This window comes from Larus michahellis, chromosome 8 (assembly GCF_964199755.1).
Source record: "Larus michahellis chromosome 8, bLarMic1.1, whole genome shotgun sequence".
NCBI lineage: Eukaryota > Metazoa > Chordata > Aves > Charadriiformes > Laridae > Larus > Larus michahellis.
In genome coordinates, this window is record NC_133903.1 from 44324197 (window position 1) to 44448001 (window position 123805).

At 39.5% G+C, this 123805-nt stretch overlaps 1 protein-coding gene across 2 annotated transcripts; it reads right to left on the minus strand.

Annotated features, from left to right (window-relative positions):
* Nucleotides 1–341: 341 nt before the first annotated feature.
* On the minus strand, nt 342–74145 carry ST6GALNAC5 (ST6 N-acetylgalactosaminide alpha-2,6-sialyltransferase 5). Of its 2 annotated transcripts, XM_074597215.1 has the most exons (5): nt 73664–74145; nt 72808–73035; nt 15359–15768; nt 9880–9987; nt 342–2559 (listed from the first exon to the last, which is right to left on the minus strand). In XM_074597215.1, exons 1-5 carry the CDS (start codon nt 73727–73729, stop codon nt 2328–2330), a joined length of 1044 nt encoding a protein of 347 aa, XP_074453316.1. In that variant the 5' UTR covers nt 73730–74145; the 3' UTR covers nt 342–2327. The 2 variants fall into 2 exon arrangements, with proteins under 2 accessions (XP_074453316.1, XP_074453317.1); XM_074597216.1 differs by lacking the exon at nt 9880–9987.
* Between the last annotated feature and the right edge of the window lie 49660 nt (nt 74146–123805).

Sequence of the window (123805 nt, forward strand, 5' to 3'; positions counted from 1 at the left end):
GACCAGCCTTGCAGACAGGAAACAAGCGTGTGGAGCACAACGCAGTCTGGCCAAGCCCCCGTGCTTCTGCTGAATATTAAAAGTAGATCAGTGTAATCTATTTTAAAGTTATCTGTTTTTAACAATAACATAACTAAACATTTAGCATACACAACCCGCAGGCCTTGATTAGTGGAAAAACTAGGAGCTCTATTGTAGAATTACAAGATCTTTTTATTATTATATTACTAATAAAATAACAAAAGGATGGTGGCATCAGAGGACCTACTGTCATCTGTACCGTCTCCTGCAGTCACATTAGAAGTGATCTCTAAATCAATTTGACAGAGTTCATCAATTTGAGCAGTATATGCTGGATACGTGCCCCAGTACACGTGCTGAAAGGGATGTTCAAATTGCCATTAGTTCAAAATCCATTCTGGTTTTTTGTAGAATTTTGTGAAATCAAGTGGAAGGAATAAAGCAGAGTCAGTGAAAGGGGGGGAGTTAAACACCAGCTGACAAGAGACAGGTCACAAGCACTTGGCAATAGCAGAGCTCTGCCTTCCGTTTGTAGGCCGAGTGGAGCGTACCAGGAGGAACACCAAGAGAAAACCTTTAAGGCAAAATAGGTTATAGTTTCTTCTCTTGGATAGCGGGGAGGGCTGCACCAAGGAGCGTGGCCCTTGGAGGCCTGCTCTTCGGGTCCAGGCGGTGTCACAGGGGTAACGCTGTTTTGCCCCTGACAGGGCAATTCACTTTGCCCCCAGAGGATCGGGGACACGGGGCAGCTGCAGCTCTTGCTATCCAGTTTTGGAAAGAGGAAGACCGCGGGTCATAAGTGGGTTTAAATGATGGTGAGTTTGGTCCTAGTTCTGCATATCACCTCTGAGGTTCAGCTTCTTGGACTTGGGTGTTTTAAGGTACTGCCTTTGTTCTAGCTTTAGTATTTGTCTAATGAGAGACACCTTTCGTCACCTGAGCTGTAATGTTTCATGCAGTAATTATTGCTACTGATTACTTTGAAGAAATTAGAGATTTAGTATTTGTCAGGCAAAAGGAAAAATAATACTGTAACTGAAATCTTCTTTATTCACAAGCCAAATGTAACCCAGTAATTCACACTGTGAGGTTCCACATACAGCACTAACATTGTCCATCCCCCTGCTTTGCAGGGCCTGGCCACGCACGTGTACTTCACCAAAAAACTGCCAAGTGTAACTTTGCTCTTTTCAGGGGGATAATTTTATATACGTCCAACTCTTTTCACATCCCAACTTCAGTGTGATCCAGGATCTCCGAGATCAGCAATGACCTTGGAACAGTGGGAGGCAGAGAATTTTGCAGGTACAGCGTTGTAATCTTTTTGGCTAGCGTGGCTGGTGTTGCAGTACCTGGTAGCATAACTTCTTGATTTCAGAGACTTGGCCATGTTCTTTCACGCTGTTGTTGCCGGGTTTGCAGCCCGGTGCCTCAGGAGGGCGGCTCCCCCAGCCTCTTGCAGGAGGCAAAACAGAACACAAGCCCTCCAGCCTTAGCCTGGTCTGGTCACCAAAAAGCATGCTGCTACAGAAAGGGATTTTTTTGGATAAACTTTGCCCTCCTTCCTCCCACCCCTAATTAAAAAACAGCAGCCCAATAGCACAGCAGCAAATGCACATTAATATCAAACAGAATTTTCACTACTGTTTTCATATTAACATGAGATGTCAGAATGTAAAGTTAGCTAGATCTGCACATGGGACCGTTCTTGCTGTTAAAGGCTTCAGGCTGGAACGAAGCCCAGGATTTTTAAAAGAAATGCAACATTTCCAGATCAAATATTAATTACATGCTATATAGAATCATATTTTTCAAACAAATTTTATAAATAAAAAGCTAGGCCTTTCAAACCATCAGCAATATTAATTTTGGATTTGAAAGATTATGAAAGATAGACAACCACATAACTGTGAATTAGAAAAATACTGGCCTAGGTTGCATAAAAAACCTCCATTAAATAAATAGCGTAAGTTTTCACTATGAAAATTCAGTGGCATTGTACTTTAAAAAACCATAATGAATTAACCATCCGTTAATGATACTCAAGTTGTTTTTCACAAATCACATACACATACAGGAAGTCAGATGGCCAGAAAAGGCTATATACTGGATTAATACACAGTTTGACAGAAAGTACTCTCGCTCCGCTCCGCTCCTTCATCGCAACTTCCTGACTCTTGTTGCAGTTCATCAGCTGCAAATCCTGTTGCCCTTCTCCTCTCGGCTGCCTTGCTGTCCCAGAAGGTCCGACACCCCGGAGGCTGACGCAGTGGGTGACTGTGACTGCGGTCTTGTGCATTCCTCCCTCAGACCACCGGTTTAATCTCGGGGTGATTTACAGTGAGTGGTTCCGGTTTCCAGTCTGGTTGGAAAAAGTGAATGTTGAATGTCCGTGCCCAGTTCTCAAACACTCGTTTCTCTGTGATGAAGCGGTGATGGCTGCCCTTTCGTCCCCGCTCGTGTGAAATGTACATTGTGCATTCATCAGGTCCCAAAGGTTCGTAATAATGATAAGGGACTGAAAGATGATTAGGATCCCTGTGGAAGAAAGAGAATAGATGGAAGCCTGAGATGTTCTTTTTTACTGATTGAAAAGATGCTATCTTTAATAAGCTGATGTGCTTAAATCCACTTTTTCTCCCAGTTAAATCAAATTTCTAGGTAGCTGTATTTTTCTTGCATATTTAATACATCAGAATGGGGCAAAGGTGTTTTCTTTGCTCTTTCTGTTGCTCTCCTTTAATCCCCTCCTCTCAGTTAAATAAAGGACAGCAGGAGCTCAAAAACAAGGGAGTGTGCTGCAGGGCTGTGTTACTACTGAAATTTGAAGCCAACTGCTTAAGAGATTTATATCTAGATTGTGATTTGTAAAAAGCCTTGCAGAGGTATTTGCTGAACTGGGGGAAGAAAGGGAAGGGGAAGATGGCGGGGAGGTGGTTATCGGTGTCACATCGGCTCAGTTGAACATTCCCGGCACGGCGCTCGAGTTGTGAGTGCACAACTTCAATGAGCCTATCTGTGTGCCAGGTCAGCGATACAGTGCTGTGGCTGGGTTTATAATCAAACATCTGATGCACAAATGAGTTCTTTTTGATTTTACGGTGGCAACTTTCATGTATCTAAGCTAAAAATTAAAACCGTTCACCCACAGTATCCTTCTGACCTTGTGAGCCCATCGGCATTAGCCAGCAGAAGATGCAGTACTCATGTGGTGACACATAGGATATGCCAAAGACCAATTAGATATTTAGGGATAAAGTCCGTTTTAGCAGTTCTAACCTCAATGTTTTGATGTTACATTCTGTAAAAGACCCTTTGTATTATAATAAGCCAGAGTGATTAATTCTCCTTTTGTTTTATTCTCTGCATTAAACCGTACCCACTCTGTTTTGACTTCGGGCACAGGCGTTTGGGGCTGACGAGGGCTCATACAGCCGTCTGTCATAAATGCAGAGAGAGATGCTGTCCCAGACAGAATAACCCATTGTACCGATCTCCACAGTTGGCTACCAACAAACTATTTTGTAGTGTCAGAAAAGTTAATCCAAATATTACCATTTAGTGGAGCCTTGGAACTGCTCTACGTTAAAGCCTGAGCTGAACAGGACCCTAGTACAGAGCAAGAAATCTCATGCAGATTCAGGGCTGTCAGCTCTAATATAAAGTTGATTATTTTCATTTTGAAGAGCTAATATTTAAGCTCACTTTCAATTGAATGCATCCACAATCTGTCAGTATTCTGTCCTGGTCATTATTTTTACTATGTAATTCTGTCACCTACGCAATTCTCTAATTTTTCTTATTTAACCATTATCCATATTGTATATGCAGTGGTAATGTATGATATTGCTGCTGCTTTCCATTTGTACCTTAGATTAACGTTTTAATTCAATCAATCTAGCTTCCTGGTAACACAACACGGCGATCAATCTTACAAGACCAGAATAACAATAAAATTACATTTCTACAATAAGATGGATTCTAAATTTACTTGTATATATTCTCACCGGAATACATAAGTGAGTGAAAAGAAATCCTTCAATACCTCACCTACAGAAAACATATTTGTAATGTGAAAAATACCCTTCATATAGAAATTGAATGCGTTTTTTTTAGCTACAGCTATTAGATCTCAATCTTCACTTAATTTTTCACATACTTTTTTGATACATTGGACCTCTTATTATAATCTCTTAAATGAATCATTTGTATGGTAAATCTAACAGGATACATCTTAATGTGATTTATTTTTTCGTAAGAACTACTAAACAAATAGGCCTCTGCCCTTCATTTAGGCTGCTCTTCCTTTCCGCACTGACCCTGGATTTTACTCTTGTGTTCTCGAGGGTAAACCTGTATTGCTTGGGGGGTATTTAGTGCTTTGGAGTTAGGATTAGTAAAGTTGAAATCGTATCTCCAACAGGCTTAGAACAATTGCAGACACAGTGGAAAGAAGGTAACTGCTCAGTATTGCATATTGCAAAGTGAGCCCCGACGCCTCCAGGGAGGTTTGGCTGGGATCCTCCTCTGCTGCCCCACGCCACCTGTTTTTGTTTTTTTTTTTTTTTTTTTTAAAAATGAAGGCCTGAGTTGGGTTTGCAGAATGTGAACTGGAAGAGCAAAAAGCAGGAAGTCAATCACTGTCTGTCTCTTCCCTATTCCCTTGCTGTACGCTGGAACTAGCAATGGATGATAGTGATAACTGGAATCAGGGGGCAGGTGGATCAGATGCAGAGAGGAAGGAGAGAAGTCTTAACAGTGGTCCTCTTTCTTCTCCCTCACTCTGCTTAGTATTTACCTAGGGTTACACTCTTCTGTTACCTCTTTGGAGCCACATTTTGAAGCCTGTACCTCCCAGTAAGCACTTTATCTCTTTTGTTATCAGTATTCTACCGGTGGATATTTTAGCAATGGGTTTCCCTTTTGAAGACAGGGGTTCCACATTACATCAAAGGCTCTGAAGCTGACACCTGAGTATCCTAAGTGGATGCCCTTAGCTCCAGAGGCTGTAACAGGTCACTCCATTTTGTGCGATGTCCCATCAGAAACAGCCCAGAAACACCTGCTGCACAGGGCCCGGCAGGCGAGAGAGGCAGAGGAACCCTGTTGGGTCCAGGCATCCCCTGGTGGGTGCTGTGAAGGCTCGCGTGCGCATCTATTGGCTGAACTGGAGGTGAATTCAATGCAACAATGAAAATGCTGGTGGTTTTAGACCTCTCCAAAACTACTCTGCAGCTAACTGAGGTTTTGAGGCTAAATTCCAAATGTTCTATTTTGGATTTAGGAACTCTGAAAGGCAGTTAGGTATCTAGCATGTTTTGTCTGAAGTCTTTCTCCTTCTGTGGGAGTTCTGGATTCCCCTAGATTGCATGCTAGTAAGGTTGGGATTTGAACTTGCCTTGAGTAACTACACCATAACCCAAATTAACTGTACTGTGTTATCTTCTAACTCTGCAATTAGCTTGTGTCACCAGCAAATGAAATGCATGAGTAATTTCTATACGGAAATTGCTTGCCACCTCATTTATTAACATTAAAACAGATGCTGTTTTATCACTGCCTGATACTGGACATTAATCAGTATTTTGTCAGACTTTGCATGCATATTAATATCACAGCTGGGAGGAATCTAGGAAAGTTCCTCTGTAAAATATACTGTACTTCCTGCCTAACAGCCTGCCAGCACAGCAGCCGTGTAAGTGCTTGTACCCAGTGTCACTCATCTACTCTTTGCCACTTCAGTGCACATTTTCCCACAGATGGTTTCCACCCACAGCGAAAGCTGAAAATACAGCAAACAGCGATTGCCTCAAAAGAAACAAGGCAGAAAAACAAGGCCATCCCATATCACATTCTGGCCAACCTCTTCCTTTACGAATGAAGAGCCATTATAAATCAACCCACTAAAACTATCCATACTCACACGCTTTGTAAAATAATTCATATTTTGAAGGGTGAGTAAAGTTTCGTTAATATGTTGAGTGATGGGCAAGGTGCTGTGCCAGGACTATTAAGATTTCTGGATAATTTCTTGCCTTCTATTCCCAGGATCCCATTTCCTTGACCTCCATACCAGCCGTTTTCCAAACCATTTATGCATTTTGTTGTTAAGGTAATGAGGTGAGATCCGGGCATATGGACCAAAGGGCATGACTATCTCCCATAAAGATCACAATTCTGTGGGCACCCCTTCTTCCATCAAGCACCTGGTAAGTCTCAGGAAATGCAACTAGCAACAACTGCTTCTTTGCACTTGACTTACAGAGAGAGGGAGGTAAGAAAACACTACATTTAAAAGCTGTACCCAAAGGAATAGATTAAAGGATTTCAAATGCCAATTTTCAGGCAAATTATCACAGACAGGAAATGGCCTGGCAGTCAAATGAGGATTCTTAGAGGAAAATGATCTGGGTCCATAATCGGAGCAAAAATTATTCATATTAGTAAAATAAGGCTCAGAATTAAGCTTTACTTTTTTTTTGTGAGTTCCGGAAGGCCCATGAAGAGGAGGGAGGGTTAAAGAGGGCTCTTCTCACCAACACCCTGAGTTTTCCTTGTGTGCGTGAGTACCCAGAGACATCTGCAAGGAACCAACCTCTCTCTGCTCTCCCTGCGACAGGGATTGGAGTCGCTACAAACTGCATTAAGGCTTGTCTGTGTCCTTCCCAGGGATGGTGCTGAGCAGCCACAAAGAAAATCAGCAGCATTGCAGCGCCTTCGGGAACGGGGGTGATGTCTGTGCGCCGCAATCTGGCTGCTGATGCAGGGAGGCGAGAGGAGAATCCTCCACGTCCCAGTTGAGGAGTGAGCCCTGTGCATGAGGCAGGCTGCCAAAGGGAGCTCGGAGAGGGAAATGCTTCCCATCTGGGGTGCTGGTTTGCTCCAGCACAGGCTAGGATTGGATCCCTGGGCACTGGGAAAAATACAGCAAGATGGCTTGTCTTCCTGGCGACAAAAGAGCGAGAGAAGCACACGCTCTCCAGAATCTTTGCAATGTGCACGGAAGCACACGCTTTCATCTTCTTCTCGAATGTGCAAGTCAGATGTATTTAACAGCACGAGAATGGTATCAAAGCCATTAACCCTTACTACAGCATCAATCTGTAGCCAAGGGATTCGATATTACATATAGCTTTCCTGTAAACTCCTAGAAATTTATAATAATCAGGTCACCAATTCCAGTTCAGCTATAAAAATCAATGTCCAGGGAAAGTAAATAGAAAAGAATCCAAAACACGTTGTTGCAATTAATAGTGACAAATCTTTTAGTCTGTACTCCAGACTCCTTCACTAGACTATTTTTCCTGCACGGGTGGGAAGCAATTTGGTTAATGAGCTTAAGCTAATAATTTGTAGCAGAATCAACAGTATGATATTCACGATACCTTTGAGATGTCCTTCACGTTACGGATGTGATACTAATTTAGTTCCACGACACTGATCACCCACGCTCATTACCTACTCCACAAATTAATACTTAAAAAATAATGGGTATCTGCTGAAGTTGTAAATTTGGTGATATTAACTCTGAATAGAATTAAACATTGTGGTGGGTTTTTTTTTTAAATCTTAATGATTCCTTAGATGCACAGCAACTAAGTACTTCTACCATCTCTAACACACGAGAGAGGTAGGGTGGGGATTTTTGTTGTGGGTTTTTTTTTTTCTTTTTTAAATGGTGGTTTTCTATTTTGTCTGACTGAAAACCAGGAAACATGGCATAAAAATACAGAATATTTCTGTATTTCTGCTATTCTATTTTGTTGTCTTATTTCTTTGAACGGAAGCACTGTTTAACTTCTTAATGAGTAGCTGAAGAGCAAACCAAGACGGTTAACACTATTTACGGCAAGAGGTTCCTTTCGTAGCTTTTCACGGACAGCTTCTTCCAGGCACAACGATGACAGTTTTCCCCTTCATCATCTGGAGAATACGTCTGAAGTAAAGACACTTTATATTCCTTTGATCAAGAAATGACCTTTTCCCTTTTTATGACCTGGTAAGTGTACCTTTGTGTTAAGATTTTTTTATGCAGGCTGTGAGCATTACTATAGCTATCAATGGTAGGGCAGATTACAGTCTTTTTGTGTTATCATTTAATAGTATATCCATTTGATTTCAGTGTACCGATTCTATAAAAGCCTTTCATATGGTATCAATGACAATTTTAGCCTCTCTTGAAAACGGTTGTTTATTTTAAATTAAGTATATGTATCTAAACTAATCCAGCTTTGCCTGCATAGTTAGGATTAAGCATTGCTTTACAGTGAATTGCTGTCTTTTGCATTTTTAGATCATTAGTTTAAGAATTACTTCCATGTGCCAAAAGAATACAGCCACTTCTGGGTAAGCCAGACCAGCCGCTTACAGAAACGGAAGAAGTGTGTCTTGGCCAGCTGCAGTGAGGGGAACTGAAGTGCTGTGCTGTGGAAGGCATTTATGTTGTCTGGAATATCTGATCTAGTTTGTTATTTCCCTTGAGAATTCATGATGAAATCTGGCAGTACATCACAGCATTTATCATCAGTGTTTTGTTATAATTTGTAGAAATTCTTACAAAGTGGAATTTAGTCTTGACATTTTATATTGTAATTTCTTCAGGGATTTCTACTATGTGCCCGGGACAAATGCAGACTCCCGAATGATCTTTTTCAGTGCTCAGAAGAAAGTCAAAGCAGTCCTGTTCTTTGATAGATGAGCTAACCTGTCACCGCAGCCTTGCTCCCCTGCCCCTGAAAGGCAACTTGAATTAGTCAATGAACCAGACTTCAGTGAGATCACTGAAGTTTGTGTCAGAAAATTCAAGCAAGTACTTCTTAGTGAAAGGGATTCATGAGCAGCCAATGAATCGTTACACTGATGCCATCGTTCCTCACTGCCGGTACCAGCTCTGGGCGTTGCTGGGTCACCCAGCGGTGCATGTGGGATCAGGACTAGGTGTGGGCACAAAACCTCGTTTCTGAAAGGCCAGAGTGCTAGGCTAGTAATGGATGGACAGCTGATACTTAAGTCAGCATAAGGATTGCTGATGTAAAACAAATTTGTGTGAATTTGTACTGGATCAGTGCTTTGTATCACGTGGCTAATGTCATTTTGGCCCAGTACCAGAAGTCCTGAAGACTGTTTCCCTCTATCACTGATCCATAGTAGGAAACCTTAACCAGCACCTTGGCCTGAACCTTGAATACAGCTGGAGGCACCACGTAGCCGTAAAACGTACACATGCTGTTACTTCATAAAACACATAGCTTGTACCAACAGAATTCGTGTGCTGCTTCTTCTGCTTGTGGCCCACACCCTGCGTGACCAAAATGCGTGATTACAGGACTGATCCTCTGTTCTGCAGGTCCAAATTCTGGTTGGGTTTTTTTTGATGGGGATTATTTAGGAAGCTAGTTTACTGGAAGATTGGGATTCATGTGGCAGACATAAAACCTTAATTTGAGTTGTGCAGCAAGTTCAATTTAGAAACTAGTCACTGTGAGAACTCTGTTCCTCTATTAACTGGAGGGAACTTTAAAAACAAATTAAAAGTAATGTTTTCCAGTACTACTTTTTTTTTTTTTCAGATTAATTTCATGCCAATTATTGCATTACTTTTAGCTGATAAATATTCAGAGACTAAAAGAAACCAACAAGATGGATTAATTCTCCCACACTACAAACAAAATTTTTAAATATTTTATATAACATAATTAAATGCTGTTTGTTGTTTTCAGAATCAGATCTTGGGACATGTTAATTAATTGCTTTAAGAGGACTGACGACATGTTACAGAGAAAAAAAATTAAAAGATTCAGATATTTATCTGTAACATTCAACCTTGTTGGCTAATAATGGTTCCAAAATAAATCCTACCTGCAGAAATCCGGTGGCACCATGCCATAAACATTTATCCTGTCACAGAGCTCTAATGCGATAGTCATTGTGAACCAGCCCGTGCTAAGCCAAGTGTTGGATATCTTCCTGAAAGCAAAAACATAATTAAGTTTCTAGGCTGACAAATAATTCTTGAGATATCTGAAGCAAGTGCTGGGCATATTTTTTTTTTATTCTTGTGAAAGGTTATGAAAATTGGGCAACCAAGACTACTTTGCTCATTCATCTTTTAATGATTTTGCTAGTGTCTTCTGTCAGTGGACTAATCTATGCAGAAACTGCTCTTGCTGTAATTAATTTTGGGCACAGCAATGTTAATATTTAGCTGACCTTTTGGCAAGTTTACCTTAAGTGACTGAAACTTCATGTCCTATATTTATATTCTTCTGCTAGTATTCTATACACATCTATAATCACCTAATGGAGCTTACACACTTAGTGCTGAGGAAAACGCGTCGCAGGGGATGAAGAGGACTGCTTAAAATGCTGCCTCCCACAGCATACAGAGGAGCCTGTCTGCTGGAGCCAGGTCTGGCCTCAAGTGCTTGCTCTAACCAGTTTCCTCCCACCCCGTCCATGATTTGGTTTCTAGAAGCTCCCAGCCACTTGCTGTGACTGCTGGCAGCTCTGCCTGTCCCTCTGCCAGCCTGGGAAACCTTCATCCTAGGTGCTACCCCTCTGCCTGCCCTAAGTCCCCTCCCCACCTGGTGGGACCTCTGAATACGAGTGACAGTGCTGCAAGGGAGCCCTCTAAGGCAGCTCCTGGCCTAGTCTTCTCTGCATCTTTAAAAGAAGCACAACTGACCCCAGCATTATTTACGCAAAATAGGAGATATCTCCACATAAGTGCTCACAGATGTAAAAGATTTACAAGTTGTGCTTAAACTTTGCTGTATCACAGGTTCTTATCTGCAAAATGGCAACACTAATGTCTCCTCTTTCTAGCATTTGCTTGTCATTGCTGTTTAGTGTGTAAGACCTGGCCACTATAATGGTTACTGGTTGCCTGGCACATGCACCGAAAGTCCCAGTCCTGTGTTAAGTTCCTGCACTGTCCCTATGCCGGGGGGGAGCTGGCAGTCTTGGAACGGGAGGGTCAAGGCAATGCCAGTGAGGAGCACGTCTTAAAGGTGTCATAAAGGCGTATGTAGGGGAGCCGCGCAGGACCAAGTCAGGCATCTCTCAGAAATGGAGGCACACAGTCAGGTATCTGCTCCAGAGAAAACAAGTTCACTCCAAGTTCTCCTTTCAAATACTGTTAAAGAAGGAGAGAGCAGGTCTCCCTAATGGCTCCTCACTCAGCTAGAAAAGTCCCACAGGAAGAACTTCAAGCCTGTGTCATCTGTGTCCCAAAAAGGCTTCAGATTCCTGATGAGAGCCTGTCACAGTGACTGCCTCTCCTTTACCTCTTACTAAAGCTGAGGCACTGGAGAGCAAGTGCAGGCTCTTGGCTGGCTTGTGTGCTGTGTCAGATTGTACCAATATGGAACCTACATTAACTTCATTCCACCATGTCTGGCTGACATATGCAAAATTTTGTGACACCCCCCCCAAAAAAAAGCAGCGCAGAGAACATGAGGGTCTCATCAGAGCAGTCACCTGGGAATCCCAGGTCCTGAGCCCAGTTCCAAGGACGTCTTTTGCACTTTACCCAGTGACAATGGAACACACAACAGCCCTGGAAACGGGGACCTGAAGCCACAACAGCCACTGCGAGCGAGTGCCAGCAGTCACTACTACGGAATTCAGCAGGCAAGAGCCCACCCTGCAGCTTCCCAAGCTAATGCTGAGCAAGTTGGTTCCACGTAGGTCACCTACAGGGCAGTAGGAGGGAGATGTTTTGAGCACTGTCAGATTGAGGAATGCCTCGTGCATTGTTTCCTCAGTGAATTAGACTATTGCAAAGAAAAAAAAAAAAAAAAGTGGTGGTATCAATGCTGGCTGCCTAAAAGGCACTTCTAAACATTCTTTAACCAAAAATGCCTGAAGGATGCTGGGGAGCCTAGGTGATTTGTCCTGTCCTTGTGGGTCATCTGGTAAGGTATGAACTCCTGAAACGTACGTTTTTACTGCTCCTGACATACAGACTTTCAGGCTAAGTTAGCATTTGGAGAGTAACATGATTTAAGCATCTCATTAGTTCCAATTATGGGGCCTTATTTATTTTCTGAATTTGCACTTAAGCTTGGGGGGGGGTGGTGGTGCAATTTGTCACAATGTCATAGCTGGGTCACAAGCTCAGTGGGGGCCTTCAGGCAATGCAACAATACAAAACAGTAAATAATAATTTTTGTCTCAAAATTATTAGGAAAGGGAAAGCTAGGGAAAAGCCTAAAAAATTTGCTTTCCTGCCACTTGAGAGTTTCTGAGCCTATGAATTGCTAGATAACGCAGGAACGTATTCAGGCTAAGACGACGTTGGAGCTTGCACGAGGCCTGGTTTAGGTGCCTAAGACCTCACATTCCAAAGCGGAGGGAGCAGTTCTATCTAGACCATGACTGAAGTGGCTGGGCTTTGCACTGCCCCGGTGAGGCAGCCTAGCTCCGCTGTCTGCCGGGTCAGTTTGCTTTTTGCTTACACGCACTTATGCTGTAATTCAGTGTTTGCAATAAATAGGAGAATAATTGAATTTAAATAAAGCAGCTTAAAAGCTAAACAACAAAATAAAAATTATAAAAACTTAACTCAAGTACCGCTTTGTCCTCTTTAAATTCCAGGTCTGTAGGACAGCAATATAGAAACAGGGTTACAGTGTTTTGCCTTTTCATAAAAGATCCGAACAAGAGTCCAACAAAAGAATACTGTTTTTATACCTAATCAGCTGTAATGAAAGAATATGAAGAACTGTCATGTGCTTATTAGGGGAAATTATCAGATATTCTTTTATACGATGAACTAACACACGGTGCTGATAATTCTGTAGTGCACACTAAATTACAATTAAAGGCCTTTCTGCTCCACCAAAATCTCATTTATAATCTCTATGGAAATACTCTTCCTGCAGTTATTTCATTTATGCTTCCTTTATCTAATTACTATAATATTGGTTCTGAATCATATTTTCTTAATGTACCCTTATTCAATTATAAAGTTATTTTCAAGTACAGTTACTTTATAATACCAAGTATATCGCTCTGCAGCCTTTGTCATTCACCATACTATTTAACTGGCAATGTTTTCTGAAGGTTTCCCTTCATTTCAAAATCAGCTTTTTTTCAAACAGCACAATACATCAAATTACCTTTTTTTCCTCATCATTTTCAAGACAGAAATGAATAGTTTGATTATTGCAACCTTGCAATCAGGCCTCTCTCTCCCTCCTTTGTTTTTTGCAGGCACTAATGTCAAGAGCTCAGCAGAAACCTCCCAGGGAACAGCAACATTCTGGGCTGTACAATGTTCTGCTCTTGCCCCTACAGCTACATAAATTTTCTTCCCTTACAAATTCCTTCCTACCTGTGTTTCTTTTCATCTTCCCTCTCTTTTTTTGTGCTGCCTATTCATTTATTTTCATCTCCCGTTTTAATCTTCTTAGTCCTTCAAATATGCTGTACATGCCCTCTAAAGGAGCGGTTCATACACAGCAGAGCCTGCAATTTCTTAAAAGCAACAGGACCTGTTCAGGAGGCTGAATTTTGCTAGCGTCCAACTGCCCTTGATTCACACTGGGAGTGCAGGGTGCCCATGACGGAGTCTGCTATAAACTTGTTATAATGTCATTAATGTCTCAAATGCCTTGAGAATATTTCAGGAGCCAAGGCTGAGCGCAGTGCCTGTGCAGAAAAAGAAATGGTTTAATCACATGCGCAGCTATAGGCCTCCTGCTCCGGATGGGTGATGCAGAACCGGGAAGAGCAGCTTGCCGGAGATTGCACAGCTGGTGTCAGGAAAGGAACGGGACCCTGGCTCCCCGTGGCAGAACTGGCCAGAATGAAGCAGAGGAGGTAAGCTGTTCCTTAGAACAGGGGACTGTGTGTGGTATTACACTGAAAGAGTAGCCCAGGAAAGGAGGTGGCAGCGTTCCTTCCTTGTGTACAGGGTTTGCCCCTTAGGGCTGATGATGGCCCATGTTACAGTGCAACTACAGCTTTGTTAACTTTCATGCCTTTGTAAACACTGGGCATACAGTATTTACTTTGCAATTTTATTGAAGGGTTCAAATGCTTAATTCACCTTCTCACTTTGCTCTGCTCAGGGTGAACAAACCTGGAAAAGACAGTAATGCATCAGAACTGGCAGGGTTTTTCCCCTTGTTGTCCTTCCTTGTCGTTCTGGCAGAGGCAGAGTCTCTGGCAGAGACTCACAAGCACCGATTGGAGGATGAAGAGAAAAGGACCTTCAATGGTAAGAAACTGACTGAGTTACTGTGTGCTCTAGTGTTACTGTGAGTCAATCAAGAACTTAAATACGTGGTCTGATCCACTATGACTGAACGGAGCTCTGCAAACAAACCATGCAGGGTATGACAAAGGCAGCAAATGCGAAGCAAAGATACAGTTGCCATCAGCTCAGAGGCTACAACAGTTTCCTCCAACACTGGTTCTGCCTTTTTTGTGCAGCCCAGAAAACAAAGTTGTGCTCTTGAGTCCTCCCCGTCCCCAAGAGGATCGAGCCCAGCTCCAAGCTTTGGTGTTTGTGGATAGTGTTTGTGAAGCTAGAAAATCTCACCATGAGTTACTCCACAATAAACCTACCTCTTCATTTGTACGTAAGTGGGGACCCTGCTCCATTTTTACAGCAGCATATCTAATAAGTAAAAAATAGTTCATTAAAAAGAAATGTATTTCTTGCTAGGAAGTCGTTGGTTTAAATGCCCATTTTCAAACGTTATATGTGAAAGTGCTCAGGTCCTGCAGTGGCTCACTTATTAAAAATTCGATTTGAAGATCAGCCTACAAGTCATAAACAGTCTCATGAAGATGTAACTATCATAATAACTTTCGTTTTCCCAGTTGGAAATACAAGATGAACTGTTCTGAAGCACCTAATGTATGACTAATGTTTATTTGTTTTACACGAAGCTTTACAGCTGCAATGTTCCAAGAATGCTTAAATTCAATAAACAGCTATTATAATTCACTGAATGGTGGCATCTCCTCTATAAGAAAACATAACCTATCCATTCTGATTTTTCAGAATCAGTAAAAAAACTTTCACATATATTACCCCAAAGTGAGATTTAAACAGCTCCTGCCTCCTTGGCTGTATAAACAGTACATCCAGATTCTGGTAGTCTTAATTTGATGAGGCAATGCTCCATACAAATTATTTTGATGCATATTTTTTACTTATGTTACAAGTGATGTTGTTTGGCATGTCATACAGTATTACAACTCATGAGGCAGAGGATTTAATGGGTGTGATGGTCCCTCTGAGCAGATCTGAAATTGGTATATATAAACTACGTTATTTTACTACTGTATGACATCCCCCAAATGCATCCACATAAGTTCTCACCTGTCTTTCCCAGTTTCCCGTTTAAAAAGGTCGTCAAATTGAAGCATCTTGTGGCGAGAAATCATATATGCTTTTAATTGAGGCAGTATCTGATTCATCAGCTGCAGGTTATTATACACCAAGCCTTTACCATCTCTCCTCATGTAGCTGCTAGGACCCCAGAAGATAAACACAGCACCATGGCTCATATTTAAGAGTTCATTGCGATTTCGCAAAATCCTCTGAATACTGGAGTGTGCAATGACTCGAAGGCTCGTTTTGTTTCCAACATCTTTTCCATAACCTCGAGTGGGTGCATCATTCATTCGTATTACGCACTCTGTCTCGTCGATTCTGTCACCTTGTTTACTTCCCAGAAGGTGTCCAGAGCTGGTTACCAACGCACAACTGTTGCAGTGCATTTTTAAAGGCTGCAAAGACACACATACTTCAAAATTAGCTGTAAACATCTTCCCATTCACTACATGATAACTATATTTTACATGTACATGGCATATTTTACAGCAAAACTCTCAAGAGGACTTTACGTAAATCTCTCTCAGCAGTCTTCCCAAATAACTGGGGACACATTACCTGTACGTTTTGTAGACGGGGAAAATGAGGTATAGCTCTATAGCCCTTAAGGTTCCTCTGTGGCCTCAAGTCCACTGTTTAAATCCTCCTTTCCACTGCTGCATCATATACGGTAATCACAACAGCTTCTATACTGTTCCCAGCTGCAGAGGACTGTACTTCTTTCACTTGCCATAAATGAGCTATAATTGGAGTATTTTTTATGCTTCCTCTTCCTTTTTTTTTTTTTTTCCAGGAAGTAATCAATTGTAAGTCCTTGTAAGCACAGGTGTGAATATCTTTTCAACCTTGGGGTCAGGACATTTTGGTAAGGGAAGAGATTTACACCTTGGACCAATCCTTCCACGCCATGTCCAAGTTGGTGCCATAACCACTGCAATGCTCTTGTACCTCCTTTGTGGTTCAGCAGTCAGAGCTGCTCATTAATGTCTGCGTGTATTTTACATGACAGTGAGTTAGTGCACTGAGCTTTTTCTAGCTTGCCAGGTCATGTTTAAAAGTTACCCAGTAAAATGGGACAGCAGGGGCCTGTTCAGTGAGTGTCTGACGTAATGGAATCAGGAGAGTAAAACAAGCTTTCATGAAAATGAAAATGCATTATAAATCATATTACTGAAGTAAGCCACCAATACAAGTATCAGTAAACGCAGTATGTATCTGTTGCTCTGCACGAGAACTAAAAAGGGGCAAAAGGCTAACGGTATCCCCAAAGTGCTAATTTCTAACCAGAATACCATAAACTTTGCAGTAAAGACTGTTTGAAGGTGTGCCTTGGTGGCCCTCCATGAACCAATATCTTGCAAAATACTTAAGACCAGTAACATCAGATTACAGAACATACAGAGTGTGTATCTTAGCATTTCTTTGCAAAAAAAGACAAACAAACTGAACTGGTTACTCACTGGTCTGAAGCTCCGTGGAAGGCCCTTTTGGTTCATGATTATTTTGATCTACTGATCCCTAAGGTTGTCTATCAGAATTTTATTTTCATCATTAGCCATAAAGAATGGCATTCCTGTACCTTCCTGGTGAGTAACAGGCTTGTTTAATTCCAGAGGCTCCAAATCAGACACACCGCATGCTGAGGGCAGTCATCTCCTGCGCTGTGGCACTGGCCTGATCCTGTAGTACACTGATGGTATTCATTGGCTCTGAACCCATCTTTGACAACAAGGGCCTTGGCACCTCGAGATCAAACCCTGTGTCTCTCCACGGCAGCTTGCTGTTCGTGCCACGACAAACATAGCTAGCGTGTCTCCAGGTGTAAATTTGGTGGGTTTACTAGCAATGAGGAGAAGTTATGATGACGTATAATTACACTTAGTATCAACCACATGTGTATAGGAATCAAATGACTAAATCAGCGTACTGTGAGGCCCAGCTTAAAACTCTAAAGCTGAAAGGAAGACATTACCTATGTTTGAGATAGCATAACCTTGCTATCTCAGGCCCCTGTTTGGAAATCTTTTGGCCTCTACCACTTGAAGGAGGGGTAATTGACTTAAGTAACTTGCTTTTAATTTTGAAGGTAGTGAGTGAGTCTTTTTTTCTATGTCCTTTTTTTTTCAGTCTGAGCTTTTTTTTCTGTGGGAATAGCTAATGAATTATGACGTGCTTTTTAATTAAAGAAAAAATAACTAAACTATAAAATTTGTGTAATGATACAACCAGTAAGCTTTGTATCTCCATCTTCCCCAAACAACAAAGTCCCTTTTCTTTCACCTATATGGATTTTAACCCAGAGCTAATGATATGGGTAGAATTGTTCATGCCTTTGTGAGCCAAGGTTCCTAATGCAGTATTTACATGCATTTTCCTTTAAGCTTTCATCTGCCACTTTGATGAATTACCTAGCAAAAGGCTCTAAGGTGAACTAGCTGCTCCACCATCATGCTTGGGAAAGCAAGATGAAGTGCTAATGAGGTTAAAGGAAATGTAGTCAGCACCAATGTTAACTCACATGGGTTTGAATATCCACATAGCAAGACATTTTCACCTAAATAATCTCTGCTGGTTTCTGGCCTATTGAGCTACAACTTCCTTGTTTCTTTTCAAAGTCTGCCAGAGAATCCATCAATTGTTAGGAAACAAGGGTGACCGTCAGTGGAGCTGTGGAAACTTGGCGGGGGCGGGGGCGGGGGGGGGGGGCGGTGAGGGAGAGGATGTCAGCATTTGCTAGATGATAAACATTAACATCCCCCCAAAACATCTGTCCCACATCTTGTTTGAAAACTGTTCCTTCTGGGAAAAAGTCTTCAGACTGAAACATTTGGGTATTGCCCAGCTACTTCTTGAATGATGCATGGGGGCTGAGCCCGTGTAGCTGCTCCAGGCAAGTCATTTTCACTCACCTCACTCAGATCCTTTCAGTCGAAATCTACAAAACTTGCACCTGAAAATTGTCAGAGGAATTCACAGCCAACAGCCACAACATTCTCGTACCAGCTGTTTATAATACTTTGACAGTATTGAAAGCAAGGGGGGAAAAAAAGCTATCGGCTGTAATATCATCTCATTGGGAGGCAGTGGTTGCACCAGAAATGTCATCTACTTAAGCAATAATAATGGAGGCACAAGGCAGTTCTTTGGGATTGATGACCAGCTGGGAAAAGTTGATGGCCTGAGAATAACCAGGGGCCATTAAGCCAGAAGAACATTAACTCCGCAGAAAGCTCTCTGTTACGGTAATTATTACAGTGATATTTGTTAAAAAAAAAGAAAAGGCAAACCAAGAAAAAGCAAACCCGTGACATATGAGTTATATTTTAGGTAGGTGATGCAACCTTTACTTCATGAACCTTGCTTCAAAATGCCCAGAAAAGGGACAGGGTCAGAGGTGGGTGAGTTTTATGGCACCTGTATTTTTATTACCTGGAAATGTAACATATCATGCATGTAAAAGACACCGACATTTAGTGGTACCCACTGTCAATAAGCAGCCACAATTTCATGTGTGCCTGAACTACATGTACAGCACCTTGGCACAACACGGCAGGGCACGTGGCTACTTCCACAACCCAAGTCGGTCATACCAATACTCAGGGCACTTACAGACAGCGAACGAGCCAAGTATCAGCCAAACAAATGGCCCAAACCACCTCTCAGTTCCAGTCATTTAAAAATACATACGGGGAGAGAGAGAAAAGAGGTTACAAACAAAAGAGGTTATAACAAACGAGCGCAACCTTGCACTGCTGCAAGTATCATAGGCCAGACTGGCTCCTGGCAGTGTTCACTTATGTAGGTCCTAGCCCAGTAAGTACTGGTGCTATATCGTATACTTCTGATTTGTTTAATAGCAACCAACAAACAGAAACAAAAAACAATGCCGCAGTTGTTTCTGCGTTTTCCAATTTGAAGCAATCTGCTCTATTATTGACTTTAAAATCTATGTTGTCCAATGATAGAAAGATGTTATTTTCAGACACTTTATTGCTCAAAAAAAAAAAAAAATCAATGGAAAAATGTTATTCCTCATTCAAAATATGTTACTCTTAGATACAATTATTTTCTTTGTGATGAAATCAAATGATCCATTTTTTTGGCTTATAAAAGTCCTTTTATTTTAAAGCCAAGATTAGAAAACAACATAATTCCCTCCAGTAAAATCAGGAATGCTGGAAAACACGTTTTTTCCTATACTGAGTACTTAATGACCTACTTTCAAGACCCCTGGGTTCAGATCACTCCATTATCAGTAGTATAAAGGTTTTCCTTCTATAAATAAAAAATAAAAGTATTTTATCTTGGCAATAATGACTTGGCCAACCAAAAAAAAAAAGATCTTTTGGGGCGAAGAACAGCCCATTGCTGTGTTCATCAGAAAAAGACCACCTGTCAGTTCATCAACACCAGCATTCCTCGTAGATACATCTGGAAATATTACAGATTCCTTCGAAGTGTATTGGGAGAGAGCAAGAGAGACCGAGAAAGGTTACAGAATATCCAAATTCCTTTTGGATGAATGACCTTTAACTAAGCATTTGAGACTGAAAGTGCAAAATATCAATAAGGTACTTGACAGCTATGTTTTTCTCTTCCACTGCAACACCTCTAGAGCATTTTGTTAGCCAGCGCCAGCGTGCTTGTCTTCTGTCTCATCTGGAATGAAAAGCTATAGGGCTTCTTCACTCTATATTAACTACCTGAACTGTATCACTGAACTAACAACCTCCTCTGCAAGAGCTCCCAAACTGACCACTAAAGTAAAAGCAGTGGCAGAAATAAGAAGACTGATGTACAGGAAAGCAAAACTGTTTCCATTGTCAGCTGAATTAATGCCGTATAGGGCTATATTAATGGTTAAAAAAGCACACATAAAAACTACAAGAGACAGTCTTACTGGTTCAGGAGAAAGTGAGCTTATTCCAGACAAGTCTAGCTTTCTCTTTTTGTCATAAAGCAGATAATGTCATTGGTAGGAGTTTCATGTCTCCCCTACCTAGTGCCCATTGTGCCTGGCAGAAGCACAACAGCTAGCTCGTGACACTCACTGTGTGTTACCTCAGTGTTCGCTTTTTATGTTCCTTGCCTTGTGCACAGAACTTAATCAGCATCTCATGCGTCATATTAATGAACCCTGCGTTCACCCCGTGTTCAATGTGATTTATTACTTATGGCTTGTTCTTGATTGCTGGGTCATCAGCCACCAGCAACAACACTGAGTAATTAATGCATTGCCAGTAATAGCATATTTTGTCCTGGCAGCTTTAGTTCTAACTTTTTACTTTTTTGTAGCCTCGAGCAGCTTTGGGGTTTCTCACAAGCTGGTGGCTTGGGACCAGCTCCATTAGGCTGGCTGCTCCTTCCCAGTTCTCCTCTCCCAGAGGCCTCGAGGACAATTCCCCTGTCACAGCGGGCACCCCAGCATCTCCAGGAGCTCCGAAGGGCATCCCTAGCCCATTGCTGGCATCACACACGGCTGCCCCTACTTTTGTGGGGCCCTGTCACTCAGCACGGCTCCAGGTATAAAGCTTCTCTTGCCATTACATCTGTCCCTCATGAGCAAGCTATATATACTGTTTCTATCAGTATGCCTCCTTCCTTAATACTTTTGCTGGAGGACTGACGATTTTAAGGCCAAATCTGCTTTTCTTTGAGAAATTCCCAACAATCACCTTAAAGTAAAATAGAAACCCTAAAGCTTCACATTTGCGTTGCAACTTCTGTTCTTTAAGTCAACGCAGCAAGCTGTGGGGCTCAAACTGTCTCATTAGTGAAGTACACTTCTGTGCGCTTCAGGAGTGACTTCCACAATGCAAGTACTCTGGGAGACATGATCCTGTGAAAATAATGCAAGCTCCCTGATAATATTTGCTTTGTAATACATTGATGTTGGAACAGTGCTTTCATAATAATAATATGAAAAGAACTAAAAATGAAAAAACATACAAGCACAAAGAATTTGCGTTAGTATATTTCAAGTCCCATCTACCTAACACACTATACAATGATGCTCTCAAATTAGTTTTCTCTGAACAGTAAAAATTATTCCTATGTATATTGGGATATTTTAGGTAACATGCCTGTGTATAAAAAGCTGGACCAAAAAACCAGACTGAAACACCTAAAGCGTGAAGAGAGTTTTGGATTTCAACCAACTTCAACTTGCTGTGGTACACACCCTTCTCAAGTCTCTGGGAGTTTTGATTTTGTGGTGCCAAGTTCTGATCCAAGAGATGCTTTTGCTTTGACCGCAACATTTTCACATGTATGTTCAGGTAGAGAGTGGAGCTTACTTTCTACACTATGCATGCCAGCTCAGATTTTTCCCTCAAGTTTCATAAATTTTCATTCTGTAACCCTTATGCTAGCAGGTACAGAGAGCTCTTAAAGAAAGGGGGAAAAAAAAAAAAATCTCTTGAGCAAATATATTTATAATTTTTGTTGAACTAGACTTTTGGAACATTAGAGAATCTGCCATGAAAACAAACTGCATTATCCACTGAACTAGAAGCACTGATTGCCTTGAAAACTGTATCCCAGTGACTGATACCATACAAGTAAACAGAAAGGGTTAGGAGATACCACTTGGACAACATTGTTAATCCTTATGCAAATCCAAATAACAAGCATTTGCAGCAAAACTTTGCAATTCAAAAAAGGCCTGGCAAGTCTGCTCATAAAGATAAATGCATGTCTGTTTAAAAAGATAAAAGATAAAGCAAATGAATTTCTTATTACTTCTCTTTGTTTCTTGGGCTGTGGAGCTTGAATATGCAAATGTTGTGGAAACATTAGCGTCTTCATTTCCCATTGATTCTTCGAAGTTAATTATATAACTGGGCTCTGCCTTCAGATATTTGATAAGTAGAAACAGTGAAACAGCCAAACTTCAGCAAATGCATTCATCACACTAGTGATCACAGCGCCCTAGGTTTTATTCCTCCAAGGAATGGAATATTTTTGTTTTCCACGGTACTATACTGATGAGCATCTGCAAAATCTGTAGTAAAAATATAACAATTCTATTTTTAAAAGGTCCTTAGACATACCTACTTCAATTTCAAAATTATGAAAAGAGAAATAGAAAAACAAATGCACTCCATAAAGCTTTCACTGGAATAATTTTCTTAGAAAAAGTACTGTTAAGCACATTAGTCAATGAAGAGTCTTCTGCTTGTGTGAAGTGTTTTCCGGCACATTAACTCCTTTTCAGGGGACTGCCTGCTAGTCAAAGCTTCCATTAGATTAATTAAAATATGGCTCCTCTCACTGGAAAGAAAAGGCATGAGTTTGGTTACAGGACATTGACCGCCTATAGAAACCGAGCCCTTTCTAGTTACATAAAATACAAGCAGAAGCAGCACAGGAGACTGAACAACAGGATAACTTTTAGTATATGGAGTGCCTTTCTCTTCTTATTTGGAAGCATGATTACCAGGTGCTGATGTTTTCCCCTAAGCCACCTGAAGTGAATATAAGGTGCAACCTTGCAAATTGTCAGCACATATAAAGCTAAGATTTAGAGAGTAGTTTCCATCCTGCATCCTATAAATGTGTCCCATGAGGAAGATTAGTATCAATCATAGGCTTATTGGAGAGGGAGATAGGATACAATGATAACCTGAAGCTATCAACTAGAGTAATGGTCTAAGAAGAAAAAGCAATCAGAGAAAGAAAAGAATATCCTCGATGAAAGACAGAACTGGAAAATCAGGCAGGAATGTATCACGTTGATGAACATGAGCTGCTATACAAGAGAGAGAATCATATGAACAATATACAGGCTCTAAAGAAATGGTTATTGCCTAATGTTTATCTTAAAAGGAGTGCAAATAGACATCCATATTACATCAAACTGCTTTACTTTTGTTCTGCAGCTAAAGTACTTGCACTAAAATGCAACAAAGCCACAAGTCTTAACCTGTGTCTTAACAATGCAAATTGTTACCACTGAAGTGTCAGAAAAGCCGGAATTATGTCAACAGTCTATAGAAAAGGTATTGGACAGTCCGGATTTTTGCTTCAGAAAGTTTTCACATCGACTTCTCTCGTCTGCTTTGGTATGTTTTGGCAATTCTTTCCAGTTTAAATGCTTCATGGGAATACGTTGCTCTCTCTGCACCTGTCATGGCTGTGCAAGATTTTTTTTTTTTGAGCTTAAAGTTTTACAGGGTCACTTTTTAAATCTGACCCAGCTTCACAGGTAAGCATCACTAATCCTTAAAAGTCTGTGCCTAAGTTTTCAAATTCAAGCACTTGTTGCTTTCTGTGGCACTATTTGGCTCATCCAAATGCATTTAAACTCTTCCTACGAGCATTATCGCTACAAGGCATTGAGGTGATAGCAACTGCAAGGACACAGGAAGCCTTCTCAATGGCACTCAGTTTTAACATGTCAACTTCATCACAGCACACAGAATCCTTAGAACAGGCCAGATGAAATTTAAGATCAAATGTATGATTAGAAAGACTTAAGGGCCCCATAGAGAATTTTCCCTAAAATATATTTTGTCTTGTATTTCCTTAGCTTGCTAAAGTAGACTGAAATAAAAAATACAGCTCCTCATTCCTTTGAAAGGTCTTTGTTCAAAAATTTGGTTCAAAGGTCTCTGTTTCAAAAACTGTCAAAAATGTTCAGCCTCATGGTGTTCTCTAAGGCCTTTTGATTTTCATGTGGCTAGCTCCATGTAATCTTCATCAGCTTATTTTATATTAACCCAGACTGCTCTATACGCTCTTACTTCTGTCCCTCTGAGTTAACAGCACATCAGAAATTAGGGAATGAAAGCAGATTAAAAATAATTCCTTTTGCCAGGAGATACTGCATCTGAATTTAAAATCTTTTTCTGAAGATATACTAGGCGCAAAAATACACAAAGTTGTAGCACCTCTGCAGCAGGATCCCAAGGTAGCTTCCATAATCACTGGCATATTGACACTACAGACAGATGCTGGAAACCAGTACTGTCAGCAAAACTGGTCAAAACATCCATTTCATTCAATAGCTACAAGATGCAGAAAGCCACTGGGAATTTCTCCCATGCACATATGTAGAGAAGAAAAAGAGAGTGTGTTTTGGGCTACAATATTTGTACATTCAATTTTGGACTAAAACCAGATAAAAAGAAAACATCTTGAAGACAGATGTTTAAAAATATGTATCTGCAATTATGTATCCATATAATTTTATCTGGTTTTGGACTACAACTAAATTTGAAAAATAATCCTTTGAATTCAGGGGTCAGCTCTTTGGGTCTTTTTTTTTAAAGGGTCTCAAGCATTCCAAACACATCTCTCCAATTGTTTACTATTATCACAGTCCTGATCAGGACAAAAAAATGTATTTATCCAATCAGGATGTTTGTATCGAGTCTATTTGTCCATGTGCAGGTTAATATGAAATTAAATACTTGGTGGATGGAAACATTTAGCACTGAAATGCAGTTACCACCAAGAGTTAATGAGACAATCAAGCACAAGAGATGGCACTCTGTCTGCTGAGGTGGCACTGCTTCTCCGAAGAGACGCTCTTCAATTTATATCAGAACATCGAAACTATATCCTGAATAAGTAAGGGGTAAATAAGTTCAGGTGAAAAGGATAAGGCTAACTGGAATCTCTGGAGGAATTAGAGAAAAAGGCTGTCTCTCAGAGGAAGGTACCCTGAGCTGCAAGGCAAATGAGAAGAAGGAGCCCTTGAGAAACTGAGCCAGGAAAGAGCTGATAGCAAGTCAGCTAATTACAGGGAGAGAGCGGGGTTGACCTTGCTAGAAGTAGAGTTAAGTCTATTTCCATATCTATGTATTTCACAGACACGTATAACTGTGCCATCTCTTGTGGCTGTGGCACACAAATGCTTTTATTTGTGTTTTACTGTCAACTGATTTGAGTGAAGTATGATTCCCAGGCACTTGGCTAACGCTCTTCAGTAATATTCCTTGCTTAAGGATGTAGCTTATCTGTAACTGAGGAAATGATATAACTTAAATCCACAGTTACCCAATGCATTTGGGCAAGGAATTTAAAGTGTAGAAGGGTGTGCCACAGAGAGGATGCAAGAGGTAGGTTTAAGAACAGATAACACAGAAATCAGGAAAAAAGGAATCATCTTTTAGTGAGCAGCAGCAGAGATGAAGCCTTCCTGCAAAGAGGTGAAATGCAGAGTACCAGAGTCCCAGGGGATTTGTGGGTGCTTTATACACTTTATCTGCTTTTTATTTTACATTACTAGTCTTAAATTGTACTCCTTGGATGTGATGTGTGTGTCATTTGAAGTGCATTTTACCTGGTAGTGACATTAAACAATTCATACTCATTTCTTCCTGCTGTGGGGAGGGAGTATATTTCACTGGATCACTCCTTAGATCCATTTCACAATGGGAACAGGAGGCAAAGAGAAGTAAAACAAAGGGGGAGCAGGGGGGAGATAGGTAGGTGGATGGCACTGCTTTCTTTAGTGACACTGAGTATATATATAATTCACCCCAAAATGCTATGATAAGATGGGTGATGGTGGTGGTGGTCATGGAAGAATGAAAAGGAGAAAAGGGCAGCATGATCAAGAAGTGCTAAGCTGCAGAGGTCTTTCAAAGTATCTCTTAATCTTTCATTGTTTCAAATCACTGTTACTGAATGCCTTGACATCGAACTGATACCTGTCAGCAGGAAATTTTAAATTCTGTAACCAGCACTTGCTTTCCAGGTCTCTGTACCACGCCTGGCTGCAGCCCAGGATTCTTGTTTCATGTGAATGAACTTCTGTCAAACAGTTTCTTCAGAGCAATAGGCATATTCTAAAGTAGTTTTTCTGCGCTGGGCATGTAGGTCATCTTTCCAGCTTTACCGTCTCAAATAATGCCTACCCAACTAAACAGCATTTCTAACAAACCTAGGCCTCTCTAGAGCCACAATTTCAACTCTCAGGAGAGATGGCAGGGTATTTTCTTCTTGTAGGGGAGAAACAGTGAAGTGTTGACAGTTTTTTGTGTTGGAATCTTTCAGCAAAGAATTAAAAAGAGGAAGACCAGCTACTCATCAGGTGTAACTGCTTCACTCCACTGAACAAAAACGTGACCGGGTGGTTTATCCTATCTTTACTGCACGGCCCTTGGGTTGCCCTCAGGGGCGGCTCCACCCTGCAGCAGAATGGGCCAGGAGACTCTGTGTCCAGCTGCCCAAACCCCATGGCCTCGCTGGCAGGGCGAGGTGGCACCAGCCTTTCTGCTGCCCTCATGCCCACATGTATTAGGCGGTTCTCGGGAGCTGCCTGACGTTTCACACGCTTGGCACATCCTCAGGGCCCAGCAGTCGTGTCCACCTTACTGCTGCAGGGGGGACATCTGACCCCCGCAGCATCCCCAGCAGGGCTCTGCGCAGCGTCCCTGTACCTGCGCCCTCCTCTCCGATCCCCCCCTGCCCACACAAGGCCACCCGCAGCCCCGCTGGCTTTCGCGCTGGTCTCACAGGGCTGGCACGCTGTGACAAATACATCTGCAGAGGACGGGGCAGGGCAGAAGGGACAGAGAGAGCGCGGAGAGGCAAACACGGTGACAATCTGCCAGGAGGTGGCACGAGAGCATAATCCTGACTCAGCCTGCCCGGTCGCAGGCACAGTGAGGCCACGAGTGTCCATGCCGCTCTCAAGGGAGAGCCCTTGAGGACAGCTGGACAGCTGGCACCCTGCCACCCTAAAAACCAGCATGAACGAAGTGGGAATTTCACCTTGAGCGTGGCAGGGCCTGCACTGTGTCAGGCCCGCCTCCTTCCCAGATTTGCGCATCCGAGGAGAAGGCATCACATCCTCCCAGCAGGAACTGCTGCTCCTGGGAGCGCAGCACGGCCGGGAGGAGCCCCCGACCTGGAAATCCACAGTTGAAGAAGCGAGCAGCCAAACTCCACTGACGTGTCAGCGTTTAATTAGAGCTGGAGTGTTGTTCAAATCTTTCCCTTCATGTGTTCTCCTTCCCAAAACACAAAAAACAGCAACGGTGCAGGATTTCTACCCCTCAAAAATAATAATCACACTACAGCCCTACTATTATAATTAAACAGAAATTAATTACATTCTATAGAAGGGGACAGGTTCTGAAGGCTTAGCTGGTTTCCTTTTTAATTATTGTATAACACTGTGAACACAGCAAAAAAAAAAATCTTCTTCTTAACATGCTAAATGCGCTAGGGGTTTTGTTTGCTTTTACAGACTGCAATGGATGCTACATTTGCATTTAATTAAAAAAATAAGTTATTAAAATAGTTTATTTTGGTTCAATGTGTATTTGTTTAGCATGTGGATGGTTTCACATCAGAAATTAGATATTTTTTCAATCGCTATTGAGCAATAGACATCTGGGAAAGCAAATAAAAAGAACAAATCAATAAATTTTCATAAGAAAGCTTGTTAATGCAAAAACATTTGGTCCTGTCACATCTAGATTACTTTTGAATATTCACCATTTCCAAAGGAATCAATCCCAATTCCAACGGATAAACAGTAAGTTACCTTTTTGACAGGAACAAAATAGCACAACAGCAGAAACTGGGATGCATGCAAAAACCTCACACCGAGTATGAACCAGCTTCTAGCCAACGGTGATGTGATGAAACAACTCCTGTGGGTAGATGGCACCATCCCTTCCTGCTACGTTTCTCAGGACATGGCTGGGTGTATGAACGTAGGCTGACTCTGCTGAACCAGGCAGGGCATTTGGGAGAAAGAAATTCTGATTTCTAGCTCCTGAGCAGCCTTATACAGGAATCGGGCAAGGATACTGGCAGATGCAGAAAAAAGAAGTGTAGGCATTCAGTTCACTTGAAATTCAAATGAGGAAACAGCGAGTTGGTTTATGTGCTTTCAGGGTTAGGCAACAGCTAAGCAAAGATTTTTTTAAACTGCAATTTTACATTTAGGTTTAGGAGTGGAGCTTTAATTGGGTTAAGCCCTGCTTTGGATACCAAAGCTCTTCACAGGATCAAACTCTGTGTTCCTGTATTAAATAAGAAGTCCTAGGAAAACACTTCTTCATAGCCATATACCTGATTCATCATTCTTTGGAAGGCTACAATAAATCTGTCATGGAAGCCTACTAATTGCTAGTAAATCTCCGAAGTTGGAAGTGTCAAAAGCATATCCAAAAAGAGTAAAAGTGAAGCGCCGAACATCTAAAGAGCTCTGGGGTGAAATTCTGTCACTTTACAGATGAACCTGTAATCTATGTGAAAATAAATGATGTATAATGATTACTAAATTTGAAATCAAATCTTCACATGGGGACAATTCAATAAGGTTAGGTGATTATAGGACTATGCAGCAGCATCAATTATGGAGCCAGAAATAGCCTCATATCCCTCAGAGGCCACAAAAACTCTGCACTGCTTTATTCACCAACATCAGAGGACATTCACTTTTATCAAATAGTCTGGGGGTTCTTGTTTGGAAGAAAAAAAAAAGGAACGAAAAAACAGAAGGCATGAGCCCAAAAATGACTGGCAATGATCCTAACTTATCATCTGAGCTACCATTTGCTCTGCCAATTGATGGGAAATGAAGTGTGATCAATTCTAGTCCATTGTACATCATTCCCATTGACTGACCTGCCAAATCCTTGATTGAATAATTAGTTAAAATATCAATATCTGCCATTTCGCACAATGCTCAAAAGACAAAGCCCTGAAGTTTTCAAAAAATGGACAATTACAACATTATCTGTAAGTTTACATTTTCTTTCACATATATGACTAAGCCTTGATATTGCCAAAATATGGAATAAAAACATAATGGTACATAAGAAGTAGTAAAATCCAGAAGCATGAAATCTAGAGGTTAGTGCAACCCCTAAAGTAATACAACCTACATTTTAAATCTTACAAATGGATAATAAGCCATATCAGAAAGGATTAAATCTGTGCTCCTCATTTACAATAGCTCGCTTTAAGTAGAAACCTATTTTCCATTCTCAATATCAAGGGAAACAGCGCTAACTCAGGTACTTGGTGGTGACTGACAGCAATGCTGACATTTTAACAGCAGCTACTGTTTAAGAGCACTATCACCATCCTGTGATTCTTAAATAAAGATTTAATCTGCTTTTGATGCATCAGAGCTCTGCAGACCAGGCAATCTGCTGTTAGGACACATGAAAAGATGAAGATTTCTATACTCCCATCACTGAGTCCCACACCGGGTGTGTAACAAGCTGTTCCAAAGCCATAAATTAGACCACGTGAGGCACTGCCCGGCATTATGCTTTACATTACATTCCCAAGTCTGAACTGCTATCAAACAGGGACGCTACATTTACTTTTCTGTCATCTCAGACACAAATGGTGTTAACTGCAAATACAAATCAGTTATTCAGTGCAAAAATGACACATGACTTGTAAATTGGGCCTTTCATAAGTACCTTGGCATTTCTATGTTTAGTTCAGATGCATGGACGTAGTTCCCAAGTAACCAGATGCCATAGCAATATCTAAAGACACCACTTGTCCCCAATCCATTCTGCTGCGGCTTTGGGTGTGCTCACCACCTTTCCCCTTAATTCTAGTATCTATTCCCATCTTATATGCCAATGAAGAGCAAAACCAGAAAGGGAAATGTGCAAACTGAAAATGCAACATCTAAAATGCAGGAAAGTGCTAGTGACTTACAAGGCAAAAATGGAGAAACCACATGAAAGAGAAAATATCCTACTCTACATCATGAATGACTAATTTCTTCCCACAGTACGCCGTAATAAATCCTAACCTTTGCTAACACAAGAATAGGAAAGCTCTTTCCCAGAGCAAATAAAGACATGCCCTGCTTAGCGCTCACTTCAGTGTGCATAAATGGAAGACATTTCTCGTTTGCCAGGTAGTGGTACCTCAAATAATCCAAAGAAAACAGATTCATCTTTCCTTCCTGGCTGACAGCAGGTTAAAAGCATAATGCCCTAGCTTTGTATCCACACAAGGCTTCCTTTGGACGTTACACCAACCCTATCCTAGGTCTTTATTTTTAAATTGGCAGAAAATACCCTACCAGTGTGATCCTAGCAGTTGCTGGCTGATTGTTTTTTCGATCCCTGCGCTCGACAGGTGTGCGTAATAGCTGGGACATGCTGCAGTAGATTTCTATGGCTGCTGCTGTAGTGCAGCAGTTTGCATAACACTTTGAAGTGAACGTTTCTTAAGAGAAGAAATCTGCATTACAGAGGCAGCACTTGTATCACAGACAAACTATATATTCACGTTCAATGCATATTTTTTTTATGTCAAACCAGCCTTCTTGTGCATCTCTCTATGAACGGGATTTTCAAATTAGGGAAATGACACAAGTTGGACTGATCGCCACCCTGAGTTGCTTCAGCCGTATTTGCCTAGGAAGTATAGGCTATGCAAGCTCTGTGCAGTCTGCAAACTCTTACTATGGAAATGTGAATTACATATACATTTACTATTTGCAGATAAATGTAGTCTGAAGCAATCTGGTTCTGTGCATTTTGCATGTTGAAACACCTTTCTCTTGTATGTTCTGAATGATGCCTTTTAATCCTCTGTGAAGATCGGTTATCCAACATTATCTCACAATATTTTACAAAGTGCTTGTCCCTCCCAGTAAAAGACTGGAATGACCAACTTAAGCACACAGAAAGACAAAACGTTAACACACCATCTTCATCAGAAATAACTGCATCCTTCCTGTGTTACCCATGGCAATTTGGGTCTTAGTAGTTGGTCAGCCTCTCTCTTCTTTACAAGAACAAAAAAACTTATCTGTGGTTTTCTACAGGGCTTAGCTCTGGCAAGTATTAATTAAGCACTGTGAGTATTACAGTAGAAAAATGCCTCCTTTCTCCCTGCTAGCAAAACTAGTAGCAGGGGGCATATAAAATGTATAATAAAATATTCTACCCTTTCCAGATTAGCCCAAAGCGCAAACAAGTACTAGCATTCTCTTTGTTCTTCTTACCCAGAGCAAATGCTACATCAAGTTCAAGAAAGACAGTTGCATCTTGAGCAAACTGGCTCCAGGAATCAATCAACTTATCTCATCCAAGAAGAAGGAGGATGTCTAGACTTTTACATTTGTGGAAATGGTTACTAGGCATTGAGTAATAATGACAACATGATGGGCCGACAAGACTTTATTTTTCTCTGAGATTGGAAAATTCTGATTCTGCTTGGCAATAAATGTAAATTATTTGCAGCGTAAAGATTTGGTAGATATCCTGCAGTCTACTGCACATGGGTGTACTGAATTCTTATATACCATAATTGTGCACTATATATGCATTGATAAAATTAATAGAACTGCAGGCAGAATATTTCTATCTTGAATAATTTTCCACATATTAACCATTCATCTCAATACCATGCCTTTTCTTATCTGATAATTTTATTAAGAATTGGTAGGGGTTTTTATTCAGCTAAAGCTTACTGAATGAAGGAAAAGTTGCAGTTGTTTAACAGGTCAGGTAAAAAGTGGATAAAGAAGCCTCAGTACTGCATAAGATGCCAAGACCCTCCAAAATAACATTTACTAAATGGATTTTCACAAGCAGCAATTTCTATTTATTAAACCAATAAATGCAGTCTTGCAATATCTGAAAGAATTAAACATTCTCTGTGAAAATTAGCCATACAGCATCACAGGAGGTTCCCCTTTATCCAGCATCAGTTAAATTTCGCTGTCTTCTAAGAAGGAGATTAAATTTCCCTTTTACAACTCTGTTTCCAACTATCATCTAACACACTTCAACAAGCTTTCAAAAGCAGGCTGGCATCGCTGAATTCTCTCTCAAATCCAGGCTGCTTCCTTCGCTCCAAGCTTCTCCACTCACTATTTTTTCGGTGTTTTTCCATTCTTTCATGGTTGCTTACTCACCATATATCTTTATTTTCTAGGCTAAAGTTTCTATGCCACATATATTCCACTGCAGTGATACAACATAAATGAAGCACATATGGTAAATTAAGAACACATTTTAAACATCCCTGAAATTCATTTTGAAGGATGAAGGGAGCACATCAAAAATTGAGGGTGTGAACGTGAATTTTAGGATGTTACAGAAATCAGATGAGCATGCTATAGATTTCGATCTTTTTTCTATTTCTTTTTTATTTGCTATCAGCATAGGGTTACCAAAGACTTCGAATGGACAAACTGCAGCCTATGGGCAGTTTATAAAATGTGGTTTCTTTATGTATTCATCACTTGTTAAAAACATGTAGCTGTTACTTTAAGAAAGCGTATTTTGGTAACTTCAACATATTTACGAGTTCAGGGTCTACATTCTGGTGTTTTAGGGTTTTTTGTGTCTTGGGAATATAGTGACGGTTGCTTACGACTTGAACCTGCAAACTGACAGCATTTCTGGCCTTTAGTAGACAACCTTCCTTCTAGCGACCACAGAAGGCTTTTCTTGACTCAGGCATCACGAACAGAGAGGGATGAATTACTGCACGTAGTGGTCTTAGATTGATGATCTGTTTACTCTTCTTACTATATTGCCAATTGTTACAATTTTATTATGTATTTCATAAATATTGCATGTTTTTCTTAAATCTCAAGAGTGATGGGATTTATAAGAGAAGAAAATAAGTTTCTCAGAGTGGCTGAGAAACCGGAAAGTGTAATGTTAATGAAACTTCAAAGGCAAAGGAAAAAATAAACTGAGTATAATATTAGTATTTATAGCTTACCAATATTTTTAAACCAATATATTAGTTGGATACAATTTCTGATTGATTGACTCGGATTGTCCAGAGCAATGATATATAGGGAATGTGTGAAGAATAGTCATATAGGCTCACTTCAGACTTCTGCTGTTATCACAAGTGAGATACTGATGCTTAACCTGCGTGTATTCTCTACCTATAAGTTTTCAGTAGTCCTAACTGGGAAGAGGTGCATCATATTCTCCTCTTTAACCCTGTGTCAGGATTCCCACCAGGGGTCTGGTGAATAGTGCTTCAGGTGCTCTGTCTCCAACTAAGCCTAGCATTTCCTCTGCCTTGGTTTAATACATCCTCCTCCCCAAAAATCAGTTCTGCAGCAAAATTTCATGTATACACAAAGCTTCTGGAGGGCAACATGCCTTCAGCATCACACACAGCAACTCCTCTCTGCTTGGCCACTCTACTGCTGACGCCATCCGTGTTCTCTAGGACATGCCACACATGCTTCAGTGAGTCTTTTCCTACTCCCTCCCTCTCAAACAGATGCACTGGAGCTTCTATTTGCTTTACTTTTCACACTTTAGCAAAAGACTCTGTTGTGCTGCTTCGCCTCAACTTCTCTTTCTGAAGAACAAGCCACTAAGGAGTCACCTGCCATATATCCTGGTAAAACCAGTTAGTTCATTTGGACCATGCTTGTCCTCTCTGCTCTTGCCTTCCTCCGGAGAAAAACCCAGCAACTCTTCAACTCATTCTTGCAGGCAAGATTTCTGCTCAACCTGGGAGAGGTTTTTAGTCTCTCCGTCCAGTTCTTGGCGCTCACATAAAACTCTCAGAGTGACAATGTGAACGAAAGGAAATTTTTTTACAAAAATTCTGACTGAGATTGTAACTGTCTCATTGAAACACTCGGCAAAATCCTTCACACCAAATGAGAGAGATGTTACAAGCTGCCTTAAAAATTGATCACGAATGAATGAGTCACTTTCTTAGCAAGTAAGACTTGGCAGGACTGATTTGCATCACAAAGCCACCACTGTCTTCTGGCATCCTGAAGGCATTGTCAGTGAAAAAGCCAAGGACTGAATGGATATAGATGCAGATGAGAATCACTTACTCCTAGGGCAGGCTTTAGCTGCAGAGCTAGCCTGAACTTTAACTACTGCTCTCTACCACTTTCCTACCCGCACCGGAAAGCTTATAGCTGTCTCAGAGGATGGTTTCGGCTTGTATTAACACAATGAGGAAAGTACAGGCTTGAGCCCTGACACTGGCTCCCTCCAAGCTGGCAAGCTAGCTGCTGACATGCAGCACAGGGGCACATCGATCACACATGCTGTTCTTTCCAGCATTACTGGACAGTTCAACTAGGATGAGATGCTGTTGTTCCCCAGCACAAATCCTCAATTTTCTACAGTGAACTATGATCATCAAGAATTGCTGGAGCAAAGATACGCCATGAGAGGACACCATGGATATCACCCACGTAACTTCATTTTGGCATAAAAGAGCGAGCATCTTCTAAAAAGCTCTTCCTTGGTTACCAGTAAATACGCAATATTGTAATTTATCACCAATAATTCCATTATTACACTGAAACTAACTCCATTTAAAGAACTTTCAACACCTAAAGGGTTTCAAGCAGTTCCCAGTAAATTTCCATGTCTAGATATGTCAATAAATTCAGTCTCTTAAGCAGCACGAATAATCCACTATGGGAATAATACTGCATTTACCAAATGTATGCAAATAAATTTGACTAACAAAAAATATCAGTTTTAAACAAAAAGACAAATACTATTTGTATTTATCAGTATTAAGCACAATTTTGCCCCATTTCCTTTGTTTTGTACTGGACAAACTGCAAAAGTGTGATTGCTTCACAGCCAATAATCCTGCTGAGCTTCACCTTTTACCCCAGTCTTTTCATGAAATTCATTCCAGCTGCCGAGTGTGACAGGTATGCAGCAATATACGCTTGGTGATGAGCATTTGTGACAGCATTTAAGATGACCCAGTTTTCAAGGTGGTTCATATATCTTAGTGGGAAAAAAACCATATCAATGAATAGGATAGGAATGCTGTTATTACATTATTGTTTTTACTGACCCCTCCCAAAGAGAGAGACACTCATCCTCTGTATACAGCCCTTCTCATTCTTAGGTAATTTTTATTCTAGAGGCACATTATTGTTATAGCAAAACAAGTATATTATGCCAAAAAACCAGTCCTATCAGGGATACAGCTACATGGTAAAGAAGTGGTTTGTACTGGGCAAGCTTCATCACCACCTCACAATCAAGCCCAATTCTACCAGACTTACAGGTACAAATGCTTCTACTTTAGTCTCTTCCAAAACAACTGTGCCAGTCTGTGATCACACTTTTTCTCCTCTCCCAACACTTACAGGGCTCCTTAGCGTAGGTGTGGTTTCCTCCCTTGACCATCATCAGTAGCACAGACAAAGTTATGCCTGTTATCCACATCCTGAAGAAGCCAACGCCCACTGCCATTTCTTCTATAAGGCATTCCCCAAAAATGCTCAAGAAATTCCAATTTCTTTAGCCTTTCTTTTTGGCAAACAAACTACACCTGGTCTTCCCACTGACCAAGTACAAAATCAGACTGACCAGTAAAGCTTTGAAAGCTTCCTTTGTTCATTTCTCTGCTTAGTTGTCGCATAGGCACAGCCATGCTTGCTTACTACTAAATACAAATTTCATCTATTTGCAGTCCTGATTCTTAAGTGCTTTTTACAGGCAAGAATAATGGTAGTTCATTGCTCTTGAGCCAGGTGTTCTCTGGTCAAAACCATAAAAGCAAATATGAAATCCCTCCTCCCTCTCTTCCACATCAGATTTGTTTAATAAAAAGGCCATTTAGTTTTCTCCCATGTATCTCAGCACCTGGGATCCAAATGTCGAGCTACGTTCTTTCTCTTTTTCTATCATAGAGAGTAATCAGGATTCTGCACTCTCTACCAGTTGGCAACTTGGTTGACAAGGAGTAAGGCAGAAAAAGAATTCGAAGTTCAATACTCCTTTCCATCGCTTAATGCAGAAATCAGACACAGAAAAAGAAAATCTAATGTGAATAACAAGAAGAAATGGTGAACAGAAACTGTACAACATGCTTGCCTGAAGGCTAAAGAAGCTAGTTGATGCTCCAAGGACTTTCATGAGTTCTACATAAAATGGTCATTGGATAACATGCAGAAAGAGGAGCAGGGGTTGAACCAAGCTCTTCCCAGCCTTCGGCTCACAGTCCCGCTTGCTCTGTTCTTTGTGCCTAGAGGCACAGCTCCAACAAGAAGTACAACGTACTCTGACCCACACATTAGTTTGTAGTTTAGAGATTAGGGTTGTATCCTTAGAGAAAAAATTGCAAATCACCTCTGACCAAGGAAGGCATGAAGGTTTTGCCCTCTGCATTCTCGATAAGCGGTCTAAACACTAGGCTACTCTTCAGGGCAAAGCAGAGGACCTTCTTGTTTAATTGAGGCTTAGATGTTTTTTGGCAAAGGTGCCCTTAATCTTTGATTTTTGAGAAAAGGGCAGAGGAACTTATTTCAGGATCAGCATTTAGGACAGCATGAAGGAAGGTGTTTCTTCAGAGCCATGAATAAGCATGAAGATAGGATATTGTTTTCTATTATCTCTTGGTTCGTACTTTTGGTGTTTTTTTCCAGATAATTGTATACGGTCTTAAACATATGTTAATGGATTTTTATTAAATACTGCATAAACCAAGGAAATGTGGCATTTTATGTGCCTACACAGTTACACCCTAAACGGCATCTATTGAAATACTTAGAATCTTCAAATATATTATTGTGGTTTACACATTTGATTCACAGACCTTTCTGAATGTAATACAAACTCTACTTTTCAATAAAGAGGGGATGTTACTTCTTGAAATGCAAGTCCAGTGAAAAGCATGGCCGTGGTTATGTAACGTGTTTTTGTGTTTCTTCCATGCATCTTTATCTCCATCACTAATTTTGTAATTTCAAGTAAATCCCAATGTGTATCTCCCATGAGAATATGAAACACTATTCTTGTCACATTTACAGGGAAGCAGAGATACTGCACTGTTTTTCTTGAACATAGATCTGAATGTGTTCTTGAGAGAAGTGCCCATCTTATTGATTCAAACAATATCTGAGAGGCATCAAAACTGCAGCAATGGTTTAGCTGCTAACATGAATCACAAACTCTTTTTCAGCACATTCGAACTGGGATCTTACTGCCCTGAACATTGATACATAAATACAGTTATCTGACATAATGTAATTTCAGAGCAAAATCACATCAGTACATTGACTTAATACCAGGTTCTATATGAAAGTCTCATATTCTCAGCTGATTATTTAGAAAGTGGAGCCTAAACAGCCCTGCATAAGGAAAAAAAATCTAACCTATAGAATATAAGATGAATAACCTTATTGGACAGATGCACTCCAAGATTTTAATTCTGCTTCAATTCCTGTTTAGCAGAAGTCCATTAAACTCCTACATCATGAGTCTGACCTAGAAAAGTAAATAAGTACTCTGTTATTCCCTTTAGAGCCCCGAGTTACTAATAAGGAATTATAAATCTCCAGTTGCTTTGTCAAGCAGCCAAATACATCCCAAGTGAAACACAACTGCAAAGTTCATAAAAATGAGACCGATTGAAATGCAAGACTAAAAATGTGATTTTGTTTTATAGACCATGAATTAATACCACATTGTTTCCGCTTTTGTGAACTACAAATATGGACAAGCAAGAATGAACAGAATACAGCTACATTCACCCACCTAGTCGACTCTTTCACTGGCCCTTGTTTGTCTCCTCCTTGAAAACATCAAGTTACTGCACTTATATAGCACTATTCATCATAGATGTTTAAGCTTTTTATGAAGACAGATAGGTAGTTCAGATGGGGAGAGACTCGGGAGCAAACAATCATAAACATTCACACGTGCCTCAGCCAAAGTCACCATGCAAGGCAGTGATGGATTTGGTAATAGGATCATAGTACGTACCCTGGCTCAACTTCCAGCTCTAAAACGCACAGCGTATCATGGGCACTGCTCCAGCAAAATGCTAAGCATATACATGACTAGAAATTTATGAATAATCACATTGAAGATGTTTTCTGAAACAAAGCCACAGCCCTATGCTTAGGATGAAATCTGGGCTCTGCTGGAAACCTTGCCTCACTGATAAAAGCCCTCTTGGCTTCAGCAGGTCTAAGACTTCCCGTTCCTTTCTAAACGTTTCTTGAAAATCTGCTTTGGATTTGTTGATTTGTTTGTTGGATGACCTCAGTTATACTACCCGGGCTATGTTAAATATAGTAGCTTGAATTGTCATTACCTACAGCGATTAAGCCTATAATTAGATCCCCTTCAATGTCTTCTTGACTTGCAAATGCATCCCTCTAACCTTCCCTTATGCTGTTTTACCATTTGACCCTGGAATGTCTCTGGTTGCTTTCCTGGTGCAATAGCTCTAAAGTCCTCTTTGAAGTAATCTGGCCAAAAAGCTGAATGCTAGTTGTAACACTATAGTGAGAATTACTTATAATCAAGTTTCCTAAGGCTCATTTACAAATCATCCTACTACAGTTTATTCCACTGCTTTTGCAGCTGTCTGTCAGAGCACAGCTTTGCCTTTAGAGGCTTCTGAATGCTGCTGAAACTTCAAAATACATAATTCTACACATAAACACTGGTTTTGGTAGGAATTTGGCTATATTAATAAGACTGGTGAGCTCAACCCTTCACCTCGCTCAGTTTGCCATGAGGAAACTCTCCTAATGAGGCCATAAAAGCCCTAAAGTCCTGCCTGCTCCCAGTGATGAAGACAGCGTGTCTTATTCACAAGAGTCATGTTCGGGTCATGACTAAACCTCCCCAAGTCAGGTACTGTCCACTTGGCTGCTGCCTTCTGAGGACAGAATGGTCTGTACTATGTACATGCCGCATATACTCTCTACAGCAGTTTGGGACTCTGCGGTATGAAAATAATTTAAGATAAGTTATAACATGGCTTCACAATTTGAATTATACTTGATGTATCTGTCATGCTGATTTTTAATTCTCTATCCACCTCTAAAGCTGAGATGGCACCATTAATTACATAGCTGGAACGCTGTACTTGTATAAAAATGTGAATGAAATCGCTAAATTAAGATTGCTTCCAAGAAACTGTTGCTCAGTCTCATTAGCAATACAAAAGTGCAGTAATTGAAATGCATGCAAGAAGCTGTTTATTCAACTGGCCAAGAAACCTGACAGTTACTAAAGGCAATCTTAATCTACACAAAGAGAGGGTTAATTAAAGATATGCAAATAATTTGTTTTCTTGTGTTTCAAGCTAGGAAGCACCTAGTGTCCCATCTAAATAGGTGATGAGAAGATAACGGATCCTCTGGAAGATCACAATGAGATGTGAAATACATTATATGAAAGGTGCTAAAAAATCATGTGCTAAAATACAACGTACTACGAAAACGGAAATTAAAACCTTGTATACTTGGCCCAATTTGCATGTATTTTAGCATCCCACTGGGAAAATAAACATGTTTTGTAACTACTGACACCTTCACATCAAATGCAGAGACCAAGTCACTGAAGGGGTTTTCCAGCCACACACAGTGTTTCAAAGACAGCATGTCACAGTCTTTCCAGCGGTGACAGAAAAAGACAGATGTGGCTTTGGGCTGTGGGAGAGCCAGTATTCTACTGTTATATGGTTAAGACCAGCTAAAAATCCAACAGTTATTCTGTAAACTGAAGAGTAATGCTAGCAACTGGACAGTCTGTCGTCTCCACTTCAGGCAATTTAATATCTCCTATCTTTTATTTTCCTTTTCTCTCTATTCCATAAAACACCAATAAATCCTCCTTTTCTTTAATCTAAGCTTAATTGAGTTTTTGGCTGTTATCTGGGGAAATTACTTTTTCGTATTCCTGAGGGAAACAGAACAGTGTCCTCAGGAGAGCTGAACACAACAGTCAGCCTACTGGTCAAGGGCAGGGGAAAAACTGTTATCTCCTTTCAAGGCATTGCCTCAGAGGGGTCAGTAGTATCATTATGAACAGAGACAGGGCTAAATGACTTGAGGATACAATGCACCATCAGGGACTCAGATACACGTAATAGACTACTGGTAGCGAGAGCTAGGATTACACACAAACATGCTAGGAATAAGACGGATATCTTCAAAAATATTTCAAAAGCACTGTGTTCACTGAAATACAGCGCACGTGCAGAAGTCGTATCATTTTAATTATAGCAGTAGAAATAAAGTGGTACAATTGTCTTAATGTGGATGCAGACTTAGAGGTATAAAGGTGTTTGTTGCATGATAAGCTAGTCTTGGAAAACAAGAATAAAAGGCATTTCTGGGATAAGGCATCTTGATGCTACACATCTATGCCCACGGCAGAAGACAACTATTTCCATAAGGCATGTGAACATAATAGAATAAAAACTGCATGTAGACCAGTCCCAACAAAAGAGGGCACATTTTAACAGAAATGGGGAAAACAGGGTTCTTGATTAAAAAAAGCATAAAAAAGCAGTTCTTTTTTGTTTGTACATCAAAGGCACACCATCATCAACACAAAGGAAACTTTGCTTCTCATTGATGCCCTCCTCAGGGTTTGCACATAGACTTTCCACTAATAGTTCTCTGCTTTGTGTAATTATATAAGATGGAAATAGACCCACAGTTGTAAGGTGCTTTCAATGGAGTTATCACTTTGCAAGTCTGAGCCTAGCATTTTTATTATTTTTGCTCCTTTGTATCACCATGCTGCTTGGAATATTTATTCCATTTGTGTTCCAAATATTTCCATTTTCAGAATACAATTTAATATATAGACAGAGCAGCAGACTGCCTGCTTCCTGACAGGGCTGATAAGAACCAAAATGTTTACAATGTAAAGCTGTCTGAGAAGCAAAGCAACAGACCTCTGCAGGACAGGTGCTCAGACAGGAGTATCTGCTAGTAAATCTGAAATGTCTCACGCTGACAGAACCATCCTACCTGCTATCCAGAAATGCTCCTCTGAAATACCAAAGTAACTCATGAGTGCAGCCAAAACTATTTTTAGTGTAAAAATACTACACCTTCCCCTGCTGTGGACAGATATATTCCGGACACCAACATATTCGAAACATTTTGCTGTGACACCAACGTACATGTAGTTTTTTTCCTCCTCACTGAAACAGTCTGTGATGTGCCAGGACAGACATACATACTGTCTTACTCTGCTTGGATTTCTTCAACAACTCTACAGAGCATGGAAACTTATGTTAACCTCTGTGTTGTCCCCAGCACTGAGCACTGTCATCTCCAGCTGCGTTCTCAGGTGACGCCTCCTGCAATCCTAACTTGCACCCACAATCTACTAAACCACCGTCCACTATCAAATTGCCCTCCTGGGACAATTGTACAAGTAATTTGCAAAAAGATCACAATATCCCTAAATCTACTATGGCTACTTTGTGAGAGGGCTTGGGAGGAAATAAATAGCCCTGAAACAAACTCTGCTTTATGAATTATTCTGATGCAAATTCATACTCTAAAGTATTGCTCTTGTGCTAGAAGGAATATAAACAACTGAGAATATATTTTTATACTTGGATTTACAGGGGCCATTATGAAAAATTGATTAACTGTAACAAACCTCCAAACAAATACTAATTTAAAGAGTTAGGTGAGAACCACAGTAGTGATGAACAGCTAACCAATACATTCACCTAAGATTGAGTCACACTCAAAAGATGTTAATTTCCATTATTCCTATTTAATGTTGTGGATTTTAAAATATTTTGGCCTCGATCTTTAAAACATATAGACACTTAAATCTGTTTGAAATTAATGCGAATTTCCATCAAACCACTTTTGAAGAACTAGCCCTCTGGATTTCTCAGGGTATTATCATCACAGCTAATGTATTCACAGAGGAAAGAAATTGGCTTAGTCACACAATCCATGAGCTGAGGGTTGCAGCACCCTCCTCACTGAAGAAAATAATCTCATATGGAAATTTTGAATGTTTTCAAACTGTTTAAAACACTAATATTGTTCTGTGCAGCCTCATCCCTTCCTACTGCGATGCCTAATATGCTGGTATCACTGTAACATCAGGGTTCTAAATCCACAAATTACTGAATCATACTAAAACTACCAGGTGCTGATCCTACCACGCTATCATGGCATCTGTGTGCCAGTGAGGTCCAGCAGCTCCCTGGGGTGCCAAAGCGGTGTTGGGTTCCCAGGGAGCCAGCAGGGCAGCGACTCATCATCCCAGCCAGGGAACAGGACACAAGCCCTGGGCATCGGGCACCTCCGTGGGGACAGGGATGTGCTGAGGCCAGGCCAGGATTTCAGCTCGAGGGTTGGGCCCGGCTCGGCAGGACTGGGCTGGGGCAGAGCTGTAGGCTGGTTAGAGGCACCAACATGGTGTTGGTGTCAGTGTCACTGGGGCAGGGACTGATGGCCTCAGGCTGGGCTGAAGCGGCGCTCCTGGGCCCACAGGAGTGGTGGGCAGACCTGCTCACATCCTTCTCCAAAGCAAAAGCAGAGCTGCTATGCAACTCATGCAAAAAGTAGGTTTTGCCTGTAGCGTTTTGAGGATAATATGGATGAAGACAATAGCTGTGCAGGGAAAGGGTCTTGTCATAAAGGAAAGCTTGGGAAGAAGGTCCCAGCATCCATTTGTGCTGCAGTATCCAGTCCACAGCAACGTCAGTTTCAGATCTAATTATCTGAAATTAGGCATCAGAGAAAGGATAGACAGGTCAAACAGTACTTATAATATTTGTAATATTTATGGATACCAGGCAAAACATTTAGATGGCACTGCCCATCACTCCTAGGTACAATGATTCCATGACAGCATGGCTAGACCAAGCCACACTAACCAAGTGACATCATTTACAATTTTGCCAGTCTAAGGCATGTCAGGATAAGACACCAGGCTATGATCTTTCTCCCATATGTATCATTCTGATGAGTTTTACAAAATGCCAAATTATAAACCTCCTGTCATTATTTTATAATAAGAGATGAGATTTTCCCATTTAAGAGCTCTAAATGTGAGATACCAAGTTCAACACCAGAAGTAGTCAACTAGTGTCAATTTAGGGTAGCTTGTGTCCATCCAACCAACACAGAGCTAATTGCAAACAGCCCTCCTTTAACTTCTAAAACCAACTTGTGACCAGTCTTTCAAAAAAGTCACTATAAAATTCACTTTGGGGAATCTTTTCTTTTTTTTCCATCTCTTCCTAATGCAGCTTTAAATTAACCTGTTCAATAAAGCAAGCAACACTCCAGCTCTAATAGCCAGAATCAGTCTTGACCCTCATTTTATCTTAGCTGGAGATAATTACTTGATACTAATGTAGAGTGCCAAAGATGTTCCTGAATTTCACTGAATTATTACTAGACAGATTTTCGTTCAAATCACTCAGTATAACACTACATAGCTCTGTATATCAGTTTATTTTGTAGTATTCTTGCTTGCTTGCAGAAGGTCACAAACCTTGACCGTACTTTCAAATAAATCCACAGACTTCAGGACCAATCCCATAATCTGATACATGCGAGCAATCACATCAATTGGTTTCTACAAATCCTTCTCAAATAGAAAAGTGCATACTTGTTTCCCTGAACCATGTCAAGTGCATTTATTACAGGCATAATGCATGGAATATAATATTCCAAATAGGGTATTGTACATGTTATACATCAGCTATGTAGCAAATAGTCGCTGCTTTTTGTGGAGGTGTGTCACATGAGCCGTCAATAGAGTTTGTCAAGCAGTACCTTGAAATTCAGTTATATCTCAGTGGATGACCGGTTAATTTTACGGAGTCTAGACAGAAAGTCTGAAAATTAACATGCATAAATTTGAATCATTCCTGTGCGTTTAGCAGTCACTGCACTACTGATATCTATGGAAAAATGACCAGAGCTGTCTGGAATATCAATAAGAAACCCCACAATAGGTGGTTACCTGTCAACAAATACTGAAGTATCTACATAATCACAATTCTACCGTGTTTGAAAGGATATACAATCTCTCTAAATGAGGTGATCATGCCCTTACCAGCTATTAGCATTAAGTAATGGTCAGTCATGGTGGAAAATCTTGATGATTCAGCCTTAGTATACACAGCGCAGGGTTATGTGTCACATGAGCAAAGACTGGCTAGATTTTCACTAATCAGTTCTGAGAGTGCCAAAGGCTCACTGATTGTTCCATCATCTCAGGTTTATTCCAAGTATAGCTCATCAGATTACAAGTGTGACAGACGCTGAAGTACCTTACAGTGTTACACAGCTGATGAGCACAGTGTCACAACAGCAAACTGAAACGAGGCAGAATCTTTCTTTTAAGATATATTCTGCTAAATATTAAGCTTTCTCCTCCAGAATATACTTCAAAATTAACTGTATCGTGCCAAAATTCTTTAATATTCAGATGCCACTACTTAACTGCATACTCCAGAATATCCTGCCTTCACTGTGTGTCTGCAGTGATGCTTCTACACGTGTTGGAGTAATATGAAAAATGTGGCCTTTTGTATTCTTAATGGATCAGAACCAATACAAGGACACAAGATGGTTGATCCGAGAAAGCAACAGGCATACAGACATTAATTGAACAATGTACCTGATATATGAGGTAATCCCCACACTGGACGTTTCACATGCATCAGTATGTTGCTTTGGTATCAGTGCTCTAAAGAAATATTTCAACCTTCCTCTGCAGCCTAGTAAGTAGTTAATATTCTTAATCTCATGTACTATATTTTTAAACACTGTAAAACATTTTGTTCTGTTTTATCTACCATACACATTCAGCCTAACCAGGAGGGACACACAGAGGCATATATTGTATTGAGAACCTCATTTCTACTAACAGACAGATCCACTTTGGATCACAGGAGTTCAGAGCCTTCAAAACGTTCTGCAGTACTGTCAGAACCTTCCACTGCAGCAGCACTTATAAGAAGCACAGAAATTTGTACCTAATGCATTTATTTACTTTTTTCTGTGATGCTTCAACTTTCTTCTTAATTTTTTTTTTCTGGTGTTCAATGCAGTTACATTATTTATTTAAATTACTGTATTAACTGTACCGATATGAGATAAACAGTATCTATAACACTTTTAGCACTTACAGAAACTTCTCACAGTTGAGATGCAATAGTACTGTAACAGTCACCTCACTGTTACTTTGTGCTTTACCTTGCAACTTCTTGCCTTACCTACTGTCTTTCATCTTACTTAGTCCTCAAATCCTTTAGGTCTGGGAATTGATCTATTTATTACATGTTTGCGGAGTTCTGGCACATTTAGGCTTGGTTCCCTACCTGTGCCTTAAAATAAATGCGCAGTAACAGAAAAGGTTCTCTCCTGCAATTCCCCAGGGACACCACCACCACCGACTCGACGCTCATTTCTTTCTCGTGCTCTGGCTAAAGCAATGCAAATTCACACGCTCTGCATCTAAGAAAGGGCAGTTCAGCACAGCTTGACCCATATACAGCCAAATGTAATAAGTAGAATTTAACCATCCTTAAAAACCCCCACAATATAATCTATACTTTGTAGGATTCATGGAGTGTATGCTGATTTACACAGAGTAGAAATTTATATCTCTGGTAGAATCAACAGATATTGTCCTTTATTGTCATCTTTTTCAAACAGACTCTAACATAAACGCACAAAAATCCACACATTTTCATATTGTTAAGGTATAGCATTAAACTGAAAATTGGGGAGAAGGTGCCCTTTTTATGCCAAGGGCTTCAGTTCTGGTTAAAAAAGCACTAATGCCACTTTTATGGATTACATCACGTCGATAGTAACTAATCAAACGCTACTCATGAGCAGATTTAAGTAGCCACAAATTCCTAAAGATACCAGATCACTTATTGAGAGGCTGTCACTTCCTGAACCCTCTGTCAACATTTACATGCACCGGGGGAAGCTGATGCCATTTTGGAATCAGAGTAGGATAAGCACAAGTCCAGCACTGATTACTGGAGCCTTTACTAGCGCGATAGTTAAGCATGTGCTTAAATGTTTGTTTATTCTCACTGAAGTAACAGACAAACTCACATGCTTAAGTACCTCACTGAAATAGAGCTGTAATTACGGTCTATTCTTCCTGCCAGTATCTTTCAATATCACTAGATAAAGATTCTCCAAAGCAGGAGGACATTTCCAGAGTAAGACTTAAAACAGTGGCTGAGAGGAGGGGCATCAATAGCAAAGTTATTGAATAGTTTCTCAGCACCATCTCAGTTAGTACTCGCGTGCTGCTCTATCCCATACGCGAGATATCCCTAAGTATCCAGAAAGCCAATGCAGTGATGCTTCTAAAATACAGTAGCATGCATTATTTGACTAAACATTATGCCTCCCCAAGGGCCTGTGAAGCAATAGAACGCCAAAGTGAGTTAGGCATTGAATAGGCATTAAAACTGATTCTGAAGTCCCCTTTCCTAAAATCTTCTATACTGAACAAAAAAATTGAATAAAGTCTTCAGCCTAGTAAATAATTCATGATAAACACAATCTTTGGAATTTTAACACATAATTAAATGCTGCCATCATTAAACATTTATAAAGTTTGAAAAGTATGGTACAATGGAAAAGACCAAATTTGTTAGTTACAGAGAAATGCAACTTGCCCTGATTATTCACTGAAGCCCTGACATGCTATAACACACAGCACTGATGTTGGAACTTGGAACTTGAATTACTGCATTCAATGTCTGTTCATAACAGAACATTACAGACTATAAAGGGAGGTTTTGGGGGTTGTTTCTTTAAGAATCTGAAGCTGTACAGTGAAGGCACTAAGTGAAGGGGAAGGAGAACTGCTTGGAGGGAGCTAGATGAGTCCTGGCATGAAAAATTTACAGACGTAGGCAAGTATTTCAGTTATACATTTGTTGATAAAACTTAGAATCTTATAACAGCACTGTGAAAGGCAACGTAGGATTCGTCAGGACAAATACAAGTTTTTAATGGCACATCTTTATCTCTCAAACTAATATCCCATCATATTCAGAAGAAATAGTGATGATGGTCACAATTGGAACACAGATTCCCGTCACAGAAAAACTTTCAAAAAACTTCTGTTCTGAAAATTGTTTGTTTGTTTGTTTTTTAAAAAAAACAACCCCTAAGCTTCCTGAAAAGCATTTTTCCCTCAGTATTAAGTTTACTGGGTTTTACTAAAATGCAATTTTTCATTTTTACATGCAACAATTTTTTAAAAATAGACAGTTTTCCGGCTATCAAAGCATTTCAATATTAAATATGAATATGTTTTCAAAATATCTAAAACAAAAAAAAACCTTAATATATTTTTTACAAATGCTGTCATTTTCTGGTACGTTCTTGCTAAGAAATAAGACACATATACTGATATCAAAGTATGTTTTCTTTATGGCTGGTCCTTTTACATATGCCATAGTATAGGAAAGTGGCAAAAGAAAATCACCCTCTCATTACTATTATAATACGACTCACTGGTAAACACATAAAGTATATGAACTATATGCAACACTTCCAGATCCATTCCATTAACTTAAAAACAACTGCAGAAACACTCTTACCATGCAAATTATTTGATATTAAATCAATACTTAAAATAAATTTAATTTCATTTGGGATTCCTTTTTATCTTAGAGCGAAATAAGTAAATAGATCCTATTTGTTTGCATGTTTATGCTTTCTTTGATCTTCATAACACAGGGAAATATACTGCATATTAAAGTAATTTTGTATACTCAATATCATTAATTCCTCCACAAACCACAGCCACCAAACCACAGCCTCACTGTAGGACAGCATATAGCAATGCTCAGAAGGATCACCTCTCGCCCATAGGTTATTTATGAATGTCCCTTAAAAAATGCAAAGGAGCAGGCTATTAATTTATCAAATAAATAGCTAAAATAACATTTGTTATATCCTGCAATATTCCTGGCACTCAATATCATTAGGTTTTTAGACCGCAATTTTTGTTCTCCACGCTATCACCTACATAGGAAAAATGAATGTTCACAGCTGTCAGAACATATCCACAACTGTATTCAAACTAACAAGCTATCAATAAAAACACCTGATACATAATAACAAAGAATATTTACAGCTGCAAATAACTGATCATGTAGGATAGCTTTTATTTAGTAACTAATATAAAGATCTGGGTGCCTAGCATCAAATTTAACTTCGCTTTTATTAAACAGTGTAGTTTGGGGGGATAATTAACCATAAATTTGTTCAATGCTTAAATTCGAACCACCTTTTTTTAGGATTAAGGCTTCCTATGACAAAAGAAATGCACCTGCAGAAACACAATTTAAAGACAGATCTGTGTAATTAAATATGACTGAGAAATTCTGCACAGCTCCAGGATGGATGCCTGACTGGATTTACTCCAAAGAAGCACGACTTTTTTGAGCTCTGAGTATCAGGAAATTTGACAGTGGTCTCAGGGGAGCTAGGGTCCTCCAAATCCCCACGTTTCTGAACAGGTAAGCTGTCTGCAGTAGTTTAACTATGGACATGATGTCTGGCATTAGCCAGTTATGGGGCTCAAACCCCATAAGGACATGGAAGTCTGAGGTGGAATCAAGCTGAGATATTGATCCTCATTATATGTAATTGGCAAAACAAGCATCGTAAGCCCTGATTAGCACCATAAGCCTCCAAGATGTACTCAGTGCAAAGATGCAACTGAAGTCTGGGAAAATTGAAAGGCAGAAGTAAAACAAAACATGAAACGAGATTAACTAAGCAAGCAGGAAGTAGAAAGTAGAAAGTAAAGAAGAAGAAAGGGCTAAAGGCAAGAAAATGTGAAATTTCATAAAGAGCATTACACTGTAATATGAAAGAAGAAAGCCACACTTACGGAGTTAGGCAAAATTTAAAAGTCTCAAAAAGACTACTAGAAAATATAATGGATAATAACATGGGACAATTTTTAAAGAAAATTTCTTCACTAAGTGGGAATGCAACTCATGGTCCTTCAAACACATCTCGCAATTGTAATTGGTATTCAGAGAGGATCAATAAAAAATAACACTCATCAACTTACTTCCCGACATCAAAACCTGGTAAAGAAAGGAAGGTGATCAAAAGCACACTCCACCTACCAGCCAGCCACATAATACACCGCGAGGTGCTCAAGGGAGAGCAGGCGCCTGAGGGAGGGGGACCGGGTCACACTAACCCCACAGAGGATGACTCCACGGAGAACTGGAAGCACAACAGTCCCTGGCATGACGATAAGCACAGAGGTGTTAAGGGGCTGACCTGCTGCACTGACTTTCAACCTACAGCTATAAGGAGGAAAATTTCAGTCCCGATCTTCTACAATACAAAAACATTAGTGGGTAAATAAGCTATCAGAGGCAATGAAACTACACTTGTTGATTAAAAAGTGCTTGGATTGTATTCTATTCCTCAAATTTGTGTATAAAAACAGACCCTGTATCACACTTCCGTATGGAGAGTTAAAATATCAAGAACTAAGTTAGTACAAGGGGACCCTACCCCTTCAGAAACACACTTGCATAGCAAAAATGAAATCTTGCAGAGAATACTTAAGAATACTGAAAAGGACTTTTCTTACACCCAAAGTGAAAGATCTAACTTACGGAGGAAAGAATGGGAACGGTGTTAGTTCCAGCCATGTGCAGACAGTAGGAATCATTTGACAAATATTATAGAAATGTTCAAAAGACTGAATGATCCTAGACTGTGTTCAGACCAGCTGAGAACTAAAACTGAAATCTTGAAAGAAAAAAAAAAAAATCATCAAGTTTTATTCCAAAAGGAAGGAAAACTACAAAACCTCAAACATATTCTGGTTTCAAAAAGCCAGAGGTTATGCTAATGAATGTATAGGATGACAGACAGGCAATGCACTTTGCGTTTAATCAATTCACTTAAAAGCTGTGAGTAGATGGTACATGAACAATTCCAGTTTCTAATTCAAGAACCCCTACGCTGGAGTGTTAAGATTCATGACATAAGTTCCTTCATATTTCAGGTTTTCTCATATTCCAGGAACCAAAATAGTTTTCAGTGTGCAAATTACAATAATGTAGTACATGATCACATATAATATATATATCCCCATATAGCTCTCCAGTGAAAATACATTCTACCATAGATATCAGTCTGTTACAGCTCAAGCTAGAGCAACTAAGTCCTTTAGCTCCTACTGAGCATCCTTTGGTTTTAAATCTGCAGGTCTGCAGTACAAGCTCTGACGCCTGTCACACACATTACTAAATAAAATACTGATAAAACTATCATAATGCTTAACATCTGAATGTAGGCATATATGCTGGCAGGACTGTGGCTTTCAATTCTACATAATTGGAAGTTCTTGGGAAACAAAGCAAAAGAAAATGTATCTCCTAGATTCCCTGAAACAAGAGATTGCCTGTCCCAAAGTCAACAATGAACTTGGTTATTTTGTCAATAACAAAAAGACTAGAAAACTAGCAGAGAATATATTTCAGTATTTATTGCTATCCCTTAAGATGCCCCATAGAAGTCACTGATGAATTTGGTATTGGCTCCAGGACATGAGACTCCATTGTGCGACATTTTCATTTAATAAATTCTAACCAAGTACAAGATGAAAGTGTTGTCTACATTCCTGGAATGCCTAATGTTCCGTTCACCACTGTCGGGCTACCTGACATTCAGGATGAAAACCAAGATAACCCTAAGGAAGAACTAGTCATTAACATTCCAGAAGACACAATCAGTACTGAAGGATGTGCTATTGAAGGTTGCCTTGAGTAGATTGTTTGGAAAAAGAACTGAATTTTAGAGAACCATCTAACAGGAGGTGGAGCAAGGGGCCAGAATACGGTGCCATATGCTTTCCTATCAAAAGAGGTGAATAACTATGGTACCTACAAGCCAACAGTTTTTCAGAGAGCGACAAGATAAAGCTTTGCAAAAGGCAAGGAGAAAGAGCAGGTTTAAGACTGTAACTCTCCAAGTAATGATATATTTCTTTATAACCCAATAGACATGTTAAATAAGCATCTGTCCTTCTGGAGCGGACTGTACAGTCAATAACTGTTTAAATTCAAGGTGATGGTACTATAACCCTAGGATTACTGATTGTCCTTCCTCTTGTTTCTTAATATGGCTCATCTTCTACCATAAATCTCTTAGATGGCATATATATAGTAAGCCTTCACACTGGCTGCCACGGACCTCTAAAGATTGCTGCTTCACTACCTACAGAACAACTGAGTTCTTCTCCACAGCAAGACTCAAAGTGAGTAGATCAAACTTACGTTAATACACATGTGCAACTCCCTCACCATCACCACCACTCTCCAAATGCATCCGTATGATATATCTATATATGTGACAGGACAAAACAAGGGACAGGAAGGGGAGGAAAGGCAAGACATGACATGACACGATATACCTATCAGAAATGCCACTACAGAAAATTATTCCATTCTGAGTGCTAATTTACCTGGTAAGTTTTAAGGGTAACTGCAGTCCACACAAAAATACACTTTTGGTAATAAACCCTTAGCAGCTCTAAATAACCAAAACATTACATTAAATGAGCATGGTGAATAGTCATATATCCATTTCTCATTGATTTCAATGGGATTCAATGTACCATATCTGATAAATTATACTGCGCAGCTGATAAAACACATACAGCATTACACAAATAATAATGGGTATTTCTTTTTTTAACTCATAATTCTATAAATAGTACTTTGTATTTTATATTGATTTTAGGGCACATATAGTACATTACGTCCCATTAGAATCAACGAGGAGTGAAAATACAATTACTGAAAATAATTTGGATTAAGATAAATATGATTGACCTTTTAGTCTTTTTCCCATGTTTTCAACAAAACGGGCTGAGAAACAAATTTAAGATGACATTTACATTTAAGAAATAAGGACACAAAGGAATAAGAGACTTCTGACATCCAGAAGCAAGGGATGATTCTACAAACCAGACAGTAAAATTGCTCAAGTGAATAACAAATACATGAAGAGTTGATCTGACATTTATTTTCTTACCATTTGCTTCTTGTCTGTCCCCTATCAAGCTTAATTTTCTATCATCTAAATCAAACACTGAAATCATCAGCACTTTTCTTTCAAAAACTGGAATTTAGATTCCATAGATGCCTAATACTCTGGAAAACAGCATTAACACAAGCACAGGCAATTATATCAGAATACCAGATAAATGGATTTAACAGACTTTTGCAAAAAACATATAGATGAACTCATCAGTCAAATTTAAATGCTTGAATAAAACACTAATGCTACTTACTAAACATGTCAATGAAGAGCTGATAGATTCAGTAGGTGCCAAGAGTGGCAATACACACACCTGAGAATAATCATAAACACCGCAGCTAAAAACAAAAATGGAGTTGCCAACTCCTCTCACCGAAAGTGGGAAGATAAACAGCATAAAGAATATTGACAGAATGGCAAATTAAAACTAGTTAAAAATAGCAACATGACATTTTGTAGTTGTATCACAAACATACTCATGCAAAATACTAAGTTTTCTCATGCAGGACACAGGTGAATTCACTTCAGAATCAAAGAATTTTCCATTGTCTTCCAGAACATTAATACTGAACTAGCGTAAGTATATTGTTACCTCAAAAGAAACATTTTCCTTCCAATTTCTACAAACTTAATCATGTCTCTTCTAATTTTTGCTTTTTTAAAGCACCCAAGTGCTATGAGGTGGTTCTTTTGAACTAATGAGATTAGAGACTTACATTATCACTATCTACCAGTAAAAGGGAAAATGTGTCTCACTGAACTTTAGAGCAGAGGCTTTCAGTATTATGTATATTAATGGTATATTTCGTTTGAATGCACAGCAACAGACTGCACTGAAATGCAATGAGATGAGAAAATAATACACAGGAAAAATTTTTTTTTAAAAGAAGTCACACTGAGATGATACATGAAGTACAATTGGCATTTTTGAGACCACTCTTCTTCCAATACAGGATTTAACCTTCACTGAAAGAAGACCAAGGAGCTAGTTTCTCTGACTTGAGAAAAAATGTTTCACTATGTTCCACTTTAGCACTGGCATCTCAAAATAATTTGAGGTAAATGCAGCTACGATATAACCAAAAGACGATTTATATTGGCATCATTTGCCTTCAAAGCACAAACCTTTTCCTTTTTTAAACCAAATCCACGATGTATCACAAATTCACTACAGGTGAATTACACACACCATCTGTATCCCATCCCATATCCCAACACTACATATCCCATCCATATCCTCACTTTTACTGCAAATAAGAAGATGAACCATTCTGAAACACGTATCTGAACTGGCACAACTGAGCCATTTCAAAAGCCGGAAGAATCTTTCCAAAAGCTTTATCAGTGAGAAAATACTGAATCTGGTGTCCCCTCCCCCCATGTCTTCAAAACTGGTGATTTCACATACATCACTGGATAAAATGTCAAAGGCAGCAAAGAATGCTTGCTGCTTTTCCAATTAGCTATGCTACACAGGGTAAAATAAAAATTAACACCAAAAAAAAAAAAGAACATGACAATTGCATGCAAAAATACCGAAACCCAGTTGTGATGCTCTCTGTATAGTTTTCCAAGGATGAGGCTGTTTCACCTGGATTCAGCACCTAACGCTTGAGTTATGTACCTCTGTAGGACAAATGCTTAACACAAAAGTGAAAATGTCTAATTTCATTGTCTACCCCATTTCACGGTTGCAAGTCAGACCCCTTAAACAAATAAGAATTTGCTGCCTTTCATCATGCAACCACACCCGACGTGCAGCAGGTCCCGCAAGTGTGGGTACAGGTGAGAACTGAGTAGACATGATTGTAGCTGGCCAGGCTCTACCTCTGGACCAGCTGTCAGGATCCTCCTGGTCAGCCACTGGCCAGGAAGTAGAGAAACCCCAAGCAACCTATGCAGACTGCCTCAGTCTAAGAAGCAGCCCTGTGGATCACTTCGAAGCCATAGGCTGCCTAGTTTATACTGAAATTATCACTTCGAATTTCATCTTTCATCTTGAAAATGAGAGTCATAACACTGATCCATTCTTTACCCTGAGGACTCGAAGCACTTTAGGAAGAGCTGTGCAAGTGCTGGGTATATCACGTTAAAAGAACAATCAGTAGAATGGGACTGTCTCCTTGCACAGTGTTTGAAAGCACCTGGCACCTCAGAGCCTGCTTTGCAAGAAGGCTTAAAGGAATAATGTTAACATAAATAAACACCTTATTCTGTAACTGCGTCCTGTTTGCATTGCCCTCGGAGACAATTAGTCCATTACCAGGAACAACAGCAAGGTCTGTTTCTTGTATGGCCTCGAATAAACAATTTATCACATTCTGTCATACTATTTTCATTTCTGTATTAAGAAAGCAAATGAACTGCCAAACATCACTCGCTAAAGCCAAATTATAATTTGCCTTCTTTAAATGATGCTTTCAATACAAAGCACTCGGTAAGCACCATTTCATGGGAGATGCGTACTGTAGAAAACATCACTCCTAGAATACATCCGCAGTGAGCGTTTAGCGAAATGTTTGAACAATTTGCTTAGCAAAGAAAAACGCGCTCCTTGGGGTTCTTGAATTTGTGGTCAGATGAGGGTGCTGATAGTATTTGTTCTATATCTTCACTGTTTCTCAACAGCCTCTGTATAAGTGAGAGTTGAGTGTTTGAAAGTGGGAGCTAGAGCAAAGGTCAGGAGACATGGAGCTTTCAGCACCGTTTCAGCCCTCACCTAAAAAATACTGCTAATGCCTTCTATGACGTTATCAACTATATGCCTTACTGATGGAAAGACTGTAACATCTCAGGATGTGGAACCTTAATTTTCTTGGGAGGGGGCACCCTCTCTGAAACTTGGGGCACATCCAGACACAGACAGATTCATGTTGAAACGCTGGGGTTTTAATTTCAAACTAAGACTAGTTAGCCTGGTTTTATTTTACACTATTTTTTTTCATATTTTAAAAATAATATATGTTCAAGTGGCAGACATTGTGAGGTGTCCAAGAAAGGCTTCACACCAACCTTTCCCTTAGCCATTAGTACACACCGCAGCAAATGGTAGAGAATTGAACTATTCTGTTACCATATCAAGGGATAATACCAAAAGGAGAGAATAAATTTAGAGATACCATGAAGCTGCTCTAACTCTCACCAGGGGCCAAGAGTGACACAGTTCAGTTCCTGAAATATTTTGCTGTTTGAATTTCTCTTTCAGTTTCAACAACAGGACTAAACCAGAAATCAGTTGCAGTGTAGCAATATTTACAAACAGGATTTGTATTTAAAGTAGTAAATATCTCAAAAAAGCATACAAAAGTATAATAAGGCTTCATATTTTTGCATTCATAAAGGGCTTCTGTACCTGTATCTCCAGTTTCAAGTTGCATGAGACATCCTTCTGTCTCATCAGACAAATGAGGTTTTTGTTTGTTTTCCTAGCCTTTTTAATACATGCAAGTGCTCTTCTCCATTTCCTCAGATTTAAAATAACATATTTAAAAAGCATTCAGGACCCACATTAACATCTAACAAGCAGTAAAAACTGTCACTTCTATTTTATCCCTCTTAGCTCCCTGATTACGAAGTTCTATTAACTGAAAGACAGCACCAGTTCACAAAGATAATCAAGAAGAAAGGTCAGTGGTTTATGAAAGGATGTTCTGGCCTTTCAGGGCACCACTGGGACTTGAGCTCAGTGCTAGTTTCAAGAATGAAAAGACAGAGACTCAGTGTCCCTCAATAGTATAATCCTGGCACTGCTCATAAAACCATACAGATTTCCTCAGATCTGAGGATGACCACTGAAACATCAATCCTCAAATGGGAATTCCTTAAAAATGGTCACTGCAGAGACACTATCAGGATAACATGTGACAATAAGCATTGCCAAAGACTGTAGTTTATTAAAATCTAGACCTGTGGATAGAAAAGCAAGCGTCACTTTTTATCGCTGTCACCCTTTAACGCAGAGAATCCTAAAAAATGTTTTAAAATAATACAATTATTTCCCCAATGCCATTTCTCTATTAACACTATGGCTCCATGTTGTTCTGTGGTATTCTAAATTCTCGTGCGCCTTTAACAATGAGACCCATATAAAAAGATTTTTAGAAACATTCAGTGTAGGAAGTATTTGGGACCTAACAATTATTAGCCCTAGACTGTAGCCTCCCAGTCTTTTCCCTAATCTGTATGAATCTGCCAGGGAGGGCATGACCCCGCATGCTACTTGCCCTTTCCGTCTTCAAATGTTATTGATCTATAGATTCCAACACTTCAAAGCAGAACCAGGAAATAGTCTATGTGCCAACGGAAGAGCGGTGCTCAATTAGGTGATCAGCTGCTGAACGTCTCGCAGGCTGCACCCGCGGCACTGGCAGCCTCTGCTAATAACAATTGATTGGGCTGCAGACCTGGGTACTAATCCTGCTTCTGCCAATTTCCTGGGGAAATTTCCAGGGGAGAATTCTACACAGTTTTAGCAGAAGCAAGATTGGGCTCTTTGAATAACGATGTTTCATTCATAGCATTTCCTGACCTTGTGTGCCGCTTCCTAGCTCTGCAAAGCAGCGTGTGGGAATGGCCTCACTCATCCAATGCTATGCTTTTGTTCTCCCAAGAAATACAAAGGGAGATGAAGTTCAAAAAATTTCTGCCCATATAAGACTGTTAGGAGACACACAACAAGAAGTGATGGATTATAATAAAGAAAAGAAAAGAAAAAAAGAGTTGTTTGAGGCTGCCTTCCCTGACAGAGTCTCAACACCACTTGATGGATTATTTGTCGGGATTCACCATTTGTGAGACATGTATCTAGCTTAAGCTACAACGTTGTGGCAGGAATCTATGTATTTCAGTGCCTAATCAGAACAGTCTGGTTTGTACACCTTCACTCTGAAAGCTGTGCAGTGCAGCTTTTATTGCAGTTTTATTATCCATGATAACAGGATTCACTACTTGCAGTTCTCTTCTCCAACTTTCCTAATTTAAGTGAGAACAGAATTGTGTTATCTTTATTTTTACCCTTTGAAAGGGAAGAGAAAAATATTTACTCCTAATCCATAGAAAGCAAAGAAAACTGAGGTCATTTAGCCTTCAGCTGCATGATGTTACACCTGAAAGATGACCTTCGTTTTTTTCAAAGATGATACTCCATGAATGCTATATTTCTGTACCCGTATCTCACTACTACTATACAGAAAAGTACTGAAACTTTTTGTATCTGTATTCTTGTATTTATAATTTTTGTACTTGCTCTTTAGACTTTGCAAATTTTAGGCAAAAACCCACAAAGGCTATCTAAACACTAAGCATACAGTGGATGCCCTTACAGCCTACAGAATTTCAGGAGACCTACTGTTTTAATCTACTAGATCAAATACAGCCACACCACCAAGTGATTTCGCCACAACTCAATATCCAAGGAAACTCTGGATCAGCATTCGTAGAGGTTAAGGACTGAGCTGGCAGTCTGAAGAAAACTTCTACCTTTGCTCTTAAAGATAACCTTTCCAGGTACATGGCAAGATTTTTCCTGCTCTTCCCAAACTGTTCTTGTTTCACAGGACTGTCATAGATTTCATACTCCGAAACTATCAGTAAGGTACTTTATACAATCACAACATTTATATTCAAATATGTTTTAAGTCATCCTATTTGTTGGTCGTCTTCTGCAGTCAGGCAAGGATTTTATTTTTCTTTACACTAAAATATGCCAGGATTACTTGAGCATGCAAAGAGAAATCTGAGTATCATGATTCTTCTCCCCATGAATGAAATTCACTTATTTGATTTTTAAACAGAATGTATTTTTAATATGTAATATAATAGATACCAAATGCACAATATAAAACAATATAATATAAAATATATACCAAATATTTTTAAGGCATAATAAATTAATGAACTTTGTGTAAGCACTTGGTGCCAGTATGATGAATACAGTTTCCCTAAGGAGCCGAGGGTGCCTATTTAACGTTGTTCGGTGCCTGTATTTGCATGCCCCGTTAAAGTTTATTAGAGCCCAAAATCCTGTGCAGCCCTGCTGCACACATCAAAGGCCACGTTAACCTGCCCCAAGTCACCAGAGTTGGTGCAAAATGCATGTGGTTCAACGTGCTCTGAAAAGCAGGTCATTTATTTAAGTGCCTGTGTACTAATTTAGAGTGAGATCTCAGTGTCTCAGACATAGTCAGTGACACTTTGACAGAACTGACTGAAAGCCAAAACCAGAAGTATGGTCTTCAAAAGCCTTGTTCAGCCACCATCCGAATCTGGGCTTAAGGACTGCTCTTTCAGTGTGTCTGACTGTGATCTGACAGGGGCTAAATCTGGCAGCCTGGCAGGACATCTAACATTGCCACGTATGATGAAGTTGGGGGAGTTACACAGTTCAATAAAACAGACTAGAAATCTCTTTGGAAAGTTACAAGGTAACGCTGTAATCTCCAATTTACATGCTTCTCAAATATGTGCTTTATCAGCTTCTGGAGCAGGAACTCAAATGCTTTACACACCATTTCCATATGAGATCCCCAACTCAAGACCACAAATTGTGTTCTCTTTTGTTAACGTTTATCTGGGCTAAACCATCCTCCACCACGATCCTGTCCAAGCAGGAGGGCTGGTCTGAAAGTGCATTTAAGTATTTTTCTGTTGGGCAGCTCTACACAGAATAGGTATCTCGAGTCCAGAATCCATTTCAGGGGCATAACTTTCCTAATCCACTGTATATAACTTCAGCATTATATAGAACAAGGTCTGAAATTTCGCTTCCAAGCCATGTATGAAGGTCAGGTGTCTCAAGTGATTGCTCGTGCACCTATCCCGAGGCTGAGTCCCCTCAGTTTTTAACGCTCAGCACTTTTCAAACTCCTACATGAAACTCCTTGCTGGACACTCAAGGTCAAAACTATGGTTTGAACTTTTTTGTTTCACTATTCCCCTATGTCATAAGGAATTAATACTCCTGTACTTTAAGGCAGGAGTCTCCATTTAATGCTTCTATGGCATTTGGAGATCCTCAGAAGCAAGGTGATATGTAAGTACAAAGTATTATTATTTAATGAGTTGAGGGAAAGAACCTCTTGTTTCAGAAAATGGGAAGGTTATATGTGTGTAAAATATAAAAACAGCCAGTTGAAACTGTATTTGAAGGAGAATGCGAAAGAAAATTGTTATTTGTTGAGGGTTTTTTCCTATTATTTAAAAAAATATAGCCTGATTAGAAAAGTACAATTTAGGCATCTACCACACTCAAAAGCTTCTCTGTAGTATATTTTAACTGCTGCTTCAACTTACAACCTGTATCACTTCACTGGATTATTACGTTACCACTTTGAATGAATATTTGCACAAATTGCACTAGTTGGCTATTATCAGATAATTATTAAAAAATTCCTCTTCACAAGTTTTAGCCAAGACAACATTAATTAAATGGTACAGACATCCACAATAAAATGTAAGCCTTTGCTAATTATAGCACAATACTGTGGCTTCTTACTACCCGTTTTATACCCTGTTGGGGCTAAAATATTAGCTTTAATCTTTCACAAAATGAATTTAACTTTGCCTCCCAGCTTCACCATTCTTTTCATACAGTTTTGTTTCAAGACTTGCCTTGTCTAAATATGCTGCAACTATAGCCCATTTCTTTTTTTGTGCCTTAATGTTATAATTTGAAAGGAAAATGTAAGAGTAATTACTGATGTAATAAAACATGAACATACTGTGGACAACTCTATGGAATTTTAATTACGAAATGTAGGTTCACAAAATTTCCCCTGTCCTCCTTTCAATGAGCTGTCACCCACTGCACGTCTTATTTTCATATTTTGAACACCTTCTGTCAACTTTGTCTTCGTATTTCACAAGCATAAACATAAAGCAAATTATGATGCTGCTAAATAAGAGCCTGAAATGCAATCTTCTTATAGAAATATGTATGTCTAACACAGCTTCTATTTTTATTGATTGCTCTGTGCAAAAATATGAAGGCATAAATAATAGGACAGTTGATTAGTTTTAATTTCTTTGCACTTAGGCACGGCCTCAGTCTAAAGAAGGATCTAACCAGACTCTGACAGTTAAAGATTAACAGTCCTGCCATACCAACAGGCTTGACAAAGGAGCTTAACTTAATCCTTAAGGCAGCATAAGATGTCTTATGTGTATTACTGCATAGGAGCACAACTTTAATAAACACAGTGTAATGTAATTTTCAGTAGTTTTACTGATGTAAAGTATGGGATATGAAACAAAAAAAAATAAAATTGACAGATCTATTTGTTTTCCAAGGGAAACAAAAAGGAATCAGAAAACTTACTATTTTTTTAAAAATTACTTCTATTTTGAATTTCAAAGCCTCGGTGCTTTGCACAGACTGGCACAAAAAACAGCAATTCCAATAAAAACAAAACAAAACAAAAAAAAACCAAACAAACGAAAACGGAGCAGGTGCAACCTCCTCATCATCCACAAGCAAGAGGTGACGGGACTACCATTTCAGCTAAACTGGCTTATGCGCTGCTCTGTTACAGCTGGGTTTACCTCTGAACTCAGTCACAAGGTTCTCATTGCTCCCTGTGAGCAATGCACTCCATTTTAAAAAGTCTTGAGAACTTAAATAACTGTTGGTCCTTGAACTTAGTGTGACATCGCTGAGATCACCTCTTGCACCTTCAAGTAGAATTAATCTTTTTTTATTTGTGATAGACTGTGAAAATTAACCATCATACATGAAAGTTCAAATGTTAGGACACTAATTGTCATGTTAAAACGATTTTTTTCACATTATGCACTACGAATAGGATGTCATATTCATAACACACTGAAAAATATCCCTGGGAAGTGGCATAATTATAAAAAATCATTTCTGAGAAACTTTAATAAAGCTGATGCATCTTATCATCAATCACTTTATACTATATGTGTCTGAGAGCACTGATATAAGCATAATGGCTCTGTCTGTTTCTAAGGTGCTCCTAATGCAGCCGTTCCACTGTATTCCATATCAACATGAAATCTCAAAGGCAGGATTTTCAGGTCCTGTGAATTGTCTCCAATCTATATTTGATCTGAAGATATGTGCTTTTGCAGGTTATATGTGTGTGTATGTATAGGATATGTTGCTATTCTATCTTGACAGCAGTGAGAGCTCTGACGGGAAGGCTGAGATGCAGATGCACCTTCTGCTGAAGCCCAGGGTGCTGCACATTCCGTGTCTTTCATGAGAGCAGAAATGTGATCCCTGCACTTACAGGTAGGTAACAAGCTGTGCGAAGTTTCAGATCAACACAGCTGGGAGCGAAAGGTGATTCTAAAGCCTCATTTCACTTTCCAGGCCAAAATGTCCACAGGCATAATTAAAGATACCCTGAAAGCTGTTCTGTATTGCACAAATTGCTGCAGATCAAAAGGGATCACTATGCTGGAAGAAATCAGACACATTAATACCAGAGATACCCTCCTGGCCCTGATATCCCTCCTCCACATCTACCAGCTGCACAAAGTACCTCATTTATGCCCTTAAACCATCAGGGATACACCAACACTACTCCTGAGAAAGAATATTCAGCATATCTATAACTAGGTTCACCACTTCTTTGCACCGCTACCAAGACATAAAGCAGATACAGCGGAAGTAAGGAATTTAGCTCTAGTTTAGATTCTACTTGTAAAAAAACCAGAGCTTTTGGCTATTCATAAAAATTAAAAGATAAATCAAAATTAAATCTATTACTATGATAATTACATACAGAAAGAGTAACATCAAGGCTCAGCAGTCGTACATTAGCGAATAGTTAGTTAGTACGTTAGTAAATATCCTGTCAGCACAAATTCTTCATTGAAAAAATTAAGATACAGTCGTCAACATTTCCAAAGAAATATACATGGTAAGAATACCAGAAAACACAAATGAAAACACAAACACTACAAATTAAATAACCTATTTATATAGAAATAGCCTATATATATAGAAATATAGAAACCTATGTGTATAGAAATAGCCACGTTACAAGCAAAACGCCTCTTAGCCTCATTCTCAAACAAGATTTTCTAAAGCAAAGCAATTAAAATCTTTTCTTTGATAAGTATGTGGCCAGTGAAAACAGATTTTGTCATAAATGGTGCCTACAGAGGACTAAAGCATGCTCCGAGAACTTAATTTAGGGTCTCATTTCAAACTTTGAGAACCTGATCCACAACATCATCTGTCATATTAGGCTGCTGTACAAAAGAGAAATGCTGAAAAATAGCCTTTTTTGTTAAGTGTACTAAACATGTGGCAATCTAATGACCAAAATTTAATTAACAAGAGTACTGTGAGGTATGTAAGACTTCTGATTGAATGCTGAGAAGTGTGCAACGGTACAATAAATCTGTAGGTTGTACTTATATTCTCCAACTGTATTAGGTAGAAAATTCTTGGTGGTGTGGCAGGGGACTGAAAATGCCCCTCCAGAGCAGGGTTAGGAAACCATTAGGATATGGACTAGCAGATTTTTGCAGGGAAATGCAAGCCTATATCAGACCATGCTCCGTACAACCAGCCATCGCCCGTGTGTCAAGACTGTAGGACGCAGAGAAGCTCTATGGTGTAAGCTACATAACCACACTAAATATGCTGCTGAGCCCAAGATAATAAACCCTGCCTCTCAGTCAAGCTTATTAGTTCTGGCTTAGCAACATCCTAACTGCAGCTCCTCAGCTGCCAGAGCAGAGACGCCGTGTCTCCAACCAGCTCAAAGGGAGGGCAGAGCATGCTCTCGTCTGCTGGCAACATCCCATATAGACATATGCTTAGACATCATGTCAGCTGGCACTTGGCAAGAGGGGGAAACCCTTACTGAAGTGCCGGTTATTGTGTATAGTCCCATTCATGTCCGAGGTAGTTCTCATGGATAATGTGAGCAATATTATAACAAACCGTCTCAGTCTTCATAAGGCTCATGAATCACTATTAAAAACAGAAAGAAAACCAGAGCAGTGTTACAAAGAGAATACATAAGTAGATGAACAAATGGCAGTGGCGGTGACTTTCCCATAGGTTTTTAATTTGTAAAATGTATTTTGGAGAGTCATCAAAAACCTAAGTGTTAAAAAAGAAATTATCTAAATAAAACACAAAGTGTTTTGTTATGTTTTGTTTTTAAAAAAAGAGGAGTTCACCTCAAATTGTGCAGGCACAGGCAGAAGAGCTGAGGAAGGACAGGTAGTATTAACTCTGCATCACTCTTGCAGCTGCAGTCAGACCACTGGCTGTATTTTGAGGTTTTAGGTTCCTATTTTAGAGTCAACCAATATGCTGACGTGTAAAACTAACCCTTTTACAGTAGCATTAGGAATAAAATGGACAGCAATAAAATTTAGGAGCGCATTTGTCGTTGTTCTAATCTCCAAGGATGAACTTTAGCCAAGTGTCTGAAGGACTGACCAAAAATGCCATACTCAAAGCTGGAGCAGAGACGGGAAAGGACAGCACAGGTTGTACAACAGCACATACTCCCTGTGAGCTTCTGAGCTCTGCGTAAAGCCTGAGGATAAGGTTGGGAGAGTACTGCTTCCATGCGTTTGGCCAAAAGCTTTCTCACAAGGACTATGGACAAGTCTTGGAAATCCTAATGTTTTCTAAACATACCATTGCTGTGGCCAGGTGTACAAGGTGTACATAGTCTGGACTATATACACCAAATACAAGGTGTATATAGTTTGGATGGCTAAAAAACAGCTAGTATTTCAAATGCAGTTTCAGTCCCTGGGACTGCACTTGAGAATTGTCCAGAAATGTCTGGGGCACATCTCTACTATCATTCCCCAGGCACCATGTGTAGCCTGTCCTGACCCTGAATGCCACAGAAAGCACACGCAGAGCCAGCCCAGCTCCACAAGAAATGTACCTGCCAAAGGTCAGGTTTTATTTGTTCAGATACAGTGTGACTATTCTGCTTTCAAATTCAAGCTAACAAGCCTGTCTCAGACTACGCTATGTAGACTTACTGACCCAGCCTCCACCAGCTTTGGGATCTCTGCATCACACTTTATTAGCCTGTAGCCACGCGCTACCTTCCTCTCAGTTGCCTCTATTAGGTGCTTCCTCAGATGCTTACGTTTTGTACAAGTCACAAGGATGAATTCCATTGAAACAGAATAAAAATCTCTATGCCCAGAGAACGCAATGCAGGGAAGAAAGTTTAGAAGATAATGAGCCTGAATGTAACTCATATCACTATCTACAAAACACGGCCTGGTGTCTCAAACTGGGAGAGAAGGTTTTAACCTCATGCAGGTACGCTAAGTAGCAAGCACTTGATGATGAACGCAGTCTCTAGAAGTCTATTTCTCAGTGAGCCATTTCTTAAGCATAACATTATTCCTTTAACTTTCCTGTGCACAAAGCTTGATACAGATGTACATTTGCACAAACTTGCACTGTTGAATTTTTCTTTTCCTTAGAGATAACTCTAGACTGATGCTCTGCTGAGTGTTATTACATCTACTTTTATGACCTGCTATGGCTGAGGGCAAGATACATTCTAATTTAATACTGTCCAACAGTACAAAATTTACAGAATATTTTGTTTCTGCAATATTAACATCATGCCAATACCTGAGGATGCTAATAACATACTAAAATCAAAATATAATATTTGCTAAAGAAAAATACATATTCCAAATGCATTGACTGTTTACTGAGAAACACATTCTCCTCCTTTTTTTCCAGGTTATTTCTTCCTGAGCTATCCATTCTGTAATGGAAATTTTTCTACAGCTGCAATGAATTCTTAATGTGTTGTATTTGATGACTAAGTACACATTTATATATTCTTGTTCTATGTTACTTACAACAGTCCAGATTATTAAATCTGAATTAAAAAAAAATGATCTATGCTGCCTGTACACCATATAAACCCATTACTGTTCCCTTTTCTTGGGGACATTTGAAAATTTTGCACTAGTTCACTGTCACTGTGAAAAAATACTCTAGTAATCTATTAAATATATTCGTTTGCCCCCTCTGTATTTTAAAATAACCCAATCTTATTCTGAAGTTTTCTTACAAGGTTCCAGTTAAGAATCTAGTATTTATTATTGCAGTTAATATACACATCATGCTTCTCTTAAATTGTATGTGTCTCCGAATACATCCCAGGCACTAACAGTATTACGGGATTTGCTTAACCTCAGTTCAAATGTGGTATATTCTCCATAGGAATGTGTACGTGCTTCTCAGCGCCCAACTCTGTCTTTCATGTAACACCACCAAGGGGCACCTCAGAGCTCCACTTCTCCATTTGTATTTTGCACTTCTGTTGCAAACAGACTCTCTGAAGGCAGAAGGCTTCAGCTTTGACTTGTGCGCTTGCTTCCTATGTGACTCTTAGTCTTAACTGTATTTGGGTATTTTCAGAATTACAATGGAGAACAATTAATAGCAGTTTCTGAACTGAAAATATTTGCTTTTCCAGCTGATAGCAAACTTCAGTAATTAACCTGGTCTTAACACTTGAAGCTTTAACTGTTAGAGCAAGAGAGTGATGGCTAATGGAGATTGCTTAGAAACGAGGTGAAACAGTGAGGTGAAACACCACAATGCTTCATCTCACCTTCAAAGCAGCTTTTGTGCTGTCACATCTGCTTATATCAGCATCAAACGACTGCTGATTTGATCATAATTGCCCTAATTAGAAGTTCAATTAATACACTGAGTTCTTCGTATCAATGCCACCTCAGCATCAAGGATGTGCATACGGAGCATTACTGAGCAATACAGGTTAAACTAATAAGGAAGGTCACCGGGAAAAGGAAACTACCTGCAGCCTACTGTTCTGAGGATATCACATAGTTAGGATGACACTCAATATCCACTTATGCCCCAGGACAAGCAGAAAGGGAGAACTTAAGGAACTCTATTGAGAGATATCCATCAACTGTGAAAAAAAAAAAAAATCACATTTCCTGTCATTGAAAATCTCATTTAGTTCAGACTTGCTTCCACTAAGGATTAAAACCCTTCAAAAGAACACTTTGTCTTCACAGGAAGATGAAAACAGCCTAAAATGCTCACAGTGAAAGACTGTGTGCAAAAAGTGCACAATATGATAAGTTCAAATGGTTATCAAATATAATATACTTCAGCACATACTAGAAATAGAAATGTGGTCATTGAAACTAATGATGAAAATGAAAAGAAAAAAATTAAGTGTTTTTGCATGAGAGACAGGCAAATCTCACTAGCAGACAAAGTGTCACCAATTCCCTGCCTGGAATTATTTTGCATATCCATCGAATGAAGAATTTTGCATGTTCTCAAAAGAAGATAGGGAAGCAGACAAGGGAAACAGACAGCACCCACTTATTAAAATATGATGCATAGGATATTCATAAAACAGGAAAGAGGATAGATATATAGTCATTCTTCACTTTTCACGGTTCAGCATAAAGGCTATAATTCAGAATCAATCAAAAAACAGAAGTGCAAAATAAATAAAAACATCTTCATGCTTCTGCAATTTTTCTTCTGTGAAGAAAAAAACAGAAAAAAAGAACTTTGTCTTAGTCAGCTGTAAAAACAAGATAATGTATTATGACCAATTTAATGGTACCATATACTGCTGCGAGATGTGACTTTTTAAAAATGTGAGAAAATTAAAACACAATTCTGCGTTAATGGTCTTGGCCTGACCATCTACCTACTATTTATATTTGTACTGAAATCAATCAAAATTTTGTGATACAGTCTCTGCAATAATCTTTTTGCTTCAGTTTCTGTGAAAGAACAAAGCTACATCATAAAATGTCACAAATTACACGGGGCAAGATCTTCACCTGTTATAAATCCCAATACTTCCTCTGTTTTCAGTATAACAGCAATGATTTACGCTCCTTTATCTTCTCAATAACCAGGAAATGGTCAGAACACAACTAATTCGTGGTTGGGTAGATTTTTATGCATCATGTTACATGAATGAATGTAACATCACCACGTATTAGATGCATACCAAACATCTTCCAATTTTCAGGGACATTTGGATATTTATTAGTACCTGTACTCTTTTTAGACAATTCTTTTAAGCAACAGGTCAAGACCTCAGCCTGGAGTCACCATCTCTACTGGTTAGACTTCATCTTTAACAGCACTTATTTTAGAAAGAATTAGTGATAACTGTAAAATATTACTTGCTTTTATTATCCTGATACCTAACATTTGTGTTCTCTCTCAAGCACACTGGAGTCAGAATTCTATAAAAGAATTGTCCAACTACGGAATATGGCCTTTTTCATAAAATAAATGCAGAAACTGCACAGCTGACACCTATATGTAAAGATTTGAAAATATTTCACGATATTCTAAGTAGGAACAGTGCCAGGCTAGGACTACTGGTTCTTTGCAGAGGTGCCAAGCAACCTGGAAAACAGGAAAAAGTACCATCATTTCCTATCATTGTTGCGTGCTACGTATTGCACACTAGCTATTATCATCGAGCTCACACAGAAGCTGCTAAAAATTTTAGACAAGGCTCATCAAACTGAAACCACTATTATGATTTGTTAGGCTGAAAAAGCCCACTACCGCAGTAGGTCAAAACTAAGAAAATATAAGGCACAAGATAGTCATAATTCACATGTCGGGTAAATGCGATAAAACAATTGTCTCTGCTCTGTGTGTGTGGAAATTCAGTTACATTCTCCAACTGTCATGCTCCCAATTTATTTTTTTTTTTACCCTGCCCACTGTATGAAGGTTTTAATGAACCTACCACTTATCAGAGTAAAAGGTAACTACAGTACCTCAAAATACAAAAAAAGCTAAGAAACCAACAAAAGACTGAACGAGGGGCTTTTTGGACTCACAGCTTGCCTAGGTCTGTGACAGACGGAAGTGTCCCCCAACAAGGTTATTCTAGAATAAAGTCTCCCCCTTGTGGATCTCTCACATAATAAAAGCTCCATCAAATACTTAATTGCATAATAAAGTCTGTGCTCCTTCCTTTGCAGGTAAGAATTTCAGCAGAAAATAGGAACTTGTACTGAAATCATGGTATATGGTTTACTTCAACTCAGTGGACTCTATCCCACCTCAGGCAAGGCAAGCTGGTTTGTTGTAAGATACCTTATGACTCTGTGATAAATTCATTTGAAAGACACTAAAACTCTCAAAATAATTTAATTCCTTCCCATCTTCACACAAGTGGACGTTATGAAGGCCGGTTTAGAGACCTCCCACAAACTTTTCAGCCCCAAACCATCAATGGTTTAACTATTTAGGTAAAAATTCAAATTCTTTCTAATAATTAAAAAGAATATAACACATGGTGAGATTCCCTCCTATTCTAAGTGCACGAAGTTTACTATCCTAGAAAAAATAGTTTCATCCCAGAAGAACCCATTGTATCTCAGAGATTAAGGAGCTATAGCACTATTTGCAGAATGACTCTTCCTCAAACACTTCATTAACTACACTATTCTCTCATCTGCATTAATTTAAAGGGATCACAAAGATTCCTTTGCATATGATAACTTACATTATCATAAATTAAGAAATCGTTGTGATCACTTAAATTATCATGTTGATCTCAATGCCCTCTTAAGGTATTTAAACATGGTTCCAATAAATCATACGGTTTGTCTGCAAGATTGATTTTGATACGTTTTGGTTTTTTATTTTCTGAGAAACAGAATCCGTGATGGCTTGAAATATTATTCAATTACATACGTGACAAATTCATACTTTATTCGCAGTGCCAACTGTTGAGTCAATACTGGGTAAAAAGCTTTTTAACTATCCAGAGACATGTTCTCACATTAATTTCAGAATAGTAATATAATGGTTAAATATTTATTTCTTGCAAGTTCTGGAATAGTGCTAGGTTTCCTACTTTCATTAACAGTCTCTTATTTGTATGCAGTAATTGCTTTAAAAATATTAGCATTGTAATTTCTTGCTAGCACTATGATAAATCAACAGAAATTCTTATCCCCATGCCTCCCCATGGAAAAGCATAATTCTGCTTCCCTCGACAGCAGTGACAAAGCCTCTTTAATTTCAGGATTACACTCAAAGAATTAATGAAAGATGTTAGTTTGACAGTCCGGGACTCTTGTCCTTCCTAATTGCAGAACAGATGCAATAGCTAAGCAGTGCCAGACTCTGCCAATGTGCCTCTGCAGGAAGCAACAGCTCCTCAAAGGAGAAGGGTAGCTGCTACTTCTCCACTTCGTTTCACTCCTTGCCCTCTCAATAGCAACTGCCAGCAAACCATGTTTTCCGTTCCAAATGTGAGAGGTTTTAGGATATAAATACCTGGCTATTAAGAACAAAAAAGATATCATTCGTTCATTTCAAACATCCATCAATAATGACTGTCAACTGTTGGTCTGGGACGTGCAGAGGTGAAATGCCAAGAACCAAACTCTGAATCCACTGCATTTCTGAATTTTCTTGTTTTAAGAGTTCAACGCAACAAAAACAAAGTTTGCATTGCTAAACCATGAAAGGCTGCTAAAGCTAAGAAGGTGGGTTCTGATCTGGGCTGCTTGATTCAGGGGAAAAAAGCACTGGGAAACAAAATGTCACAGATCTGACCAAGTGCCAAGAGACTCCTGCAAAAAGGCTCTTCAAACCAGTAAAAAGAATATCACATATTTTAGCTATATTCTCAGAGAATGCCTGCTTATCTTGACAGGGTGGATGAGGAACTACAATTCTTAGTGAATATAAAATAAAAGGAGGGAAATAATTGGTAATTATAATATTGCAAGCTATGTTTTAAAATCACTGGTACTTTACTAAGTACCTTCATTTTCTGGCATAGTCTCCATACATGACCACCCAGCACTACTAAATGAACTGTACTGCTAGTAGTGATAGACTTTTATAACACATGATATTTCACAATGCGGACAACTGTTAAATTTCATCCCCAAAGAGAAATGTCTATACTACCATATAACGCAGCTTCTGTATGTGTCAATACTCATATTGTAATTATGGATTAATAATAACTTTAGTACTTATCACATAGCTTTTACATGTATGTGCATACTTACTCTCATTAAATGCATCAAAATGGGTACACCACCACAAACATGAAACTTGGTTTTCCTATTAAAGCAAACTATGGGATCCAGAAACAAAGTATTTTTAAAGTTAAGAACATCGTTCAGCTCCTAGATCTGAATGATCTAGACATTTTGTCTACTGCTAACTGTCATTCATGCACAAACACATACCAGGGATGAATTCTGTTTAACAGTCATTCAGTTTCAGGTCATTCAACCTGACAGACAATCCCAAGATTCTACATGGGAAATTAAGGAACCTATATTGTGAAAAATCTACCACCCATTGTCATTTCACAGTCACCCCTGTGCCATCAAAATAACATGTACCATTGCTGAAGCAATTCCCCCCTTTCCTTTCCAAGCCTGTTGTCCTTACACAACAGGTACTTTTCATCTCCTTCCAGACCTCCCTGTCTCTTCAAATACCATGTCCTACTCACAGCTAAGGAATTTTATCTTGCTCTCTTCTTGCAGCTCTCCTAATAGTCCTTAAACCTCCCCAATTCCTTCATTTTCTCTCACTTTGAGCTGGTTGCTCCAAGTGAGCTGCTTGCTATTCACACTGTCTTCTCTGCAGTCTCCAGTATCCCACACAAAAACAATATTCTCTGAAAATTTTTCACCATTCCCCAGTCCTTCCAATCTCTCTCCCTATTCTCATCATCACCGATCCTGCATCCTTCTTTTTTCAAACCATTAATGCCTGCGATCTTTTGCATTCTCCATTTTTTATTCTGCAGGAAATGTATGTATTCTGAGATTGTAAATCCATGTTAAATATATGGGTCTGTTAAAATACTAAGACAAATACACTATTAAGAGTAAAATCTGAGCCCTTCTCTCCCCCATCATCTCCTTATGGCAATACAGTGTCCTTACTGCTCTGTATACCATGGTGGCACAGCTCTCCGCATGACCTCATGCGCGTTAAAATAAGACAAAGCAAGCTGGGAACATAGCAGGGGCTCACAATCTTCTTTTTGAACCCCAGAAGTTACGTGGAAGAGTTATTAAAGATTCAGCAGATTATTACTGTGAGGCATGAGCTATGTGAAATGAAATTCAGAAATGGAGCATCTGTGGGTTTTGGGCCATATTAAAATATATTAAAAAAACTAGAGGATCATCCTTCTCCAAAACACAGGGAAACATTAAAATTACGCTGAAAAACACAGAATAGTGATTTTAAGTACGTTCTATTAATGAGGGGTGTTTGGGAGTCAGGAGAAATCAATGTAAGGGGTTACCAGCATCAGAAGACTACTCACATATACACCCTAAAAACCCGTAGACACCTTTTCAATTATTACTGCTTACAAAAATCATGTGCATATATATCTACACCTTATCACTCCAGTCATGTCCAAGAAGAAAAAAAGAATTACAAGACAACGGCTCACACAGTAGGGAACCCCATGACCTTTTTCTATACAGACATCACATTAGAGAATTTCCAGGAGAACCATGTAAGAAAGCCAAGAAAGCCTACAAGGGACCATCATGAGCTACTTTTCTGTGTTAAGAGCCCTACAGATGACTCTTGCAGAGAGAGTGAAGCCAGAAGGAACAATAAAAATCTCTGTATATCAAAGTCACTCATCTTCATACCGTACCTCTAAACTGAGCTCAGTAACTTGTTTGACAACAGATCTTTCAGAAAGATGTCAGTCTGGATGTGAAAACATGAAAAAGTTAAGATTCCTCACTTCCCTTGCTTATTTTCTGAAATAAATTTTTACTTCAAGAAGTGTGTGTACTAAACATTATCTGGGGGTTTGGCAGAGAGGGGTCCTTGGAGCTTCCAGGTAAATGCAACAAACTGAACGCTGCACAAGAAGTAGAGAAATCTGCCTTCTGAGAAAATTACTGAAGCTCAAGTATCTCTTCAGCATGGATGTGCCACCTTGCTCGCTTTATGTCATTACGTCTGCCCTGTGAGATATCAAAGCTTAGTCTGCCTATCTCTGGTAAACGGGTATTACAGTCTGACAATCCAGCCTGGTAATTCCTGTGTCAAGGGGAGGGACATCATTTTGTTCACCATTAAAGAGATGCCCCCAATTTCTAGAATGAAGACGATAGTTGACAACTTCTGCTTTCCAGGAGGAGGATGAAAAGGTCGTTTATGCAGCAGATACGCTTCTCTTCAGTTTCCCAAGACGAAATGGGTGAAGAATAAACACCTGCCTATTGACTCTCTCTTCCAGCAACCAAACTTCCTTCTTTAACCCTTCTTAATATTGTCATAAACATTTGTAGTGTACTTCTAGCATCCAACATCAGAAACAAAACACTTCACCCTCCATCTTCTACTGGGCAAGGAAAGAAAAAACCAACATTCCACAAAGGCCTAACCGCAGGCTGGGCACCGGGTCCCGTTAATCCATGCACCCCAGGGCCTGGCACCACGGCAGTGACGCCAGCCCGGCCATCGAGGCACCAGGGCACCCCATCCCGCCGGGGGTGGACCCGCCGCCGCAGGGAGGGCAGGAAAGAGAGCGAGCTTTGCATGTAAGGGGGTCGGGAGACCCCTAGGGAGGACGGGACACCGAGGACCGGGTGAGAGGGGCGACCCCGCGGCCGGAGGACTCACCTTGTGCTCCAGGACGCTGATGTAGCCCTCCAGGAGGCCGGCCCCGACGGGGAGCGCCGGGCGGTGCTGGCCGCGTCCCGGCGGGCGGCTGGGCACCGCCACCACCTGCTGCTGCTGCCGCCGCGGCGGCTCCGGGTGGCCCCCGCCGCCGCCGCCGATGCCGCCGTACATGAGCAACAAGCTGGTGCACATGGTGGTGAGCGCCAAGCAGACGGCCAGCCCGTGGCGCTGCGGGGGGCAGAGAGAGAGGCGGCTCAGCGCTGCGGGGCAGCGGGCTCCCCCCGCCGCGGGGCCCTCCGGGGCGCACCGCTCCCCCGGCGCCCGCAAGTTTCACGTCGCCAGAGACCCGGCAAAAGTGCGAGGAGAGAACTGGGGAACCCCCTCCTTCCTCCTCCTGGCCCCTCTCCCCCAGCCCTGCTCCCTTGCCTCTTCTCCCCTCTGCGTGCCCGGTTCCCCCGCGCCTCTCATTCCCATGCAGCCGTCCCCCTTCGGGCATCTCTTTCGTGCATTTTAACGAGTGTTGGGGATCGTAGCGCTCCCCCCCGCGCCGCTACCTCCAGCCTCGTCCTTTAAAGCACATCGGCTTTCTGTACGCTCCTTAAAGAGCACACACACACACACACAAAACCCCCAAACCACGAGCAACACGAATAAAAGAAAGCAGGCGGAAAGTTCGCCGCCGCCGCCGCCGGGGTTTTGCTCGCCTCCCCGCGATCCCGAAGAGCCGCGGGGATGCAGCCCGGGGAAGGCTGGAGCGTGTGCAGGGTGCCCGGGGCAGCCCCGCTCTGCTACTCTCCTCTCCTCTCCTCCTCCCCGCCGCCGGAGCCGGGATGAGCAGTGCCAACAATGCACTTACCATCAGGGTCTTCATTTTGTGCGCCTCCCGGCCGCCAGTCCTCCCGCTCCCCGCTAGGCTCGGCATGGCGGGGAAGCCGCAGACATGGCTCGGCCAGGGAAGCGCCGCCGTGGCGGGGATTAGGGGGGAATTACACCCGGCCGGACCCTCGGAGCCTGCCAGAGCCGGGTCCTCGGCTGCCCCGCCTGCCTCCGCCCCCGCCTCCGCCTCCTCCTGCCGGCGCAGCGGCGGCTCCAGGGCAGGTGGAAGTTAACTTCTGCCTCCCCCTCGGTCGCGCTGCTCCGGCGGCGCGGTGGGGCGGGGAGCGACGCGGTGGGGCGGGGAGCGACGCGGCGGCCACCGCGGCCCCGGCGGCCCCGGGCGGGCATCGGGCGGGCGGGCAGGGGCTCCCGCCCTCGGCCCAAGCGTCTGTCCTGCTTCCAGCACCGGGGCACGACCCTCACATTACGTTAGTTGTATTTTTTCCTGGCGGAAAATTCGCCATTCTCCCACCGCTAGCTGGGTTTCCTGACGCTGGCAGCGTTCAGGCAATACTTTAAATTCACGTTAGTAAAAAAATCGACGCCCTCAACTCCTTGTGCGGTGCTAAGAACACCCTCTCTCTCTCAAGCCCTAAAAACTGGTTTCAATTTTTTTTTTTTAACAGAAGCTTTCTTCATTTTTTTAAAGTAAATCTCACAGACTTGCTCACCATGCCATCTTTTTGGTTTCTGAAGACGAACATTTTCGCACTCTCCTTTCATAAGCAGCCTCCCAAAGTGTTAGGGTTTTTTTTCTAATTATTTCTTTTTTTTGTGTTAATGGTGTACAGTTCAGTTGTGAAAACTTTATTAACAGACCTCAAATTACATAGAGTTCTTGCTCTGGGATTTCCACGTTTATAAATGTGCCCCTTCAAAACAAGCCATTTTAAGGTTGATTTCTTACGGAGTTATTAAACTGACAGCATAGCATTTTAAAAAAAAATAATATATCTCCTAATCATGAAGATATTTCTCTTAAATTACTCATGGAAATAATAGTTCTAATATATGACTTCACATCTAACCTATAGCTATCTAACATTAAAGATTACATTAAGGCGAAAACGATCAGCAGGCTAACTCAACCATGGTCACAATAGCAGCTTTCTCAAGGCTGGAATTCTCATTGAAATCCATTTTTTATCTTTACTAATTCATAGGAGGACTAAGGGTGAAACAAATGCCATCTCTAGCATTGGCACATCATGCAGCATTTAGTGTCTTTTAAGAAAGTAAAAAGAAACGAGAATGCATGGTACATCAGCGGATAGCACAGTAAACACGCTTTATCATTTCAAAGAAGAATGCCATATTGCAAGCATGCTTGCTATTTATTCACTTTGTGAGTTTGGTTTCAATAGTACCAGTTGTTAAGACAAACGAAGCAATATAAGAAGAATCTTATCAGGTCTTGGTAATTCTTTATTATGTGGTTGCACTTGACACTCAAATTAGTGAAACAAAGGGCCAACTTGATGAATCATTGAAAGCAAATTATCTGTGGCTCTCCAAGGCTTCCTGCAAGAGACTACAAAAGGCAGCTCATGCATTTTACAGTGCTGTTTCTCAACTATCAGCAAGCAGGTTGCTGGTGACTGACCTTTCTAAGCCTTTCTAATATATTTTGCCATGCCAAACTGAAGCATCATTTTTATGATTTAGGCTCATGGCTGTATGTTAGACATCTGTTACACAGTATGTCTGACCAAATTCATTAAACTTATGGGTTTTGGTAGAATAGGCTGATTTAAAAACCTACTGATAAAGGAGACAAACTATATTTTCTAATTTAATGCTGAGCTTGACTTGAATAATGTCCAGCTTTCTGCTCGTCAAATATTTAATTAGATTGCTATGATGGTCATAGACAGTATTCTTGGCAGTCAAATGCTCATGGAAACAAATACAGTAGTGTAATGTAAATCCTACGGAGGTTTTTATGAGTAAGCATGGGAACTTCAAAAATCATCTGGAAAACAGCCCAGCTATTTAATTTAATTTTAAATTCCAATGAATTAATAGTTCTAGCTATCTGGAGATTTGGTTTTAAACACTATTGGAATCTACGTACTTGCAGATATGCATCTGCATACCCAATATAGACTTGCAAAGAGGAGAAGAGCATAGGCTGAACTCAGGCATTTAAGCAACTTGGAAACAATACAGAGAACATCTTAAAGTCCATCTGACTTCCTGCTTCAACCAATTTATTTTCAATATGCAAGGGATACTGAACTGTCGATGCATTTCTATTCCTCCTTAGAGCTAGGGGCAAAGACAGATTAAAATATAAACAGATGCTTTCTCTAGACCAGGAAAAAAAGCATCAGAGCCATGGTTAGGTTTTTCACCAAAGTCTGACTGAGGAGAGCTTTTCATCTGCATGGAAAGGACTGGGTTGTCTCCTCTTCCAATTTACTTTCACCCTTCTGGTAGCTACAGGCTGACAAAACAGTCACATGAAATAAAAATCTGCTTGCGTCAGCTTTAGAAGGACGTAAGATGCAAATAACAAAAATCCACACAGAGTGAGAAATACATATGAGAAGCAGTGATACAGATAGAGACAAAATTCTCAAAACTGGCAATGGACTTGGAGCAACAGAGCTCTTTCACTGATTCCTAAGTAAAACTGCTCAAACAGCAACTTTCCCCAAGTTGTCTGGATAAATGAAATAACTATCTTACTATAATGCATTTTAACCTGTGTTGTCTTTCAGAGATTTCTTTGTATAGATATAAAACACCCTTTCAAACTATGGTTGATGTCTCATGAAGTTCATATAGAGATAACATAGCGTAATCTACACCTTAATATAACGAACAATTATAAACATACTTTCCACATTATGGTTATCCTGGAATGAGTACTTGAGTGGAGGAGCCTCTTACTTTTCATCTATGCCAGTCCATCTCAGCAACCGGTAGCCAAAATATTCAGTGCAAGTTACGATGAGTGCAATGGCTAGTATTCCTGCTGCTGACCCAGTTGTTTGCCAGGATGTTTTCCCCAAGTGCACTGGCTGCTACCTGTGTAACCCCAGCAAACCCTGCTCTAGGACCTTGCTGTCCCTCTCTCCTTTCCACCATAACCAGAGGTAGGGTGTTAGTGCGTGCGCTCAGTACACAGAATGCCTCCAAACTGTAAGCTGCAGCTGCTCTTCAGCCCTGTCACCTCCTCAGAATGAAAGCCCAGACAGTCTTAAATGTTTAATTATTTTGTGACTCATTGATGGCAGCGTGGCTCCTTTGCTGCAAAAAAAAAGGAGAGTATTTTAGAGAACTGATTTAGTTCTGTGTCCAGTTTTAAAGAGAGTATGAAAATGAAAGTTTTGTTTATCAATCAATTACATGTCACAAAAGAGTGAAAAGAAAAGGGGACTAGTGTGATATAAGTAGTTAAACTCCAGGCGAGTTCTGTATGTTACTCTGCAGGCGTGCTGAAAGCACTTAAATACATTCCCATCACGCTATGTGTATGAAGATGTTTTTCAGAAAAATATTGGTGATAGAAGAGCTTAAAATAGATTGGAGGGGCGAGGTTAGTTCTATCAGGACCACTTCGATATCCTTACACCTTTGAAACGAAGAATCTGAGTTACTAAGATTCTATACGTGGCTAAACACAAGAAAATATTTGTTTAAAATTAATCTAAAAGTGACTCCTGTTAAAGTTGCATCATTTTGTCATCTCTGTTATATTCTGTGGTCTGTGAAGCCTTGGATCTGTCTCCTTAAGAGTAAAATCCTGGCCCCACTGAAATTATCCCCTACACATCTCTTATCCCTCTGCTTGCTGGGGCAAGGAGCTCACCAGCAAGTATAAAGCTCCCACTTCTAGCTCTGCAGCCTCGTGAGGTATGAGCTTAAACCATGATCAGTAGCATAGAACAGAATATTGCTTGTCCTGGGCCTCTAGCCAGTGACATTTGGGAGGATGGCTGGGAGTGCCACATTTCAGGGGGAAAAAGTAAGCATTTTTTGACTGACTAGCTAGAAAAATGAGACTAAAGGTACTAAAGAGGTTGGAATACGATGAAAGTTTGTGTGGATTAATGGACAGAGAGGCCGTCAAAGGTATATAGGAAATGAAATACATCACACTGAGATCATCTCCATGTGTTGTTTTATTATTTATGTACCTATGAAATTTTAACTTCTTTTTCCTGAGAGAAAGGGCTGCATTTTTGCATCACAAACACAACCAATGGAAAACATTCAGCAGCCAGCAAAGTAATGAGCTTACACTATAGATTTTTCAAACTGCCCAGTGATTCATGAAATGCTTTTCAAAACTGGAAATATGCATTGAGGATTGGTCAAAACAGGTAGAAACAATATTATAGATCAGTCAATACTGTCTCTCCTTTATGAAATCAGGCTGCCTTTGAACTCCTGACAGAAGCAAACAGTGATAGATGCATAAAAAAATGAAATATTGCATGGAAATAGAAGTGCAAATGAAAAGAGAAAGGGGAAAATAGTGAGATAAGATTTGCTGAATCTGCTCGTTTTTTTCTTTCCTATTTCTTAAGTTTTCTCCCCAATCTAGGAAGCATAAATAAAGGTATTGGATGTTTCCGAAGCAATCTGTCTAGCTCAACTGAATGGACTCATCTGCTTTAAGACCACACGTGAAACACTGTGCTTCATTCTAATCACTTTTTGGGGGAGGAAAGCTAAACAAGGCACACCCTGGAATATACAGCATACTCGGAATTCCACATCTAAAGTCAGAAACTTTGAAGGTTAAGAAATTAGCACAGGAGGCTGCAGATGGAATGTACCCGGTACCGCTTGTGGAAGCCAACAGGCATGACCACAAACTGTTCTTCACGGCTTTTTGTTTTACTGTTCACCACAAAAACAAAAGAAGGGAGACATATATAATCCCTGTAAACAGAGCACAGATATAACATATGGACTAAAGCAACTGAGGACGTAATTACTAGAATTTGGTATGAAATTTGATACATTTGAATATTCTGGGGGTACCCCTGCTGTAACATAAGAGATCTCAACAGGCTCCCGAATGGCTCAGTGTATGTATATCTGTTCCTTTGCAGAGAAAAACTGCACCAACAGGAAGTCAGAGTGTTAAACGGAACAGAATTGCTAAACTTTTAAAAAATTACCAAACAAATATCAGACATGAAGCAATAGAGCAAAAAAGGAAGAAAAGAAGGATAACTGCTCATTATGGATTGGTTTGCAGTTCTTTATGTATTATTAGAGAGTCAATAGAAAACTCTTCTGCTATTACAAACACAAACATCATTTATGATGACAGGCTGAACAACAACTATGTCAACAAGGGGATCCATTACCGTCAAACTGAAAAGGCACAGAATCATGTAAAGTCCTTCAGTGGCCATAAGTATCTTATTTTGGTAATAGCTACTGTACTTATGTACAGGTTTATAGAAACCATCTTCACTAGTCACATAGTATATCACCACATAAGCATATATGCAAATTCAGAGCAATAAATCACTTAATGTACAGCGTGAGAATAGCTGCCAGTGAATCCTGTCCTAGCTCAGCAATTTCATGCCCGTGTCCAGTGTGCTTCTGAAATTATGTAGTGGCTGCCTTTGTTACGTATGAATTTCTTCCATTTACCCAGAATACTTCAGACACGGTTACCTAAATGAAGTCTTGGGGATCTGAGGTTACTGCTGAGGGGTCCTGAATACTCTAATTTCCCAGGGAAGTCGACAGGAACTGAAGGAAGGTCTCTGCATTCCAGTGAGCCGCCTGTTACAGATGATAGCATTGGTTCTAGCCATTTGCAGATTCAGATGGGGATAGATTTCTACCAGGAAATATCAGAGACCATGGGCCCAAGGTGCAGTGAAGGTACGGAGATAGTGACCTTGTTTATATAGCTTGCTTAGTTAATTGCAATTGAACATGGAATCTAGACCTGAAGAGAGTACAGAATGGTTCTAAAATAATTTCCTATGTCCAAACCTGGTACTGCGAACCACCCCAGACAACTCTTCTAGCGAGGATGAATAAGCATTGTAGGAACTAGCCTGAAACAGTGGGAGAGTTTCTTCACTGCAATAGATACCTAACTGAATGCTTCAAACCAGATGCTAAAACAGATGGATTGTCTTCCTTTGCAATGTGCTGTGTCCTTGTTTAAACATTTCTGCCACATTATTGATATTTGTCACTCTTAAACAAATACAGAAAACAAGTCTTCTCTCTTTCATGCAGGATAGATACCTTGGGTGTCTACTGGCATCCTCAAATCATGGATTAGCACAAATCCATGGCTATATACACTCATTTTTCTTTCTTACACTTCAGGGCACAGGACCAAGTTCAGCTCAGCTGCAGAGCTGGATCCAACATTTCCTGCAGCAGCTGCACCCTCCTTTCTTTGAACTGCTATTAATACTTGTTATCACATTCCCTAGCCTTTGTCACCACCACCTGCCTTATGCTTTTGACTCAAGTGACAGAACTTCAAAAAATCCTGTACTTTTCCCAATCACAGTAAATATTTTATTCAAGGTGATGATTATGTATCTATTCTCTCCTATAAACTACAGTGCCAGGAACATACTGACTCGAGTTTTGCCGCAGTACTTTTACTACCTTCTGATGATTTCCTTGGTGGGAATTGCATTTGGCCTCTTGTTTTGCTGAATTTATCCAGAGACCAAAGCATTCTAATCAAACATGCATATTTATCTAATTGCTTTATTTTTCCTTTTCGTTTACAATTTATTTCAGTTTGGAAGGGATTATTTTGATGCTTTCTTTCTCTACAATAGTTTTTGTTTGTTTGGTAAGTATCTAATTTTATTTGTTACCAAAAGCCCTTGAATTCTGTAAGGTTTGTTCAGTTTTTCTTGTGATCAGTACTTGAAATGTGAAGCTAAGCTCTGTAGGGCATGTGCTGTTTCTGTCCCCAGTTCAAATAAATGAGGCCTTAGGCCATTTATGGTTTAGACCATAAATTCAGATGTCAAAGGAACAGGTGGTAACGTGACACAAGCTGTTCTTGCTCATTGTATCAGTTTCCTCTGCTCAGTCTCCTACTGCTTCATCTCTGTCACAATCCTGAATCACTCTCCAACAATGGTTACTCCATTTTGGCGGGTTCAGTTTCTGTCCATTGATAAATGAGAGCTTCTCTGCTTCTAAGCAATATCAATCTGGAAAATGTGGATCTTGGAATCCAAAAGCGTGTCTATACTGGCACATTAACTCAGGCACAGAACTGCATTACTGTGACTAAAGCCTTCTGGGATAAAGCTGGCTCACATCACACAGCTTGGAGCCTGTGCAGAGGAGCTCAGGTCCATCTGCACATCAGCTCCGACTCACTAGCAGTCTGCTAGGTTGAAGCACTGTGGGTTATGGTTCAAGAACTTGCAAATAGGAAAGAAGAACAAAAGCTTACCAGAGAAGTGAAAATAATGGGTATGATGCATTAGTATAAAATAATATAATAGTTGTTCAGTGCTTGTTCAGTGACTGATTTTGGAGATATAGTCATATATAATTTGATATCCTGCTGGTGAGCAAGTGTGTTGGACTTTCTTCCTAAGTGAGGAGAGAAGGAATTATCTGCCAGTCTTGTTTGTGTACCTGGCTCTTCATTTTAATCGAAGAAACTATTGTCTTTGTCAATTTCTTTGGGATCCTAAAAAAATTTTATCCTAAGCACTATTCATTTTCAAGCATTGTCTCCACACTAACTAGTCCTCACAAAATCCATGTGGCTTCATCTCTATTTACACAAGACAGTTGTGTAGTGAAGGTAAGGAATGCTGTTCCCTCAACTCCAACTGTCACCTTATAGCTATGAATATTTAGTACCTTGGGTACCCAAAAAGCTTAAAGTTGGGCACTGAAGATTAGAAGCTTCTTTTGGCAAACTGAACCTTCTTGACTTCTCAAAACCAAGAGTTCTTACTTCTCAGCATCACTTGAGGATTGCTGCAATAGCAACATCTCCCATCTCAGCTTGTAGTTAAAAAATTTGCAAACTTTCCCTTCCCTTCCTTTTTTTTTTTTTCTTTCCCCCCACACTGTCCCTTCTCCAGTCTTTGAGTAGCTGGACTGGGTCCTCCTGGCTACTCCTACCACCTACTCCACCATGTACTTACCCAATCCATGCAGAGCTCCATGATGTAACTGGCTAATGACGGGTCTGCTTGGCAAGTCACTTTTCAACAGAGCACCGGGTGATGGCTAGCACAGCTATTTATCTGTAGCCATATTATTACAGCATGTCTTTTTGATTAATTAGAAATGCAGCACTGTAAGTTTTAGTTTTACAGTCTGGGTATCATTCACTAACATGAAGAAGATAGTGCCCTATTTGCAGCTTTACATATTTGAAGGTGAGAGAGGAAGGGGAAGGGATTAGCGCAGGACAGAAAGAGTACATGCAGCAAATATGGATATAGTGCAGGGTGGGAAGCACTTTGAGGGGTGTGTCAGGGACAAACAAGGTCTTAGACATCATCACAGGCAGTCAAGAAGTCAAAAGAGATACTAAGAAAAGTAGTAAGTCTGATCTGCACATTTTCACTCACACAAACAGAAAAGAAAGCTTTGACGCCTAAAGGCTGCCCTGGGCTGTTGACATTTCAAGTCAGCTAACAAGGATTTAGCAAAGGAAGTAGAAGATGGTACGCAGAGAAAGCATGGCATGCAATGGCTGCTCTCTGACCATACCAAATATAAGGCAAATGTAATTTCTAAATCTTAATAAAGAAGTGGTGTAAAGGGAAATAACATCTCTGCCTCACCCTGCTTGGAGCTCAAGGTCCATGAAGAGGGAGACTATGTATTTAAATCTGGATGATTAAAGCATGTTCCTAAACCCAAACCTAAATATTTCTATATAAGAATGCTACTTCTCAGCATGTTGTGCAGTCATGAAAATACAGCTCCGGATCTAAGCTGGATCTTCGTCTTATCTTTCACATCACCCAAAGCTGCTTAGTCTTTGTGTACACGTGGGCTGACCTTTCACTTTTCTAGTCTATTGCTATTGAATTGTTCATAAATCTTGTAATCATTAGACAAGGTTAGCCCTCACATTTCAAAAAGGGAACATCTTTTTTTTTTTTTTGCAAGCTGATGCTGGCTGTTTTTTGTGTCTTAACACTAGATTATGCAAACCAGGTGCTGACCAGCAGATACTTCGCAGACTGCAGGGTGCTGATTGTGGCAACATTGAAACAGACTGAAACATTTAGGAATATGGGTTACATAGATGCACTTTATTCCTAAATGCAGGTTATTAACAAATTGGCGAAGTTATTGGCCAATTGACTCAAAGTATAAGCATTAAAATAATTCATCCTGAACAATGCGTGGTTTTATTTTATGTTTAGTACAGTAGGCTCACCTGCACGAATTTGCTGTGCTTATTTAATATCCTCTTTAAGATGAAAAATGATGCCAGTCCTGTGGTAATAGCATCTTTTGACGCTGAGAAAGCATTTCACTGGATTGAATGGCAGTTTCTCTTTACTATGATGGGAATTTTAAAATTTGCTATAAATGTATTGCATCAGTTACACTGTTCTGAGCAAGGATGCATACTAATGTCACAATACTATCTCAATTTTGACTTTTGAGGGAGACTAGTCAAGGGTGCCCACTTTCAGTGCTATTTTTGCTAATGGAAGCAAACCAATCTTTCGAAGACTCAGGAGATTGGGTGGAGACTCTGAAATAGAATGCATTAGAGCTGAGAGCTTATATTTGCAGAACTGCCCTTAAAATGGTGTCCAATTTTGCTATACATTAGTAACCCTTTGGAGACTCTAAAACATATTCTGCAGGGAGCTACGGTTCCTAAACAACTTCCTAGATATTGAGTGGATTAGGATTTAGCCAAAGATTTTGGAGCTGAAGTGATGATAGCTGTAGAAGCGCTGAGAGTCCCTCACTACTCATTAAACTCAAAACTCACAAGTCTGAGGACCTTAACGGTGGGGCTCAGGGTAGAGTGGGGCTTCAAATGGGGAAAAAAAGAAAAAAAAAAAAAAAGCTTTACTCCAGGCTTGGAGGATTTTCACATGATTTTCTGAAGAAAGAATTCTTTAGAAGCATTATGAACTGTTCTCCCATGCTGTGATCACAGGAGTGATGTAACAAAGAAGTCTCTCCTCCCCTTGCAGTAAAGCATATCATCATGAAGAAAAAGGGAAAATGCTTATAAATTCTCAAGAAGCTAGACAATTTCTTTATTGCTTTTCCTCAGTGTCCTGACAGAGTCAAACAGAAGTATGCCAGCAGTATTAGAATAATAGAATGGTTTAGGTTGGAACGGACCTTAAAGATCATCTAGTTCCAACCCCCCTGCCATGGGCAGGGGCACCTCCCACTAGACCAGGCTGCTCAAAGCCCCATCCAACCTGGTCTTGAACACCTCCAGGGATGGGGTGTCAACAACTTCCCTGGGCAACCTATTCCAGTGCCTCACCACCCTCACAGTAAAGAATTTCTTCCTAACATCTAATCTAAATCTACCCTCTTTCAGTTTAAAACCATTACCCCTCATCCTATCACTACACTCCCTGATAAAGAGTCCCTCCCCTTCTTTCCTGCAGGTACTGGAAGGCCGCTGTAAGGTCTCCCCAGAGCTTTCTCTTCTCCAGGCTGAACAACCCTAACTTTCTCAGCCTGTCCTCATAGGAGAGGTGCTCCGCCCTCTGATCATCTTTGTGGCCCTCCTCTGGACCCTCTCCAACAGATCCATGTCCTTCTAATACTGGGGGCACCAGGGCTGGATGCAGTATTTCAGGTGGGGTCTCATGAGAGCCGAGTAGGGGGGAAAATCCCCTCCCTCAACCTGCTGGCCATGCTTCTTCTGATGCAGCCCAGGATGTGGTTGACTTTCTGGGCTGCGAGTGCACATTACTGGCTCATGTTGAGCTTCTCATCAACCCACACCCCAAGTCCTTCTCCTCAGGGCTGCTCTCAATCCATTCTCTGCTCAGCCTGCATTTGTGCTTGGGATCGCCCTGAACCAAGTGCAGGACCTTGCACTTGGCCTGGCTGAACTTCATGAGGTTTGCATGGGTCTACTTCTCCAGCCTGTCAAGGTCCCTCTGGATGGCATCCCTTTCCTCCAGCATGTCAACTGCTCCACACAGCTTGGTGTTGTCAGCAAATTTCCTGAGGGTGCACTCAATCCTAACATCCATGTTGCCAACAAAGCTGTTAAATATTACCGGTCCCAGTACTGACCCCTGAGGAACACCACTTGTCACTGCTTGCCACTTGGACATCAAGCCGTTGACCGCAACTCTTTGAGTGTGGCCATCCAGCCAACTCCTTATTGAGTGATCCATCCATCAAATCCATCTCTCTCTCTAATCTAGAGACAAGGATGTTGTGTGGGACAGTGTCAAATGCTTTTGCACAAGTCCAGGTAGATGATGTCAGTTGCTCTTCCCTCATCTACCAATGCTGTAATGCCACTGTAGAAGGCCACCAGATTTGTCAGGCATGATTTGCCCTTAATGAAGCCATGGTGGTTATCACCGATCATCTCTTTATTTTCCATGTGCCTTAGCAGAGTTTCCAGGAGGATCTGCTCCATGGTATCGCCAGGTACAGAGGTGAGACTGACTGGCCTGTATTTCCCCGGGTCTTCCTTTTTTCCCTTTTTAAAAATGGGGGTTATGATTCCTCTTTTTCAGTCAGCGGAAACTTCACTGGGCTGCTCAGACTTCTCAAATATGATGGATAGTGGTTTGGCAACGTCATCTGCCAGTTCCCTCAGGAACCACAGATGAATCTCATCAGGACTTGTGCACCTTCAGGTTTCTCAGCTGGTCTCAAACCTGGTCTTCTCCTACAGTGGGTGGTTCGTCACTCTCCCAGTCCCTGCCTTTGCCTTCTGTGACTTGGACGGTGTGGCTAGAGCCCTTACTGGTAAAGAGAGAATCAAAAAAGTCTTTGAGTACCCTCAGCCTTATCCATGTCCTGAGTGACGAGGGCTCCTGTTTTCTTCCTGAGTGGGTCCACATTTTCCCTGGTCTTCCTTTTGTCACTGACATACCTATAGAATTTCTATGTTGCCCTTGATGTCTCTGGGCATATTTAACTCTATCTGGGCTTTAGCTTTCCTAACCTGATCCCTGGCTGTTTGGACAATTTCTCTGTACTCCTCCCAGGCTACCTGTCCTTGCTCCCACCCTTTGTAGGCTTCCTTTTTCTGTTTGAGATTGTCCAGGAGCTCCTTGTTCATCCATGCAGGCCTCCTGGCATTTTTGCAGGGAGGCAATGGATTTTGCCAGAACGAATAAGCCTGTGCCTCTACAAACAGGAAGAAAACATCTTCATTTAAACCAGGCATCATGTGAGCAACTGTGGTACAAGGTCTTCCTCTGTTTCCTGGCTTCCTGCTTCCCTCATGTTAAATGTCAGAATCCTCTTCTATGATATTTTAGACTTTTTTTGTACTGCTTTTCTGCATTATATTCACATTAATAATGCTGAGAGAACATCCTCCCACACTTCGGTACACATCAATCCTTACTTGAGTTTTTCCCATCCCTAGTTTCTGTTACTGTTCTCTTATGCACCAGATTAGCTTGGAGCTTCTTGCACATAGGTGTTGGCAAAAATCCTTTCACTGCCGGCTCACTTACAGCTGTAACCTGTAACCTCCACACCAGTCTTAATGCTACAGATTTGGGAAACTAGAATTAGTCCCTATGGCAACAGAGAAATCAGCCAAGTACAGGTGAAGTGTTGAGAGGTACCTGATGAAACTAACTAAACAGCTGGTTCCAATTTATCACAGGCATCTGCAATTAAGTGTAATCAGATCATCATACCCACTATGAAAAAGATTGCAGATATCACTGCACGGCCAAGGAAATGCATTTCCTGGGTGGAATGTGATCCTTATGGTAGGATACTGGAGAACTAGAGATGGTGATGGGACATTTAGTTGGCCCTGAAATAGCAGTTCTTGGCAGCCCTTGCCTTGCAGTAACATGGTAAACTAAGGTATCTACAGAGGGAAAACAAATCTAAAATCCTTAAATACTAATTTTCCATTCTCACACCAGAAAGAATGTTGCAACTGTAGGAACTTTTTGAAAATTTGTTACTCTTATTCTCCTCTTCTCCTTTTAACTTATTTGTATTTATGGACTTGTAACAGCTTTAAATATATGGTAATGTAAATTAAATACACATCAGTTCAAACATTTAGGAATAAAGCCCTCTAGTTATGAAAATTGAGATCTCACTAAGTGCTTAGAAGCTAAATACAAAATCAGTAAATAAAGTTTAACAAAGGTAAATTGAAAGGCAAAATGAACTCACTCTGATGAGTTAATGTAATTCCCTTATGGAATGCTAGTTTCCCTATTATAATTAATTTTAAACACTAAACCAGTATGTCTGTTTTTTGATAATTATAAAAATGCATTCATCCATGTCCTTGCAAATTATTAATATTTATCATAAGGAATATCCTGTAGACATTAAGAATCAGGGAGAGAGAACTTTTAGCAAAGTCTTACAGAGCTTTACTAAAACAATAATGGAGTTTTAAATAGCTGTGAGTCCAAACCAAAGAGACATGTAGGGCTAAATCCTCAAGCTTCCTTCATAGCATCTACCTCACAAATCACTCAGGCAAACTTGCACTGAACCTCAAAATCAAAGATTTCAGGACTGCAAGGGTGTGATACTGCCAAGTATCCTATGTGCTGACTTCACTCGTGTTCCACTCCTGGGAGCCAAGAGTATCAAGTGTTCTAAAGGGATGAGGCCATAATGATGTTATAAAAAGATTACGAAAGCCCCTGTAGTTCTCTTCCATTTCAGGGATAACTTCAGTGATAAGGAAACAGCATCGTGACACTTTTGAGTTACTTCTCTGACATTTCAGCAACACTGATTATCGGTATTTCTGTTCATGGATATTTTTAAGCCTCTCAGCACATTTGGACCTAAAGTTTCACACTTCTAGGAACTCAAACTCATCATGAGTAGCAATAAGAAGCTTCCCTTAAGTCGGTGAGACTCAATGGGGGTTTTACTTACATAGAAGCTGCTGGATCAGATGCATGTGATCTAGTTATATGTTGGCTTACTGGTTATGATAAACCTGAAAAGCAGAAGCTGGAACCAAATATGAGGCATAGCATTTTGCCATTTCAGAAACTTAGGTTCCATCTAACTTTCTTTTCCATTTAGAAAAAAAAATACCAAACCCACATATGTCACTAATTTCTGATATGAAATGTGACCAGAATGTGCTTTCCTTCAAAATGTACCCCAATCCAGAGGCAGGGAACAGAGCAATTTCACAGAACAGCTGATTCTAATATACACACTTATGTGTGTGTAAATATATATACGTATGTGAGTATACACATTAAAACTTCCTTGGTTGATAAATAAGCTCTTAAACTTAGGTAATTTGTTTGAGTGAGGAAAGAGAAACTCACCCACAGTGGCAGCCAGGATTACAATAGCAATGATCAATAAAAAACATTGTCCCCTCCCAAAATTATAGCCAAACATCAGTTTACATCTTCATGAATTAGTGGGCATCAAGCATCATCTCCACAGATTAGGAAAAGGGAGCTGAACGTTGGTGGGAACACCAGGAAATCTTTGCAACCTTTTTGTGGCTGGTTCCTGTAACAGACTGAAGGAGCTGGATTTTCAGAAGATACCCTGAGTTTTTCTCTTTTCATTTTGCTGAAGCAGAGCAGCTCAGCTCTGTTTGTGGTGGGGACTGTGAAAACACAAAGGAACAGATGAGAGAGAGCTAGATAAGAAAAGATGGAAGTGTATTCCTTGTCCTATCTCTACTCAGTAACTAAAGGAGGCAGGAGCCACAGCAATGTTGGTACAGGCAGATGTGCATTACTCCCTGCACAGAGTGATGATGCAGCAACCTGTGCTCCTACAATGCAAATTAACTTCCTGCTGTTTCATACACCAACAGAAAAACTTAAACCAGCAAGTTAGATAACTTGCTACGTATACGTATAGTCTGAGAAAATAAACTATTAGATTTAGACTAATCCAAAAGTATAAGAGGTATACAGGACAACCATCGTGGTGTAAAACAAATGGAACAGCTAATGACGTTTTAAGGGTGAATAGGTCTTGCCTCTGAAAGTGAGGAGTTTTAACTGGTTTGCGCTCTCTTGCTTTGATCTGACATTCCCCATTTTGTTCACCTTGCTGACCACTGAGAGAGGAATGAAAAGACTTAGAGTGTGTGATTGTAGGGTGCTATTTTTTATGTCAGCATTCTTCATTATTGAGTTGGCTGTTTATGCTGCTGATGTGTAATGTTGTGAAGCAGATGAGCTGGTAAAGTATGAAGGGTATTCTATAACCTTTGCTGTACTTTCAATTACCTTACAGTAACTTAGAATTCAGAAAGGCTGCTCTGAGCAAAATCAAAATACAATACGATAAACTCCATTAGGAAATGAAGCACTAGGGCTCTTGTTGAAGGAGGGCAAAATGGTCTAATTAATAGTTATTGCATCAAGCTCACGCTGCAGTTGCAGTAATGACACTGATGATATTGATGGCATTGAAAATGGAGTTTAGTTCAGAATGGAAATGAGCAGAGTATTCATCTTCAACTGCGTATTGCTGTAGGCAGTGGAAGGCCTCAGAGCTTCTTTGTTTTGTTGTTCTGTTGTTCAGCTGGTTTTCTTTGATAGTGCAGCTCCAAGCAATTAATACATATATTTACCCAAGACGAAGCATGTTCATTTCACTGGAGCCCCATAGCTGACACTTGTCCATACTGAAGAATAGGCATTTATTGGCTTTTATTCTTGCTGTTTGATTTTTCAGTGGTGGATAGTTATCTAAGGGTATCCCAACTTCTTTATAATTTTTATTAAACATTTCTCTCTCTTCTTTGGTTTGTGAAAGCTGTTGGCAGCAAGGAATGCCAACTCCTGCATCCTGAGATAAGGTTTCATTCTCATCAGTATTTGGTTTCCATTCAGACTCCTGTTGATATGTCTTCTTTCTTACACTTTACTGATATATCTGTTTGGCTTGTGTTATTGTTCAGAAATAAACACATCACAAAGTCTTCCAGTAACCAAGCTGATTCATGTAGGTAGATGAGGTCTTCATCAAATGTCAGGGTCAGTAAAGCTCCCTACCCATTCTGATATTAATGCCAACACCATTTATTAATATGAAATGTCAAATTCCAGAACTAGAACAAAAATCACTGAATAGGACCAAAAGCTAACAAGGGAATCCAAAGCTTGGAATATACCTTGGGAATTCATCACGATAACTGACACCTATAACAGTAGCACTTCAATTCTGAATGGGTTGTGCCATACAACTAAGCTCAAGAGAGCCCTGTGATCAAAAGAAAAGAGTCAGAGTTACATATACTGTATAAAATCTTCTCCCAGTACCATTGAATTTAATGGGAAAATTATTCCTCGCTTCAGCAGAGAGAAAGACTTATTTCCTTGCCTCTGTCCAGACTTCACTCCCCTGCCATGTAAACTTCAAGGTTGCAAGTGCAATCTCAGGTGGGACAGAGGTGCAACCAAGCAACCTGTAGTTTAGTCAGGTAAGCAACTCTCAAGCACCCAGATGGACAAAAGTTTATCACACAAAGAGTGTGCCAGGCCTCTAGATACACTGTACAAAACAGCTATAGCACCTGTTTAGCTAGATATCTGCAGATTCTACTAATTAAAGAATAGTCCTCTGATGACAATCATCTGGTGTAACCGCTCTGAACTACCCACTTCAGAAGAACCTGTTAAGATAATGGTATCCACTCCAAGTACCTCCCTGGCTTCAGGAATGGTCACTTGTGATAGAGGCCAGCCTTTGGCTGTGTACCTTTCTTTCTGCCTCCCTCAGCAACAGTAAAATGCTGGGTCACTTGGTGTTGAAACTTCTCCAAGCGAGTCTTATCTGTTGCCTCAGAAGCAGACTTACTACTTGCTTTCGTTATGTTTTAATTTACTTTCCCTAAAGATAACACTTCAAAGCAGCAATTTATGTTCTGTAACCTCTTTATTGGTCCATCTTAACACCTGTTCATCCATTTACAAAAAGAAATTCTCTGTCTCTGCAGGTGGAAGAATGTAAATATAGGAAATATTGTAGAGGCCTGGGTATATTCCCAGGCTATACCATTAATTTTTATGTTTACTATTAGGAACAATCGTACGTTTCAGTCATTCTAAGCTGTGAATTTGTATGATCCTTTAAACTCGTTCTTGATAGTGCACATTATAAAAACTCCACTTTAGTCCAGAGTTGCTGATAACACAGCTTACTGCTCCATTTCACCAGGTATACATACCACAGAGCCTGAAAAATCACCTTTCCCAGGACCTTCCTCTGCCATTCCCTGGCTTATGTCATGAAAACTTTTTCATGCATTTGCAAGGCTTGTCCAACCATTGGCTTAGATCAAAAGAAGATATGATTGTTGCTGAGAACATAACACAGCAGTAGAAACAGAGATGCTGAAAAATTTTATTTCCAAATAGCCATGATTTCCATGGTTGTCTTGGTTTGTAACCTCCAGTCCCAAATTACTGAGTACAGGAGAACCTCTATCCCAGATTCTCAGCAAATGTCAATCCACTTAAGGCCATCAACTCCAGAGCAGCTAGCAAATCGAACCTTTAGAGAGGATTCTGCTCTTTGCTTTCCCCAGAATAGAGAAGGCTTGTTTTTCATCAGCATTTCTGTCAGTATCTCGTCTCACTGTATAGAGTCTTACACTGCTATGTTAGTATGTGGTCATTTGTTCATGGTATGGATTAGGAGTGACTGGGAGGTGTTCAGTTTGGATTCCCCCACTCCTACAGAGAAAAAGTTATCAGCTTTGCTGTTCCACTGGATTTATATGATTGCAGCTGAAATAAGACCTGGATCCAGAGAGTTTTATTGTCTCTGATCAATAACTAATGAACAGGGCTAATATTTTTCATGTAATATGGGCACAATATGTCCTTATGATATGGGAACAGCATTCAAACAAGGATTCCCAAACCCAGTTTGCTGGGAAATATAATTTACTAAAGGAAAACCGAACTAAGACTCAAGAGACTTTTGTTCCATTCTTCAGCTCAACCAAGCATTTAGTACCCGAGTGGGGACAAATCATCTCACCTGCCCTGTATGAATGGTAATGATATTCTGCTTGGTACAGGATTTACAGAATAATACCTTATACTGGCTAAGATAAAGTTTATGAAAGCCAAACAAGTATTTTATAGATAATATTAGAACTTTAAAGATCTATGTTCTCCCTCAAGACCTGTGCAGAAGAGGTGATGAAATTTGGCCTCTTGCCCTGACATGCTATGACTGAAGTAACCTTCAAACTCTCCAAAGCTTCCTCTTATGTGGAACTCAGCATAAGGGAAATATTCTTGCCTTTCTAACAGAAAGCTTCATTACACTACTTTTGTTACTTGGTTACTAAATAGCTTACCCTAACCCTTCCTTTCAAGTTTACATCTATTGTCATTTTCCGCCATTTCTTAGTATTTTATACAATATTTACTTTCTGTTATTTTTTTTTAAGTGGGTATCCAATGCACCCAAGGTTATTTTGCTGTACATGCCCCTGCTTCACTGTTTTTTACGTTTTTGTGAGCTACAGAACATTTGTTTGCAAAATAAGCTTCATGGGCGAGTTGCTGCGTTCAACAATATTTTCCCCCTCTCTTCTGCTGCCACATGCAGGGTGGCCATTCTGTCTAGCCAAAGTAAATGCCACAAAGCCAAGGCTGCCAAGCAATTTGTGTTTCATTTGGCATTGCTGGAGCAAGTGGTGACGTGGCAGGCAGTATGTGTGTTATCAACATATTAAGAGTATCCTTCAGGGTCAAAAACCGGCCATAAGAAAGCAAGAACGAGTAACAATGCACAAGGTATCCCAAAGTCAAATGCTTTCTAAAACTGCATCAACTTTAATAAGAAGTGGCAGCTCCAGGCACCACACACATCTTTTTATACTGTCAAACATAAATGCACAGGAATGTACATAGTACATGATTAGCAAGTGGAACCACCAGATCTGCCAAGAAATTTGTGTACCTTGCCAAATAAATGCCAGTCAGGTTAGGCAGTACTGACACTGACTCTGGCCTTGGCACCTCTAAGCAGTAAACCTTTGCCCTCTTAATAAATGGTAAAGCACAATGGCATTTTAGTTTACAAACATATGGTCAGGAACAGCAATATATCAGTCCTTGAAAAGACTCTTCTTTTTACTCCTCCTTTCTTCTCCAATATTTTCCTCAGTTTAGAAAAATAATTTTATGTTCTCCTCCCTATCAAGCTAGTAGTATGTTCCTCTGTTACCAGTCATGAGCGATATTCTGCGCACTGGAGTGCACAACCTGTTTTAATGAGCTTTGGCAGAACATCAGATTCATTCCCCACCCCCCGCCTAATTACAGCCTGCCACTTGTGTCATTCTGGTTCAGGATCTATCAGCAGATCTATTAGAGACACCTATTTCTAGGGATTTATAAATAAGCAATAATAATGAGGTTAAAAATGACTGAAGAATGGCATGCAGTTGCAATATTTTTGGATTGTTTTTACACTGTTTACCCAATTGGTTTAAGATGTTTTTGAGGTCTCACAGCCCTGTTTCTTGCAATTAACATATGCTGTAAATTAATTCATTTTGGTACTTGAAGGTGTTTCATAAACTCTTGTAAAACAATTCAATGACAAAACAATTTGCGAAGTTTCACCCATGGTTCAAAGCCCTCACCCTGCAAGGACAAATACACATATTTTACTTTCTGTAATTTAGCAGACATGTTTGAATCTAAGGGATGACTGATGTGCTTAGAGTTAAGCCTGGTGAAAGTCTTCAGCAGACATAGATCTGCAGTAACAGGCTGAAGCTACTTTTAGCCCCGAAATATTGATAAATTACTTTAAAACAAAGTATTTGAAAATTACTTTTAGTTTTACTCCTTTGCCAACCTTGGTTTTCCCAGGACTTAGATCCTGGCAGAAGGATAAAGAAAATATATATATGAGAGTTTTGCACATGGACCAGCCAGGGCCATAAATTGCTACAGTGCAATGTATGCTATTCTGATGATTAAGGACAGGACTTTGTCATCCTTTCCCAATTTTTCTTAACCAAATAGGAATTTTGCTTGAATAAATTCTGCGTATGAGCTGATCAACATGATGTTCAAGTTGCTTTTGAAATTTCTTAAGTTTATGGATTGACATACATACCCAGACACACATATGGATGTACAAAAATTTGCTAGTTTGATTTTCTAAGCTGTCAGTCATTGTCTAGTAACTGTAGACCATAATCCAGGACAAAGTCAAAACGTATTCTTCCTGCCTATAGAGATGGGTCCTAAAGTTTTTTAGGGTTATAAAGCTATCAGCTTACACACTAATCAGATCTTAAAATATTTTCTTAGCTTAGTAGGATTGGTTTAAGTCTACTCAAAAGATACAACAATGAAGACAGCAGTTCCCCTGTTTCTTTCTACACACAGAATTATCAATACAGCAAAGTCGATAATCTGAAGAAAGAAGGGATTTATAGGAGGTCACAAATGCACAGCATTGCAAATCCACCTTACTTCATACAACTATTTAACATGCTTTTTGCTTTGTTGCTGTATTGCATTTTCCAGTCTCAGCTTTGTTCTGTGAACACTGGATGTCATGGCTCATGAGCTGACTTTGTCAGCCTTTGCCCACTATCTCCTGCTTTCATCAACATAGCTCTTTCTGGTTATCTGTAACTTGTTTCTCAAGAGCTAGTTTAAAAGTAGATGATGGGGTATTACAGTCTTTGTTTCCCTTACACAACACACATGGATCTTCCCATAAGACAATGCACAGGCAGTATCTGTCCTGTTTGCTAGTCCTTCTTTGCTTTTGTAAACCAAGAATGTAATGCGGTTCATAGCTGTAAAGTCCTAATTTCCAGAAGTACTACGTGTGTTAAGTTTGCAGATGATGGGATAATGGTAAACACAAATGTTGTAAGAAGTGCATAAAAAGCTCTATTATTAAATTATTCTAAATTAGAAGTAGAGGAGCTCTATTTACCTGCATCTACCCATGACTGCATCAGTACCTGATGACATATACTTCTGCATCTTACTGCTTCACCTTTCTTGATGCCTGTCTTTTCGTGGATCCCTAGGGCAAGTAAAAACTTTACTCTCTAAACCATTCAGTCATGAACTTCTATACCTACAGTCCCAACAAATTCCAGGTTTTATTAGCTGGGACTGCTGTGTCCTGTTTTCTGCAGAACTGGCTGACATTATTTCATTTATGGGACTGCACGTGCTAAAAAGCTTGTGTTTCAAAATAAAGTTCAGGATGACATTCAAAATCTGTTGGTTTTTTTCAACCTTCACTTTTCAGTTTCATTACACTTATCAGTAGATGGCACTTGCTGCTTCTTGTGGGGACAGAAGTGGGACCCACAGTGGCCACATCCAATAAAAATTTTTTGCTGTATTTAAAAGTTATTTAATTTAATTCCATCTTCAGGTATTTCAACTCTCAATAATCTGAAGTACCATAAGATGTATTGGACGTCATTGATTTGTGACTGCCAATCAGGGTTCCTATGGACCTGGTATTTGCCGCAAACCTTTATGACTTTAAGCATGACATTTACCTGGCACTCAATTTTCCTATTTAGAAAGCAGTAACAGAGGCTTCATGGGAATGGTGTGTGGACAGACAAATTTAGTGGCTGCGAAACACTCCAGTACTGTTGAGAGGTGGCCACAGAAGAATTCCAGTAAAATCTGTAATACTAACGGAGCAATCCAGTCATTGTTATAGTAACAATATACACTTACTAACAATAAACACTTCAAGCTGGCTAAACGCTTCTGGATGACTAGTGCAAATTAATAACCAGCCTTGGTTCTCCACTTGGTCCTCTGATTTTTGTTCATTTGAGAAAGAGAGTGTGAAAAAAGCAAAGAGGGGTTCACAGTTTCCCTGTTTGGTAGCTGGCTGTGGACTATTTCTTCATAGTACTTTAACTTGAATCCTATTACCCATGTCAACAAAACAGTGACAGCTAAAATGAGCTGCAATGTGGTTTTGGACTATCTCTCTCCTGACCTTCTCTGCATACAGGTAATATTTTCTACAGCTTGGTTATAGTTCCTGAATATATATAGAAGGCTATAGAGGGCCTGGATACAGCTGCTTTGTATTTGCAAGGTGGCAAAAATAATTTAAAAACCTGGCCTCATGGAGTTTAACTCTGAATCTGAAAATTAAATTATACAAAACACAATTTCACGAGTCATAAAAGTAAAAATTCTAGACAAAGAATCCTCATCATGGACCTAACTTTCATTACTACAATTTTTCACACTATGAACTGATTTTAAATAATAGGGATGCTCCCTGGTAGTGCCCATTATTCCTTTGGTGCATGCTAAAGAATGGATTTACAGAGCGGTAGATATTGAAGTTCAAGGATGCTTTCTGACACAAAAATGCAAGAAGCTCTCAGACTTCTGAAAGGCATCAGAATACAATATAATCCTGCTGATAAAGAAAGGAAAATGCCAAGCAGCCAGTACAGCTTCCCAAATGTCTACTCAAAGAATGGAGGGCAGTGAGAATGTTCTGGAAATGGAGAGAATTGTATATAAATGAGCAGAGCTGGACAAAGATAAGAGGAACCGAATGTGCACTGAGATAATTTTAGTTAAAGAAGAAACAGTGAATAAAAGAATATTTGAAGACATCAAGAAGAAAAAACACACTACTGAGAAATTAGACCAGGTAATAAGTGATCAGGAGGATTACCTTACTAAAGATTCAAAAAATGACTCAGCTACCTGCACTGTGGGTTCGGGTTTTTTGTTGTTTTGTGTTTTTCTTTATTTAACATTTGGTCTGTAAAAAGGAAAATTAAGAAAAGGTGGTATGGACAGTTAAGTAGCAAAGAAAACTGCTATCTCCGTATGGCTGGCTCAGGAGCCCAAAGCTTTTACCACCCTTTCCTAGGGCAGACTCACCTGGAGGCAGGCATGTTTTCCCCAGATCTCTACCTTCACTCTGGGAAAAATTTACTGAACCTAAAAGGTTTCAATGAACTGTTGTTATCAGTGAAATTTGACTTTTTGTATTTCTACAACAAGCTACACTAGCATTTGCAGAGGGACTCTAAGCCTGGCTGGGTCATAACATAAGGAGTTTGTATCAAGTCAGACCTCTCTGACAGTTGTATTGCTTTAATTCTGAGAGGTAGGAACAGCACTGAGAGAAATAAGAAGGTATGGAGCTTGACAAGGCCTTAAGACGAGTTATCTGTGCTCTGAGACAGAATCAGGAATAGTTAGGCTACTTTCCTTTTCCCAAAATCCTCTGAGAAAAGCCTGCAAAACTTCCAGAGAGAGCCTGCTCCCAGCCTTTCATCCTATAAATGGAAAGCTTTGCCTAACATTCAAACAGACCCACTTCTTCTTTTTTATTCTAAGTAGACACAGGGAAATAAAAACCCCATATCACTGTCTTCGTCATTACAACATTTCTCGCAGGTGATTATTACATTCAGCCGCCTTCTTTAGCAATCAGTTCTACCACCCATTCATTTCTAAGCCTCGTATTGTTCTCGCTGGCATTTTCTCAACTTTCACAGAATTGTCCTACGCAGGTTTAAGTGCGATGTTGCAAATGGAGTACAGTGGTCCTGGAGAGCCCCAGCAGTACTAAAAATCACAGCATAATGAGATCACACTCCTGTTCTATGCTTCAGAATGGCATTTGCTTTTTTCATCCAGCATCACATTTGTGCAGTGACTCCTATTCATTTTATGACCAGATAATTATCTGCAGTGATTTTACACAGCTAATCACTTCACAGTGTGTTGGTATTTCCATCTAGAGTTCCGTCTGTATCAGATGTCACCTTACTGATATCAGAATGTTTTTCCAATTTATCATCACCATTTTCTGTTCTAATCTTCCCCTTGCAGACCCTCCCCCAACCTTTTGGTCTCATCTACTTCTTTTTTTTTTTTTTTTTTTTTTACCCTCTGTTTCACAATCTCAATCAATAGTGAAATGCTTATATAACCAGACACAGGAAAGATCCTTGTGGGATTCCACTTGTTATGTCTTCAGAGTTTGACATACCAACAGACTAAGCAAAACACCTCTCACAAAATCTTATTAAAAATGTATTGAAATTATCTTGGATATGATCACCATCTTAGCAACAGGATGCAAGCAAAAATTGCTATGAACAGGAGGCTAGCATGCTTTATCTACAACAGTGACAATTTAAAGGAAGTAGAAAATACATATTTCATATATTTCTTATATCAGCATATCATTTTATAATAAATTTGGCACGTCTATATTCTAGTCAAAGACAGAGAAATCATACAAAAAAACTCTTGGATGTTAGAAAAAAGAGTAAAAATAATAAGAATTAAATTCTTCCTCCAAAATTCAAAGTCATGCTTCGTTATGCTTTGAAGCACTGCAATTCTATAGAAAGGATATCCTGGAAAGTCCAAAGAGACAGCCAAGCATGGCAAATTAAAGCTTACAGTGAAGGGCTGAAGCAGCCAAAACAGCAACCAACTCTGGGTTGTAGAAATATTGTATCACAGCCCAAGGAGGTGATTATTTTTATTGTATCACAGCCCAAGGAGGTGAGCATCTTTCTCCTTGCAGCTTTAGTGAGAACGCACACAGAATTTTTGGCACTCTAATACTGGAAAGGTGTCTGAATTATTAAATATAATTCAGAAAAAAACCTGAGAGATTATGTGTAGATTAGAGAGGATGTTTTTGAAGAAGAATTAAAATAACTAAAGTAAGATTTGCTAAGGAATGACTATAGGGAATACTATAACATCTACAAATATTTGACAAGGAAGAAGTGAAATTTTTCAGATTTATACAATGGATCATAATAATGAATTATAAAATGAAAGCAAAAAGAAAATATAACCAGAATACTAGGATAAGCTTTCTTATGCCATGGCCAAGGTATGTGTCTACCAGGAATTAATTAAACCCTCCTTTGGTAGCGGAACTTGAGAAACTCAACGAAAGCCAGGAAATGGATGTCATCTTAATGAACTTTCTGACCATATGACAGAGTGTTATCTAACTTCCATCTAACTTTCTATCTCACTTAACCATATCAGAAACTAGACTCCAAGATTCAATTTGGAGTATGGAGTTTGAAAAATAGGATCTCTTAGTAAACCTTTCCAGAAGGCAGTGAAAGATGATCAAGTCAGGCAAAACTGCTACTAAAGATGTCTCGGATTTAATGAATAATCATTGCTTGCTACTGTTAAAGGACAAATTGAATGTTTAGTCCTGTTCTTGTCTGAGCAGCTGGCCAGCAAGGGGAGGAAGTTACTAAAGGAAAAAAAGGAGTGTCCTGGTCATGTGAATGACAAGATTAGATTAGATTCAGTTAGATTACTGGGAACCATAGAAAGATCAGGGCCCCTCTCTTAGATGACTCCCACAACTGCATTCATAGTAATGATCCTGCTTTTTAGACTTCACTGAGAACTTCTCTGAACTCCACCCTTCTTTAGGAGATTTCCTATTTTCAAAATGTCTTATTTGTCTGGATCTACACTTCATACTATTAACAAGCATCCTGTGCCAGTGGAACTAAAACTTGCTGGAATTTCTATACATACAGAATTATACATTTAGCTTGTGAAATAGTCCACTCATTTGAGGCAAACGCTGTAAATGGTACTTTTGCTGGAAGAGAACCAAGTTCATACTCATACCAGGTGAGCTCACCTGCTCCAACTCAAAATAAAGAACATCCTACCAAACAAATGAGAAATGGAATTTTAAATCTATGCATTATACCAGTTTCCTTCCTCCATAAGTGATCCTGCCTTATAAGTGAGATGGAGGCCAACTGGTGCATGCCATGTGTTTTGATACCCATTATGTCTTTAATTATTGCACCCTAAGAGCATCAGATGCTTTGTAAACAAATAAGGGGACAAGACTTGAGGAACTGACAATTTAAAAAGTTTACAAGTGTTAACACGATCCCTAGCAAAGCAGCCCAAGGTGCTAAATAGAGAGATTGGCCAGAGCTGATATAACACAACAGAGCCCAGTTTCTGCCACAGTGACTTTCAGAAGAGAAAGAATGGACTCTACATGAGTATGCAAAAATTTGGTATTAATGTCATTTTAGTCTGGGTAACTGGGTGCAGTCTGTTGGACCACTCCCTCTGAGATCAAAAGATTTGCAAGTATTCCTTGCCCTCAAGATTTGGCCTTTTGTAAAAGAAGCAATGACGCTAGTAACTGATGCAGGACTTAAATGGAGGCTCAGGGAATGTATATAAAATGGTTAAACAAGGGAAAAGTACTACCCTTTTAATTAATGCACATTAATCCTTTCTTTCTATGAAAGAAATCACTTCCCAGTATTTCCATTCTTTTTACCACGATGTGTTGTTTCAAAAATACTGTCTGAATCTGTTTTTAAAACCTAAATCAGACTATAAAAATGTGTATGTTTAAGTACTTTGCTGAACTGCAGTCCGTATATATTTATTGATTTTTTTAAAAACTATCCTATCCTGTGATTTTTATTTTTTTAAAATAACTAGCTTCAGTCTTAGCTCTGTAGAAGCTCACACAACTTACTGGTGGACATTTTCCTGAAAAACCTATACATAAAGAAAGACTAAGTACATGTCTCTTTCTGGACTTCAACAACCACTGTTGATACAGAGAACAAATGGAAACAAAACAGAGACAAAGAATGGAAATTTTGTGTTTTGGCAGACAGATCTGCATTACCTTTTACGTTATTGCAAATATTCATATTGTGCCCTGGGGTAGTCACACAACGCATCAAGAAAAACTTAAGAGGCATAACTTAACTTATCAGAGTCTTTTAGTCTGTTTAAGATATTTCATTGAATTATATTAAATTGGCAATGTCAAAATCCAGAAACTGCTGCCTGTCTCTGACGAAGTTATCAAAATCAGATGAAAGAAAGCTGTGCTACAATTGTTAGGCAGGAAGCCTGGCCAGGTTTTCTGCCATACTTGCTGATGAAACACCGCCATAGCTTGCAGAGAACAACTGAATATTTTCATGTGTTATGCCAGTAATAGCTTTCCCTGTAGAGAAGCGTCTCTTGCTTCCACCTAACAGCAATGCTTGCTACCTAAAATCTGACAAATGGACTGTGTTCAAAGTTGGATAATTGGAATCTCAGTAGTGTGGACGTGACTTTTGTCACTTAAAGCTATGATGGTTCATCTGTTCTCAGTGGTAACTTAAATAGAAGGCACAGACTATTCTTTTGTCATCCATTGCTACATAGTCACAAGTGCTTGCTGTCACAACTATCAATATACTCAAACCAGAATTACTGTGAAATAGTTTCTGTGCATTTTTGAAGAATTCGAGCCGATTCAAAAAAATCCTCTCAAACATGAAAATAAAATAGTATGCTAAAACAGCTTCTATCATATCATTCTTGAAGCCTAAGAAAAAAAATAAAATTGAATCAAAGTTTAGGATTTGGGATTGCCAGAAGTATGCAGTAATTTCAATTTATTTTTGATTCTTAAAATAAATACCTTTCTGCAAAAGTACAAGTTGTAAGATATGGAGGAGCCACACTTAATTACTCCTTTTAATACTATATTTACTCCCACTATATGTGATAAACTTTTTCAATAACTGATTGATTACATTGATTTTAGCCTAGGCTGAATGTTCACTCCCCTGACTGCTTTCAGATGGGAATGTATAATGGCAAATTAGAAGACAGCACGCTCATCTAGATTATGCCCATTGCACATGACAAGGAATACTCATTAACATTTGAGAAAACTCTTTACAGCCTAATAAACACTGAAAAAACACCCCAGTAAGCTTGATTCTGTTCTCACTATTACTTCATTTAAGCAGCATACTTAGACAGTATGTAGTTTAAACAGGTAAGTATGCAACGTCTTTGGATTAAGGGCTCTATTTGAATGCCTGCAGTTTGTTATTTGCTTACATCAGACTTAAAGTGAGAAGTTGTAGGAAACAGCTGTAGGAATCATACAGACAATATTTGGACTTCATATAGTCTGATCAGTAATAAACTGATGAGATCATAGGTATGTAAGTTTTCAGGATCAGCACTTTTCTATTGGTTAACTCCATTGAAATCAATAGAGTTGAAGCAACCAAAGTGAAAGCGTGAATGGGTATTTTCTTCTTCTAGCTTAAATGGGTTTCTTTAGTAAACCTCAGACGCCAGACTGTTAAATGCAGAGTGTTCAGGAAACGGAAAAAACCCTCCAACCTTTTTTTTAAATGTAATTTTTACAACCATTTAAAGTGTTCTACAAATTAGTTATAGCAGACTTCCTGAAACTTGGAAAGAAAAGATGGGATAAACATGGCAAGAGACTCTTTACTGTCTATTCAAACTGAGCTCCCACTCAGAGACCTTACAAATCTTTTCCATAAATACATTTTTATCCAATGCTGTGGCAAATCATTGCTGAATGTATTAACAATTCCAGTAACCATTTACATATGCGAGTTCTTTTTCATATGACTCACTATCAATATATCTCAAAAATGAAACAGAGAATAAAAAAGATTGAGTTGATTTGTAATTCATAAGTCAGTCAGAAATAACTTTTTAAAAACCGACTGTGAAACAGTAGAATTTGTCATAGTCTCAAACCAAAAAGCCTTCACCTCATTCTAAAAAGCATAAGTAAAATAAAAAAATCCGTATTTTAAAGGAGTATCTTGACAAACAGTGACTGAATAAAATCACCTTATTTTCCTAAGTCTTCACTATTTCAAGGCAGTAATTTCCACTCTATGTTCAGCCACCTCTGACTGCAGGACTAGCCAAAACAAATCAGTCAGGGATTTGACAAAAAGGGTACAACAGTATTTCCTCCAGGTTCTCTGAGTTGGCTTGCAGTAGTCGGAACTACTATTACGTCTGAACATGACCTAATACATGGCAAGGGAGATCTTCTTTTATCATGTCTCCCTACTGCCCTTGCACATCCAGATTAAACTAAGACTAAAGACTGCAGTCCAGCTTCCCTTGGCACCTCTCAAAAAGCCAAACCACTGGTGATAAAAAGACCATGTGAGGCAAAGTACTCTATCTAGGGTGTGTGAGTGTGTTTTGAGTCACATGCTTGAGGAACATTGCAAAAGTGAGCCAACAAAGCTGCTGAGGATTATCATAATCCTTGTGCACCTATGCTGATTAAATTCTGAAAGGTGCTCATGTTTGCAGAAGGCTCAGTCCTGTATGTATGCACGTACGTACGTGTGTATCTACATATGTAGGTTTTCATTCCAGAGATCACTGTCATACAAAATACAAGTTTATATTAATTGTCCACTCTCTTGTAACATGCGTATGCCTTTACACCTGCAATGCCAGGCTCTAAAATAAAGGTATGTGAAAGTACCGGGTCTGATTCTAATTTGCGCTAAGGTAACTGTACCTGCTTTTGACCATGTTATGGGGCTGTAAACGGAGGTAAATCTCAGCTAAGCAAATCTTTTTCAAGACTCCTTTTCATTGCTCAACAGGTGTCCAAGGCTCCATGTAAATTAGAATCAGGGCCAACCAAGAAACAGGACAGTACATAGCCAGATGACTAATAACCATGGTTTCAATGCATGTCAACATCCCTATGGAGATGAATTCATTAAGTAATTAAAACATTTCAGAAATTCAGAAAGTGAAACACTGTATTTGTAGTTTGATTCACAGAAAGCCAGATTAAATAGTGTTTTATTTTTTTTCATCTCATAGAAAACCTTATTTTTATTTTTGAAGAAGTGTCTACATAAGCATCTTTTTTGTACAGTTCATGAAAATAACAGAGGAGTAAGGCCATTTATTAACTGGAACATGACAGCATGTACACATGTAGTCTTATTTGCATAATAATTCAATTTAACTTCTGTGGAATACAGACACGAACAAGCAGCTCATGTCTTTAAAAGTTCGTAACATCAACCTGTGTCTGTTTTCCTCCTTCAGTATTGTTAAATTTGGCCCAGTGTAACCACATGTGAGTACTGGGCTGCATAAGTAATAAATGAAGGGCTGATGCTTCTTCCCATACTGGTTTCTACTGCAAAATAATCTTTCCTAACTTATACAAATTCAGGAAAGAATGACCCTAGGCATGACATTTTCATTACATTAAAAGTCTAACAAAAAAGAAACAAATCCATTTTAAAAAGAAAGTAAGAATATGTACATGCAGTTAAATTCCACTATAGTGATTTGGCAAGGTAATGGAAAAAGCAGTGCTTCTGTTTGTAGAAGTTACTATTCTGCAAGTAATTTTTGCTACTTTTGCTATTATTTTGCTATTTATTCTCTAGAATTTAGATTAGAAAATTTGCATTTTTATTCTTTATATTGTGCTCAAGAAAATCAGACATATGTGTCTCCTGCAATGGAGAGATACACAATATACAGGACTTTCATTTTGCTTTTGCTATTTAACTAATACTATCACAGAAACTTTTTGGCTTTGGATAAAAAAAAAAAATAAAAATCACATCTCAATGACTTTACAGAATGTCAAGAACTGTTAGGTTAATGTAACAGATTTTTAGCTGCTTGCTTTTATTCCTTTGTGTATAGCTCTCACTACCCCTATTTTCCTGCATTTGATCATAACGCTAGTAATAAAACTTCACTTCACCTTAATAAAATGGAGTCAAAGCACCTAATTTCATATATTTCTATTTTATTTTAAATAGACACTGATTACTGATCTGAAAATGTACCATCCTATACTGTTGTACCTTTGTGCCTCATTTTTCCATTTATATCCATTGTTGACTGTGATGGAACTATACTAGCAAAACAATATGATCCCAGCCTTGAGAAGATGTCTCTCCGCTAGGTCAAACAATTTGCCATAATGAAAACTGCAAAACGAAAATAAGCGCATTCACCAAACAGTGAAGAACACTGGCCTTTCTTCTCCATGCCTCGTGATAACAGATTGGCCTTGCCAACTTCCATCACAAAAACATTTTCATCTGTGGAAGATCTTATAATTCTTGGTTTGAGTGATTGCTTTTAGATGATAGAAAGCAATAAATATGAACTTTATTTTATTTAGTGACCAGTGCTTCTGAAAGACTGCAAGCCAACTAGAGCAGCAGAATATTGAATACATAAAATGCTATTAAAGAAGGTTAAGGCTGTGTCATAAACTATCTAAAATGTTATTATTATTTCAAGCTCAAGCTGATATGTTGGTATACTGTTGGGAGAAAATAAAGGATACAATAGCAGGAGTGAAAGCACAGTCACAGTCAGAAAAAGTTACTCTAATAACGACTTTGAGATGACTTCAATACAAACAAGAGCAGATACACTGTGGTTACATGGTCTACATCAATGATACCACATCAAAGTCATTCAACTCCCAAGCCATAGATTTTTTTTTTTTTTTTCAACTAACAGTCTAGAAGTCACAAGGATTGGTCTCATTTGCAAAGAATACAATGTGAACAAGAGCCACAATTTGGGAACTGAAAGTTAAACTAGATTTTTTTTGTCTTTTCTGTGTCCATTACTGATGATTTTACAGCTGGAATGTAGTTCATGGTGTTCGTGCAGAAGAGAAAGAAGAAAGGTCCTATTAAGTCCACAGATACACAATTCAGTTGTATTAACAAGTACAATTTAGAACCACAGAATGGTTAGAGTTGGAAGGGACCTTAAAGATCATCTAGTTCCAACCCCTACCACTAGACCCGGCTGCTCAAAGCCCCATCCAACCTGGTCTTGAACACCTCCAGGGATGGGGTGTCAACAACTTCCCTGGGCAACCTATTCCAGTGCCTCACCACCCTCACAGTTTCTTCCTAACATCTAATCTAAATTTCCCTTCTTTCAGTTTAAAACCATTACCCCTCATCCTATCACTACACTCCCTGATAAAGAGTCCCTCCCCTTCTTTCCTGCAGGTACTGGAAGGCCGCTGTAAGGTCTCCCCAGAGCTTTCTCTTCTCCAGGCTGAACAACCCTAACTTTCTCAGCCTGTCCTCATAGGAGAGGTGCTCCGGCCCTCTGATCATCTTTGTGGCCCTCCTCTGGACCCTCTCCAACAGATCCATGTCCTTCTAATGTTGGGGGCCCCAGAGCTGGACGCAGAACTCCAGATGGGCTACCACAAGAGTGGAGTAGAGGGGGAGAATCCCTTCCCTCGACTTGCTGGCCATGCTTCTTCTGATGCAGCCCAGGATATGGTTGACTTTCTGGGCTGCGAGTGCACATTACTGGCTCATGTTGAGCTTCTCATCAACCCACACCCCAAGTCCTTCTCCTCAGAGCATTCTCCACTCAGCCTGCATTTGTGCTTGGGATCACCCTGACCCAAGTGTAGGACCTTGCACTTGGCCTGGCTGAACTTCATGAGGTTTGCATGGGTCTACTTCTCCAGCCTGTCAAGGTCCCTCTGGATGGCATCCCTTCCCTCCAGTGTATCAACTGCACCACACAGCGCGGTGTTGTTGGCAAAATTCCTGAGGGTGCACTCAATCCCACTGTCCATGTTGCCAACAGATGTTAAACAGCATCTGTCCTAGTACCAACCCCTGAGGTTGGTATGAACTTCTATTAACATGTACAACTTGTTATACAACTTTACCATTTGACTAACACAATGCCTATGTACACATGCACTCCTCTCCCACTCCCCAGCAGCATGCTAAAACACAGCCTTTTCAGGGTTCTTTAGCTCTTAAAGCCTTAACAATGGTGGTGGGCAACTATCAGCGTCATAGAAGCATGTTCCCAGAACACTGCTGTGTGTATCTTCATTTGCCCCCATGAAAGTAGGCTCATCTCTGCCTTTCAATGCTGACTTCAGCACTAGCTGGTAGGAAAAAACGCATTGTTTACCTGTTCCACAAAGTCAAGGAGAAGCCTTTTCCACAGACAGAAGCTTTCATACTTTCACAGAGCTTGTCCAGAATAGAGCCTACCCTAGACATTTTTTCCAGCACACTTTAAAGATAGTAATATTCCAAATCCCCATCCAGGACTCAAACCCAGGAGATACAGCACTCTGGTCCTCACCTTAGGGTAGCACTTTGCCTTCACATTTAGCTTGTGAATGATTCTACTCTTCCAGTGAAATATGACCGGTTAATTGTACACTTGAGCCTTAAACAACAGGAACTTCTTAATTCATGTGTCGAAACAGTGCAAAAGCCTTGCCATACTTCTCAGATTATGCTAATCCCCCAAACTCATAAACCTACCTACCATTTCTTATAGGTGTCAGGAAAAGCCTGAAGAGCAGGGGCAGATTTATGGGCTGCACAGCCAGCTATGAGGAGTTTCAGGGTGTGCAGCCTCTTCTTGACAACACTGCTGAGTTCAGCATACATCTGACTCTGTTGAGAGTTAGAAAAACAAAGTAGGTAATTCCACACAGGACTGGGAAAGTGATATCCCTTTTTTGGAGCATTCATAGCCATTACCTGATGGATAACATGGGAAGTTTGCTATTCTCAAAGGACATCAAGAAGAGTTAAACAGCTAGACAGCTTTCTGGGCTTTTGGCTAAGAGGAGGCACCATTCTGTGGTAGATATTTGGAGGAAGGAAGCCTCAAGTTTTGACCTTTAAGTAGAGTCATATACGGCTGCACCCAGCTTTCTTGATCAGGAACCATATTCTCAGACTGTTTGTTTTTCTGCTTTCCTCCAGCTTTTGATTTCAATTTCTTTCCCCTGTCACTTTTGAGGATGTCTGATGGTGAAGCATAGCAAAAGAAAAGCCAATATTCAAAGGCTGGGTTTTCCAGAATGGATTACACTTGTAAAAAATCCAAAGACATTCATCAGGTGACTGCAGTTAACATTGCACAATTAATGAACACAACAATGAAGGCCTTCTGTACCTAGTTATTTAATCTGTATCCATTTTATGAAACTTTGTGCTCACAGGGAGAAAAAATGTCTCCTTTTTCTTAGCTGGCTTTGGTCATTAATGTAACTTAAAACAATCTCATGGGCTTTATTTAGTTACTTTATCAAGCTCTGGAGTCCAAGTAGAGTAAAGGCATTGCACTCAGAGTTCCCAGATATACCCTTGTGAGGTAGCCACTATTTCTAGAAACCTCTCCAGACAGCCAGAATCATAGCTGAACTCCTTGTCCACTAGACTTCATAATGATCCTTCAGGAGCATTTGTGATTTAATCAGCCTTTTCCAGAAATCTCCCCTGGAAGACCTCCACTCATCCAGTTTACAGAAAATTTACATGGTAAATTTAACTCACAAAGATTTTGTAAAACACTTCTGAAACCATTGTCTCTTTAATATAAGATAAGAAACATTCAGATTCATGCTCAAAGATAATGTTGTATGCATTCCACTGTCTGATTTCTCACCACTGGCTGTGATAAAGCCCAATGGAGTCACCCATAGTCTTTCTATGGCCATGTAGCTTTTTCAGCCTATCTTGCTTAGCAGCCTTGGCTGGTCGTGCACCTAAATCAGATGCTACTGTTCTTCATCTCTCCAGACACCATTTCCTGGATCTTCTTTTTAGATGAGTCTCCAAATTAGTAATTTATCTAAATTTTCTGTTTGGCAAATTTGCATTGCTCCAAACTCAAAATGCTCCAAACTCCAAAATACTTCCTTGCAATCTACCCCTATCAAACAACTTTGTCAGCTACCTTGTTCCCAACATCCTTCCACCTTAATAAGCTTCTCATTAAGTGTTAGCTAACATCTGTGTCAAGAGAAAAATATGGTAAAACCTATTTTAGCAATTTATACTGTGAAATAAAATACAGCAATTTTATACCTTCACTGTTTCTTTGAAACTACATAATTCTCCAACCAGTCATAGATACAAGTTTCTTGGTAAATGTTGATGGGCATTTGTTCAAACATTGAAAGATCACTGAAAGAATCAATCAAACTACTAAACAGATGATTTCTGCACAATAGTGCTGTTGTAGCCATGATGGTTTGTGGGTATGAGGGAGAAGAAGATGATGATACTTGTAACTACTGTAATGAAAAATGTAAGTGGGAATTATTTCTAGCCTGTATGAAATACAAGCTATATTTATTAACTAAGTTATATGGCTTGTAGAATGACTTATGATTTATATGTGAATCGTACATCTGGTTGAAATATCTGAAATTCACAATCTGATAATCTGCTGACTGTGAAACTCTGTTTTAGCTTGGATTGTGAATAAAGAATATGTTTAATTTTTCTTCTACGCAATGCTCCAAGCAGCTGAAAACAGGGCAAAATTAATTAAATAAGTATTTTCTGCTATCTATTTGCTTACATTAACACTAGTCACATTATAAGACATATTTTTTTCTTCCAGTTTACCAGCTGGTGGATTTTTTTCCTCTCTGTTTTTGTATCTCCTTGAGTTTTACAATCCAGGGATCCTGGAAAGTGAAGCCTGTTCTGTAGTTGTAAAACTGACATTTACAGTAGAAATTTGCTACATCTACTTTGCTCAAAAAGAACTCCCCCACATGAGAACAGCACATCTGAATGGCATCTTCAACACCTTGGCATATCTAGTATAACTGTAATCTAGTGCCAGACACTGAAAGAATTAATTACCAGTACTTCAGTACTGAAAACACGATTATAACAAGCAGATAAATGTCATGTACACAGACATGATGCGGTAACAACTTTCTACTTTGATAATGATGTAGATTTGAACCGCAATCTAGAAGTGGAGATCATGAGGGTTTTTCTTTGCCTTCCTCTGTGGAAAGTCTATCTCCATATAGAAAAAAACAAGCTACTTTTTTTTTTTTTGTGATCTCTTTTCTTTCTATCTTCAGTATATGTTCTACAATATGGGAAGGAATCTGGATGAGAAAAATGTTTCTCTTTAAAAGTACTTAAATAAAAATCTCTATTTTCTGTAAAACAAATATCAATATCACCATATTATTTTTTTTATAATGTATGAGGTAGAAGATATAAAATACTGCAAATACTGATAGGAAATCCTGCAATTTTAGGTTAATCACTGGAAAAAATTATAGCTTGATCATGAGGTTAAGAATAAAAGTGTGGTATATAAAAAACCCTTATGTGATATACATTTCAAATGCAGTTTTAATCAACCCCTTATGGAGGAGTGTGAAATCTAAGTAGTAAAAATGACATACTGCTTATGAGAGTTTTAAAGCGACGTGATGCTATATCCTGAAAAGAGGCTGGATAATCTCACAACTAGGGTTATTGGGCATAGGGAATCAACTTTCCCAGGAAATTGATTTGGTCTGACAATTGTTGGTACCAGCAATGTGCAAAAACAGTTCCTCCATGCTTGTCAGCAACACAAACCAATGCAAGTGTTAGTTACAGGTGTCTCAAACCCATTTTTCAGTGTCATTATAAAAAGAGTAATTGAGACCAGATAGTACACACAAACTACATAGGTCATGAGTGTCTTATGAAAGAAAGAGGATTACTGAAGATTATAGACAGTGATAGTTGTAAGGGCTTTTACTTATTTTTAATAAGGCTTACATATCAAGTCCAAATGTAACATTTCAAACCAACAACTCCCTCTCAGACAAATAAGAAGTAAACCATAGCATGCTTATTAACTTATCTAGAAATGTCAAATAATGAAGCAAGGGGCATTAAACAGATCTTTTTATTACCATGACTGTAGCTAACACTAGGAGCTAGGCTTCTTTTACAACAAAGAAAAAGCCCAACAAATTTAACATGACAAAAGATAAATCAGTGCTCTCGAAAAGCTATTAAGCCATAAGTGTTAATTTCCCTTAGTTAAATCTTTGCTCCATCACCTTGTTACATATGAATCATTTCCTAGAAGTGAAAAAATGGTGCTTTAGAAATATTAAAGTCACACCTTTATGTCTTCTTGAATAGGTCAGGTTGTTAAACTTTCAGTAAAGGGTACCTAAATGCAGATATCTTTGAAAAAGCTAAAAAAAGATGACACACATAGTGCAGTGGAGAGAATCTGTGAAAAATCAAGAATACAGACATATCTCAAATAGATCTCATTGACTTTTAGAAAGACTTTGAACAACAGCTGTAGCCACTGGGGTGCTGTAATGACATACCCCATTATAAAATGTAACACTAAGTAAATGTAGGAGTGGAAATTTAACAATTGGACGTTTAATGGCTGCAATTATGGCAAAAGAATAATGAACCTATTAGACAGAAGAACTGGCAATTACTCTAAGGCTTATTGCAATACAGCTGTGAAAAAAGTAATACAGAAGCATGCTTAAAAATGGTTATTAAAGGGGGATAATGCATTCTGTTTACCTTGACAGAGGCAATTTTTCATACGAAACGAAATGGAGCTTTTTGGCTATCAGACATGGGAGCTCAGATGTGATGGATCCCGCTATTTAAAGGTAATGCATTTTCAGATATGCTTTTCTAGGTATAAATGATGTCTACACTAAGACTATAACAGCTAGATTTATCAGCCAACAAACAGACAGAGGTAGATGTTTAAAAACCACACATAAATGAAAAATAAATAGCATGCAAAAATTTAAGGTATCCTCTAAGCAGTCTAAGTAGCTACTCTTCATGAATGGAAATGTTAAGTGTTAGTTGTCTCCTATCAAGACAGATTAGGTGCCAGACCCATTAGGCAGTGGTCTGTAAGTGTAGTACAGATGAAACAAGGAAGACTGTTGAATAAAGACAAGAATTGTCTTGTATGGAAGTGTAATATTTGATTACAGCAGTATATAATTTTTAAAATTTCAGTTTCCTTTAGAGTCAACAACTAAGGGTAGAAAGTCCATGCAAGCGTTAGTAAGTGATACAGGATGTATTGCTTGTCCACATAATTAGCAACCTGACAGAAATTCAGAGGATAGCCACGCCAACCTTGCCCAGGTCAATGATTTAACTGGTGACTCTATGTTAAGCATGGTGGAAAGTTAAACATCCCACACCAAGTCATGGCAGTGTTACTAAAACATACATCTCAAGCCTGACGGTGTTCATCAGCTTTCTGCTTCTTTCAGTGTTTCATAAGGGATTTATTAAATACATGGCAGCTCTCAGCCATACATTCCCATGGAAGAGCTCAAAACTTAAGTATGTATCTAAATTTGGATGGCAGTGAGTGCAACTAAAAAAAGGGCCTCAGGGCCCGTATCTTATCGTTTGGTGCAGACGGTTAGAAAGAAATGAAGACTTGCCCTTAAAAGGAAATGACAATAGGATCAACTAATTGAGAAATAGAGTCTTAGAAGACACAAAACGCAGTGTCTTATGAATGGCTTCATAAGGCCAGGAACCAAAGTACTCAAAAAGTTATGCACTAGCAAAATTCTCATCAAGGGCTTTGCCCTAAGCTTACTTACATCATAGAAATGAATATGTAAAAAAACAGGTTTACTCTTGGCTTAAACAGCGTGACTAGCAATTTGTGTGTATTTGGTTCAGGTTCTGGGACTGGCTTTGGCTGCTTTATGTAGCTGTGGCTGCTCAAAGCAGCTAGAAAACTTCTATAAGGGGCCACAAAAACGTTCCCATTTGCTTTAAATTATTCAATAGGTCATTTAGGCCCAAGGCCAGTATATGAACATGGGTACAGAAAAGGGGCTTTGAGCTATGACTATCAGTTTCCTGGTATGGGAATTAATTTTGAGAATGAAAGAGATGATGTTGTAATTTGACCTATTGACTTAAAAAGGTTTCTATTTAAGACAAACATGAACTGAAGATGAAGCTATTTATAATGTGTATCAATTATTCACCTTGCACTCTGGTACTTTTTTGTTACATACTTTGGCTACTCTATGGAACTAACTCATTAGTATACATATTCCCTGCATACTTTCCTCAGAAAGTGTCAGTTCCTGAAAATAAGTTCCCAGATCACTGTGAGAGAAGGAGGCCTATCAGTCTAGAAGAAAGAGGCTTTTGAAGCTTAGGAGTGGGGACCATATAGGATACAGAGAAGCACATTACAGAGACGGAAGCAAAGACCACGAAGGAGTTCTAAGATAAACATAACCTTGTATTAACTGTCCAGAGTCAGAACTCCATTACTTCTGAAATGCAGGCTGTTTATTTATTCTTAAAATATATAAATGACTCGTGGGTGCTATAGTGTGAGAATACAGCATAATCATTCCCCTGAAAAAGATACTCTTTTTACTTTAAAGTATAACCTGAAGTTAGTGACACTTCTATCATCACTCCTTAAGCATGGCTGCCAGACAAAACATCATGATACTATAAATGATGTCTCTTTTCCCACATATACTTCCTCCTTGTTTCTCTCATCATTGCCCAAGACACTGCTGTAGAGGTTCTAGACTGTACTTACACTAGCACTATATTGCATCAGCATGCAAATTATACTTATATCTTTCGATGTGCAAGTGGCTATTTTACCAGTGTCTAAATTATTAGACTTCTCTTTAGACTGCAATTTATCAGTGGTGTCTCTGGCTAGAAAGAGCCAGGCTTCTCACACATTCAACCCAAGCATGACTAAGAATGCAGCTTTAAAAGCACAGCCTGCTTGATTAGCGTCGATGCATAGATCAGAAACCAGTAACAAACAAAAATCCAAGAAAGTGAGTGTGAAGGAAAGTGGAAAAAAACATACCATGAAAATCTGCCGTTAAAGCAGGATGTTATCCTCCGTTGTCATCTGCCGAGAATATATTTGTTCACCAAGTAATAAATAAATATATCCTCAGGTTCTCTGCTTTGAAATGATGCTACAGAAAAGCGCATTGCTACTGTTATCAAGTTTAGGCTATCATTTGGTTTATGGCAAATAGATGGTATTAGTTAACTATCTCTGGAAGGAATGATTCATTGCAGAAGGAGGAGCAGTATTTCGAAGACTGCTTTTCAAACTTCTCAGCTCCCCAGAGATGAAGCACATTACATGAGACTAGAGAAGAATAGAGACTGTCTTTGAAGAAGCATTAACATGCAGTGCCATCTTTTAAATATTTTAATTGCTGGTATTCAGCATTTGTATGAGTAAGACAGTCTGTTTATATCAAATTTCTCTTTCTTGTTAACTTCCTTGTTCCTCTGAAATTGCTGAGAGGAGTTTGTGCTTTTTCTCTACAAGCTGTATATATTCATCTGGGTGCCCCTGTGCTTATTCTCCTTCAGAGAGGAAGCCCGTGCTCTTATACTTTCAGAAAGTTCTTACAATATGTGTGCTTTTTGCAGCATGGTTATCCTTCAACTATTACAGGAAGTCACTATTAAAAAAATATAGGTACTATACAGAAAGATAAAGCCAGACTGGTTAATTTTGAATCTTCTTGAATGTGGTGATATAATTGATTTCCGGAATTCTAAAAATTGCTATTCAGATAATCAATACACTAGGGACAGACACTCAGGATAACGATTATCCTATAAAGTTGCCCTTTTATTTTTTTTGTTTTGTTTTCCTTTTTTCGTTTTACTCTCATGCTACATCAGACCTTTTTAAATGAGCTGTAGGTCTTCCTGGTTTATTTGGCTCCCTCTGTCTGCCTCAAATATGGTTTTATTATGTGGTAGACTGTCTACAAGTGTCTTCTTTCACAGTAACCTTTTAAATGAAATATGTCAGCAGAGTATTACAGCTTGCTAACCAAGGATTTGCCCTGTTTTTCCGAGAGGTTCCTCTCAAAGAAAAATTTTCTTTTCACAAAAAAATTGCAGAAATTCTGCTTACTGTGTTGAGACATGTCAACTCCGTGCAGCGAAATACAGGACAGGTCTCCATACTAGTGGCAATCCAAGGCTGGTAGCAGCACTATATAGACATAGTAGCCTGGCTCTGGAAGCAGAACAGTGTTGATCAAGCAACCCTCTGACCAAGCTAAGAATCCCTGCTGCAATACCGAAGGGATGAGATGTTTCAGATCTACGTTGCTTTGTGTACACCTATGTAGGTGTTTCTAAGTTGTAAGACAGAAACTCTACAATGTAAGATACATCTGTCAACATGACTAAAAACGCATCCAAAGATGTATCTGTGAAAACCACAGTGCATAGTGAAGAAAGGCTTTAAGTGGGCTAAGTGGAATCTCCGCAGCATTCTTGCCATTAACTACTCAGGAAGAGGAGTGGGAAAAATCAGTTTAAACGGTGCTGTGTGACAGACACTCTCAGGTCTGGTCTATAAGAAGTTAAACATTCCTTGACACCAGACTATGGCATCAAATTCCTAACGGGAATAACTTATAAACTCCTGATGTCTGACTACTTGGGGGAAATAAATATGAATTATTAGCTACCATATTTTTAATGAGTCTGGTCTTTATGCACTGTTACTTATCTTGAGAGTGCAACTAGGCTGTATTATTTATAAGACAAGGACATTACTTGCTTAGCTTTTGGAAATCTATGCTTTAAAACTGGACTGGCATCTTCACAGTTTGCACCAAGATGTTGTTGTTTAAAAAGAAAAAACAAATCATGCCTCCCAAAGACTCACAAACTTCAAGTACATCTGCAAACATCAGAAAATGTTTAGAAAGTCTGGGTAAACTCAAATTTCATGAGAATTGTTTGTCCCTGATTTGCATGCATGAGTCATGTAATTGTCAGTGAATGGTGAAATAGCGAAGCAGGTGGTAACGTCTGCACACTGGGTTACGAGTGGAGTGTTCTGAGGCAGGATGTGTTTCAGTCTGTAGGAGAGTTACTGGAAAATGTGACAGACCGAGTTCTTTTGGTTACAGGACAAATGGAATAGATCTGAAAAAGCAGTTTAACAGGCCAAGAAGAGAAATGCATTGGCTATGTTAGAAATCTGTTATAAGAAAAGAAAGATGATTTCTCGGATGACAGATGTGAAAACATTGCAGGCTCAAAAAATAACAAAGCACTGAAAGGGCTCCTATTATAACTAGCTCATCCAAAGATAAGAGAATAAGGAAGATCAGAGATACACATTTGCATTGAGGAAAAAAAAAATGTCACACCCTTTTTATTCTGCCCAATGGCCTCATTAAAAAAAACAAAACCACCTTGTAATAAAATTGAGATCCACTGACTGTGTTCTTCCATTGTAGCACAGGCTGTCATATTGCATGACATTTGCATATTCCCATCTAATTTATACTGCTTGCAGATCTTTCCAAGCAGAACTATACCAGAAGAAGTAATGTATAGAATCATAGAATCATCTGCCTTTAAGATCATCAAATCCAACCATTAACCTAACACTGCCAAAACCACCACTAAACCATGTCCCATGTACTAAATATCCAATAATACAGCAGCCTTTGGACTAAAGGCAAGAAAAGGAAATGAAAGAAAAACAGGTACATATTCTTCCAAAATACTGTTTTGGAAACTGTTAGATTACATAACTATGTTGTACTTCTCGAGTGTTTTTAACCACTGGTTTTTACATGCTGCTATTTTGGTTGCTAAAGGAACAAAAACAAAGCTGAGACCAATGAGATGGAAGTTCAGTTTAGGATCGGTTCAGAAATTAACAGCAGCATGATAACTGGACATGGATACACAGATGATGTAGTTGTAAATCCTAGGAAAGCACTGCACAGTATTTACAGTGTTAAATTCTTTACCTGTTGTAAACTAAGCAATCTTGTAGGCTTGCTGACAGCCACACCATGTTTCAGATTACAGTGGACAGAATTAAAGTTCTCTTAATTGCTGGGTCACTAAAGCAGAATAATGAAATTTAGTAGAAGCATTGCTAACTTCAAAAAAAAAACATTCAGTAGTACTCTGTCACTGAGATCAGCATTTCTGACTTGCCCATTTTGAAAGATGATAGCTCTGTACTGAAAGCTAAAGGCAAATGTTTTGTCATTGGCTTGTTGCATTACAAGCTCCATTTAGGACTAAACCATCCATACTGTGCCAGGAGATAGAAACCATGTAAACCACTACAAACTTGAGAATCATTGTGGGATCTCAACTGTATACGTCTCTTCCTCACTGAAGTACAGTTTCCTAGTAGCAAAGCCTTGAATGGACTCTGGAAAGAAACTAAATTCTCCAGTGGTTTCCTCTGAAAGCTTCAGTTTGTCTACCTGAACACTTAGCTTGAGGAGCTATCTGAAAAGTGAAAGCCATTTTATTGCAACTGGTAAGCAGAAGTAGCTGGAAGAAGAAAAGGCAGGAGGTATCTATTTGGACCAAGGGTGCTAAGCAGAATGACAATCAAAGGTGAAGCAAGATCTATCAAAGAAAATGTTCTTGTTTTCAGATTTTCAGTGCTCCAAGCTCTTTGAGAGAAAACGTCCCTAGGATTAAGAAATGCTTTGCGAAGCATGCTTTTGTCATTATTGCCTCAGTACCAGCCCATGAACATACTGAGGTTGCCAGGCTCTCTGCTTCTGTCATGTCTTCCAGTGCTTTAGCAGATCAGTGCAAAGCCAATTAATTAAGTCCTGTTCTTTGCTTTCTATGTTCTTATGTCTGTTAGCAAACAGGTTAGCAAAGCCAACTCATATCCAACAAAGAACCGCCTAACAAATTCTAGCATTTGTGAAATGTCCAGTAAATCTGTGTGCTCACAGAATCCAGAGCGTATTTCTAGACACTGTAATTCATCCAGGCTTAGAAAATAAGTATGATCACAACAGCAATAGGCTTTAAGCAAAGCGACAGAAAACACACTCCCATGGTGGTTATAAATCCCCAGAACCATACCTGTCAACCCAAGTAGCATTCTTCTGCCACCATTTCCTTAATTTATGCATACATTCCTCTAGGAAATATAAGCGTGATCTACAAAATAATCTGTACGGAATGAGAATTCATACAAAATGCCAAATTACTAACCATCAATGTCCTGCTCTGATCCTTTATTTCTGATTTCTTCATGGACAGACTTCTGTGACCAACACACATAAGTAAACGCTATTTTAACTGTGTCTGCAGGAAGAGCAGCGCTTGGCAAATACAACATTCCTTGAGACAAGGTGTTTATAAAATTGCATACAGATCTATAGTTTTCTGCTCTTCACTACTGCCTAGAAATAGTTCTTTTTGGCTAAATTAATTTCTTAATGACAATCAAGTATGATACTTGTTGCTGGTTTATATTACATTTTGCAGATTTCCAGTTTTGTGCCACTGAGATGTAAACTTCCTGACCTTCAGTACATTAAGCTAATGTACTACCACATTAATGTAATCAGATGATCACAACACTTCCCACCATCTGTGATTTACTTTTACAGTGATCAGTGCAGAAGCCATCATGTTTCCTTTGTGTTGCCCACTATAACTATCTCCTTGCTATGTAGTTTTTAGTTCATTATTATAGTGCAGTCAAACTTTCCACAAAAAAAAAAGCTGGTGGCTATGAGAAAATCTAACTTGCTGAATGCAAAAGGAAAGTCAGCTTTTATGAAAAAGTGTAAATTTGACACATTAGGGAGAGGGGATACCTTTTCTTGTACAAGCAAACACAGTAAGGACAAACAGACGAACTTTGGATGCGCAAGGCCTTCTTCGGGTGAGGGGTTTTTTCCTCTCAACAATTATAATAATGGCTGTTATAATAATGTATATGACTTTCTTGAAAATCTGGCCTTATCTGTATTTTTATCATAGCTATATTTATCATAGCAACAGCAATTTTTTCACTATATGCGTATATAAAACTGAAACCCTAATATTTGTATTATTTGTGGTTTTTTTCTGTGTGTTGTAGCATTTATGTACCTTTAAACCATAAACAGTTCCTGCACGGACACATGGGTATGCAACACTGTAACTGCATCACAAACATTTGATACAAGAAATTAAGAGGTTTCCTGTGTTAGAACTAGCAGAAGGAATTAGGGTAGAATGCAGTTATTACAAGAAATGAAAACGTCATATTTTTACAAAGTATGCGTGAGGTCACACAGGAGACAAAATCCTAAAGAGGGTTTGCTGCATTTCAGTAGTGTAACAGAATCAAGTACTAGCTAAGTAGCAGCTTCAAGAGTCTTTAGGCATCTAGGCTTGGTTTGGAGGCATGTGCTCCCTCCTGTAATGGAGGTGACAGAGCAAGGCAAACAGGAAATGCATAATAAATCTGCATACTTTGTAAAACTCGTAAGCTTATCTTACAAGCTAGTTACATGATATATTCTCTTTGAAAATGTTATAGATAAACTTGTGCCAGCCATAGTCCATCAATTTTATGAAAAGATATTTAATGAATGCAGCAGATTCCCACAGCATAGGAGCAACTACAGAACCATCATGAATAATGAACATAATGAAAGAAATATACCTCCAAGCACAGAACAAACTACTGACTGCATCATAAGACTAAAAAAAAAAAAAAGGGTGCCTTAAGTAGTTATTTCCAAATATCATTCTGTAAACAAATTTGAATATAAAAGCCACACAGAGTTTGTTATTCTTCAAATTTGTATAAAGGATTTGTCATCTCTGAAATGACAATCCATTCAAAGTACAAAGGCAAACATGCTGAAGGTGCCAGTTTGATTTACCAGAAATACCAGGAAATAGGGCAGTATACAGCTGTGCATAAATTCCTAGCAAAAGTTATCCTCAAGTGAGTGATCACCAGGGAGTAAAATGCTTGTGCCTCCACTTCATAGAGGTATCGAGGAACAACAGTGCACTTATCACTAATCAGTACCATTTCCACTGTACTCCAGAAAATCGTATTTACAGAGGTTTATTGCTTCCTTTATTTTACTGTCCCCAAATATAAGACAGAGTTGGATCAAAATGGCCCTCCTTTTTCCCCAAGCAGAAATAAAAATACTCAAAAAAACCCCTAGATCACTTGCCTCCTCACTCAGACAACAGTTTGGGGGAAAAAAAAAAAAAAAAAAAGTTTTTCCTTTGTTTTCCTGTGTACTGCATACCATATGTCAGTATCACACATTGAAAGATTAGATAGCTGATAGTATGATCACCTGACAGAGTTGGCTCAAAGATAACTCTAAAGCTTGCATTTTCTACCCAGCTCAGGTTGTTCCCCTTTGGCTGTGTTCAATCCGAGCCTAAGAAAGAGAGGGTCTGAACCTGCCAGTGTTAAGCCTTCTTGGCAAAATGTAGATTTCTCTTATCATCTTGCTGCATTTAGCATCTCTCTGCCTGCCTCCACAGCTCCTCATTAAAGGGGAAAGTGAACTCACAGCAAGCAGGAGGGAGAAACAAAACACCCCAAATGGGATGACAGCTTTCAAAATACTTTACAGATAGGGGAGAGGCAGCTGCCACAGCAGAGACTAGGTGAGAGTAACCCTTAAACTCCATTCTGAAAGTTAGCTGTGTAGCCCCACCTTAGTGTCAATGTAAATAACCACGAGGTCAGAGCAGGTGAAAGGATTCTGGGTTTATCTCCTCCAGCTTCTGAACTAAACAGGAGCTGTGCTTCAGTGGGAATCTGAGATTGGGAAGTTCCTCCCTGCTGCATTACAGCACCATAAATTGCAATTTTTGTTATGTAAAAAATGGTAAACAAACCAGTAAAGACTTAGCCTAAAAATGTTGGACGTAACTGTACTGCTATTCTTAAAGATAACTAGCAAAAACTTGGCAAAAGCAGAAAAGGCATACATATAGTCCTGTGTCTGGTATGAAGTTTAGACATCCAGAATCAAGAATTTTATAGAGGGTGATTATATCTCAGTTAATGAGTTTCTTGACTCAATTGATGCTCCTTAGTGCCAAAAGCACACATATTCTGAATAGCATAGTGTTACCTCCACTACAGACAAAAGTGTTAGTTGGTGACAGACATAGTAAGAGTAAAGAAACTGACTTTATTTGTAAGCTACTGTCTCCTGTGCACAAGAAGTATCAAGGAGAAGGTATGAACCTATGAGTGACACCAAGATAGAATGGAAAAATTGGCAGAGAAGTTGAAGGCATAGAAGGAGGAAAGTAGGAGGCGAAGTACTACTAAATGAGTGATGTGGATGTTAATTTGAATACAGAAATGTTGTTTACATTTTTAGGGTGACTAAGATGCATTTTAAGGGATCTCAGAATTAATCATAGGCTTATTCATGCAAAGCAGTGGTATGCATGGGGCCTAGTATCAGTAACTCTGCTTCTCACTGGCTTTTTTTTAGTGTTTCAGGAAGCCAATTAAAAAAGCCACAATTATAAGCAATCTGGTTATGTCATTGCATTTCCCGGATGGTAAGTCTGTAAAACGATGCTCGGACTTTGTATAATTGGGCCCACAGATGTCTCTCGGAGGAACTGAAATGGATGTAGAAAAGAGACATGGGTTTTTGTTTGAGTTCATTTGGAATGAAAAGGCACAGCCCTTCTGCAAAGCATGTTTGTGAAGCTGGGAAAAAAATAAATGTGGTTGTTGCCATCTGGCTCTTTCGAAATGATCCCTACAGAGATCTGTCTCTGTCTATTTATACCATATCCATTGTCATCATATCTGACCATCCTGTGAGACAGCACTCTGGGCAAGAAACATGTAGGATGACACCCTGAAAATTATGGAGATGATTCTCAGTGAAAATCAGCATAGTGAGATTAATGAATGAAGTACATAGTTTACCCCAAATGAGAATCTGCCCTTACAAATGAATTGCCCATTGTTAAAAGATTTTAGAAACACACTTGTCATGGCTGTTCTTACTGTGCTTATCCTGCCTCAGAGACTGAGGATAAGGTAGAATGGCTTTTCGCTTTCCTCTTCTGATGAGCATTTATATGTATGTAACAAATGTAGTCTCATTCACACTAGCTTTCACACACAAATACGTACTACGTCAGAAAAGCTTATATATCCACCTATGACATTTTCTGTAAGAAGCAGGGCTAAGAGGAGGTTGGAGAGGCTCTGAAGAGAGAACAATTAAAGATAAATACATGTAAATTAAATACAACCACTATGTAGCTAACAATGAGGGTAGGCAGGCAGCGTTTACTACTTTGTATCTAATATTCAGGGATACAAACAGAATCATAGAATCATAAAATGGTTAAAGTTGGAAGGGACCTTCAAGATCATCTAGTTGCAACAGCCTGCCATGGGGAGGGACACCTCCCACTAAACCAGGTTGCTCAAAGCCCCATCCAGCCTGGCCTTGAACACTTACAGGGAAGGGGCACCCATAACTTCTCTGGACAACCTAGATATTGTGCACCTCTGAAAGCTCTTCTGTTCGTAGCTTTTGCCTGTGTATCTCCAGCTGCCCTTCCCCTTTATATAGTTGTCTCTCCTTTTCTAAGGCCATAAACCTCCTAATAGCCCCTACCAAGGCTCACTTTCTGATTAAAAGCATTATGGGCGTCCACTCAAGGAACAGGGACAATACCATGTGATTTAGGTATCCATTCACACCACTCAAATGTTAACTATTCACAGTAGAAAGTCCACAAAGAAGCCACAGGAAAATGTATTAATAATATATTAACAACAAAAGTACTAACAAAAGATACTTACCTGATTTGAGGGAGGGAGCCGGTTTCAATAATTAAAAGGGGCTACATTCAGCCAGTTTCTCTTTTCCTTATTTCATATCCCACCCAAATGATAAAAGTGTTCAGAATATTTGACTAGCCAAGGGGAAAAACCCACATGAACTCCACTGAGTTTCTTGGAACAGCAGAATAAATGCTGTAAACATCAAGTGTTTATAAGGAGCGTTCTATCAGTCTTTGTAAACTGTACCATTAAGACTCCAAAACAACCCAACCTCAAAAACCACCCTGACATAATCTTTAAAACTAAAAAAGCATTCTGAAATTTTGTTCTTTCTTATCAAATGCAGTCTAACCCTAGGCAGGGGGCACAGACAATTGCATTACTCACATATAGCATACTTCTCCAGATTCTACTCCCCCCAAAAAGGGTCTCTCCGCTTTTAACTGTTTAATGATTTCCAAAAGCTTTCAAAATGGTTTTCTGTCTAATATCTCAGATCTAGCATTACCGCTACTTGGGCATGTAAAGATAGCTTAAAAATTGCTAGGTGTTCAAATATGAAGGAGCGTCAACAGCAATACAACACTGAATGACTTAATTCTGCTATTTAACTCAACTGAGAGCAATAAGGGGTACTTCAGTGCTGGTTTAAGTTTCCACAATATGCCATAACCCCCTGCTCACTGCTGGCCCAGTTGCTTTGGCAAAATACTGCTATGGAAATCCTTGCTAAGATACAGAAACTTGCACTGGGGTGGGAATGCAAACACCCTAATGTAGTACTCTCACTGAACCCTTCCTGGGCTCCACCTCACAGCAAATGGCCTAATTCTGATGCACTACTTAGTGAAAAGCGTTGTGAAATTTAAATCAAAATCAGTCATAACATTTTCTCCTACTCACAAATCCACTCAGCCTTATTTGAGGTATGAGGTATTCCTAATTCATCCACCAGGATTTTCACTCTAACCACAGCTGCCAATTTAAAAAAAAAAAAAAAACCAAAAAACCAACACAACAGGAAGTATGACATAAGATAACAGTGATAGCTGATACAGGTGAACACCAGGTTACTATTAAAATCTTCACAGGACCTACTCTTGGAAAGGCTGTTAGATGTGAATATTTATCTGAGCCTGAATACATACTACACAGCAAGTCTCTAGTATATTCATTTTTCTTCGTCATTTTGCTATGAATAACTCATCTAGAGAAGCCTGGTAGCCAAGTCTTTCCCTACCTTTCAGCCATCTCTTAGAAGAGCTTCTTCTACTTTCCACTCTTTAGGGATCACTTTTATATATTTTCTTCTAATCACATCTAGCTCCTTTGCTGGAGGTTGATCTTTCTTTCACATTTTTTTCTTCAAGAGAAATAACATTTTTCCAACTACAACCTTATGTTCCTTTTTCTTCAAGTCACGCAACTACCATTCTGCAGCTCCCTCTAAAAAAACCTTCTATTTTATATAATTACTCATAGATCAAAATAGCAGAGAATGTCCTTCCTACTGTAGTTTTTTAGGGTGTTTCTGATAACTCTATAATGAGAAAAAGCTTTGCGTTATACTTCTCTTGTGTCCTAATTGGATATTACTTGTATTTAGATCTCGACATAACAAGAGCTTGAAATGAATTTTCATGAATATTTGTTGTCAAAAG

Coding starts and splice junctions, on each gene's coding strand:
- ST6GALNAC5 (XM_074597215.1), bottom strand. CDS start 73,729: ATGCCGAGCCTAGCGGGGAGCGGGAGGACTGGCGGCCGGGAGGCGCAC. Junction 15,769..72,807: donor TCAGCGTCCTGGAGCACAAG/GTGAGTCCTCCG, acceptor GTGTCTTTGCAG/CCTTTAAAAATGCACTGCAA. Junction 9,988..15,358: donor CGGGAAACTGGGAAAGACAG/GTGAGAACTTAT, acceptor TTTTGCTTTCAG/GAAGATATCCAACACTTGGC.